At 39.5% G+C, this 144179-nt stretch overlaps 1 protein-coding gene across 1 annotated transcript; it reads left to right on the top strand.

Moving 5' to 3' along the window:
- The first annotated feature begins 51015 nt into the window (after window positions 1-51015).
- Window positions 51016-133295, top strand: LOC128947957 (inositol polyphosphate 4-phosphatase type II-like). The gene is made up of 16 exons (XM_054292481.1): window positions 51016-51080; window positions 66292-66422; window positions 69461-69565; window positions 72795-72903; window positions 78124-78301; window positions 83007-83219; window positions 87894-88038; window positions 96115-96286; window positions 97156-97280; window positions 98196-98313; window positions 100001-100087; window positions 100714-100770; window positions 103320-103417; window positions 107081-107193; window positions 109019-109173; window positions 133047-133295. The coding sequence occupies exons 1-16, from the start codon at window positions 51073-51075 to the stop codon at window positions 133177-133179; spliced, it is 1947 nt and encodes a 648-aa protein (XP_054148456.1). The 5' UTR covers window positions 51016-51072; the 3' UTR covers window positions 133180-133295.
- Window positions 133296-144179: the final 10884 nt, after the last annotated feature.

The following is a 144179-nucleotide window of genomic DNA, read 5'->3' as shown; positions in this document are numbered from 1 at the left end:
GAGCATGAAGATGACAGAACTCGGTTCTCACAACTGTAAATAAAGCTGGAGGAAGGTTGTGGATGTGCAGGAACCGATTGTCTGACGTTAGCAGCAGATCAATGCACAACAAATGTGAATAGCACTGGATGGGTGCTGAACACATATGATTGTAACCTTAGTCTGAGAGAGATCACCTCTGGTTTGCACCCTGGTGGTGATTCTAACCCTAGTCTGAGAGAGATCACCTCTGGTTTGCACCCTGGTGATTCTAACCTTGGACTGAGAGAGATCACCTCTGGTTTGCACCCTGGTGATTCTAACCTTGGTCTGAGAGAGATCACCTCTGGTTTGCACCCTGGTGGTGATTCTAACCTTGGTCTGAGAGAGATCACCTCTGGTTTGCACCCTGGTGATTCTAAACTTGGTCTGAGAGAGATCACCTCTGGTTTGCACCCTGGTGATTCTAACCTTGGTCTGAGAGAGATCACCTCTGGTTTGCAGCCTGGTGATTCTAACCTTGGTCTGAGAGAGATCACCTCTGGGTTGCACCCTGATGATTCTAACCACATTAATCGCTTCATCTGCAAATGAGATGATGAGTGCAGCTGGCATCTCCACTCACGGGCATGATCCCTTACCAGCGTACAGCATTTCTCCCCAGCAGCATTCATGTGTATCTTACTTCAGTGACTCATAAATAATCATGTTCTTTTAGCTGCAAATTAAGTGGCTAATGACTGAGGTTTTTCTGGGCAGCATACTGATAGATTATGTATGGTTAGTACTGTTCATATTGTTTTGTGCTTGTGGGGGTTTATTCCCTCAAAACCTGTACTTGTAGGTCTTAGAGATTATTTTTTTTTAATGATTAATTTGGTAAGACTTCCCTATCATCTTTCTCCTTGGATTACTGGTAGAAATTTTCTTCCTGCTGTTTGTTACATACCTCCCTGAAGGATACTAATCGTTTTATGTATGTACCTTTCCTTGAAAATATAACTAGGTTACTTTGGCAACCAGCCATATGTTCTGGAGAAGAGATTTATTATTTTTATAGAAGCCTCTCACCCCCAGAGACAGGAACAGTGATCTTGAATGTCTCCATGGGTAAAAATCAATGGATCTTTACTTATTTGTATATATGCTCCAATGTAGTTTTCTGTTGCCCTGAGTTTCTTTTCATGATAGAGTTCACCTGAGTCTGAGCATCTATTTTGGTTGCTACAATTAAAAGGTGTCCCTCCTAATGCATACCTGTTGCATGGCTGTGTAACTGTGCTCTCATTTTGTGATAGCATGGGCATTATAATTTAGTCTTGCATGGTGAATTATTCTGGGAGTCCACATTGCAAATTGCCAAGTCTGGCATTCCCTTCTCTATCAGGTCCTTTTGCCCACTAAGGAATAGCTACACCTTACTGATCAGTTTATCAAGACAGACTGTACATTATTGCTTATAAACTAAGTTGCTCTGGGATAATAATGCTTCTGCGCTGTCGATGAATGAGTAAAAATTTGAACATTACCTTCACATATATATGTGCATGTGAGGCACAGGCTTTTCCCATGCCCCTTGCCATCAGATGCTACTCATTTTCTGTTGTTTGGACAGCGTACAAAATAGCATACCCTGGAGACAACAGGGCTGTGTTGTGAATTCCTGTTCCTAGCCTGTTCCTAGCCAGCCCCTGGAAAATGTTTTGGTTTGGAATATGGGAAGAAATGAAGCTGTGGGGAAACGGTGTTTGTCCCTGGTTAAAGAAAGAGCTACCTTGCACGCTGTGAGATGGGCTGATACATACATTGTGTGAATCCAGAGTATGAGGAGACATTCACCAGGGTACTGTATTTTTCCTCACTAGCAAAAATAAACGATTCCGTTTCAATGCCATTTCCCAATTTTTGATATCCTTCTTGGCTCATTTCCCAAACAACTCTGAGCTGGGAATGTCTTTCATTCCCGCTGCCCGTGTTGTTTGTTCTGGCTACTGGATCTTTTCCATTTCTGGGAGATGCTGCATCTCTCTGTTTCTCTGCCAGACTAATTCTTTTTTGCTCCAGTGGGCTTTGTGCTTGGAGCAGAGAGTGCAAAATGCCTGGTCAGAAGTGTTACGGTTTCAGGGAAGGTAGATGGTGAATTTCCAGGCTATTTCTATTTTGGGTTTTGTTTGTTTCCTTTCTTCTTACTGTTATATACTAATAGGTTTTTTTTTAGTTTTTCTCTCTGTACTCTCTTCCAATATAGAAATAACATTTTTCAAAAATCCTCCAAGGTCCCATGAGGAAACAGTAACCAGTCTTTCATTTCTTTGTGTAGGCACACACTCAGAAGGGCAGAGGGCACAGTCATCCTGTCAGTGCAGCACAGAGAACAGTGAAATATCAGTAGAGGATTTGTTTCTTCCTGCTATCCTAACTTTTTTTCTTTGTTGATATTAAAGCATAAGTTATTCTTAATGCGGTTCTTCCTTAAACATTCCTTGTACGCTGATAGGCTCAGCAGAGGTTTGGTCACCGGGGAATGGATGACTCAGGCTTTTACACTCTGAGTCAACAGTCACAATGAGTAGATTCATATACTTTTGGCATGTAAGTACAAGCTGGTGCTTCATTTCACTGTGTTTTGTCGATGAATTTTTCCAGAGTTAATTCAGACATTCTGAAGCATTGAGAAGCAACATAACCTGTGCTCTGCTTGGGCGTAGGTTATGGTGGAAAGTGAGTTGATGTTGTTACCTGCTCTCACGGTGCTACATTTGCAGTTAAGGAAACAGCCTCAGAATGCCTTCCATGCTTGTGTTTTTATCAGTTTCTCTTTGAGGGGCATGCCTATACTACCTAACAAACTTGTTTAAATATATAGCATACTTTCCTAACTGCGTAATGTTTCACTTTGTCCACTTTGTTTCTTTGAAGACCTAAGGTGCTGATAGTAAAATTGTTGAAAGGGCGATAATGCAGCATGGGGCTGTGGAGCTTGCCAGGCTGTGAACAGGATATAACAAGCTTCTATTCTTTGGCATCAGCTTAAAAGTAGTCCTTTTGTTTTGTGAAACTTTTAATTTGGGCTGTTTTGAAGGGAAGTGATGTACTGTGGCTCAAACTGGCAACTTCTGTGTTCTTTACTGGGATAACTTTATTGAATATCCTCTCTGACTGAAAGGAGAGTGGTGAACAACACTAGTCCAGTGTCACAGTAGAGATAAATAACACTGTTATCGAAGTAGATGCAGGTTTCATTTAATTTCATTTATCCTCTGCACCAGTGTTTCCCGAAGAGTTCTGATGCTTTGTGCTGATCCTCCCTGCTGGAGATATGCAGATGAGTTATTTTTCTGTCAGCTCTGTCCAATGAAAGTCAAGATCGTGCTGCTAGGCCACCTTTTTACAGGAAAAATAATCTAATGACTGGATTGCAGTACTGTCATGGAAATAAATTGCCTCCTATGTTCAGATAGCAGCAAGGTGGTGACCACTTAGTGCAAATCTTCTTCCTATTGTTAATGGTTTCTCAGTAGCATAAAAGCCTGTGCTCTTGGCAGCTAAAAGATTTAGTCACATCTAGATAATGTATTTGAGACAAGACACAACTAGATCAAATGATTATTTGTGAGGGTTTTGCCTCGATTCATCATGCGGTAGTACATTTTCCAAGAGTTCGGCTGCAGAGCTCCTACCAGAGACACTGATAAGGTTTTTTGGGGGTCTGATTTTGTTTTTCCTAGGTGTCTCTGTGTGTCTTTGTTTTTCTCACTTTTGTTGCATTCTAGTGAGTTGTGAGCCAGCTAGCCTTCCTGTGTGGTAGGTGTGAAAAATTGGACTGTCTCGCTGTTCCAGCCTCTGGTGAACATGAGCTCTCTTGCCATTCCTCTGAAACTGTGCTACATTCTAAAAAGATGATTATGGAGTGCAGTATTTAAGGGTCGTATGGTGGCATGAGGTCAGGTTCTGTGGGGGGAACTGGCTGTATTTGGAAATCTCAGTGATCTGCTACTACTCGTGATCAGCTTTAGAGAGGACAAAGTCAAATAGCGTCAGAAGGTGTCTGCTGAGCCTTTTGTGCTTTGACAACTGCTTTGCACGACATCGACTGTAATTTTTAAGATGATGTCATGTAGTGCTAGTATTCAGTCATTTTAATAAGGCAGTGAGTCTTAGCAGCAAAGACTTGCTGGCAACTCGCTGTTTGAGCCTGGTGCTGTTACATCAGCTCTTTTGTGGAGGCTTCATCATGCACAAACTTTTATGCTTATCCCACTTTTTCCGCCAAATTAAAATAGGGGTCAATTTGAAACTATATACCAGGAGATTTCATTGGCAATTTGGGCTAAAGCAAAAACTTTAATCTCTGAAGGTTAGATTTAATTGTCTCCCTGCCTCTCTTAACTGTAATAAAAGAGTAGTGAAAAAGCTTCAGCTAGTTTTCCTTTTATTTACTCCAGCAGCAGGTTCGAGCCCAAAGGAAAAAAAAAAAAGGTGTAAAACAAGCTGACTTGGCCTTTTGTATGTATCAGAGCTTTTGTAGCATTGGTTTCTCATCAGACCAAGCTTGCTTGCTGTGAGGATAATCTGACTCACCTTTTGGAAAGGTAAAGGTCAGCTGCACTTGAGGAAGCCCCTGGTAGGCAATGCAGGCTCATAAAAATACTCTCAGCTCTTTCTTGACAGTTACCTTCTCTGGACCATGGTCTTGTCTTTGCTTGCCTCAGGCTTCTGGGAGCCCAGGATAGTTTATTGCCCTGCAGAAAGCACTGGGTAGATCCCACAGCAGTGTTCACTGCTGTATATTCCTCTGTATATATATATATATATAAAATACATATATATTTCAATGCATGGCTCATTAATCTGTGTCCCTTCTGTGGAGTAGCTGATGATGCGTTTATTTATTTCTTCCTTCCTTCTTTTTCTTCAGTGCTTTGACCCTTTCATTTTGAAGGCATAAGGTGTGGAAGTGTAAAGAATGATCTCATGGTAAGGGACTCTGAGTCCAGGATAAAAGTGAATTATTAGAACAGAATTTCTCTCTGAGGTAGAATGGGTTTTAAGAATGATGCCACATAGGCAGAATGCATTTCTCATTTGTATACCCTGACAAAAGAATTGATTGTTGCTGCCTGCTTTTAGGTATGTAGATTTATACCTGACAACTAGCTCTAAGTTCACAAGTAGTAACAAACGATAGAAACCAGCTTAACCACTGGTAGCAATTAGCTGGTTTAGAATGTGTTTGAAAAGGTTGTGTAACTGGGGAAATTGTCAGACAAGAGAAGATCCAATCAGGCTGCTAAAAGAGATTTTGTGGGCAAATGAAATGAGTACTTCGGTAAAATTCCTTACTATTGCAGCGTATGCGCGTGCACACTGGTGGGCTGGGGCTGATGAGCCTCTGGCAGGGAGCTTTGCAGAAGCTGCAAATGTTTTCAGTGGAAAGGAGACCTCAGCTCAGTTCTGTGGCATGTGACTTCCTATTTCGGTAGGTTACTTCCAAGGGACTTCCTCTGTTAAATGGACTCGTCTCTGGAGATTTAATCTGGAGCTGGAGCATGGTCTGCTTTGTCCTGTGCCTCTGACAGCACTTTCCTGGAGTTTGCTTTGGAGTATTTCATTTTTATTTTGCACTGTCTCCAGCGTGCAAGGATCTAGTGGCTGCTACTCGTGATCGGAAGCTGAGCACGTTTGTCCAGGTCTCAGTGGTGCATCCAGCAGAGCACATTGCCGCGCGGTATTCGAGCACTGAAATCGTGGAGGTGAGAGTCTTCCTTACTCAATTAACATGCTGATTGTTCCATTGCTCATTTCTTCCTTAGAAAGTGAGTTAGGAATAAAACAAGTTGGTGCATAGTGCCAGGTAAGACAAGCATACCCTGGCAGTTAGTAAAGCATACTGAAGTGTGCTGTAGTTCTTGGCATTTAAGCAGGATCAAGAGAAATTCACTTGGCTTCTCATGAAAGCTCTGTTGTTCCAAGTGGAGGCATGGAGAATATTCCAATTCTCCAGACACAGGTTTAGAATGAAACAGGGAATAGTTGCTCTCATGAAGGGACAAGGCAATGCAAAATAAAACTTAATTAAGAGTATAGTGAGTTTGGAAAGTATTTTTAAATGCAGAAAAGCATAGGTGTATTACATGGTCTGTTATCCTATTTGGTTTTTCTTCTATTTTTTCCATTAAAGAGCTGATGCTTTTGCAATTTGAAAAATATTACTCTAGATCTATAATTTGGGAAAGAAATGTGTGTATGTAATGTCTGTGACTTTACATGTAAGAATTAGTAATTGGTACCATACGTGACAACAAAAGTCGTCTGAGGCTGCTTTGCTAATCCTGACTTTGCCCTGTAAGCATTGGTGTCAGAAACAGCGAAAATGGTTCAGAGAAAATGAAGGGTGAGCAATGTAGATGTAACTTGCTTAACTTACAGGGGAGATTCATTAAGAGCAGGAAAGTCTCATTGTAAACACACACATGATTTCACCAGAGGCTTGTTTTAACTCTTAAATACAATGAGAATATTTCATGAGGTCTTTGTGTGATTACTTTCAACCAACTACTAATTAAATTATTATGGTTTCAGCCCTCAACCATCCTGAAACTGTCTAATTCAAATATCTTGTATCTGATCAGGATGTCTCATTGCAGACTGTCTGGAATGATGTTGTGCAAAAGATGGATAGATAACCATGTATTCTTTGAAATAGAAGTTGATGCATTTCCTAATACAATGTCCTAGACCTCAATAAATTCCTGAATTTGTTTTATCAAGGTTCTTGGCTTTGTAGTCAAGCTTTGGTGGAGGGCAAGGCAGGGTCACAGAAAGTTAATCCGTAAGATAAATTACCTTTGTCGTGCACAAGCCTTTTTTTTTTTTTTTTTAATTACTTAATGGAAAATTTAATGATACCCACCTGGTAATCTTTGGCAATTAGGTGTAATTAAACATGAAGAAATTATAAATAATGTTTTGCATTATTCATTTAATTGTACATCTTTAGCTATGATATAGTTAGTTCTGTGTACAGCTTTTAAGTGTAATCATAATGTTTCAAAGCACAGGAATTTTATTTTATAGCAGTACAGCCTAAAGAGGAATATTTCAATCCCCTCTCCACAAAATCAGTATCCTTAATGTAATACTGAGAGTCTCTGTAGCATTTCTATACACTCAGTATTGTGGCTTAATGAAGATTGCTCTTTTTTGTATGTGTGTGCATGTTAAATCCTTAGTTCATCTAAATGAAGATGAAATTTTGGTACTTTCAAAAAGTGTTGAGGGAGTAAGAAAGGTTTTTTGGTTATTATAGGTTGTATTCCAGAACCTGGTACTGGCTCAGCTGTTTAAAAATGTGATAGCAGGCTCTGCCTCTGAAGCACTTCATATCCTTCCCAGTTAAAAAAACTTTCCAGGAAGTTCTTGTCGTTTTGTTTGGGTTTTGCTTGTTTGCTTTTAGCTTTCCTGATAAAGTTTTAAGGCTGTTTGTTTTTTCTCTTTGATTGGGTAATAAAACTGAGCTGTTTCCATCTCTCTGCTGTAGACAGCTGGCACCCTCTGGGTTTCTGTACCTCCACAGTGACACCCTTCACATTGCTCAGCTGTCCTTACTGAGTGTTTGCCCATGTTGCACAGGGTACAAAAGATCCTCTGTTTCTGACTGGTGTGACCTTCCCACCGGAATACCCCATCTGTGAGGAAACTAAAATAAAACTCACGGTCTACGATGTCAAAGATAAATCCCAAGACACGGTAAGTGCTTTGCTTCAGTCCTTGCACAGATCTGACCGAGGAATGAGTTTCTTGCTGTGTTGTTCTTCGGCTCTCATTAGCAAATTGGGGAGATGGTTTGATGTCAAATTGGTTTTGTTGTTCTCTTGTGCCTAAAATCTACTTCATCTGTTGTTGATATGTTAGAGACTAGAGAAAGAGAACCATGCACTTAAGGTGGGCTTTTTGCTATTGGCTTTTTAACTGGTTACATGAGTCAGCACAGGTATTCCTGGCAAAGAAAAGACTGCTCTCTTGTGCTTTTTGAGAGCAGAGAACACATGGAATAGACTCTGATAGCACTGCTGTGAATAACTTTTCAGAAATATATTTCTGATAATATTTTACTTCTCTGCATAAACCAGAATGACAGTAGAGCCTGTAACTTGGGAGAGAGCTACTCCTATTTAATCTCTTGGGTGGTGATACCTGCAGCTTTCTGTTGCTGCTTTTGTTCTTGATTTGTAGCAGTCCAAACTCTACAGCTAAAGGTGAATCATTTGGGGTTCCAGTGTTGTACACTCTTGAGTACAGAGTCAGCTTTTTATTCTTGGGAGTTACTCACTTGGGCTGATACATGGAGGTCAGAGGAACAATCTGAGTGGTTAAACTGCCAAATAAAGAGCTTGAGTACTATTTGATGTGTTCCAGATAATCCAAGACAGCCTTAGACAAGGGCTAAGCCTTTGTCTTAGCCTAGGACAGAGCTAGATGTCATAACAGGACCCGTGGGAGATGTGTATTTTTCTTCTGCAGCAGGCTGGAGTCCAGCTGATTAGTTTGCTCTCAGCCATCAAGAATGGCCACGTTGACACCTGTGTTGAATTGACTGAATTGCTCTGTAGTTGGCACCCAGCATGATGAAAGCAAGTGCAAGCTTCTGTCCTGGCTGTATATATGTTCATTATCTAGAAGAAGGTAATCGAGGACATGATTTGAAGCTTGGGACTGTCTTTGAGCTGCTTACAAAAGTAAAGTTCTATGTTTTGAGAACTTGTAATTTTTTCAGGTAGAAAATTATTGGTCTATTTGTTTAAATTTTCAACCTTTGTGAGCCAGCAGGTTGCTTCTGTCCCCTCACTGTGCTCTTTCATGGGAATATGTGGAGTGTCTTAAGCATCAAATCTGAATTTCTTCTCTGTTTAAGAAGGGAAGGGACATGTATATGCATTTTATAATGTATATATTTTAAATTTGGTGTTGGATTAGACTACAGGGACTTAAAATGGGATCTGCTGTTTCTTCAATAGAGTTGTCACCTGTGGACAGGTAACAGGCATTGAGTTAATGGAGTTGGACTTTGTCCTTCCCTTCCAGTTTCATTTTGACTGACAGATGCTGGAAAATAATATCCTATCAGTAAGTGATAAAAGTGAACTGGGTTGGTAGTACTTTTTACCTGTGTTACTGCTTTTCTAGCTCCAGGCTCCTCTACTGCCACTTATGAAAGAGAAGATCTACCCTAGAGAACTAATAGAACTTGATAAGCTTTTTGCAAACATGTAAGGACTTTCTGTAACTGTTCCTTACAATTGTAGTTCAGGACTAGAGTCTCTCCTAGGGAATCCCACTGATGTAGCTTGTAAATCACGAGATAATACCTTTCTCTTTTGTCGTAGCATTTGTATTGTTCCTATGTGAAACATTCTAGATCTGTGCTGTAGGACCTTTTTGTGGGGGCAAGTATTGATCTCATCTCTGATTTACATACGTTTAGCATTTTTTACTACTCAACCATTTTAAGCTGGATGTAGGCAATAAAAAATTAAATAAGATGCAAGATTTAAATCAAGATGAGCTGCAGCATATGTGAATGACCCCAGGCTACCCTAGTTGCAACTTCGTCTGTGGCAATATTTCAACTTCTGTTTACATCCCAGAATCTCAGTCATGCTATCACTTGACTTTCTTACCTGTAATTAATTAGAAACCATCATGCTTTCTATTAGTTTGGGTGATTTTTTTTCAAGTCTGGATGTTTATGTAGGCTCATAAGAGTCAGGTTAAAACGAGCTATAATTTGATATCATTACCAGCATAGCTGCAACAGCACGGATCTCCATGCTTGGAGATCAAACCAAACAAACTGGATATGTCCCTTTGGCAGTGAAACTGCTCCCAGGGCTGTGGTGTCACAGCTCTGATTCTCCAGTCTGCAGCAGAGCTGGCTTTCCTGTTCTTCAAAAAGTGCTGCCACGTATTACAGCTGCCAAATGTAGTCCCACCATTCCTCCAAACGGACAGGCAATCCAGTTTTGGGTGGGGGGGAATCCAGGCCTGCTAGGCATGCCCTGCTCTTCCAGGCTGTGCTCCAGAGCAGATGTGAGCTCAAATCATTGGGCATTTGTAGCAGAAATAAACCTTGGATTGGACTGTGAGCTGTTCTGCAGAAATCGTGTTACAGCAATAATTCCCACAGCATCAGGGCTGTGCTACTGCTTGCCTCAGTTAATGAGCTCAAAGTAGTTAATATCTCTTGTCACAAATAAATACTTTAACTTTTCTTATTTATTTTGATGCAACTATAGGAAGTGAATTCTGTGCATGAATTAAACTCAGCAGGATTTTACTACCACAAATAGAAGACTGTAGAGAAGGCGGGAAAAGGGCAGTGAGTACATCACGGGTAAAGCATTTTCTTGGTGTCAAAGGTTTGACATTGGCACAAGGCCAAATGCCCCCATGAAAATACACCTTCTCTGGTGTCTGCTGTGAGATTTTGACCAGGAATAAACAAAGCAGGCTCTCACTTGAAAAAGAAGAAAAATTTATTAACTAAACTACAAAAACAATTACCAAACTACACACAAAAGAAAGGGAAAAAAAAACCCACAAGGAAAATGAAAACCTCACAAAAACACTCTCCTCCTCCTCCTCCCCCCCCCAAATTCCCAATACAATACAATCCAAAATCAATTCTGGGTCCAGCACCACCCTTTAGAATACTCGACTTCAGTTCCTCAAGAGGAGAGGGAGTCCTTCCATGTGTCATGGTGGTCTTTTCCGTCCTTGTTCCGGTGCTCTCACCACCGGACCAGAATCAGGGCTGCTTCCAGGGTTGTCCTTTTAAGGAGGCTGTGTCCAGTTCCAGAAAAGATCAATCTCTCACCTCTGGGACATCTGTCCCCCCCATATTTTATATACCCCCTGGGGCCGAGGGGTGCCCACACTGAATCTTCTTTGGCTCTGGGACATTTCTCCCCCTGGACTCAGTCTCTGTATTACACGGAAACACGGCTCTGTCCATGGCTACACAAAAGAGTCCAGCATAAAATGCCACTCCCTCTTCTCCATCTTTCCAACATCTCTCACTCTCTCTCTCTCTCTGGTCCAGACCTTCATCACTCGCTCATTTCCTTCGTCCTCCTCCACTCTTATCTCTCGTCTAGGAAGGGGTAATGTTCTGTGAAGTTTTCATTGTCCAAAAAAAAAGGGTGAAAAACTCCTCCAAGCGGCTGGACTCCTGGCTGCCCCCGCCCCCATCTCCTCAGCCGGGCTGCCTGCTGCCAGCACATGTTTACTGCTTTCAAGGTAACGGCACACAAACACAGGCTGCCCTCTCTCTCTCTGTCTGTCTCCAAGGGGGGGGAACAGGCTGCCCATTGCTTCCTGGCATTTCTTTACTTCTTCCTTCCACCCTTGGGGGGGGCCAGGCCTACCTCTCCCGGGCCGGGCCGCATGGCTTTTCCCCTCCCCCCGCCCAGCCAGCAACTGGGCCGGGGGAAGAGACCCAACTCCTTCGCCGCCGGAAATCCAAAGAGAAGCTGCCGGGGGAGAGCCCTGCTTTTACCCTGTGTTCTCAGAGGTGGATCCCAGTGCCCAGTGGTTAGGCCAGATGGCAATATTCAAATCTGAGCACTCATTGGCCCCATCCACACAACATCCCAGAAATCCTGTTTCCGGGTCAAACCATGACACTTGGGTTTTGTTAAACCTGGCTCTGACTATACAAGAGAATTTCCTCTCATTTTCAAATCTGCTGGAATTTTACTAGAATAGAAAACTAACTAAATACTTCTTGAGTTGTGCACACAAGTGATAACATTAAAGTGAAAGAAGATGCTCCTCATTGAGAAACAACCAGAATTTATTTTTGGCCTGCTCTTTAAAAAAAAAAAAAAATCTTGAAAATTACCTTTCAATGCTAGTATTCCTGTACCAGGAAGCTTTTAGTTGCTTCACTCTTGACTGTCACTTCACTTCCATTATGTAAGAAGTATGGTTTAATTATATTGAAATACTGTGCAGCTGGGATCACATTCACTCTGCTTGACACCCGGAATGTTCAGACTGCACTTCTCACTTTTTATGCTTCTCTGTCTGATGTTGATCATCATTATGTCTTGGCTGTGTCAGATTTTCTGTTATTGCGGCTTTTTAGGTTGATGAAAGGGGGGTTTTTGTTTGTTTTGACTAGTCTTTCTAAGTGATTCGTTAGTGTAAGTTTTCACGTAAATAGAAACTTTTAAGAAAGACTATGGTATTCCCAGTTCACTTAGATATACTCAGAACAACGTAGCTGAAACGCTTATGAAATATCCTTTAAATATTTCCAGCGAAGCCACGCATACAGATCGGTGGGTAATGCCATATTGTGAGAAATGCATAGTGACATCTGTTTCTACATCACAAAGATTTTTCTTCTCATATTGCCGTGGGCAAATTTATGTTTTGCTGGCTTGAGCTACACTGTCTTTAGGATTTTATAAAGTTGGGTTTTGTTGTAATGCTCGGGCTGTACCTGTTCTATGTCATTGTCAAATAAGATCAGAATTATAGGCTTATAAATTGTTGAAAAATTACCTCTGTCCCACTTTTGCACAGGCATGCTGTTCTTACCTTTCTTATAGGCATGTAGGTTAGCCCAGTTTGGTCTGGCAAGATTTAGAGCTGAAGCTGGGCTCATTCTCTGGGACAATACTGCATAGCACGAGTCAGGTACCACTGCTGCATGGCAGAGCCACAGAGAATACAAAGCTGATGGTTTTGTGTTCCACTGAGAGAAGTCTACTCAGTGTGGACTCCTCCTCCTCCTCTGCTCCTCATCTGGGAGGCAGTGGGTGTTGTTCTTTGTTTGGAATATGTCTATCCTGCAGCAAGAATTAACCTCATACCCAGTGAGTTGGCCACTTCTTTTTCATCCACACATGGACAAGTGCTGGGAACAGAGGCAGGAGCAACTTTCTGAACCTGCTGGGAACTTTCTATATCTGATCTTTGCGTCATCCCTTCAAAGATAATCTCCTTTGGATGGATATTACTATTGGAATTCATGTGCGGTACTGAAAGTTACACACAGCCACTCCAGTGTTATCTCCTGAGGGCAAGGAGAAACTGGATGTATAAAATGCTGTTAAAATATTGCATTTGACAGTCCGGTCTCCCTTTTTTTACTCCCCAAATTTCATCTTAATCACTCAGAATAAAATTCGACTCATTTGATAATCTTAGAAGTAGTGGGGCTAGAAGTTCTGTTTTTGATATGGGAATAGATCTTGTAAAGTGGCAATTTAAGATTACTCAGGCTTTAAATAACTTGTCTTCTAACTCTTGGGGTTTAAATTTTCTATTAAACCTGTTCACTGGGAATGATATTTTGCAAAAGGCTTTGCTTTGTGTGTTTCTTGATTTTGCAAGCGCCCCTGTTAAAATTGAATCCTGCTGGGGTGACCTGGAAAATGAGGCCTGTCCATCACGACAGAGGTGTTTTGAGTTAAGCCAAATCTGAAGTGACAGCGTTCTGTGTTCCCTTGTGGGCACTGATCCCTGTTACACCACCACCACCATGCAGTTTGGTCCTTGTGCCTTTGCCATCTCTGCTGAGGGGACACTGGAGCACCAGGAGTGCTGCAGGGCAGCGTGTAAAATGCATTGGCAGAGATCAATGTGAAATCTCTACCTCGCCTTCCCGTTCTCTGCCTGCACCACAGTGCACACAGTCCCTCATTCCTGCGAATGCTAAAAATACCGAAACAGTTTATCTTCAAAAGCTGAAGCAAAGTGGTATACTTTGTTTAAAGACAAAAACACCTAAGTCTTCCCTTTATCAGTTGTGTTCTCTGCTGTCTCTGCAGGATTTGCAGAGAAATATTGCCTTAAACTAGAAACTCCTATTATCTCATTCTCCGTAATAGAGCAGTACTGTAGTCTGCTACAGTCCTAGCCACAGAAGTACTTGCATTAAAGCTTTAGATGTTCATCTTTCTCTGCAAAATCATCTATTTTTTTCATAAATATGTATTTGATGATAGATTTAGTTTTCCTTTTGCATCAGGCTGGATGTTCTTACTAAACATCATTATTAGGAGGAGGAGAGGAATGTCTTTTGATTCTTCGAGGCACCTGCATGTTGAATCCCTCTAAAGTATTGTCAGTTGTTTCCGTATTTTTTAAAAGTCTTGGATGCAAAAAGGGAAAGTCAAACTACTGACTTTTCTTTGGGTTTATATTGATATAAATTCTTTCTTTGAAGTGGCTGAGCTACAAATAGGTTTCATATATCTTAGGTTTCATATATCTTCTCTTAGTAAGAGAATTGAGGAGAAGTGTCAAGACTGGTCAAGTTACAGTTATAGGCTTAAAGTCCATTTGTAGCCTTACTGCTCTTTGCACCTCACCTTTGAAAATTTAGTGGGAGGATTTGGTTTTGCAAAAATCTTTCTCCCTTTGAAACTATCTACTACTTTTTCTCCTACCCTTTTATTACTTTTTTTTCTTTTCTTATTGAGGAAAACTCCTCCCTCTTCCTGTATCTTCAGGGAAAATTGTAACCTACTGTTTGTTAATTTTCTATTTTCTTTTCCTTTTCCACCTGCTCTGCCAATCAAATGTTATTTGCTGCCTCACATCAGGTAAAGGTTTGTTCTAAGAGCTGACATTTGGGCAAAGGTTTGTACAAGTACCTAGCAATGAGACTAATGGTATTCTCTGAGAGTTTAAAGGGTTGCCTTGAAAATTGCTTAGGAAGAAAAGAACGAATTAGTAAATGATTGCATTTTCCTGTAAATTTTACTGGACAAGGCACTGGAGGAGCTGCTCATCCCTCAGGAGGGATGGCTGGTGCTGGATACTGAAGCCCTCCTAGGGAGCCCAGGCACCACAGGGGTGAAGGATTTCCTTGAGCTAAATGCAGCAACATGGAAATGTTAGAGTCACTTCAAGGATGAGATTTGTTTGTTCTCATTGGTCATTTTTTATTTGTTGTCAGTTTTTCATTTCTTGATCAGTTCTTCCAGCTCAGATGCACGGGTAGCCAGACAACAGCTGGCCTTGCTCTTAAAGTCTGGAGCAAAGAAGGCATTTGAAGTACCTCAGCCTTTCCCTCGTCTTTTGTCTCTGTGTGTCTCTGCATCCATTAAAGATGAGGTTCTCCTTAGCCCTCCTTTTGTAGCTAACGTATTTATAGAAACATTTGTTACTGTCTTTGATGGCAGACGCCAAATGAAATGTCAGCTAGCCTTTGGTCTTTCTAATTTTCTCCCTGTATAAGCTAATGGAATCCTTGTAGTCCTCCTGCATTGCTTTCCCTTTCTTCCAAGGGCCACAAACTCTCTTTTTCTCCTTGAGTCCCAGCTCTAGACAATCAGAGCCCTTCCTAACATGTGGGGCTACCCCACCTCCTATCTCCTTCCTTGCTTACCCCTTCTGACGGGTTTGTAGACATTGCAGCCTTTGTAGAGATTGATGTCAAACAGAGCAAAGTATCCCATCAGGATTGAAAAGATGAAAAGAAAGGTGTATGGAGCAGTGGTAAGTCTGCCCTTGCTTCTGTGCTATGAGAGCAGGTACTCAGAGGTTGGAAACAGATTTTTCTTTGGAGGTTTTGGAGTGTGTGCTCTGTGAAATTGAAAGCAGCAAATTCAATCTGTTAGAACAGATTTTTCTTCCTCTGCCGTGTGCCTCATAAAAGTGTCTTTTACAGTTACAGCCATGCTTGTACCAGTAAATGTTTACATTTGAAAATTTGTACCTAAAAACTAAAGCTGAGGAAATAATTCTATTAAAAAATAACGTTAGAAACATATGCACTGGACGTAATGTGAGACTTTATCTTCTTGAGCAAATTTTTGCTGGAAGAGCACAGTAAATTGCTCTCAAAGCAAACTAGTTCAACGTTTTGTACTATGCTGTATTTTAAATATTTGATGAATAAACATGAAAGGCTTGTGTAATCATTTAGGATTTCCAATGCTGTTAGAAGTGCACGTATCATTGTATTTTACAGTAATCAAAGCCTCTTGATGTAATCATTATGCAGTATTTTACAGAGCTAAATTCCCATGTGGCTGAAATTCTCCATGCTTGTCTTTCTTCATGCCAAAAATGAGGATTTTGTTTTGATCTGTTCTTTGTTTTGTCCTGTTCGTCACAGATTGTGTGATCTCAAAGAGAGGGCAAGAATCCCTGCCTTCTAACATGCATCGTTTTTAAACAATGCAGCTTGCGTAGTGATGACCAGAAAGCCAGGAGAACAAACGAAAAAAATGCAGTCTTGTAGCATGGTCAGAATTTAGTGCATGTGGTCCTGTCAAAATCTCAGCAGCATAAATGTGAATGAGCACTATCAACAGCAACAATTGTGGGCCCAAGGTTTCAGTGTGCAAAGCAGTTACTGCATTCAGCAGAGCATCAGCTGCTTTGTAGTGTTCTGGCAATTTGTGGTGTCTGAGATGTCCTTTCACCTTGAATTTATTACTTTTAGGTGAGATCTTGGGTTATAACCAAGGATTCACTGACACAGGGACATTGGTTATGTTTCTATTTCTTCTTTTTTTGGTGGTTTTTTTCACCATTCTTCAGTGATGAGAATTCAGTGCATTTTGTTCCCCCTCCCTTCTGTCCTCCCTTCCCACCTCACCCTCCACCACCCTCCTGAGTTCTTCTCATTGCAATCATGGTATTTTTAAAGCAAGAATAGTTGAATACTTTTAGAGTACCATGCAGCTGTTGATCTTTATTCTTGCAGGCTTATCATCCTTAAATCCCTTGCTGTATACACAGTCTCACTAACGTCAACGAAATTCAGAGGTCTCTCACTGGAGAGGAAGTAGAGGAATGTATTTCGTCTGCAAGTTGCTAAGCAGACATGTTGTCACACACATCAGGAATAGTAAGTAAGCAGAACATTTCTAGCATATGTATTCTTGTGAGATAAAATGAAGGTTTTGAGTGTGTCTATGTTATATGTTAGTCTGACTTGATATCTGCCTTGACAACCCTTTCTGGTGGAATCTGAAATCATTTTACTTCATGTATCTCACTGTTGCCTATGGTTGTCTACATTGCTCAGCTTTTTGGTTCTAAGGCAAGACTGTGGGCATTTGTTACTGTATTTTTAGTGAAAGAAAGAAAATTTCTAGATCTCTCCGTGGAGTAGAAGTCTGGGTCTTTTAGCAACAACAAATTGTGCAGGTGTAAGTGTCTTAGAAATTGGTCTCTACTATTTCCATCAAAATCTGGCAGCAGCAGTTGGAGCAGCATTGTATCACAGCGCTTCAGGGTTTTTTTCCCTACTTTACAGAAGTTTTACTGGGTGTATTAGAAGTGCATCCAGAGTTACAAGCTATTTCCTTTCATTGCAACAGCATCTACACTGTGAGTAGTTGTGTGTAGGTATGTTTTGTCTTAAAATGCAGATCCATGAGTTTGTGTTGGAAAAATAATTTCTCTGTTGAGAACCCTTCAGAGGGGTTTGTTTGCTTCTGAACAGAAGGTCTGTGTCATGAGGGACAAATGTGATTTTTTGCCTGTAGAAGGCAGCGGTTAGTATGTTTTTGAGATCCTTGGAAGGCTTGGATTTTGGCACACAGCTGCCTCAGCGAAATCGAACACTGAGGTCTTTGATTGTTATAGCTGTAGATTCTCATTGCCTCTGTTCCTGCTGAATAACTTGGCAGCTTTTCAAAAAGAAGTAATTGCTAGACTCTTGCTAAAGAAATTATCTCTGAACGTGGAAGCTCTGGATGGTTACTGCCCAATTATTGCTACCCTGTTTTGAAATAACGTCATCCCTGTGAGACAAGGAAGGTTCTGAATAATTAGCTGGGTCCAAATGGCTTTCAGGCTTGGGTATGACAGAAGACTGTCTTTGCAGTATAAATTAAAGTATAGGCACATAGACCCAATTTCATTGAGAGGCTTCCTGAGAGACTTTTCTCTCTGACCCAAAATAGTCATGTCCAAAGTTTCATTGCCCATTAAGACGACCTTGGCATTATCAGCCTGCAGTCCTCTCGTGGTGAATAACTCTGTCTGGACTTAGAATTAGCCCTGTACAGAGTATTTGATAGTAGGGCAGGGATGTATTCCTTTTCTCTACTGCTTTCTGAAGTTCCTTAGGCAGCATCTCAGTGGCCCCTGGAAAAGGCTCCTCTCGGAGGGACCACAGGGCCTGAAGTGTTCATGTCTGTTCTCAGGCAGGCGAAACTCATAATGAGCAGGGTATTCAGTATGAAGACAAAAAGCCTGTTGACTCCAGTGGCATAAACTCCACAGGAATAGGACACTGGCATTCTTAACATCTGAACTATTGTTCCTCATAATCCATGAGCTATCTTTTGAAGGAGTTGAAGAGACGGTAACAAGAAGTGAAGGGGTGTTATGCAGTTTGAAAAAGCAAAGCATTATTTGCCCTGGGTTTGGTTTGTTTCCCCCCTTTTCCTGCCAGTTCATTTTTTTTTCCAGATTTGCAGTTTGGTTTCCCTGCTAGGTGTGCAGCCTGTTCTGTATGCTCAGCATGGACCACGCTGTTTATTTGATGTTTCTGAAACTCCTAGATGAAGCTGCTTTTAGAGTTACCTGATTTTTTTTCACTTTTATTTTAAGACAAATTGGATGTAACCATTGACTACAGGTGTCTATATGTGATGAATTTTGCAAGTATTTTTCTTAATATCATAAACACATGTTCAGAGAATATCAAATTGTCTAGTGTGCTTGCCTATACCAAAATAGTGATTCAAGTACTTTATTTCATTTTATTGTGGTTGCTCATTTATGTGATGTATTCATGTCTTGTTCAGGATTAGCCCTGCAACATATGAGAAAAAGCATTCAATACTTTATTAAAATAATTTAATTTTTCAATGAAATATGTAAGTTGGCTTTTCCAAAGAAGGAAACGTTGTCATTAACATTAAACTATTGTAATAATATTGCATTATTATTAGCAGTTATTTTAAGCAGATCATCACTTTATCTTAAATTAGCCTCTCCTGTTACTGTGAGGCCATTCACTTCTAATAACACCTCACCTTCCTGAAGAACACAGTGGTTAATGGGGACGTTTGGTTTGGCTCATATTTCTAAAATGCTTTCATTTTCTTGTCCTCCATGAAATTTAAACTGTTCTAAAAGCTGATATTAGACAAAGTACCCTTTAAATGTTTGAAATAAAATTCCAAGAATGTTCACCTGGTGTGTTTGATTTCCCTTGAATTAGGTTTTGTTTGGTTTGATTGGGAGATACTTTTAGGGGGGAAAGGGACTGTTTCTGTCAAGATCCTTGGCCTGATAGTGCTTTAAACCTCGTAGGCCTAGCTGGCTGGATGAGTCAGAATTTCCACGTGGTGTAACTGCTGGAGCTTGAGCTGGCTCGGAGTTTGCGGGCAGGGTGCTGCTTGCAGCCTGGAATGTAGGTTAGTGTCTCAGCCACAGTGGCATTTGCAGGAGACAGGGCTAGGATTCTAAAAGGTGCATGTCCTTACATGAAGGTTTCTACATTCATTTCTGGAAGGCAGCTTAAGTTGTTTCCTTTAATCTCTTACTCCTCCTCCTGGTTTTCAGAGCAGTAAGGAGGTCACATATGGGTGGATTATTTTCTAAGCTAGGTGTAAAGACTGGAGTTTGTACCCAAGAGCAGAGTGTGCTGCTTAGTGCTCTTTTTCCTGTGTGCTGCTTCTAGAGTCCATATTAACAAAGTCCTATGAAAAATGAAAACAGTCTATGATAAAACAATGAATAGCATTGAAGGTCTGCTGCATGTTAATAGAGCAGTTCCTATTCATGCAGGAGGAATTTGTATACCTGTATTTAGAGACATGCAGTCTTAGAAAAGATGCTACTTTTTGAGGTATAGTTTCTTCAAGATGTTTAAAGGAAAAGGCTGGAATGTAGGCTACGGTATCAGGTATCTTTATTTACATTTTTTGTTTGTTTGTTTGTGTTTTCCTCTTTCTAAATCTAGATAGTCCTTGTTACTGCTGATCAAGTTCACTGTCTCTCCTTAACCTTTCAGTTTTTAGGGAAGGGAGCTGAAGTAGTGCTTGTGTTGCTACATTTGGTTAGCTTCAGATCCAGAGCTGGAAATGTACGAGTTCTGTTAATAAATCCTTTTCTCTAGTGTCTCTCTGGAAGTTGAAGTGATGTGTGACTGCAGGATTTCCCTGGTGATATCACTTCAAACACAGAGTTGTTTGCAACATGTACTGAGTGCTCCCACGTCTTTCTTCTGAGGATTCTGTTAAAAGTGTTACTGTTCACATAACTCTGAAAATTTCTTGCTAATGAAAATTTTCTTTGCAGTAAATGTACATGAAAATTTACCTACTTTCAGCTCCAGAACTTGTATTTGAATCCAGTCTTTTCAGATATAATGGGATTCTTAATCAGTCTGTCCTTATTTGGAACTGAAAGGAAATTTGTTGAAAAAAGCAAAGAGAAAAAGGGAAGAGTAGATTCCTCACTGATCTTCATGGAAATTGTTAAATTTGCCATGAACTTTTTATGTTGCTCATGGTGCTTGCTGCTGTAGTTCCCTTCTGTTAATTTCAGAAAGTTGAAGAGTCAGGTCAGTAGTAAATGAAACCAGTTCTGCTGACAAACTTACAGATTTCTGAAAAGTGCCCTAAAAAATAACAGTTTCTTTTCAATGGCTTTATGATTTGTGGCATCCTCTGTTTCACGGTCCTACCTTGTTTGTCTTTTAAAGCACAACACATCATACCCTTGAACAAAAGGGAGATTTCTGACATAAATTTCACTGAATATTTTTCATTCAGTTGGCTGCTGCAAAGGCAGTTGATTCTTATATAATTTTCATTCACCTGTAGAATTAGATTTATGTAATTTGTGATAGGCTCTGCTGCATGTCACTATTTGTTACTTTTTTACCTTTTAGCATGGATTTACCACAGCAGTGCAAAGAAAAAAGGCAGTTTATCCTGCATGACAAAGTTACTCCCCTAACACACAGAGTTTGCACGTAACCTACTAAGACTGTAGATGTTACTATTTATGTGCTGTATAGCCTTTGGGGAAATCATAGCTTATACACTGGGCTGGAAAAAGACTGAAAGGTCTGGAATGGGACTGGATTGTCTAAGGTGCTTTTTAAGAAGGAAACATGAGTTTTTAATGTTTTTTCATTTTTTTCCTTCATGTTAGAACTTCTGCTGTAGCTGAAGAGTATGTTAACTCTTATGGGTAGATTTTATAAAGGTATTCTGATGGGAGATACTTATACACCTGGAGATGTCAATGGGCTGCTCAATGGATTTGAATCAAATTAGACATCCAATTTCCCATTTTTTTTAGGTATTTGAGATACTTTTTTTTTTTTTTTTAGCCCCATGTATCTCCTCAGGCACTTTTAAAACTGCTTGAAGAAATGTGTCAGCACCATTTTCAGACTCCGTGTGCATTTGAAAAATGTGACCCTGACTTCTCCAGAGTGGTGCCCAACAGGGAATCTCTGTTAGAATGCAGAGTTCAGCCTACCTACACAAAGCAGTATGCTCCATTAACTTCAGAGAGGAAGACCAAGCACCTTTCCAAGAATTCATTAATCAGGGGTCTGGATGAAACACATTCCTGGGAGTCAAAAAACAAACACATTTTGCTTCCCTCTCCATCCTTTTTTAGTGAAAAAACTTAGCAATAAAACTCTTAAACTGAAATATGAACGTGTGTTCATTACTCCTGTTCTTACAGTCACAGGAAGGTCCATGAAGGCTGTGATGCCTTTTGCTTCTAAATCTTTGTTATAAAGGACCACTGGAAAGGAAAGTAAGTGTTTAGAACAGCAACAAGAATGCATTTAGGAAATTTCAGCTCTGTCAGCAAGTCCTTTCTGAAATTCCTATTCTCTTGCAGGGTTTTTTGTCAAAGAAGATTTTGATACAGGCACCTCTTATTCTGACAGTGTGAATATATGTAATGCTTATTATTTTTAAAATTAATTTTAAAAGTAATTGGTTTGAGGTGCTTGAGTGTGATGGTTTGGTTTGGAAGAGGTTCTTCGGCTGGGTTAGTTTTGTGGGGGGTTTTGTTATTTGGGTTTTTTTATTGTTCATTTTAAGTAATTAGCGAGAATAGGGTAAGGAGGAATGAGGAAGGTTGTGTTGGGGGCTACAGTACCGATCCTGTGCTTATGTGGATGTATGTAATTAGCACAACAATACTGTCACTATTTTAAGCAAGGCAATGCTCTTACTCTTTTACACACCTCAGGACAAAACAGGAATTTTGGGTGCTTTGAGCCTGTGCCACTGAATCCAGGCCAGGTGGTTAAAACTGTGCCAGATTCATAGCTGAGTGTGTCTGCTGTGGCCCAGAATAGCAGTCATGGTCCCCAGGGCAGTGCAAGCATAGCAGCAGTCATGGAGTGCCCAAAAGAATTCAAGAGGAGTACAGCCCAAAGGGAATTTGCAATTTTTCAATTACATTTGAAGATATGGTCATTTGGAAGATAGGATTCAGTTAGGTTGAAAACTAATCTTTTCTGAAAGAAAAATAATTATGCTGAGTCACAAGGGGATCTCTTGTTTAAATTATTTTGGTATTATTCAGTCTTTAAACAGTGACTTGTATCTATTTTTATCTATTTGCATTTGGATGCAAGGAAGTTCACTTTTTCTAGTAAGGTTCTGCCACTTTTCTTGTCACTAGTTCTAAATAGAGGGATGCTGAGAAACTTAGACCTGCTTGGAGTCTTTAATACACTGCTATCTGTCTGGTTTGGGTGTCCCCACGTGCTGTGGCATAGTGTTTGGGATGTTCCAAAAGCTTCAGTTCTTTGCTTTTGGTTAAAGACTACCCCAGCTTTTAGACTCTACTGATATTAGCCATCTGCATTCTAACTAAGTAGAAAAGTTGAGTTTCTTCCTTGGGATGCCAGGGGGCTACCAGCGGCTTTAGAATTTATTTTCCATCCTGGTGCAACAACTTGTTTGCGCATAATTTTTTCACCTCTTCCCCAAACCAGCGTGCATTCCACTGCCAAAGGCAGTTCCTGACTCCAGTGAGGAGTTCTGAAGCAGTATTATTCATGCCCCTTGTGAAAGTATCACTCGTGGAGAGGAATGGTTTTAGTTTTCTGCAGGTAAATTCCTCATAAGTAATTCATTTTATCTCTGGGGGTCTTGGGCTGTGGGAGAAGGCAAAGTTACTCATTTCAGCCCAAACTCTTTTGTGTGGTGAATTCTGACCAGAATGGAGGAAGAGTGCCATAATTTAAAACAGTTTCTGAACAGCTAAACCAAGTAAAAAACCTATAGTGTGTTTCTTTTTTCCTTCTTTTTCTTTCACAAAGGTATATAAATACACAGCAATCAAGGTAATAGAAACAGATTTTTTTCTTTTAATGCTTTTGTAGCTAGAGTTCATCTGTCTACCTGAAATGAATAGGGATCCAAAGCTTTTCCATAGCTTCTTGGTTTATTAACCCTTTTTTGCAGCTGCAGATACACTGGAGTGAGTTCCATGGAATATTACTGTGTGTGATGGTCAGGAATGTGATTTGAGCTGGCATTTCGTTTAGTTACCCGACTGAGCTGCCTTTAACTTAAATGTTACTGTGTGTAACCTTTGCTGAAATATTTTGTGTTGTCCTGCTTGGCTGCCAGTCAGCCTCTGGGGGCTTCACCCTGACTATTCACTGCAGCTTGTTTTCACTTATTTTGAGTATGGTGGTGTTGCTTGTTTTAATATGCAAACAAGTGGAGAGGTTTTTTGTTTGTTTCTTTAAAATTTGAAATGTGGGTGTCAGGTTTTTCTGATCTACTGATCTACTGTTGTACAGAAATTACTGAAGTTTGCAGGAGCATGAGACCGTTTATGAATAATTTTCTTTCATATATGGAGAGAGCAAATCTTATTCTCAGAAAATAAAGAGCAGGAAAGTCAGGAGTAGATAACCGAACAGTTGTTTAGTGCAGTCTAATGTGTGTGTGTCTCCTCATGGAAAGTGGTGTATATTAAAATATTTGTACAAGAAAAAATTTCTGTGAAATCCTATTATAAATGCTAGTAGATCACACCCAGGAATATATTTGCCAATGTTACGGTAAGGATTAAAAGAAAGTTAAAAGACATGTAAGTGAAAGTTAAAAGACATGTATGCGAACTTTGATAATTTTGAATTTGAAACTTTGCAGATGGAGTTTGTTAAGGCCTTAATATAAAAAGGCTGTGAATGTGGGAGTTTAGAAAAGCAGAGATGACTTTCCTTTGTGATGCAAACTTGGTGGCCAGTGAGCTGGTTGCTCCGAGTCAAGCACAGAACCTAGTTTGATTTGTGGTTACTAACAAAAGAATAAGATATACAGAGAAAAGAGTAAAACCCTTTTCTGGGTTCAGCGTGACCATGCCGACTCCTGGTGTCTGGAACCAGTGAATGTGCTGCACTGGCCCCGTGCCACGGGGCAGCCTTTATCTGTGCCCTGCAGGCACGAGGAATTATACTGCCACATGATTCATGGGTTGCCAACAGAGCAGGATTTATACAGAATGCATTGGAGCTGTTTATTATCAGCACAGGATGTGGGAAATTTAGGGGAGAAAAAAAGGGAGAGGAAAAAATACTGCTGTTAATACAATTGAGCTGCATAACTGGAAGTGGCTTTTGTCGTTGCTTTGCTATATGGAGGCAGTGCTGGAAGCAAACTGAGCATCTGCTCAGGAAGTTTGGTGTTCTTAAACGATGTTCACCAGGCACTGGTGCTTATCTTTACAGAGAAATATGCAAGACAAAATGGAAGCCAGCCTACAGACGTTCTTTCCTGGAAAGTGTAGTTTGCTGGGATGACACTGTGCTTATGTCTTTGGTGAAATGGAACAAGAACAGTAGCTCTGCCCTTGAGAGATCTTTAGCATCCACAACACAGTAGATGAACAAAAAGGTTAAACCTTGAATAATTCTTTGTCATTTGAAGATCACTTTTTAGCAGGGAAAAAAAAATATCTTCCAGACTTCACTTGGATTTGTGGGGTTATGGTAGCTATAGTACTGGCAGGAGCTCTCTTGTGTGTAGGCAGGTGAAGTGCATGATTGTAAAATGATCATCAATACATGGCAAACCAGAAGAACCAACAGGAATTTTTTGGCCGTGAGACTAATAATACTTCTCATGATGCTGACATTTCCAGCTGCTGCTTCTTAATGTTGTCTTTGGAAGAACCAAGTTTCTGTGATTATATGTTATGGATAACTGGTATGGTATTTTTAAGTAGAAACTGAAGTTAGGAGTAAAATGGGTTCTGTCATTTGGAAGAACTTGGAAGAGACATGTGCCAAAAAGTAGTCCTTCAGCAGCTGTGTGCCTTTTCCCAAGGCTTCTACCAGCTGTGTTCACAAATAAAACTTAAAAAGAGGGAATGGTAATTTTTTTAAATGAAGGCATTTATTTGCATGAGTTTCCTTTTTATGTCCATAAAATAAAAAAGAGTAACCAACTTAACTTTTGTTTCATATGCCAGTGGTAAAACGTCATAATGACTTACATGAAAAGGAAACTTCTGCAGCAAACTTTATTATCAAATTCTTGGTAGTGAAGAATGGAAAAGAGTAGAAGTTTGGCCTACCAGCAAAGAGAAGTTTCTGATCATGGGAGTCCAGGAATCCTGGAAGGATGCTTATGACATGTGATCCATCCTGGTGCTGTCCAGGTTGAGGTGTTAAATACCAGCTTTCCTCAGCAGGGCTTTGTAGATCACTGTGTTCAGCTCACTGTTAGGCAGGAAAAGCAATTCTCTCTTCCAGGAGAGAAATATCTCAGGAGAAAATACGCCTGGGTTGGCACATGGCTTTTGAAGAAAAGAAGGGTCTGGGTGCTGAGTGCTGTGCAGTCTGACTTCCCTCTGACAGAGGCTGAAAATGTCATTCTTTGTCCTGTTGTGAGTCATGGTGAGGAATTAAGGGAAGTGCTGCCTCAGGAAGGACGTGTTTCACTGTGGCAGCATGGAAGGAATTGCTGTGTGCTAAGGACAAAGATGCTAGGTAGAAAATAAATTAACAGTTGAATTAAATTGGGGTAGGGGAAACAAAAACTACCATGACAGAAACGAGAGGACAGGTGGAGCAGAGAATTGATGTCCTGGCTCCAGCATCTTAGGTCCTCCATTCTGCAGGACAAAGGCATTTAGTTTTACATAGACATGGATGGCTTTTATGAGATGAATATTGACCAGAAAACAGCTTCCATAAATGTCTAGCTTTTGAGCTTGCTATTTCACACAATCAACCTTCCTGCAGAGGTCTGCAAGTCTGTCACTCTTGTGTTTGCAAAACGTTCTTCATGGGCTTCATTCAAGGGCTCTTGGTTTATTCTTACATGCACAAGGGAAAAGGGAAGTATTGTTAACTCAGACCAACCTTGAGAATTCTTGGCGTTTTTGAGGACCTTCACATGCCCTGAAACTGTCCCTCTCAAGGTATTTGCAATTGTGGATTGCTCAAAGGTTTGTGGTAGAGAGTGGTACATAAATCACTGCCTTTCTGTGCCATGAGATTTGTGTGGAAGGAGGAGAATTTTAAGCTGCAGTCTTTAAATCACACCTGTCATGCACACTTTGTTAATCCTAACATAATCTTGAGCTGAAGCCTCACATGAAATTTAGATCAGTGCTGGGCCTTCCTTTTAAAAGAATGCTCAGCTATTATTTTTAAATGTGTGCTTTCAAGTCCAAGCATGTTTTAGTTTTTGCAGGGAATGATTACTGAAGATCATTAATGTGGGTTTTATTCCACTCTGATCTTTTCAAAACCAAAAGATAGACTTCAATAAAGAGCATTTTATTAATGGCTCTCTGATGAGGTCTGTGCTGATAGCTTTGGAGTTAAGGTTCTTGCAGCAGTATTAAATTAGGTATTATTTCAAGATCTTTAGTGCTTAAAGCTGAGCAGAGTGACTTAATGAAATCACAGACTGCAACAAAAAGAAATTATTCTCGTTTAGGCCATGTCTATTGAAGGTGCATAAATAAACAATTGGTATACTTTGGTTTAACTGCCCATTTTCGTTCTTGTACATCTGAATAAAGATGGTTTTTAATGGTGCTAATATTTATGTGCAAATAGAGGAAATTGTAGCGAATTCTAGGAGATGTGTATGGAAATACTTATTGTGATTTTGCTGGTGTTTGGTTCTTTTTAAAGTTAAATTATTAGCTTCTTAGATTTTAAAAATATTTTTTTGATTTGCTAGCCAAAATATTGAAAAGCATTTTGAGCCTTTTTATTCTTTCCTTTGTGAAATAAGCTAGAAGTGACAAAATTAATTTTGGCCAACTTTATGGAAGTTTTAAAGATGGAGAGAAGACTCAGGATTAATTTCAAAATAATTCTGATGATACTGGTACTGTACAAAATAATGACTAAGTTGGGGCATATATGTGAGAATGGGATTTTTCTGTCTTCAGAAAGATGTGATAAACTTTTATATGGGGTGTTTCAAATGATGTGTGTGAAACAGACACTGTCTGTCTCCCTTTAAGGTTAGACTCTCTACTCATCTCCAGTGTTCATTGACCTCATTACATCCTCATGTTTTGTTTGTCATTTTTCAGTGTGGCTGTTGCTGTTGTGGATGAGGACTTGGACTCTTTATTTGTGGTATGACAAATAAAAGTCATAAATCTGTGTGTAGGAGGTGTTTTGGCTTGTGTTTTTGGGGTTGTATTTTTGGGGTTTGATTCTGAATTAACTTGGACAATTCAGCTGCTGGATATGGCTTTTTTAACATTGGAAATTGAATGGGTTTTATTAGAAAACTGGGCACGTGACCCTTGGCATTCATGCTAGCTTAGTTAATATCTTGAAATGTTTCCTGGAATTAATTAGATAAAAATGAATGCATTTTTATCTAATGGAGTTTTGTCTTGCTTTTGATTTTTGTCAGAAGGACCCATCTGTAAGATGGTTGAGTTGGAGGACTCCTTTTGGAGGGCTTTTCCAACACTGATGATTCTATGATTCCACCATAATAGTAATATTGGATGCAATGTGGGTCTGCAATAATTTATGGAGAATTTATGGCATGAGTTGTGCGATGTTCTGTGAATACAACATTATTTCACATATAAGCTTTTCCTTGTTGCATATATCGTTTTCCCTTTTAGTTGAGTTGTGGAAGGGGAAGCCTTTAAACATTAATTTTCCAGAACTACCATTATCCTGCCAGCACATGGGATGCTGTGCTATTGGGGATGCTATATCACCAGCTGTCCTCAGGCTGAGGAGGTTACCATATTTTCACATGTAAAGTTACTGTTCATATCATCCATCATGTGTTAAAATGGTTTTCTTTTACAAATAATGACTCCCTTTGTCAGGGAAGGAGGTTCTGCTCCATGTGGAAGGAGTGAAGCTGCTCTGTACTTGGCTGAATTATGATACCTACAACTTGTGGCCTGTGGCCTTATGATACATGAGGCCACCAACACATTTTTGGAAGCACAGACTATGTGGTTTATTAAACGGATAGAATCTCTCACTGTTTTTCAGAAGTCCCTCCTCAAGATGTTGCATTATCTGTAGTGACCCATTTCAAGTTATGTAAATTTAGATTTGTCTACGGCAAAATGTATCTGTTCCTTTCACTTTATTTAGAGAGAAATCAACTCTGTCATCTAATTTAGATTACATAAAATCCTTGCTGTGGAAATGTGCACGTGCTTTTTTCAACCCCTATTCTTGCGGTATGATGGAGAAAACACAGAAATTTTCAGAAGCACGAGCTTTCTTTAGTTCCTGAAGGAACCTTGGGCCAAGAAAAAAGTGCCTGTTTCCATCTTACATCAGCTTGTCTGATAACAGATCCTATCTTTCCCAGAAAACAATGTCATGCTGAATTTCCAAATAAGAAAATGCAATATAAAAAGGAAGAAAGAATCTGTAAGTAATTTCTAGAAATAGAAGTGTGGTGGTCAAATTTCAGACCTAAGCAGCTTTGCCAACAATATTGTTCCTAATAGATCCTTTTATTTGCAGAAAAAGCATCACTGAAACAGTTCCCCAAAAAAAGGCCACTTTTCAGGTTCTGAAAAAACTCTTATTTTGTTTTTTCTAAGCAGTGAAAATATTGAAATATATTTGGCTCTCTGAGCCTTAGCATCTTTCTGCATTAATTCTGAAAGAGGCAAAATGATTGCTTAAAAACATACACCTAATGTCTTTATTCACACCTTGTGCTTCGTAAGAATCAGAGTTTAATTACTTATCTCAGGCAGCTGTGACTATGAACTTTCCTGAGCCTGCTTATCAGTCTGAAAGTAGGGAGCTCATTTCTTACCTGGTTTTAAGTAACATCTCTGCAAGAGCTTGATCATGCTTGCAGAAGAGGATTACCATGTCTTGCAGATTGCAGTTGTGCTTTAAAAAAAGTAGAATTGACGCTGTAGAGGAGGGAAAGGGTTTATCTTTGTGTGGCAGTCAGGCACAATGACGCACACTCTGGTGAGGAAAGCTGCTCTTCCTGTGAAATGGTTTGGAGAGCAAAATCACGTGTGTTTAATGGGGATGTAGCCATGAATACAGTATCACTGATGGGAAAATGAACTTCTCTTCACACAAACCTGTGTCTGGTACAGGAGAGAGAAGGTGCTGTGTGAAAACTGCTTTTTACCTTCGCTTGTAGGCACAAAGTTTCTTTTGGGTTGCTGCATAGTGAAATAGTCCCACAGAGATACTTGTTCCCAGTGATACCTCCTCCTTCCTTTAAAGCAGAAACTAATTTAGATTGTGGGACAGATGACACATTTGTCTGGAAACTTCTTCCAAAGCCAGCAGTGAATTTATTTGATAAATAAATAAATAAAACTCCTTTCAGTTTCTCATCTCAGAAGACAGGGAGCAAAGGGCAGAGCACTAGCAAAAACTATTTAAAGATAGCTGATCAGGAGGTTATGGGTTTTAGTGTTTGTGTACTTAAGAATTTAATTCTTGCTATGCAGGTTTAACTGTTTTAACCCAAGAAAAAATGCTTTCTCAAATGAAAAAAAAAATTGTACATTTTTTCTTTTTAGATAGCTTTAGAAATGTTTATATTTGGGTAGTTGGGAGTGTTTATATTTGGATAGCTGGCAACATTTATTTTCCCAGGATCTTCTGGAGGCTCTTTAGAGAAAATTCCTTGCTCCCCTCGAGCGCGGATTGTTAGAAATGTGGACGGAGCATGTGGGAGCCCTGGACAGAGCAGTAATTCTCATGAATTCTCATGCTGCAGTTCCACAGGCTGGAAGGGACATTCACTATGGAAGTGCAGCTATAATCTTGCTAGAACAGACTTTTGTGAATAAATAGATCCTGTCTATGAAGGCAAAAAAACCCAGAGCTTGTAGGAAGCCCCGAATATTTTCCTACTCCCTCTCATCTGTCTAAAATACACCTTCTGCCACAGTAAATCTGATGAGCAATTTTACCCCTAATTCTGTAAAGGAGAAGTGAAATCCTATCCATTAGGTAATGCTAGCACCAGACCTCAGCCTCAGCTGTTTTTTAAACATTATCACAAACTGTCAGGAGAAGAAAAGAAAAATCCTTCTTGGCAAATATAATTTTCTTTGCTTTTGTGGATGTTTGTGCGAGAGTCCTTCAGCTTCTATGTGTTAGAGAAAAGTTTGGTGTGTGCAGAAATTTCCCTTAGTTCTCCTAAAAAAAAAGCGTTTGCCAGCTGGAACAATGCAAACAGGATGAAATAAAGTAGACTCTCAGTACATGCCTCTGTGCTTTTCTAATAACATGAAGTTTTTTGGGTGAACAAAGACTTAATACATCAGAAACAAATGGTGTGAAGGGAAAAAAAAGGTAAATTAGTTGTTCAAAGTGTGACATAGGACTGGAGCAGATGATGTGATTTGGGGAATGCAGAGCTTATGGTATGACAGTGTACTGGAAAAGATTGGCTTATTATCCTAACAAAATGAAGTACAAGAGGGCATATGATTCCTTTCTCATTGATTCATCAGGAGACCAGTATGAGGAACAGAAAAGAATTACTTATCTAAGACACCATGTTGGCAGAAGAGCAAAGGAGTATAAACTTGCCATGAATAATGATGGGCTGTAGATTAGGAAAGGACTCTGAGCTATCATTGCAATCCTGTGTTTTGAATGACCTTCCAGTCAGAAGAGAGGCAGAGGAAATAGGAAATTAAAATAATTTCAATGTGTAGTTAGAAAGTGTTCACTTTAGAATCTAAAAATTTATGTTAAAAAGTTACCATAAAACATGGAGTGGGGGATAAAATCTTCACTGTTTTTTGGGGGTGATCTTAAAACCACTGTTTGCTTCTATATTTGGTTAGTTTGGTACCTCACATGAAAATAACTCTTTCAAAATATTGAACTCAAGACCCCCAGCTGGAAATGCACTTAGGTCTTCTTGGCAGAGGGATAATACAAGCTCCTCAAGGGAACTTTGGAGGTTCATGGACTGCTCCAGCAAGTTAAATTCTGAGTTCTTCATTTCAGCTTCTGCCATGAGTCAGAAGACAGGGGTATTTTGTGTGGAGTCTTGAAGGGTCTGGACTTGTTTAAGGCAGCAAGACTTTTTTTCTGTGTTTAATATGTGAATAATCTTTTGTCACTTGAGTAGATGTTGCAATCTGGTAAGGAACTGGAACACTTGGATATACCTCTAAAAAATGAATAAAATCAATCTTGTTTCTTGTAACTGGTTCGTCAGTGGAAATGGCATCATGCTTAATTTATACTAAGATTTCTTACTGCAGCTTCTATGGTAATAGATGCAAATTATGAAACGTGGACTTTAGCATATTGAAAAAAGGCTGTTTATTCAGTAAATCAAAATATAGGATTTCAGTTTATTTTGTCAGATATTCACAGTCAAATTTTAAATTTTGCTGAAGTTTTGAGGCAGAAGATCATGTTCTGGAAATTTTGTTATGCCATTGAGCTCATCTGATCACTCCAGTAATACTTGCTTTAATTCATGTTGTCTGCCATACACTGAAGCGAGGTGGAGCTGACCTGAGTGTTCATCAGACAACTGTAGGAGCTTTTTACCAGCTTGGGCTTGCATCCTCTCAAGTTTCCTATTTCCTTCATCGCACTAGAGTGAGTATTTTTTGGGATATAATTTGTCAGAACATCTGGATTTCTTTGGCTGCCATTAGCTGCTGCCTTGTTTGGACTGTGGAGTCTGTCTCGGGGATTTTTGAATAGTGCCATTGCAGTGACTAGGCTGAGGTGTTTGGATCTGGGAACACAGGTCCCCATTGCCTGCTCCATGTAAATGAAGAGCCAGAAGAGCTTAGGAATGCTCCAGCTGTAGCTTGCTGACAGAAGCCAGAATTTGCTTTTTGTGAATTTTATTTCACAGTGGAAGAAAGCTGGAAAGAGGAGGCACCGCAAGCACTTTGAAGGGTATTTTTACTCTTCAAATTTTGCAGATTGTTCCCAGCATAAAACAGACTTCAACAGGTTCATTCCTGGGAATTATTATGGGGAGGAGGCAAGGCTAACTGGCTGATTGTAACAGCTACAGACTTTAATGTGATTTTCTGCTCTATTTCATTAAAATTATAACTGACCAAATGCTTAGAATATTCAGTACCTATTAAGACTTTAGAAGGCTACTTTGCATCATTGGGCTTTGTTCAAAAAAGCCTGAAAAATGGCAGAAAAAGCCTGTGGCTCATTAGCTTGCTACCAGTGGTCATGGATTGCAAAAATTCAACTGCTTAAAAAAACCCCAGTGGGTCTGTGCCAGTCAGCACTCATCACTGTGGGGCACTGGGATGCCTGAGTGTCCCTGTCACAGTTATACACGTTTTTCTTTGTCACTTTTTATCTGTGGCATAACCTTACGTGACAAAGCTTTCTCTGTAGAAAAAATGCTGTTTCAAATTGGTTAAAAAAATTGAATCCAGTCTCACGCTGTGTGCTGTGTTAAGAAGGTAAATAAACTCTTCCTTCCTTCCATTTTTTTCGTTGCATATACTAAAAACATATTAAAATTATTTAGATTTATGTTAAACTCAGTCTTTGCTTGGGGGATCTCGTGATTCTTCTCTCGTGCCATATCAGTTGCTATACAGCAAGTGATAGGGGCATACATATTTTCCCTACTATCTGTAGTAGGAAATATATATATATATATATATATATACACACACAGGCACATATATATATATATATATATAATGCAATGTTGCAGTAATTTGATAAATCTTATATTCCCTTTATTAGTTTTCATCTTTAATGAAGTTTTAACATTTATTAGTTTCGCTGCCTATCAGGTTTTCCATTGGAACTGTAGAATCCCGCAATACCACGTGCATGTCCATTTTGAAAAGATTTTCTCTTTTGTTTTATATGGACTGTAGGAAAAACTGATTGGTTTTGTGGCAGAACCCCATAACAGTTTTGGCATTTTAGGCTCACCCAGCACAAACACACGAAGCTGCAATTTGTTTGACTGGGAAATTCCAGGGAGTCGTAACTCCTGGACTCTGATGTGTTTGGCATTGAAAACTAACTCTACTCTTGTGCATCTTTCACTTGCACGAACCTTCATCACACTGCCCTTTTCCCAGTGGGTTCACAGGCCTCCACTGTGGTGTAAAAAGGTAACTGTGTTGTTCTACACACAAAATTACAGGAATGGATAGATGCCAAAACCTTTGCTGCATTTAGTCCAGGTCACAAGCTGTGTTTCTTGTGTGCCTTTGTGATCTCTTTGTGTCACAAAGGTAAAGCAGTAGTGGTGCTATTCCCTGCAGGCATGGGCTTACCCCAGTTGTGAATGACCTCCCCACTCAGAGGTTTGCATTTTGCACAGGAAAACCTAGAGAGAGTAATGGGAAAACTGAAATTCTAACAGAGTAGTGGAGGTTTGGGAATAAAATCTGACTTTCTGTTTGCTTTTAGATTTTATAGTTGTTCTGGATGGGGCCAGAGGGGAAAAGTTGATTTATGACGTGGTTTTAAAAAGTGTGGCAGTTTGTTTAATCAAGAAATGCTCTGGGAGGATATTTGACCTGTCAAATCCTCTGTATTTATCTCCCATTTTTTCTCTTCCATTTTGTGGACTGGGACTAAAACTGACTCGTTTCTTATGTTTTATAAGTTTTTATGAGCTGACCTGATGTTTATAATGAGGCCTGTGTGAACACCCCATAATGATACCCCAGTAATTGCAGCATTCAGAGAGTTTGTTCGGGAACTCAACCAACAGACAGCCTGATAGTGTTCAGCCTGTACCACCCATGTATGTATTTACATACACATATGTGGCTTCTCTTTTGATAAATGTCAAATAGTAAAACTGCTTCTGAAATTGCAGATATTTGCACACACTTGGATCAAGGCACTAGATTTAATTTCAAACAAAATATACTTTGGGAAGAAGAGAGGTACGGTCTAATGTACAGTCTAATTTAAAGGGGTTAAAACCCAATGAAAACAAATAAACATAGCTGAACCAAAAAGTATTGCAAAATGCAGCAGAAGTTTTTTCTGTATTTTAAGTCCATTTGAAATTCAGGAATATGCTTTTATTATATGGAAGACTCTAGGTTAGTCAGGTGTTGACATCCCTTTCTGCTCCTGTGTTGGGTCAGAAAAGCTGAAATGTGTTCTCCTGAATTGATATTTTATCCAGCAAAAGAAGGAATTAATATTCTTTGATTCTAAATTAATGTTGAATTTCCTTGATTTCAGTATGTGTAAAAGAAACATTAGCTTTCTCTTGCTGTGAAATACAACGTAGTATCATATAAAAACACATACACTGTTAAAAATATGAACTGCTGTTGGGTTACAAATACGTAAGTAAATTATGAAAAGGAGTGTTAATTCTTACATTATTAGTTTATTTCTCTTGAATAAATAGCCATAATAATAATTAGAAAATATAAATACCTCAGTTGTTGGGCCAGATGTCACTTCTTTGAGGCTGGCACATAGAGCAGCTTTTTAGCATCTTAAAATGACACAGCATTTTTGGTTTGGTGTTGATACTCCATCTTTCTTTTAAGAAACAGATTGCTCTAAGTTATTTCCTCAGCTTCAAAAGGGAAAGATGGGTATCACCAACAAGAAAATGCCAGTAATTTCATTTTCATTCAGGGCGTGAAGCATTTAAAGGTTAATTTTAGATAAAAATATCATGATTGAACATTTTATACTAGCTTTCTGTAGATTTCCAAATGCTTTGGAGTTGCTAATGTATTAGTGTGGAAAATCGAAATGTAAAATTGCATCCATATGAGGACTCCCACAGATTTCTAAAGTATGCTGTCCCTTAATAAATTAATTATAGCATTTTTTTTACTATCTCCAGGCTTTTGTGGAAAAATCAAAGTTCTCACTGTAGGAAATCAAGGGATAAGAGCTGGCTGAGAAAAGCTGTGGTTCTGCTTTGTCAAGTCTTTGTGGTAGCCTTTATATTGGTGCTTTATAACAACATGTATTTAGAATAACAAACAGACAATTAAATTATCTTTACATTAAAGGAGTGTTTCTTTTTGTGCACTAAGTTGCAGCTAGAATAGAAGAATTGAGGGTCACTTTTGAGGGCATGGGAAAAAAAATGAGTCTTTTGCAGAGAGATTTACAGAAGGAGTTTGATTATTTCTTGCCTTTTTTTCCCCTCCCTTCTCTCAGGTCCACACCAGTGTCCTACCTGACCACAAGGAACCAAGAGCAGATGTTGGGGTAAGAAATCATTTTCAGTAATTGATTTTTTTTTTTTCCATCTCATTGGAAGGCACTAACACTCAGTGCTCAACAGGAGCTGAAAAGCTTTTTTAATAGTGAAAGTTTTTGGTGGAATGAATAAAATAATCAAGGCAGGAGTGGCAGTCTCATGGATTGATGTAATCCCATTCACATCTTTTTGAAAACCTCTTTCAACTGAAGCTATCCTGAGACCAGCATAACCCTGTAAAGTCCTTGCTAATATCAAGCAAGCAGTCTGGATGGGAAGTCATTTTCTGAGAGGGCTAAAACCTCATGGATAATATGGGCCCCTGGTGGGAGTGGGAAAGGTTGGTCCTGCTCGAGCTGAGTAGAAGAACAAAGCTCACCTGGTGCAGGTGTCAGATCTGTCTGCAAATATGGAAAATGCCTGGAGGCTTCAATTTTTTAGCCTAAGGGTTTGACTTTTCTGCCTTACAAGGGCTTCCTTGGCATGGTTTTCAAGACTTCAGCTAGTGTTTGAAAAACCTGTAGCTTGGCAGCAAGTTCAATCTTAGTGAAATAATCAGTATGTTTTAGCTTTCCATATAGCTATTATAGAGACTTTTCTCTTTGGCTAGTTGAGATTATTCATCAAACTACTCAAGGCGAGTGTCTTTAGATTTGTGTCTGGAACACTAGCAAAATTCCGAAGGAGCATTACTCTGCGATTAGGATTACAGCACAAATTTTGTTCTAAAGCCTACTTTTCAAGCCTTTCCAAGTCATGTGGGCAAAGTTAAATTGGTTTGTAGACTGCCAGTTCAGGCCCCAGGGTGGACTATTGGTATCTGAATCAGTATAGAAAAAGTATTCTCCAGTTTGATATTAGACCCCTTGAACATTAGCATAACTCTCTTAATTTGGGTCATGGGATCATTTGAAATTTTATTTGATTTTGCACATAGCTCTGTGCTGTCAAGCAAAGAATTTCTTTTTTTCTAAATAAGCATATGAATATGAAACAGAGAACTAAGTAGAACATTTTAAGCCGATAAAATCATTCACCTTTAATTTCATGACACAGAAGAAGTAGATCTGATGCTCAGACATGTTTAGTGGGTACAATGACCAAAGCTCTTTGGCTTTATGAGAGAGCAGTGTAGTTGTCTCTTGGCCCTGGTCACTTGAGGATTCTGACTTAGGATTCTTAAATATATTTATGGTTCTATTTTGCTGCAGAAAGAAGCCCCAGGTGACCAAACCTTATATCAGTTTCATTCCAAATAGCCCTCTTCCCCTTTCCAAGCGGTCATGTTTCAAATACAAACACTCAAATGTCATGAAATGCCAGAATAAAGGCTGCTGTGGAGAGACAGTGCTGTGGAATGCGTTCTTGCAGCATGGAGAAGGATATGCTCTTGGAAGAAGATGAATAATCTGGGCTAAGTGTGTGTGACCACAGAGTTTTAGTGCGGAAACACTCTCACACTGACTCATCCAAAGGAAGACAGAACCACCTGTGTGTTCACTCCAGCAAGGCTGTGCATCACCATGTGTTGCACCTGGATGTCTTTTTTTGTAGAAGTGCCTTCAATTTTGGCATTGAAAACTAACTGTGCTCTTTGCTTGTGTGGCTGTGTTATTTTTCTTCCTTTCTTCCTGTTCATCGCTTCCCAAATTCAATGTTTTTCCAGCCTGCCCTAGACACTCGTGTCCTTGTTCCATTGCTGCTTACATGCTGCTTAGGAAATCTAAGGCTGTGCCATTTATGGGAACAAGCCTTACCTCATGACTCAGTTTATTGAACTGCAGACATGCAGTTTGCAGTTTACTAACTGCACTGTGGGTGCTTGCCCAATTTCAGAGTTGGTGTTTGAACTGTACGTTGTGTATGGAAGAAAACTTATCTTAGTGTAAAGCTTTATTGTTTGCATTCAAGCACACAACATCCTGCTGGCTTTCCTGAAAGAAAGCAGGCTGAAGGTTTGTTTTTTTTTTTACCAGAGAAGTAACTCTTCTCAGCAGTGACAAATTCTTTTCTGTTTTCCTTGAAGAGAACATTGCTCTCTGTAGGCAGCCTCTGTTGACTCAGAGCAACTTGATTCTTCTTTCATTTGTATAGCCAAGAATGTATATAATTTAGCCTGGAATTCTAATTTGCCATTCCAACAGTAAACTTAGTGTTATGTAAGAAAAACCAAACTTTGTGCCCTTCTTATTGTTTTTTTGCTAAAAATTAAACACAATGTCATGATCTTCTTACAATTTATTTAGAGCAAGTGATGTTGTGTTGTACATTTGAAAGATAAATTGGTAGAAGATGGCTGTTAGTTTCTTGCCCATTGTTCCCAAGGCAAGAATACTACTGCTGGCCAAATTGACAAAATGGGATCTCAGCAGGATATGAGCAGAGGTTAAAAAATAGCCCAAGTGCAAGAGAAGATTTAACCCTTTTTCCTCTTTGTACTTTGTTATGCGTGAAGAGTGATTTTTATAGAAGAAAAAGATACAGTGGTGTAGCCTAATTTAACTTTAGGCATTCTAGTTACATTACCACATTTCTCTGCAATTTTAATGCAGTAAATAAGTTCACCTTACAATGGAAATAGAGGAAAACACTACTTAAAACATTGCCAAGAACTAGAGAAATAAAACATTTCTATTAATAAACTTGTGCTGAACTCAATTTAAGAATGCCTTCCTAGCACATACATTCATATTTTGAATACGTGGATGGTAGTGCCAATGGCTTGAGGAAAAACCATAACAAGAACAACTTTGGTAAAACACTGAAAACTTAGCACTTCTTGTAATCCAGAAATTAGAAAAATAGGAAGGAACAGATGCAAAATGCAAATACTGGTACTGAATGAAAATCTTCCTGTGGCTGTACATCTTACAACCTGTTATTTTGTCAGGTTGTTAGACTGTTCTTCATGGAAATGAGAAAGGTTCCTGCCCATAAAACCAAAGTTTTTAACAGTTTACTGATAATCATGCTGCACAAAAAAAATTCTAGAGGATTAAGTATCAAACTGTTATATTGAAATGCAATATTTTTCTTTGTAGCAAAGAAAGATTTTCAAGTGTGTGAGCAAAAGAAATAACAAAAATGAATGAATATGTTATCTTTTCTTTCTGCTTTGATTTGTAGCGAAGCTTCCTGGGCTGTGCAACTTTTAGAGTGGGTGATCTGGTAAAGTCAAAGGAGCAGCAGTTGACCCTCACCCTCAGGTAAGTGTTGTAAATCAGGGTTTTTCTAAGTACTAACCTTTGGCATTTCTCATCCAAAGAATGGCAGCAGAGATAGGGAAGGGTCTGCAGCACGAGTCGAACAAGGAATGGCTGAGGGAGCTGGCATGTTCATCCTGCAGAAAAGGAGGCTCAGCCAGACCCTGTCACCCTCCACAGTTAACTGAAAGGCCATGTTGAGAAATGCAGGTTGGTCTCTTCTCCCAAGAGGTAGCAAGTGAGCTTCCCATGTGCCAGATTAGAAAAGGTCATTTTATACCATGATAACCTATGGAAGAATTGTAAAGAACTTGGCATAGGGAATATTCATTCAAAGTTTCCTTTAGAAAGGAGCATAAAATTGTCAGTTTTGTTTGGTGTGTGTGGTTTAAAGAATTAGCAGTGTACAGGTTTTTTTAGGCACGTTTAAAGAAGGTGGTCCTAATTATTGAAGGTGTCTCCCACATGAAAATGCTTGTGGTCTCCTGAACTCGTTGTATGCAGCTACACTGAGACTGCAGGGGGTGTGATACAGAACTCTAATCAGTGACAGGGTACAGACCTAGGTTGATGAACTCCAGCTTAGTGATCGTAAGAATCTGTTCTTACAGGAATTCAAGTTGTCTTCAGCTCTTTGGGATAAATTTGGTTTCCCTAACTGACATATTGAAAATTTGATCTGGAAGATTGTCTCCAACAGGTGGCACAGTAATTGACAGAACGGAAAGCTTCGGTTTCAGAGTAAATATTTTGTATCTCAGCCATCCAATTTGTAAGCAAAAAGTTAAGATGGAAAACTCATAAGAAATAGATGAAAAAATTGTTTTTCATTAATATTTTTAGTCTTGGTTGCCCTCTTTGTTCAGCTAACACTAAAATACAAATGTACCAATGAAATTTAATTTGCAGACACATTAAATGGTAGGGTTTAGTCAGTTGGATATTTTTTAAGAAAAACATCCTAACCTTTCAAAAGTGGGTTTGTTTTCTGGTTATGACTATTGGGCAGCAGAATGTCAGTAGAAATGATCCACATTTCTTTGATGGCAATTTAACCAGAGCAGTCTACTTATTTAAGCTTGCTTTCCTCTAATTACCCTGCAATATTAGTACCTCTCAGGAGGATAGAGGATATATCAAGGGACTTGTCAGAGCAATAAATTCTATTTAATTCTTGTTGATATTCTTTGGATAGGAGTTTATCAGGGCATGCCTGTGATTGAGATACTCCTTTGTTAGATTTAAAGTAGAGATTTAAGGACCCAGAAATAGCTCTGTGGTGTGCCCTGTAAAGATTGGTGTAATTATAGAATCTGCTTAATTTTTAACTGAGTTTTGTTTTTCTTTTCCTTTTTTTTAGTTATGTTTTTCCTTTATCTTTCTGAGGTACAATGGAACAATATAAAAGTGTTTTCAAAGGAGCATTCTTGTGTTTTTCTGTTATTTTGTGGAGAGCTGGCTTGTGTCTACAAATTCTTACTGCTGACACACAGTGCTCTACTTCTCTGTTTTCCTACCATTGTGCCCTAATAGTGATTAGGGACACAAGTTACAAAACCTCTGCAAAAGAAGTTTTTATTTTGATTGTCCTTTCTTCTCCATAAAGGTGTCCTAAACTGGTGGCTGAGTGTTTCTGGTAGATCTATGCAGTAATCATCAAAACACAAAAAGATTGATTTGCAGAATTACTTCAGTGTACACAACAGGTGTTGGGAGAGGAATTTAGTTATTAGAGATTTGGGATTGCAGTTTTCAATATGGAATTTATAAGAAGAGAGAGGTTTTCTATAGACTTGCATGTTTCATTTTGCAGTGATAACGCAATGTCACTTGCTTCCAGCTTTCTCATACAGTTGTGATGATGAATGGCAAAAAATGGGCTGTTGAATGCAACAGAAGTATTTTTCAGTAGGAGAATGTTTCTTAATATTGAGTGTATGATACAGTGTGTCTGATGAAAAAAATAAAATCACACTTTTTTTTTTCCTTTCTAAATAAGAGCTAGGTATACTGGTTGCTAATTTAGCAATAAAAGCTGATTTTTTTTATTTTTTTTTTTTTTAGAAGATTGGAGGCAAATGCCTGCTGTTCTCAGTCCATCTTGTTCACTTACTTTTCCATCACTAGCTTGTTACCTTTTTTCTCCCTGGATGCCTTGGTCAGCATTTTATGGCCAGAAGGAGTAAGGTGGGCACAGATTCCTGCTGCTCGTGGTGTTACTGGCTATCTCCTTCCCTCACATTTGGGGGAACTAATACTGACCTGGGGATCCTTAAGGACCTGGGATAGTAGAGAAATCTGTTTCAAATGCAGGTGCTCTGCTGACAGGTATCAGATGAGTGCTGATCCTTGTCCCAGGGTGCCAAAAAATATCAGCAATTTTCCATCTCCATAAGCCAGGTGGGTTTTGTCCCGTGTATGGGCTTCTTATGTTGATGCTGAGTTTATTCTCTTGGCCAGATTCCCCATCCCAACTCGCCCTAAGCAGGTTGTCAAGGTGCAGTCCTTTGTTTTGTGGGGATGTGTCTCCTCACTCATGACTGAAAGCAATTTGGTGCAGGGACCGTCTTCACTGCACCGTGTGAGTGCAGAGTGCCCTTCTCAGCTTTATTAAACTACAGCAAATAAGCTGATCTCATTCTAATGCATTGTGAAGTATCCTAAAACCAATTGATTCCTTATCTGGTGCTGTGTTGAACAGTGTGTCTGTGTGAGACTTTTTACATCTCTACAAGCAAAGGACATGAGGTGTATACATAATGTGTGTGTGTGCTCAATACTGTTAGTGCAAAGTAAAATTATGCAGGGTTTTATCCTACTAAGGTATGATCACTAAGCTTTTTTTTTTTTTCCCACTCCGTCACTTCTGTTTCTCTTTTTAAATTTTCTTTCAAATGAAATTTTAATCTCATGGTATTGCTGGAAAGTTTGAAATGCGTGTTTTCAAGTAGCTGAAGACTCTCAAGCACTGCTGGTGTTTTAAAATCAGTCTGACAGTTTTACCCTGGGCATTTACAGAGCTCTTTGTTGATTTGTATGCCTGTAGCATTCAAAAGAAACTTTGGGTTTGGGATTTGTTGATTTTGTTGTTGTTGCCTTTTTCGTTAAAATGTGTCTTCGTATTTCTGTGTGGGAAGATAAGAACTGGAGAAAGGAGTGCAACTACAGTGCAACAAGTCCCACTGTTTAGTTTTATTGTGTTGCATTACCTTCTCTTACAGGTAACACCTGTAACAGATTGTAGTATTAAATATGTATTAGACCAGAACAGGAGTGATTTTGAGAAGAAAATAATAATAAAAAAATATATAAAAGTGGAATTATATCAATCACTGTTTTTAAACCCATACAAAATACATATTGCTCCTTGTGCAGGCAAACAGTGCAATGCTCGCTATCATACTGAGGCCAAGCTTTTAATAATAGCACCAAGGGAAATATTTAGGATTCTAAAGAACAGGAGACAAGGATGAGAAAGTGTAGTTAGCATTTCCATTTTACTGGAGCAACAGGCCCTGTTGGTTTGGATCAGTTCATTTGCTTGGCACTTTGATCGGAACACCTTAAGCTCCTGAAAAATTGTCAGTCTCATAACCACACACTTTGGCTTCTAAAGATATGTGATTTGCTGACATCTGCTGTATTCCCTTTCTGCTGGGGATGCTGCAGTGCATTTGTTGACAGAGCCTAGTTTGGGTGCTGGTTTGACACAAGAAGGAGCAGTCAAGCCACACGGCTGTAGCAACTCCAGGGAAAGTTCTTCATTCAGAAGGCCCTTTCAATATTATTATGTATTTCTGCTCATAATTTGGACACTGAACCCTTACTGCTTTTCTTCTGGATACTTCTTAAATTAATACAGGCTTCTTCAATTGCAAAAATATCTGGAACTGGTTCATTTTTAATAGTCTCTTTATTGTCAGTAATTAATTTGGCTTAGAGCAGATGAAGTTTTACACATGTAAAATATGAAGAATTATGTTTATTTTGCAAGGTTTTATAGAAGACCAGATTTGTGTAGTTGCAAGATGAGTGTATTCTACTGAGTGCATAGTAAAGCCTAATGGTTTTCAAGGAAGATAATTATTTAATTTGAAAGCTTGGGGGTAACTATTTTTTGAGACTTTACTGTACGAGCTGAACTTGTTTAATGGGTCCCTTCCAACTCAGCATATTCAATAATTCTGTGGTTTAATGATTTTATGACATTGAAGTTTTCTATGTATTCTTTTTTCTTGATTCATCACTCTTCATTTCCACTGCTCAGAAAAGACACAGTATTGCCCCACACATATTTGTTTTGATTCTCCTTCCTCGCTGTGTTTTTGTAATTGTGCTGAACTTATTCTCGTCATTTCCTTTTTGCCTATTTTTGCTTGGTGCCTTTTGTTACCCTTTCCTCATTATTATGAAACTATCAGTTACTCTTCTTTCCTTCCTTTAAAAAAAAAAATCTAGCTGTTCAGAAGAAGCCAGGGAGATAAACTTGGTGCTGTGCTGCCAGTGAAAGCTGAAAAAGCATTTGGTATCTTTCAGGAGTTTAAATCCTTGTTTCTTCCTAAAGGAAGTCAGCAATGCTCTTCTCTCGGTGATGTACATCTAAATTATTTGTTTTTGATTAATTGAAAGTAAACTATTTATGGGGATGATAATGAAGGAATTCACCTGTAACTATACTACCATTCCCATATAGTTCAAGAAATGGGATGGATTCTGAATAATTTCTCTGTGGAGGGATTACAAAGGGAAACGTGATATTCAGATTAGCTTCACTGTTTTGGTTTTGCAGGGATTCTGTTAATACACTCTGTCCTTTCTTTGCAGATTGTTAGGAAACAAAGCCATGTACTCTGCATTGGGATTGCAGATCCTAAGTGGAATATTGGTGCAGTGTTACAGCCCTTTATCCAATGGTCCACAAAGAGGATAAGGTCTAGAATGAGAACCTGGCAGTGTTCATGGATTCATGCACCATTCATAGCACTTACCTGTCCTCAGTGTTGTGATGAGAGCTTTCATTGTCCTGAAGAAGTTGCCTCATTGTTGTTAACATTTGGTTTGTGATGGCAAATAGCCAGCTCAGTAGCGGTGGCTGCACTTTACAGAATGGAGAGGGCACTAAATATTTACTGATGTTATTCTAATTGAAAGGATTTGATGCTGCAAGTGACCCGGTGTCATGGGTTGGTTTTTTTCCCAGGACATCTGATGGTGGAAAGACAGTTGGTACCATTGAAGTCAATCTTATGAAGATGGGAGAGCTGGATGAGGGGGAAACAGACCACATCACAGCAGATGCTCAGGATCAAAAGGTAGAAACTCAGTTTATTGCACAAAGTTAATTAGAATGATCTGTTGTACCAGATGTCTAAAATACTAATTACCAAATTGGGTTAAGAACTTAAAACAAAATTTGTGGCGCAAGTGCTGTGTAAACTTATCTCCCTCATCCAAAAAAACCAAATTCATGAAGATGTACAGAGTAATATCCTAACCTGAGTTTCCTAGGCCCTCTCCTTCTTGAAGAAAAAAATAGCTTATTTTTATCTCAACTGAATATATTTGATCACTTCTGATAAAAACTGTCCAGAGAGATGCCATAAATACAGCTTCTTTTTTCCTTGGACAGCTGGTCTGGTTTCTGCCCTTGAAGTCCTGTTTATGTTGATTTTTATGTGCAATCTGTGCCCACAATACTGAAAAGCTGGAAGAATGACAGACAGGCAAAGCAAAGAAGAGGTAAATTCCCTTGCAAAGGGGCAGGTTCATCTGCATTAAATGGGAGCACACAATTTTTGCAGCCAGAATACAACAGTTCACTGCTTAACACTGTGGTGTATCCTGTTCTTCCTGAATAAAAGGAAATATTGCTACAGGGAATGCAGGATTTTTTTGTTTGGAAGTTACATATAAAACTATTTTTTGAGCAGAGGACATTATTTTCAGTATCTTTTCTGCATAGCAAAATCAGTCTGAGGGTAAATTTCACACTTTTTTTTCACTGCTTATCTCAGAGAACTTCAATGCCTTAGATGAGTGTGACCAGTTCCAAAAAAGCAACAAATGCTGTGAAATCTTCCTGACTTTGACCCGTAAAACTTGCACAATATAGGCAACATGAGCTGTTTTTTTCAGCCTTCTCTTTTATTTGGCTTTTCTTCCACTGCAGAATGTGGAATGAGACTCCTTGCAGTTATTGGAGATGTAGTTACTGAGCTCTGTTGGGCCTGGGGGACACAGAAGGCTTTAATAGCAGCTTTCTAGGGGTTTCTAATACTTGTAAAGAGAGACCAGACTCATGACCAATGTATGGTCTTTAAAGGAGTCCTTGGTTTGTACAAATCAGTGGCAACACAGTCTTGGATTATATGTTGATAGTGAGGATGCAATTGTGAGAATGGTGAGTCATTGAATTAATAAAAAATAAATAAGTTTTGAACTGGTGAATCACAAAATCTGAGCACATTTTAAGGACTTTTTTGTGCTTCCTGCTTTTCCCTTGTTTAAAAATTAATGAAGGGTTTTCTTGCACTGTGCATGTGAAAACTGCTTTGTCTAAAGAAACCTCTTCGAAAGTATGGAACTTGTCAAAAATGGTTTTAAACTAAAGTGCCTTATTTTTATAGTAAAACGTATTAAGCTAAACTATTACTATCTCTCAACATTTCTGCCATAATACTGGTAGGAAGCATTTCTGTTTTGTTATGGAACAGCTGATCATATTTTTTTCATTTTCTTGGCTATAATTCTGATTGTGTTTCAGTATCTTGGAACAGAAATATAAAGAAAAATGTAAATTCTAAGTAAGACTTTGGAAGTTTGTATTATTATCACTCATGGTTTTCAGCCTACCTTTTATAAACTGCCATGGATTTATCTCAGACCCCCTGAATGTGTCACATCTGTATTGTATTTTTTTTCAGTGTGCATTGGTTCGTGAGTGTACAGCCACTGAGGGCATAAGTGGGAAGGACAACCTGCCTTCCTTAAATGCAGGTAAGAATTCCAATATCTGTAAGAGACAGCTCTTGCAACTCCACCTCTGGTCCTGTAGAAATCACACAGATTCGTGGCAGAGCTCATCAATGTCTCTTCAAATGCTGCACAGATGTTCAAGTTCAATATTTTAGTGTTTTATACATGTTTGGCATTATCATTTCACGGAGAAGTTTGAATAAGTGTGTGTCAATTGCGCTTTCTGAAGCAGTGCTGAAATCTCCATCTCCTGCATCTTTACTGTTCAGTGATTTTCAGTGACTAAAAATCACTGTCAGTGACTTCCATGGGCATGGAATTACCATCATTAGTTTCTGTTGTGTCATTGCACGGCATTCTGTAAAATAATTCTGCATTATTTGTAAGTGAATACCCAGGACAATCAATCTCTCTCATTCATAACTGGTGAAGTGGCAGTTTCAGATTGATCTGGAAACTGTCTGTCCTAGAATGAAGGGAGCTGTTGGCAAGGCATTCTCAATTCTAGGCCAGCTTGGGCTTGAGTGCATGGTGTTAAACTAGATCTGTTTTTCTTTCATTATCTGAGGAGTATTACATGCTGATGTGCTGTGCCATAAAACCTTTATTAGCCCGAGTTTATGAATCTCCATTACTCGGCAATAGCAATGTCACAAATACGTTATATGGGTCATCTAAAACCACAGCACTGTCAAGAATTCTGTGTTTGCTACATACCGTTGAGGAGGAATGTTACCAAACTTTTACAACTTTTTAAAATCTTTCTTGAAACTTTTTAATCTGATTTCTCTGATAGGGCAGACTTTCTGAATCTGCTTTGCAGTCTGAAGGAAGCCCTAAAAACTGCCAAAAATTAAGTTCTTCCATATGTGTGTGAATATTGCATTTTTTTTCTGTGAGTTGTTGAGATTAGATCAGAATCAGAAAAAATATGTTCTAGAGAAATACCATTTATTTTCATCAATTCAAAGTGAGAAAGATGTTAATTGAGAATTTCTGAATGTGCCGGAGCTACATCCGGCTCCAGAAATTCCTGAACTGGAAATAGCTGGAGGCATGGAGGGTATCCTGTGTCTCCAGGTGTGTATTTATGGCTTTTCTTGGGCACAAGATACAGAGGCCAGGTGAAGGATTTCATCTAGCCCAGTGCAGTTCTTTGGTTGTGATTCTGTATGTCATCCAGATTAGTGAGACTTGAAGAAATGACATTTCTGCCAGAGAACGATGCTGATTCACAACAGATTGTTTTCTGTTTGTTGCCTCCCTTGTATAGGTCTGATTGGGGTTTTTTGTTGACTTCTTTTGTATAGGAAAATGCTGTAGGTTGTGAATATGTTTTGTTGGAACTTCCAAGGTAGATGTCAGTTTTAGGAATATTGAAGTCTCGATCAATTTGTCAAGAATATTTCCATGTGATTCTACAGTGTATCTAGGCAGTGTTTTCACATTTGTTATTGTCATATACAAACACAATATAAAACCAAAGCCCACCCAACACTACTCGGGTTTATAAAGTTATAAAGTCAAACACACCTTGAAGAGCTTTTTTTTTTTTTTTTTTTTTGTCATTTTTTGGGTTGTCAGGCTTTTTTTAAAGAATTGAGGGGAAAGAGGTGCATATGCAAGAAATGACAGCATGCAGGCTATTGGGAAGAGTTTGCACTCACAGGAAGTTTTTCTCAGATAAATAATTAGTCTTCAGTCTGTTTCCTGTATTTGTGACTTTCTCTTCTCGTGCAGCATCACCTCCACTTTCCTGCTGACATGCTGTGCTCATACAGAACTGCCCCCAGAACAGTATGTTTTCCATATACATTCATATTTAGTTCACGTGTATGCTGCTGTAAAGCTTTCTGGTATTTTCTTGTTGTTTATCAGGCCTTCAAAATGATGAAACTGAAAAAAAAAGCTGCCTCTGTGAATCCTTAAGCTTGTAGGCATAGAAGCATGCTGGCATTCTTGTGAAATTTAAATCCTAGGATAGGGAACTCTCAGCCCTCCAGTGAGTTATGAGATGCTTGTTGAGCGAGTGGGAATAAGCAGTGTGTTTCAGAGCCTTATCACTATTGCTTCTATACCTCCAGAGACTGAATTTACGTCTCAAAATTCAGTTACTTATTTATAATGCTGGAGAGTTTGCCAGTTGTTTACATGTAAACAAATTGCATTCTAAATTAAAAAAGAAGGATAAGAAAAGTAATTGAAATTAAGCAAAATTAGGAAAGCTTTAATTATTATTCCTGAGGTAATACACATCATATTCCTATGCTACAAAGAAAGATATAAATAGGAACACTGTTAGCAAATTAATATATGGCAAAGATATGCTTTGATCTGTGTTCAATAGGGAATGAAAATAAAACCAGAGTATTCAATCTTTTATTATTTTTATTGTACTTTCAGGGGAAGCAATGTGAAGGATATTGCATGGAATAAAAAGCACAGAGGCTCTTCATATTAAAAATGACAATGTCCAAAAATATTCATGGGTAAATATATGGCATTGGCTTTCAGGCTTGATGCTGTGGAGAAAAGCTTTTAAAACAGAGTTTTCTCTTTTTTAACCACTGCAGTTCATGTGGATTTTGGGTTTTCTTCAATGCCTCTCATGATCACTGTCTGAGTACAGCAAGGATTATCTTTATGAAACTTCCACTCATTTTAATCACTACTTTTTATGAAAACCAATTCTAGTCTCACCCTTCTTATTGTACATGCCCTCTAGAATTTGGTTCTAGACAACTTGTTACAGGTAGAAATTAATTATTGTTGCAGTTGGAGGGGAAGATACTTCTGAGATTTTTATGGAGTTGCGTGCCTTCAGTAGTTCTGTTTATAAGGAAAAAACATCAAGTACTTATGCAGCTTTTATTGGCCTTAAATCTTAAGCTTTAGCAATACTGCATATTGGGATTATTTGGGAAAAATGCCCAGGCTTTTTTTGACTTTGTAAATGAAATTTTCTTCTTAAACCCATGGATTTGACCATTTAAAAAACTTACAACACACTTGACATTATCCCCATCTGAAAATTCAGACCTGAATCAAAGACCTGAAGATGAAGCCAGTACCTGGAGAGGAGTTTAATAATTCTAGCCACAATAAAAGTCAGAACTTTGAATCCATATTTTTAGTGTTCTTTGTCCCTTGGTGCAGTTGTGATGGGTTTTCTGGGGTTTGTTTTACTTTGTGATGGTGGCAACATTGGGGAGATGGGAGGAAAGAGATTTTTCAGACACATATTTGCATTAGGTTCTCACAGATTAATGTGCATTTTTCAGTGTAGTCAATTCTGAGTGTGAATTTAAGGGCTGCTCTTGGAAAAAATCCCTTGATAAACTCCTTAGGAAGTAGATATAAAAAGGTAAAATAAAGAATCTTTTGTGTCAGGGGCATCATCATTTAAAATGTCCAGGTAATATGCTGATCGGGGGGCACAACAGAAAAAACAGTACCAACTCAAAATTATCATCTGGTTTGGCAGTTTTCTGTTTAAGGCCAGACTTGAATTAGCCCTTGAATTAGCCCTTAGTTTCCTGAGGTTTGAACATTGAGATATTTTGGGTATTGATAGTAAAGAAAAATTGCTCTTTTTAATATGTCAGAGAAATTAAGCATCTCTTTCGCTTATTTCAAAATACTGAGTGAAAATTTAGTTTTTGAAAGTAAAATCACTAAGAACTAAAGGCAAAATTACTCTAAAAAGGCTCATAAAATGACAATAAAATGGCAAGAAGTGCTTATAATGTACTGTAATTAAGAAATAGTTGGCTTCTGATTGTAAAGGCGTAAATTATAACATCTGTATTGTCTCACCCTTCCCAAGAGATTGAAAATAGAATAAAAGTTTTTTAAGACTCGGTTGCTCCATCTCTGGATCAGAAAAGGGCATAATCCAACAACAGTTTTTCATCCAAGATTGCTGATGAAAGACATCTCAGTGGAGTGATGGGAATATAGAGCAGTGCGACCACTTAAACATTGCTCCTTTCTTCGGGTTGCAAGCAGTGGGTTTATTATCAGTGTATTTAAATCTCTGGTCTTCTTTTAGGCCTTTCCTAAAGGATATTTGTTAAAAATCCTGATTGCTTAGATAGACAAGGCAGTTTGGGTACCTTTTATTTTTAATTCTCTATAAATCAGACTACATAAACATTAATGGTGTCTGTGAAATGTCTGTTAGTAGCTGTCACTGTTAGTAGCTGTCACTCATTCCAAGTCAAGATATTGTGGATGTGTGTGTTAAATGGCAATCATTTGTCTCCAAGTAAACTTACCAAACTAGTGAAACAGAACTTTTTCGTCCTCAGCTTTTCCCCTTTTTGATCTTTCTGGAAAATAAGAGCGGGGTAAAAAAAGAAAATAAAAAGATGGAAAGGAGAGAGTAGATTGTATGGCATCGTTTTAAGATCTGAATGGAAATGTAGCCAACACGTGAAAACTGTAAAATAAAAAATGTGATGGGTTTTAAGCATAATCTTCCAAAATACAAAGAAATGTGATTTTCTTATGTCACATTGCAATAGTGATCTGAAAACTGTGTGTGTAACATATCGACAGGGCTGTTATATTTATTTCTATGTAGTGGCAGTGTCTTGACCCCATCAAAGTTCCAGGTAACTCTAATATGTTCAAGTTTCCTTTAATGCAGAAGCACACCTCCAATTTGCATTAATGATTTGTGTGTGCATGTCCAGGGGAAGATGCAGCTGAACCCTGAGTCCTGTGCAATTTATTGGAATTGTGAGTGGTGCTGGCAAGCTGTGGTGGTGGCTGTACTGAGTTCATTGTTCATTTGTGCTCTCTGGTTTTCCTAACTTCAGCTGAAATGCAAGAAAAGAGAGTCTGATTGACATTCTCACTACTTTGAAGACCTAAATTCAAAAGTTAGCTACTCTGCTGGTAAAATGCGATTTATTGATGTACTAGTAATACTTTGCCCTCCACATGCTGGTATAAAAATGAAATAGAAATTAAATGTTTTTAGTGGAATTTTAATGATACTAAAATTAATTTTGTAAGCTAGGGGGAAATAATATAATAATTATGCAGGTTATTGTCATAAATGTTTGGACTCATATAAGCACATGAAAGCAATGATATTATTTTTGCTCTTTGCAGTGTTGAGAAACCCTGTTTGTAAGTTGTATAGATTCCCTACTTCTGACAACAAGTGGATGCGGATCCGGGAGCAGATGGCTGAGACCACCCTCTCCTTCCACGTTCCTAAAGAACTAATAAATCTGCACATAAAGGAGGACATGAGAAGGTAAGGAAGAGGCAGCAATATAAATTATATTTTTCTGACTTTGAATCATGCAGACGAGGAGCTAAAATATATTTATTTGTGGTATGAAATGGGCACTTTTACAGCTGCTAAGAATTTACAGCTGTAACTGAACAGAATTGATTGCTCAATAGGACTCCAGTGACGTCATAAGTTCTGAGCAATGAACTGTGCTAAAGTGCAGTCATGGCTTTAAACCTGTTAGCACCACCGTTTGATTAACAATTTAAATATTCTGGAACATTAGCATTTTATAAAGGATCAGAAAATGACAGGGGGCTGAGCAACATTGTGCTGTGTTTGGCTATGTGTCTGGGTAGAGTTAATAACATAGACAAACATTATGCCATGAAAAATGACAAGTTTATAGTGAATAAAGGAGCAATGAGGATAAAATGGACATTCCTTTAGCTAATCTAAATTAGTTGGCATAAGAAAAGGATTCCAAAGTAATGTTTGTTTGAAACCCTAACGTTTGGCCTCATAACCCAGAGAGATATCTGAGAATCATAGCAATGTGTATGGCCTGGAGAAAAAGGAGAATAGAGAACACAGGTGTCCCAAAAGCCTTTGAATGTCCAATTTGCCATTGCAGTGATTAAAATGGAGCCTGTCCTTGAACCCTTGTAAGCTGTGCTGATAAAATTTGGGGAAACATCTTTTTAAGTAACCCAGGGCTACCCTGAAGACAGTGCCTCCTTCTTCTTCCAGCGATAATGGATGATGTAGAAGATATTGCCTCCTTCCTCATGCAAGTTACTTAACACATAGATGGGCAGCTGGTCTCATGTGTAAGAGTGATGCTGGGACCCAGTGCTGCATTCCAAAGCCATCCTGTGCGCTTTGAGGCAATTCCTTCCTGTTGTGTCACATCCCAAAACAACCTGTTGTGGCTGTTTGTTCTGCAGTATCAAGCTTCTTTTCCTTTTTTTATTTACCCCATCTGTTGCTTCCCTGTGATGTTTATATGCCAATAGAACAGCATGTGGGAGGCTGGAATCTTGATTTTAATAAAGTCACTGGACTGATACATCCTTATGCATGGTGATGATGGGTTATAAAATTCCTATGAATTGTTATAATAGTTTATTTTATTCATTTAGTACTGTGTTTAGGCATTTATGGCCTCATCTTGTTTGAGAATACTTATGTGCAAGGTTTTTGCAGTAAGCAATAAAAATAGATTATACTGAGTCTCACAGTTCATGCACTTCCCATATTTTCATTTGCCTCATGGGTAAGTGCCTTTTAAATGTTAGAGGATTATTTGAACCACTTTTACTACTTCTGCATTATTCTCTCCAAAGGCATAATACAAGTAATAGCCCTTGTTGTTGTATCATATTATAGAATTCACCTCCCTGGACAAACTCCTAGTAAGAATTCACCATGGTGGGGTTTTCTCTTCACCAAAATAAAGATTTGAAAAAGAAACAGAAGTAACAGTGGCACAAAGATTGAGATAAGTGCCTCTGATTTTCCTGACTGCCGGTGTGGTTGAGCTGTTCAAGCCTAGTTGAAAGTGTGGGTGTGAAAGAAAGAGACCAAGTGATTGATGCAGTCTGGAGGAGGAGATAAGACTAACCAAAATGAGCAACACTATGTAGAATACCAGCAGATGGTGGGAACAGGAGCATCTGTGTCATCTACCATCATATAAGAGTGTGGGTTGGAGCTTCTGCTTTGTCCGGCCTTTCTTTTTCAAGAAAAGCAATTGTGGAGATGTGTGTTCTTGTGGAGTCCTTACACTTGTAGTCTAGTAGAACGTGTGAGGAGGATGCTGCTATATTCGGTGTGGGCTCAAGTATTCTTCTCTGTGTCTTTTCCCCTCTGTTAGTATAAAAGGATAAATATTTCTGTCTCAGAAGCCACTTATCATACTCAGCCTGTTTCATTTTTTTTATTGTGGCTTCAATATAGTCAGGCCTGAAGCAATTACCTATAAAAACGTGCCAGTAAGTGTTAATGCTATTCAGTATTCATTAAAAATTGTAGTTTAAATTCCCTTTTCTCGCCATCGTGAGATTGATTGTCTCTTGATAAAACTTCAGTGTTCATTGTTAACCAAACCCTTTCATTTATTGACATGATGCTTTGAAATTTGTAACTTCTAACAGTATTTGACTTTATTTTAACTTTAAGGGAAAGAATTTAAAGCAGGAATGGAAGCAAAATGATCTTAAAGTAGGAAGGGAGAAACGAGTTAAATTTAGCTTATAATTGTCTACACTTTTGTATAATAAAAAGTGTAGTGGATAGAAATTTAAAAGGAACTTAAAGTTTTCATCTCTTAGGAACCATATAAAATCTTATCATGGCTTTGCAAACCCCAGTCTATTTTCCTCACATGCATAGGAAAAGAGGCTTTAAAATAATTTTAAATGTATTTGTTGCCATTTTTGGGGTGGGTAGTTTGCTCATGGGGTTCTGGTGGGGTTTCTTTTGTCTCTTTTTTCTGCTTTGTTTTCTCTTTTTCTGTTTCTAAACAACTGTTCAGGGCATGCAAAGGTAAGCACAACTCACATTGAAGTTTTTAGTTGCCTGTCGGGTCAGGCTCACCAAAACTTGAAATAATTTTGGGAAATTCTGTAAGGAGACAAAAATTGCAACTGTTTTCAAGAGAGTCTAAAATGAGATTATTAGTAGAGAAAGAAAAACATGCCTTTTTTTTTTCTTTTTTTTCTTTTTTTTTTTCTTATTGACTCCTCCGTAATAATTATTTGCCTGGTTTGGAAACAACAGAGTGAAAAAGCTATGAGTATTTTATTTCTGGAGGGAATGTTATATTGTTTGTCTGGAGTTTATTGCCTATATATCACAGAAGCATATCTTGTAGCAAAGAAAAATGAGAGTAATTTTATCTGATTCTGTTCTTTAAAAAAAAAAAAAATAGAAGTGGTTATCCATACATTTTAAAGTGAACTTTGTTAGGAAGAATAATTCCTGTGCTCCTTTCCTTAGAAGCTTCTAAACTTTCATTATGTATGAATGATTGAGTCATATCCCAAAGCTATAGTTTATATTTACTCCAAAGCTCCTGTTTGATAAATATTCAGAATTTTTAAGCTGTTACAATATTACAGAAGTTTTGCAAATATAATCTGCAGAAATGTCCCCTCTTGTTTTGAATCCTGCTAAGCTCTTTGCTTCTGATGTGTTGTAGTGTGTTTTTAAGTTTCTTGTTTTGTTCCCCCATTTTAGGTATTATTCTCTCCCTGTTCTTTGTAAGATGGTTCTTCCCCCTCCAGTTTTCCCGCCACAGAGTCTTTGGCAGTTATGTTACCACGGTTACCCCTGCCCCCCTTATTTGTCAATCTCCCAAGTTACATAACTGCTCCTCCCTTATCCCACCATATAAGTAAAGTTTTCCTCCTCCCTGGGCCCAGTCAATCACCCCCCACTCCTCCCTGCTTTCGAGAACATTCTTCTCTCTGGGGGTCATAGTTGGCTGGCGTCCCAGGGCCCCTCCTTTGTTCTATGTTTATTGGATAAGTTCTTGTGTCAGTTTTCTTATGTACCTCCCCACATGTTCCCCTATTGGTTAGCTGGGCTTCCCCTCCCGTCTCCACCCCTTCCCTGTAAAACTCTGTCTCCCCCCGTGTTCGGGGCCATTTTGCTGTGGGTTTTTCCACCTGTTGGTTTGCCCTGTGCTGCCTGTGGGCTCTTCAATAAACCGACGTTTTATCCCCAGCAAGTGGTCGCCTCCTCTCTCGTCTCGTCCAGCGCGAACCCAAGTCCGCAATCCAGCCCAGCCCGAGGCCAGGACGCCAAGGGGGGCTGGCCTCAGATGCGCAGGGGCGTCGGCCGCTTTACCCCTTCAGCTAGCCGGACTTAGGGCCGTGTACGCCCTCGCGCAGTTTGCCGTCCAACGTGGGGGCCGACGAAGTGGACTTTTGACCACGGACTGGACCCTGCGGAGTTGGGATTTACTTACCCTCTGGACGCCAGACTACCCCGGGTAGTAGCAGGCTTCGTTTTAGAAGCAGCGCTCCCCGGCGGAAGGGAGTCGGGACTCCTCGCACCCTCAGAGGACGACTCCCCGAGACAAGTGACCTTCTCCTGGTTTTTTCTTTGTCGCCGCAGCAGGATTGGTGAGTTCGGGCCCCGTCCTGGGGACTCTCCGGCTTCCCCTCTGCCTTTTTAACTTTCCCTAGGGGTATATGCCCTGCGTTGGGGACCTACCCCCTCGCCTTCTCTCCTTGAGGTTTTTCCTCGCCCCCGCGCCGTTTTTGTTTTCTCTTCCCTTTGGGTGCCGGATTTCCCCAGACGTGGGGCCGCACCCATCATCCAATCTCTTTTTCCCTCCGGCTGTTTACCCAGACTTTGGGGCAGTGGGGGGGGCAGGGGTCGGCGGCAGGCGGCTCATTGTTTAAGTTCTCGTTGTTTCCCGGGCGTGCGGTTGCGTCATCAGAGGATTTTCCCCCTTTCTAGCGGTAGCAGTTTCTGCTCTAGAAAGGCGCAATGGGTGCCGGCTTGGGAAAATCCCAGAAGGAGGTTTATTATGTTGTGAAGGGTTTGTTGCTTGGGGGTGGTCAAAAAGCCCGCGAGCAGGAGTTAAAATGTTTAGTTAAGTGGGTATTTTCTAGGTTTCCCGAGGTCTCCCCGGAACGCGTAAAAGAGCCGCGGTTTTGGGCAGCCGTTGTGGCAAAATTAGAAGAGGCCATAAATTCCGGGGAGACAAAACTAGCCACCGTGGCGTATTGCGCGCTCAGAGTTCATGCGACACTCGGCGCGCCTGTGGAGCCTAAGAAATGTCCCGCGGTTTCTGGTTTGTCCCCTCGTTCTCCTCGTTCAGTTGCCCTTGTCCCCCAAACCTTTCCCTCGTCCCGTAGGCATGAGCCCTCGAGGGGGATTTTGAGGGCCGACCAGAGGCAGGGGGTCCATCCTGCCCCTGCTCCCCCTCGACCGGCTCGGCCTCCCCCTTCGAGGAGCCCTGGCCAGGCTCCTTCTCTTCCCTTACCCTCTACCCCGGTCCCCAAGTCCCCGGTTCCAAACCCCAAAGTTGTTCGGTTTTGCGACGACCCTCAAAAGGGGTCCCTTGGTGCCCGAGATGGCGGCGGCCACGCGGCCGCTCCCGCCAGGGCTCTTTCTTCTCCTCCTAACCCTTTCCTCCCTAATGTTAACCCTTTCCTTCCCCTGGACCGAACCTCTTTTTCGGTTGTCCCTCCCCCATCTCTTTCCTCTGCTCCTTCCATTTCTCCGCCCTCCGATCCTCCGTCGGCTCCTCCCCAGGTTCCTCCCCCAGTTCAGCCCCCTGTTTACTCCTCCTCTGCTCCACCTTCATACTCTGCTCCGCCTCCGAACTCCACCCAGGGGGCGGAGAGGGGCGGTGTGCCGCGCCCACTCCCTCGCCCTGCCCCATTGCCAGACTCCGCCTCAACCTCCTCCAACTCCGGTTCCCACGCTCCCCCTTCCGGTTCTCACGCCTTGTGTTCGGGGTGGGGGGGGATGGATGACTGGAAGCCGGGGCAGGCGCCTTTATTGGAAGCCGCTCCGGCTACGTACCACCTCAGCGGGGAGGGGAGCTCTCAGGCCCAGTGGGTGCCTTTAGCACAGGCCCGGATTAAGAAACTGTGCAAGGCGCAGAAGGACTACTCCCGCGGGTCTGAATACTTCCGGGGTATGCTCCGGAATGCCCTTGCACAGGGAGATCTGGTGCCGGCGGACCTGAGGGCCCTTTTCTCTAGTTTAACAAGACCCATGGAGTTTAGGGTCTGGGTGGGGGAATGGAGGAGGGAGATAGTGGAGGTTCTCCCGATTCTTTGGGGGAATCCTTCAGTGTCTCATGACGCGGACGGTTTGGCAATTTCCCAAGAATATCTTTTAGGCGAGGGACAGTGGGCAGAGGGGATAGCTCAAATAAAGGCCTTGTTCTCGTCTCAGCTTGTAGAGACCGCTAAGGCAGCAGAGCGGGCCTTTTATAAGCTAGAGGTGATGACCTCCCAATGGGAGGACGATGAAGTCCGGCAGGGGCCGCAAGAGCCTTACATGGTTTTTATCGAGCGCCTCTACAGATACGTGGAGGCGCAGGCGACCGGGGATGACGACAGGGAGAAGATGCTCTGGAGGATGGCGTATAGCAACGCCAACCTAGAGTGTCGGAAGGCCATCAGGAGGCTCCCTCGAAGTCTCCGGCCCACGGTGGAGGCCATGATAGAGGCCGTGGTAGGCCAGGTATCCTTACCATCGCGGCCTAAAAGAGCCTCAGTGGCTTTTGCGGAGGACCCCGAACCGGACTTCTTTGATATAGAAGCTGCCCCCGTTGCCGGGCCCCCAACACCCGGGTCCGGCAGAAGATCAACAGCCACCCACCCCTGCCACCTCTGTGGCAAGACAGGGCATTGGATGCCTCAATGCCAGATGCGATTAGGTTATTTGGAGTATAGAAGGAAGCGGGAAAAGGAGGAGAGTAAGGGCACAAAAAACTAGGCCTGGAGCGCAGCCCCTCCCTGCGCGAAGACAAAAATGCGGCAGGCCACTTAACAACAAGCGGGGAGGGAGGAGACGACAGAGAGCTGCCGTACACACTGCCGGATTTGTCTTACTTAGTACCAGATTTGACACATACCTGTGGTATTCAGCCTACACCTGCGCTTGACACCATGTCCTCTGTCCCTACAGGCTGCAGCTAACTAGGGACTTCTATCTCCCTAGTAGTGACATCCAGCTGGTGTCTGTCGACCTGCAACACCCGGGTCGCTGGAGGAAACTTGGACGTTGCAGGTGGACAGTCGTCGGGGACACAAAGCACACACCGCGAGACATTCACATCGTCCCTGGTCTAGTAACTACCGACCGGGACCGTTTCGCGGTAGGGCTGTACTGTGTCCGACCCCCACTCTTCCTCCCTAAGGGACAGATCATTGCCCAGGCTATTCCGGTTCCAGATAAAGATAATTGGAAGAACTCCGTGGAGAGGACATCGCCTCCGACAGTAGCCTGGGCACAGCTGGTGGGGAGGGAGAAGCCCCGCCTGACTTGTCAGCTCTCGTTGGGAGGGGACAGAAAGATCTTGAGGGGTCTTTTGGACACAGGTGCGGATGTGACGATCATTCCCTCTCGGGAGTGGCCGTCACATTGGGAGTTGCAAAGCGCTGCGGGCACAATCTCAGGTGTTGGGGGCCTTCAATTGGCCAATCAATCTAAGAGCATTGTGCAAATTAAGGGGCCCGACGGGCAATTGGCCTCTATACGCCCGTTCGTTTTAGATTACACCGAGCCTCTCTGGGGAAGGGACCTACTAGCCCAGTGGGGAGCCAGAATTGACCTCCCAAAGGCTCCCCAGGTTTTTCGGGCAGTGGCCACTGAGGAGCGCCAGACCTGGAAGCTGAATTGGCTGTCAGATAAACCAGTACAGGTCTTGCAGTGGCCACTCAACAAGCAAAAATTAAAAGCGCTCAATGAGCTCGTTCAGGAGCAGTTACTGAAAGGCCACCTGGTGGAGACAATGTCACCTTGGAACTCCCCAGTGTTTGTCATTAAGAAGCCTAATAAGGACAAGTGGGGGCTCCTGACCGACCTCCGCCAAATTAACGAACAAATAATGGACATGGGTCCTCTTCAGCCAGGGATGCCTTCCCCAGCAATGCTCCCCCAAAACTGGAATTTGGCAGTTATAGATATAAAAGATGGTTTTTTCCAGATTCCCCTGCACCCAGACGATGCCCCGCGCTTTGCGTTCACGGTTCCATCCATCAACCGTGAGTCCCCAGCCAAGCGCTATCATTGGCGAATGCTTCCGCAAGGCCTAAAGAACAGCCCTGTGATCTGCCAATGGTATGTCGCTTTGCTGCTGTCACCCATACGTACAGCCCTCGGGGATGCCGTCATCATTCACCATTACATGGACGACATCCTCGTGTGTGCACCCGACCACAGTCTGCTTGCCCATGCGCTTGACCTGACAAGCAATGCATTGGTTGCTGCAGGGTTCGAGCTCCAGCAGGACAAAATTCAGCGGATGCCACCTTGAAAATACCTGGGCCTCGAAATCACAAAGCGGACCATTGTTCCGCAGAAATTGGCTATTAGGACAAAAGTCCAGACCCTAGCGGATGTCCATCAGCTGTGTGGGTCTTTAAATTGGGTGAGACCCTGGCTAGGCATTTCAACTGAAGACCTAGCCCCCCTTTTCAATTTGTTGAAAGGGGGAGAGGGGCTGAGTTCCCCTAGGGCTCTCACCCCAGAGGCAGGGGTGGCTTTGGAGAAGATACAGAAAGTTATTTTGGCCAGGCAGGCCCACCGTTACCATCCGGGCCTGCCCTTCAAATTTATTATACTGAGAAAATTGCCACATCTCCATGGCATGATACACCAGTGGGACACCAGTGTAAAGGACCAGGGGCTGGGTGACCCCCTCTTAATTATAGAGTGGGTGTTTCTCAGCCACCATCGGTCCAAAAGAATGACACGGCCACAGGAGTTGGTAGCCGAACTGATCCTCAAAGCAAGATCGAGGATCAGGGAGCTGGCGGGGTGTGATTTCGCATGCATACATATCCCAATTAAATTAGAATCAGGACAACTCAAATTAAAGACCTTTGAAGAACTGCTGCAAACTAATGAATATCTTCAGTTTGCACTCGACAGCTACACCGGGCGCATCGCAGTAGATCGGCCGGCCCACAAATTATTCAATTCGGAGTTTAAATTATCGCTGAAAAAGGTTCAGAGCGGGAAGCTGCTGGATGCCTTGACAGTTTTCACAGACGCGTCTGGAGCATCCCACAAGTCAGTAATGACTTGGAAAGATCCTCAGGCTCAGCAGTGGGAGACTGATGTTGTTGTTGTGGAGGGCTCTCCACAAGTTGCTGAGTTGGACGCAGTCGTCAGGGCATTCCAGAGGTTCCCTGGGCCTTCTAATTTGGTTACAGATTCTGCATATGTCGCAGGTGTAGTGTCTCAAGCTGAGTCTGCGGTTCTTCAAGAGGTCACCAGCAAAAGATTATTTGAGTTGCTTAACAGGCTCGTCGAGCTAGTCTCCCACCGCGAGCACCCTTTTTATGTTATGCATGTGAGATCACATACTGATCTGCCCGGGTTTATTGCGGAAGGCAACCGTTGTGCCGACTCTCTGGCCGCGGCTGCTGTTACGCAGGCCCCTCTCCCAGACGTGTTCGGCCAGGCTAAGATCAGTCACCAACTTTTCCATCAGAATGCGCCTGGCCTGGTCCGGCAGTTCAATCTGACACAGGATCAGGCCAAGGCGATAGTGGCCACATGTCCCCAATGCCAACAAGATCAGATGCCTACTGTGGCCTCAGGGGCCAATCCCCGAGGTTTGGCGAGCTGCGAAGTGTGGCAGATGGACGTGACGCATGTCCCATCTTTTGGTCGATTGTGTTACGTCCATGTCTCAGTTGATACCTTCTCTGGGGCTATCTATGCTTCTGCCCACACAGGTGAAAAGGCAGCGGATGTGCAGAAGCATCTGCTTCAGGCATTCGCTGTCTTGGGCATTCCTAGGGCCCTAAAAACAGATAATGGCCCTACGTATACCTCCAAGGAGCTGCGGAGCTTCCTGCAGCAATGGGGAATAGTCCATACGACTGGCATCCCCTATTCCCCAACAGGCCAAGCCATGGTGGAGAGGGCCCACCAGAGCTTTAAGAAGATCTTATCCCGGCAACAACCGGCGATGAAGGTGGAGACCCCCCACGTCCGGCTGTCAAGGGCATTGTACACGCTTAACTTTCTAAATTGCTCTTTTGACAGCCAAAATCCTCCAGTGGTCCGGCACTTTGGCAGTCACCAGCAGCTGCAGCCTAAAGCCAGGCCACCGGTTCTTGTAAAAGATCCGGAGACCTGGCGGACGGAGGGCCCCTTTGACCTGGTGACCTGGGGGAGGGGATATGCCTGCGTGTCCACTCCCTCAGGCCCCAGGTGGATTCCATCTAAGTGGGTCAGGCCCTTCGTCCCGAAACAGAGGACTAAGAAGGAGGCAGTACCACAAGTCCGGCAAGCTTGTTGGCGTTGGCGGAGGAAACCACACCATCAATCTTTGTCTTTATTTCCGGATCTTCCCCCAGTTACAGAAGAGCCCTGTCCTCCAGCTTCTCCTCCACCCCTTGACCTCCTATGTCATGTTTCCTCCCATTCACCCCCTGCTCCAGCTCTTACCCCCTGTATGTTTTACTTAAACTGGTTGTTTGGAGAAGAACCATTTTTGTGAATTCGTCATACTTTTACTATCTTATCTCATTTCAGTTACATCTCCCCCAAGGCCCCCGTTTCAACATCGCTGACTCCCAACCCTAGCCTGCTAATGGCGATCACGACGACCTGCGGACTCCTTTTGCCACCTTCGGAGCCGTGGGTCATCCCCCAGCCGAAAGTCAACGTCTGGCATGCCTTGGCTCAATCGTTAGGACAGGACAGTATATGCCTAGACACCGGCGCAGCAGAGGACCCGATGTCGCCTTGTGGGGATCCCTTTCTCTCCAGGCGAGTTTTCCCCTGCCTTCTAAAGTGCCTTTAATGCTATCCTAGCCCAGAGCCTCACTATCCTCCCCAGTTTTGATTCCTCCAACGCCTGGAGAGACGGAGTGAGCAGGCTAGATCCTGCACCCTCCGAGCCCACAGAGTTACATCTCCTCGGCTCGACCAATGCATCAATTTGCTTTCAGTTTGATTATACAATCACCCCCGTCGAGAGGGGTAGTGAGGTAGTGCTACAGTCCAAGTTAGAATACCAAGCTAAGCAGTGGTGTAAGGCTGTCCTAAAGATCCTCGGCCCCACCACTACCAGACGGACCCCTTACTCCCTTCCCCGAGGCGTGTTTTTAATTGTGGCGACCGGGCGTGGGCAGGCATCCCCTCTGGCCTGGTCGGAAGGGCCATGCACTTTTGGCCGGCTGACACTGTTTACCGCCAACGTCACTCAAATTATCAATTGGAAGAAGACAAACATCACATCTAAATTGGCTAGACCTAAAAGAGATCTCAAGGATCTCACTGAGGATTGTGATGATGAAATTACTCATTGGTCACACTCAAAATCCGCCGCCTTTACCATCTTGTTGCCTTGGGTATCGGTGGCGAAGGCTCTAGGTGAATTGGGCTGTCTAGAGTGTTGGGTGGCTAAACAAGCAAATTTTACTTCGGCCGCGCTCTACGACCTCCTCACAGACGAGGAAATAACAAGGAAGGCGACACTCCAAAACAGAGCAGCAATAGATTTTCTATTGCTGCTCCATCATCATCACTGTGAGGAGTTTGAGGGCCTCTGCTGCCTGAACCTATCCTCTCGAGCCGAGGACGCCAGACATTCCATCAAGAGGCTGCAAGACCTTGTCCATCAGGTCAAGCAAGAAACCTCTGACTGGCTGGGGGACATTTTCAAGGGTTGGGGCCTCAGCGGGTGGGCCGGTTCCATAATAGAATCTGTTTGCAAGGTTGTTCTGAGTTAATTAGTACTTTTAGTTTTCATTATTTTGATCCGCGGTTTGGTCCAGAGACTAATGGTCAGAGATACCTGAGCATCTGTCAACCATGCCGCAGTCCCGTCGGACAAGCCCATCGAGCTGGAAGACCTCTCCTCGGAGGCCGAAGAAGCTACAGATGAGGGAGGGGCGACCGCACCGTCCTTCGACCACCCAGGGGCGGGCGGATTCCAGCTCGAAGAAAGCGAGGCCTGGCCGGACCAGCCGCGAGATCCTGAATTTTAAGTTTCTGTGGACTTCCCGTTCTTTTTATTTTATTTGTTAAGAAACGGGGAGATGTTGTAGTGTGTTTTTAAGTTTCTTGTTTTGTTCCCCCATTTTAGGTATTATTCTCTCCCTGTTCTTTGTAAGATGGTTCTTCCCCCTCCAGTTTTCCCGCCACAGAGTCTTTGGCAGTTATGTTACCACGGTTACCCCTGCCCCCCTTATTTGTCAATCTCTCAAGTTACATAACTGCTCCTCCCTTATCCCACCATATAAGTAAAGTTTTCCTCCTCCCTGGGCCCAGTCAATCACCCCCCACTCCTCCCTGCTTTCGAGAACATTCTTCTCTCTGGGGGTCATAGTTGGCTGGCGTCCCAGGGCCCCTCATTTGTTCTATGTTTATTGGATAAGTTCTTGTGTCAGTTTTCTTATGTACCTCCCCACATGTTCCCCTATTGGTTAGCTGGGCTTCCCCTCCCGTCTCCACCCCTTCCCTGTAAAACTCTGTCTCCCCCCGTGTTCGGGGCCATTTTTGCTGTGGGTTTTTCCACCTGTTGGTTTGCCCTGTGCTGCCTGTGGGCTCTTCAATAAACCGACGTTTTATCCCCAGCAAGTGGTCGCCTCCTCTCTCGTCTCGTCCAGCGCGAACCCAAGTCCGCAATCCAGCCCAGCCCGAGGCCAGGACGCCAAGGGGGGCTGGCCTCAGATGCGCAGGGGCGTCGGCCGCTTTACCCCTTCAGCTAGCCGGACTTAGGGCCGTGTACGCCCTCGCGCACTGATGTTTTGCAAAAGTAGATTTCAGAAGCTCATTTTGCTTAGCGGAGGCCAAAATCACTTAGTCTTCTAGGTTTTGAATTTGTCATGTTTGCTTTACTAGGAAACACATCATTAGATTTTTGAAGCTGTATGTATAAAAAATTGCTACTTGGCCTTCATACAGCATTTTCAGCTTATGTGCTTTTTAATAGCACAATTGTTGTTTGACACAGTTACTGGTTGAAGTGGATTTTTAAAGTTATTCAATGAAATAAGTTAACATTAAAGTATTAAAATATTATTAAAAATTTCAACAATTGTATTAGTGTGAACTGTAAACTTTTTCAAAAATGGAAAATATTATGGTTTTTCCACTCTGTGTACTTTTAGAAAAGGCCTTTCATGTAATAATAATAAAGCTTGGTACTGTGGAGTATTGTTGATGGAGTTTAGATATAGAAAAGACAACTCTTTTTTCATTCATAACTCAGAATTTTATGGAGTCAACAACAGCAGTGATAAACTGTAAAAAGACCACGAGACATAAATCCAATTTAAATGCTCTGTCTTTTATAATTTCATTAGAAAAAGAAATAGATATAAAGTGAGGCTATGAGACTGTTTTCTATGGAAGTGTCTGCCATATAGTCCTGTTTTCTAATGGTTTTGATTTTGCTGGAGTTTAAAATGCAAATAAATTCAGAAATCGTAGTCTTTAAAATTTCCACGCTGTGTATGCTCTAGATTGCTATAGCGCTGTACTCTCACTTTAAGCATTGTTGATGTGTCTTTTTTTGCCACATATTGAAGACTGAATTTTTACTTCATTGATTTGTACATGTTTCTGAGGAGAAACAAATACCAACCTTGTCACCAGTAATGGGGACAGGATTTGATATTTCTTGAAGACCTATTAAAATTAATATTCCCATTGCTATTGATGTCAGTGGAGTTAACTCTCAAACTTCAGTTTGAGACCAGCAGCTCCAGGCATGAGCTTAGATGGAGGCAGGGATGTAGTTCTTGGATAGAATACTCTATTCCTATACAGAAGGAGTAGTAAAGTTTTGGAAGCCAGCCAGGTCCAAACATTGTTGCTAAAACTATTAAATCAGACACCATAAATATTAAGGGCCAAAACATTATCGCTGCACATAAACAAAATTGCATACCCTGACAAATTTTACACACTTTGCTGAGAAGGAAGCCCTAAGATTTTAATTGAAAGGGAACCTCATGTTATACTGCTAAAAACTGGCAAAGAAAATGGTCCCCGAGAATGTTTGGTTTATCCTCTCAAATCCCTTCGTGACAGATTGTTCTTATGCTACAGCATTACCAGTTTGTATTGCTGGAGGAAAGTTTAATTGGTTCAGCTTCAGGAGCAATTAAATGGCAGAAAGTAATAATATCGTTAACATAGACTGTCAGCAAGTCCACGTGTTGTGTCTTTGTTTCCATGTTGATATTTTCAAGAACATGTACAAATGCAATGCTTTAATTCCGCTTCCAGTGCAGTCTCTCTGGTTTTGATTGTCACCTACACCAGGAGCAGAGGTCTGCCTATGGAGCTTGTTCTGACTGCACTGCTCACACTAATGCAAAGCTAATAATGATGGGGAAAGCACCACCAGTGTGTTGCTGTTCCATTTAAGAAGTCATTTTAAGGCTTTTTTGACTAATGGTCAGATCTGCTGCTCACATAAGTGAGCTCTGTGTTCCTGCGCTGCAAGCTCACTGGTCCTTTCCTCCCTCTTTCCACCTCTTCTACCCCATTTTTGCTTTTTCTTACATAATTTTTCTGTATGCAAGAACTGTCTTCTGGAAGACTTTTTGGAGACTTCCAAGAATTACAGTGGAACACTCTTCTTGATGCTCCAAGGAAAATAATGAAAACTGGTTGTGTTGCAAACATTTTCTCCTGTTAAATTCCAGATGTTTGAAGACTGACTGAAGATCTTTTATTTTCCTTAAAAGCAGGTCCCACAAAATGGCTTTGGGAGAGATACAGGAGAAACTTCCTCTGCAAGAGGAAAAACCAAACAGAAAGCCCAAAATACTAAGCTTGTTTGTGCAGGAAATTCAGATGATCTCTATTTCACTCAGGTCAGCTCTCAGGAGTGTACAGGAAAACTGATAATTTACTAAAGGATTTCCTTTTGGATTTTCAGTGACCTGTTTGGTTACCACAGCAGTACTTTTTTGACCTGATGAACACTGGACATGACATTTTAGGGAGCAGGTGTTGGGATTTTTTGTGTATATTTTGTTTTGAATCCTGAAGAAATGTGGTGAGAGCTGATGTGTTGATTAAACTGAATTTGTAGAAACACTGCTAGAAATATGTGTTTATGAAATGTTTATGAAAGTATACAAAGAGTAGTGCATCAAAACAACCATACTGAAAGTTTTGCAGGAAAAAGAAACTTTATATTCTTTCCAATGTTGTTTAATATCTCTTGAGATAAAGTTACTTGCTCTGAGCACAACTCTCTGGAGCCTGGAAGCCTTCTTTCCTTCATGAAAGAAGTGGTATTTCATTTTGAAGGTTACTGCATTTATACCAGATGAGTTTTGAGCACAAAAGTTACTGCATTATCTACTGACATAATTTATTGTTTACTTGTAAAAGAGAGATGAAAAGCAGATCTCACAAGCAGTCCGAAAACGGATTTTATTTCAATTAGAAATCTTTCTGATGTTTTGTAGCAAACTTGTTTTAGATTAATTTGGATGAACCTTAATAGATTAATGAGTTAATTAGCGCCTTCCCTTTTTGCTTTTTGGTACAGGAATCAGGAGCTTAAAGACCTGGGAGAGCTTGCTCCTCACTGGGACAACATGCGCAAAAGTGTAATTGCTCACTGTGATCAGATGCTGAGCATGTACCAGGACACTCTGGCAGAGCTTGGGAAGCATACAGGTGGGAATCTGTGATTTTATCTGGAACCTTTCAGAGCTTACTAGATTGTTAGCCATAAAATACTGGCATATTCAGTGGGAATAAAATACATAAAAATCTTAGAATCAAAGGATGGTTTGGATTGGAAGGGACCTTAAAGATTATCAAGTTCTAGCCCACCTGGACCAGGTTACTCAAACTCCCATCCAGCCTGGCCTTGAATACTTCCAGCAATGGGGCATCCCCAGCTCCTCTGGGCAGCCTGTTCCAGTGTCTCACCTCCCTCCACATTAAAGAATTTCTTCCTAATGTCTAATCCAGATCTCCTCATTTAAGTTTGAATCCCCTTGTCCTGTCATCACATGATCTTGTAGAAAGTCCCGCTCCAGCTTTTATTGTAAGCTCCCTCCAGGTACTGAGGCAGTAAGGTTGCAATTGCATCAGCCTAAAATCTCTTTCCCAAGCTGAACTGTTCCAATCAGCATCTCTGTGGCCTCCTCTGGACTCACTCCAGCAGGTGTGTGTCCCTCCTGCGCTGGGAGCCCAGAGCTGGATGCAGAGATCTTGGTCACAGAAAAGGAGAAATCCGATTTGAGTGTATTAAAAAAAACCAGTCTCTAACTGAAAGTCACCTTTTTGAAAGCAGTCGGTCAGCTGCTTAAATATTTGGTGGGGGAAAAAGCTCTTGTGTTGCACTAAATGTTGTATAATTATTTCCATTTTGTTGGCAGAAGTGATGTTTCCTGTATTTATGATTGTTTGCCATCATCAGAATATCCCAGTTCCAATTTTGGCATCTACTGTCTAGCCCAGTATGGCACTTCCTGATTCTGTTTTAAATAGTATCTATATGTATTTTCAATCTTTGCCTAATTAATCTTGAAAGCGCTCCATAAAGTGTCGTAAACAAGCCAATAAATACAGATAATGACAGATCCAATGTAATAATTATAACATTCAGGAAGATATTGAGGGGACATTTTGAGATTTTAAAAAACAGACAATATAATCTCTTAAACATAAACCCTGCAAGACCTGTGTTGTGCAAAGTGGCTTTCTAAAGGGTTTATAATGTTAAAGGACCCATCTTAATTGGGTCTTGAGAGAAATAATGTGGTCCTGGGAAACTGAGGTCATCCGGGAGGAGCAAATCAGCACATGTAAAAGAGAAAGGGACATTAATCAGAAAACAAAGCAGTCTAATACAAGATTGTATACAAGATCAGAAAAGCGAGCCAGACATAGATTTGATTTAATACTGTAGTTGAACAAATAGTTACGTTGGGAGCACGTTGAAATTCAAGTATTTATGAAGTAGAAATTGCTAAGATTAGGGATGTGAGTACAATTTTAATTCAGACTTTTCAGGTCAACATATTTCAAGGCATGCCAAAAACCATTTTGCTGTTCAGTGTAGCCAGTGCAGGTGTCTTTCTTCATCCTAAAACATCGCCTGAGTTTGTGTTGAATTGTTCAGAAGGGCAGATGGCACCTGCAAATAAAATTTCTCCAAAATATGCTCATGCTTCCCCAGCACAATAATCTCACGTTGGGCTTTTTGAGTGATACCCACTTGAACTCAACCAAACTATTTGGGAATTTAGTGGAGAAGGCTGTTAGGAGACCACCTAATTTCTTTTTGAAGTTGAGAGATTGCTGTGGAAGTATGAGGAAGCCACATTAGTGTTAGACAGCAATTTTGGTTTACCAGCATATTTATTGAAAATGGATGTTTAAGAAAGTAAAACTATTTCAGATTTGAGTTGTTTTGGCAAACACTTTTATCCTCAGTTATGGGAGAATTTGAGAGAATGTAAAGCATTTTATTGTAAGGAAATATACCAGGAAGATATAAGTGTTAGGAAACAAAAAGCCCAGTAATTTCAGGTAACTCTAAAGCACAGATTTGGTGATATTGGGAGGGAGTGGAACTTTGAAAATTATTTGTTTGTTTCAATCTGCATCATGGGATTTCCTGTCTAATCTAAAATTTTGACTCCTGGCTGTGCTCTTCATCTGTATTAAATTATAATTTTAAGTTCCTAACTTAGGGAGCAGCCTGAGCATGCTTGGCTGGTCTGGAGCATCGTTGGTGCCCTCTGGCAGAGTGGTTTATATTGGGAGGCTCAGTGCTCAGTCCTGTGGCAGTTTCAACAGATAAACACTAGCAAGTCTTGATTGGGCAAGCAAAAAACAATTTAAAATATTTTCTTTATCTTTTTATGTGTTTGCTTCAAAAAAAGGCTGAACCTTGGCAAAACTTATTTAAAAATTCCATCTGAGTGAGAGGAATTTTAGTTCTAGTAATTAATAGTTGGCGAAATGATAGAATGTTGGAAAACTGGCCTAGGTGAACGTTGGGCTGCCTGAGTTAGAAGACAAGGCCACCTCTCTTTCCTAATCTACACCCTTTTATTTTATACAGATTCTGTATTAAATGTGTTCAGGTAAATTATATTTTCATGCTGTCGGACTTTAATTATTTTTCTTTACGCTACCAAAAAACTACTCAAATTCTAATATTTTGGAAATATACAGCCATATTAATTTGTTTTGTTTTGTTTTTCCAAGGCATCATGTCTCCTCTGAACAAATATATAACTTTTCTTAAGATAGTTTGTGTTTCTTTATTTGACCTTTCTAGGAAGAACGCATAGCCTATTCAATACAATACTTTTCTTCAAAGAAAATAATCTTACTTGGAAAAATGCAGTGCCGTCATAGCTCTGTAACCTCGCAGTTTTAGCACAGAATATACACAATGCACATTAACTGCTGCATTGTCTCCAGCAGACTACAGACTGATTTCAGACAGCAGGGAGGAGTATCTGTCTCCCAGAATAAAACAGTTAGATTGCTCTGTGAATTAAATGCTGCTTTGCTGCTTCCAGTATGGATACATGCTGAGACTCAGTGAACATTTCATCTCCTAATATATAATTATCCATTGAAGGTAAATTAAAGACAACTCCTCACATACAAGTATTGTCTCCCTTTAAAAGGAATACAAAAACATCTGGGTGGTTAAGACAATGATTCTTTAAACTTTTGTTTTTCAGGTTCTTCCTTTAAATCAGGCTGTAGCAAAGGAGAAAAAACACTAGAATTCATCCCAATAAATCTTCATCTGCAAAGAATGCATGTGCATAGTCCTCGATTGAAAGGTAAAGAAATTCCCCAAGTATGACTAAGTGTGCTTTGAAACACAGTTTCACTGAAATCTAGAAATCACATCCAAAGTCAAAGCTCTGCAAGGAATTTCCCTGCCTCGTCTTCTGATGGCACAAGTTGTGGACAATTACTGCACATCTTGGAAAACTAGGGGCTGGTTAACTAAATTTCTTCCAAGTTCTTTTCTAAAAACAGATTCCAAGAATGTGCTCATGTTGTTCCTATGACACTTCAAGCAAATAAGTAAATGGAGAATATGTGCTATTTTGGCTCAGTGTTGAGTGAAAATACTGCAAGCTTCCAACATCTCCTGGAAAGGGGGATAACTTTCTCTAACATGGTCTGTGGTTCTTTTTAACACAGAATTCTGTTGTTGCCACTTGCATATGATTTTAGCAGCTTCCTTTACAGATCAAAGATCATATTGATACATATATATGACCAAATGGCACAGTGAATAATTTGTTGATCAATTGAGATCTGATAAATTTGCTGTAACTACAAACACAGAAATGACATTCTGATATGGTTTTTGCCTTATTAATACACTCTGCATCTAAGATTGTAAAACAGGAAATAAAAACAGTGGTAAATTTCCTGTTTTGTACTGTGTGAGTATACATCCACTTCTAAATTGGGACACAGGGGCTTCCAATTATCTGTTAGATACTTGTTGGTTCAATATTTTGTTATTTCTTTTACTAAAAAACTGTGCCTCCAAATATTTCAACAAGATGGGGATTTATAGTGACATAATGTGATAACACAGATTTTAATTTAATGTTTTCAAGTTAATTAATTAACTGAAAAGGATTTTTAGGTTTGTAATGGGGGCCAGAAGCTTAACGTTGTCTTTTCAACAAAACCTCTTTGTGAACAGGACACTGTTCTATTTGCTAAATAAAAAGAGAATTTGAGTGAAATCTGTGACTTACTTAAGCACCCACAACTTTTACAGTACTGGAGTTTTGTTTTGCTTTTTAATGAATTTTCTCCCTTCTTCTCCAAAACCATTTTGCTTTGCACACATCATTAATTGATAATCAAAAAGAGTACAGGAAGAGATAAATGTTAGAATTGTTCTAGTTGTCTTCCAAATTTGGATCTTCAAATTATAAAACTCTGCCTCTGTTAGTTAACTGATGTTCTTCCCTGTGTCTTGTATTAGATATATGCAGGCTAAGCAGTTTGCAGCAATTGCTAATTGATCTGGAATAGGCAGCACTTCGATATGAAGTTGGTCTTTCTCAGCTCATGCTTTGCTTGGCATATATCAAAGGACACCTGGAATATAACCAGGAGAATGATACTGGAAGGGGAAGAATAAAAATTCATGGAGGTGGCATTTAAACAAGCTAATGATCCATGGAGGTGTCATTAGCCCTTACACTATCAGATATCTTAATTTTGGGAATGCAAGATAGGTTTTTATCCCATCTATTGTATATACACATTGGTATGTGGGTTTTTTTGTGTTTGACATGTATAATAATAGGTTTGCTTTTCCTGAACTTTTGTTTGGGTTGTCATTGAGTACTGAAATGGAAGAGAGTGTGCTTAAGCTTTCAGTAGGAGTAGCTTTGAGGAAAAATACTGTTTTCCTATGGGTCAATGGTATCCTTATCCATTTGATAAACCCCACATTGTGCTCTGTTCATCATACTAGAGAACTTAAATCTGTATATTGACATAGCTTTGCTTTTGTTTCTGTTTGCAATATGTGCTTGTTTTAAATAGATTTGGTGAACTGAAGTGGTTTTTGTTTTGCATCTGGCCAGTTTAAGACACTGACTGCCTCCTCCTCCTCCTTATTGTCAAGTATCAGTGGAGTCCTAATAGCTGAAGAATATGTATTAGTGATAATCTGTATAAAGACCTAAAAGAATGGGCTATTTAAGAACCTTGAGGCTCACCTTAGGCAAATGAAATTATGTCACTTCTCCTTTTAAGTGGATATTGAAGAGTCACCAACTCATTAGAGCTCAAATCAATTTGAGCAAATGTGTTCTGAGATTCAGCTCAGGAAGTAAGGCATAGTTCATTAACTGTGAATCATTTGTACAGTGCTCATGCTTCTGGGCATATTTATCATCACAATGCAAGTTCTATTTTAGGAGAGGTCTAGATTTTAATTTACATGGGAAACTTCTTTGAGGAATAAAACAGTTCTCAAAAAACATCCTGTAACGTTTCCTTTAGAAATGCATTTTAAAGATGAGGCATTCGGAACTGCACTTTTGTACCTCCAGTAAGTTCAGGTACAAAACAGGTACTTACTGTAAATGTAAATTTTTAAACTTAGAAAAAATAGTTATGTGGTGTGGGATGTAATTAAATCTTCATCTCCACCCTGAGAATCAATCACGAGCTCTTTGAAAAATGATGTTTCACCTCCAGTTCTGTAAGCATATATCCACAAAAAGAATTCATCCCCTATGTCATAAGGCACCAGGTATATACAGAAAGAGACAACAGATTGTTTTCTTAGCAAGCATTTCATTAGTATGATTTATTTCCTATTCTGGTAGCTTCTCAACTGACTTTGTGTTTATAAACATATATAAGAAGTGTATATCCTAGAGCAGGGCTCACCAATTCAGCATTAAACACCATTATATCTGAAAGTACAGTAGCATTACATCCGAACAAATTCAAGCTAGAAAAGGAATAGGGATTTTTACTAGCCTAATTGACTTCTCTGGGAATGCAGTGAGTTTGTTGTCATTTGAAATCTTTTAATCAAGATTAGATGCCTAAACAAAGAGATGCCTTCACTCAACCAAGAGACAAGCTTGATGCAGGAATTATTAGCTGTGATTCAGTAGTCTCTATTATTCAGTCAGACTATTCCATCAAAATGGTCTCTTTTGACTCTAAAATGCTTGAACATGACTACAAGTTAAATAATGAAAGGGGCAATAGAGTGGAATATGCAATGGGCCAATTTACTTGTCAGCTTTGTAAACTGCAGAGCTGGAATATTCTTCTACTCAGTGGCACATAATTTACATATAGCCATAAATCAAATGAACTTTTTAAAGTGTGCAGTGGCTGTATAGAAAGATTGATTAGCTCTTGCGCCTTCTTGGGACATGGATTATCAATTATTCCCTGGAAATTATATAGACTTGTCCTTACTTTTTGTGGAATAGATGTCATAGTGTTTCCATGATTTAGGGATAGAAGCATTCAGATGTCTGTGTTCCTCTGTTCCCATTCCAGATGCTCTGTATGATGTTATCACTGTGGGAGCCCCAGCAGCACATTTCCAAGGATTTAAGAATGGTGGTCTCCGGAAACTGCTGAGTAAATTTGAGGCTGAAAGACGAAAGTAAGTATTCTTTCCAGCAGCTGGGAAAATACCATTAAGGTTGCATTAAAATGCTATAAGCTCACTGAATAACAAAACAGTTTATCCTGCTGAATGAATGGAAGATTAAAATCTGGTAGGATTGAACACTGCATTCATAAAATATTCCCTTTTTTTCCTCTGCTTTGATGAAAATTGAAACACGCTCTACTTCTTGTGTTAAGACCAATTTTGAGTAAACACAGGAAATTACCTCAAGCTGTGCTGCAGGGTGTTCAGGTTGGGAGGATTTCTTCATGTAAAGGGTTTTTGTGCATTGGGACTTGTGGTGGAGTCATCATCCCTGGAAGTGCTCAAGAAAAGGCAGGACTCGGCACTCGGTGCTGCGGTTTAGTTGATATGGGGGTTGTTCTGTCAAAGGTTGGACTCGATGATCTTGGAGGTCCTCTGCAACCTTAATGGTTCAAAATTATGATTTTTTTTCCTTGTATTTTAGGAAGCTGGAGGTATATCAGTACTTGAAAACCTGCTGTTCAGAATGAGCGATCTCTTTGGCAATTCTTGTGCTAAGAGGAATGTATCTGTAGACAATTTTTAAATACAGAAATTGTAACTTAAGGTAGCAGCTTTATTTCTGACAGGCCTGGGTGTATGCTAAGGTAGAAGTATTTTTAGTACGCTGTGAAAAAACAAACTACTCTTATTCTTCAGAAAGCCAAAATAAGACTAATCAAAAATAAAGGTTTCAGTTTATTGTGGAGCTCAAATGCTTTGTTCACTGTTGAACATGCGCCAAAGTGTTAGTCACATCTTTTCCTAAGAATTGGATGTATTTGTGTTTGTTGCTGTGGCTGTTCAGATTTTTTCAGTAGTTGTGACTGCTCAGTGCTCCAGCTGATGGTGCCAACTGCAGTGTTACAGCATTCCAAAGGGAAAGCAGGGAGGGAGTGCTCTGATCTAAATTACCATGACAGTCCACAGAAAATTAATTCCATTATAGTCAATGGGAGTGCTCTGATCTAAATTACCATGACAGTCCACAGAAAATTAATTCCATTATAGTCAATGCTCAAAAAAGTTTCATGGATAAAATATCATAGAGAATAAAAGGGAAATTATTCAATTCTTCTGTTGACTTCTAGGTTGAATAGGAGCTGGCATTAATATTAACATCAAACAAAACCCAGCAGATCTAGTTGCTTTGAAAGCTGTATTATTGAGGGGGTCTTGCTTGCCCTACACAGTATAAAAACCCTGTTAAATCTTCAAAAAGCTTTCATTTCCCTGACCACCTCTGATGCTGAAACCTGCCAATGAAACACGTACATCATGTTGATCACATAAGACGCATCGAGAAACTCGGTGTTAATATTCTGCTGTCAGCAAACTGGTATGGGCAGCCTCATCCCCATCATATGAGGACCTACAAAGTACATGTTTTCTGTTGAAGAAAATGTCTGAAGACACTTCTTAAAGTATTTTCTCCTTTACTATCTGATTAATGCAGTTGCAATAGTGATTTGTGGGTTTTTATCATAAAAATTTATAACTGAAGCCGCTAGATATAAATAATATAATAGACATAATCCTTTAAAGTTATATGATATAAAGTAGCATTACAGTTCTCACAGTGCTCACCTTTCAGAAAATGAACCATTTCTTACTACATTCTCAATCTTATAATGGACAAATTTATTTCACTCTGGCGACAACAGTGCTACTTTGCATGCACCTGTTTATTTTGCTGGATAAAGGTGTTTTGAGGACACCTTGTGTCCCCCGGGGCACCTTCTGCAATTTGAATTTCCTGTTTTATGATGGGGCTAGATTTTCTGAAGATTTTGTTGAAGGAAGAAGTGACACCTTGCGATATCAGTCAGAATACAGAACGAACAGGAAAAATGCAGATTCAGCAGCTGTTTTCTCTAGGCTAACTGAGCTGAAGACCTAATGCAGGACGTGGGAAGAGACTAGTTCTCAGCCAATCCTAGCAGCTGTCAAGATGTGACAGAATTGCCTTGCGTGTTTTTGACCTTCAGTCTGATTATTAGAGCAGTTTATCAAAATATTCAACAGTGTCAGCCTATTGCAATATATTTCTTGCGCAGTCTTAGACTTGTGGAATTTGCAGACAAAGAGAAACAGTTATCTGGTAGCATTTGCAGTTGCAAAACAAAAACAACACTGAGACATATGTTTTGTGAAAGTTTATCAAGCAGAAGAATGTGGAAAATGTGTATGTGAAGATAGTTCTGGCGTCTTTTCTATTACACAGAATATCAATCTTTGTGCAGACACAAAGGGAAAGTCCTGTATAATAATATTTACAAAAATGCAGTGGCTTTGCAATTCTTCTCTCATTTATTACCATCAGGAATGTCATATCCAATTTTTATAAAAGGCACATTATAAAAAAAAAATAGGACCTGAAATGAGAGCAAGAAAGGCTTTTCTTTTAAGTGAAAAGTTTCTGGTATGTGATCTGAAGAATGTCCATAAAGCAAGTTTAGGACTGAAATGACCGCTGACAGTCATGTGGTTATGGTTAATGATGGCGCCAATATATGGAAATGATCAAGTGTGGTTTTATATGCTTAGTGAAAGCTTTCAAACTTTTCCCAGAAAGCATTATAATACAGTTTTCAAAAGGTACCTGAGTCATAATTTACATATGAGAGGTATGTTTTCATTATGCTGCTGCTATTCTGCACTGGACCTACCCATGCGGCCTTTACCCTAATGCAGAAGTTTCATGCAGTTTGTGCCTTAGGACACCTGTGAAAAGTTTCTCTTCTGCCTAACAGCGCTTACATACCAGAGCTGCATGCAGCACTAAGCTTTAAAAGTAGCTGCAGAGGAGGGAATGTCGCTTACTTGTGAGTGGGAATATCTGTTTGTGAAGGCTAAGGCCACAGAAAACCTCAGCTAGTCATACATGCAGCAGTGTGAACACAACAGTTAGAAACTTCAAACGTGTTGTTTCTGAAAAATAATTACACATTCTTCTAGGGGGATTGAGAAAGTTGCTCTCAAATTATGAGAGGAACTAAATATTTGAAGTTGTGTCGTGCTTTCTAGGGTTCTGAAAATGTTTAAATTGTCCAAATAATTACCAGTCTGGTAGTGCACTTCATTCTGAAGAGTCATTCTCTCTTCACTAATTCCTTTACTTAAAAGCTATGATTTACTTAATTGCAATGAGAACTGCCCACACCTTTGGTGTCACTGCCCTCTTTCTTACAAGTGGTGTCTGTAGCTTTTCTGCTGCAATATTCAGTGAAGCCTAGAGCTGTGGGAGATCAGTGAAAACTATCTAGGATTTAAAGACTGAGGGAAATCCCAGAAAGGAGTGAACTTGATAACAGCATTAGCCAGATTCAGCCTGCAAAAAGGACTTTTTGATAAAGGGAGGGAAAAGCCTGATGGGGAATTAGAGAAGTGTCAAGACTTTCAAGACTATGTCTTCACTGCAATTAACATAGACTGTTGCTCTTTGTCCCTGCCCTATCCACTGAGCCTGCTGCTTGAGGGTTCCAGTGGATGTAGTGCCAGATCTGACTCTGGAAGTCATCTCACTAACAGGCTCTCCACCTCAAAGGCAGAACTGTGGCAGTTTCTTGATTACTCAGAGGGACAGAGGTTTGCTTGTTTTTCCTAATTCATTAGGAGGGACAGTTTATATTATTCACTTTGCTGAAATACTCAGAATTATGACTTCTACTAGACATGGGTCTAGTAGACATGAGTAGCTCATGTAAGTTGGAGATGCGTCGTAATTTAGATGTGGCTGGTAGTAATGGCAGCTATATGCCATTAATCCTGATTGCTTCTACAAAGAATTGTATCTAGGAATGAAGACATTGGTGAAAGACAGAAAAATAGAATGGATATTGGGGAATAGAAAATTAGAACTGGGTATTGAGAGTATACCTCAGCAAAATATGTAAGCAAGAGCCTTCATTTTAAAACTGCTTGAAGGTATCCTTATTTGCCAGAATCATAGAAAATGCTGAATTGGAAGGGACTGATCAAGATTTAGTTTCTAATTTGTAGAAAACTAAAGAGAAGGAACTAGAATTCACTCAATAAAAGGCACAAAGGGGAACTGGGGGTAGGGAAGAGATCTGGACAAAGACTGAAATGAAAGCGAATGCATGAAGTTCAGAGGATTGAACAAGTGTCAGTATTTGGTCTTGGTATGCCAAATTAAGAAAGAAAGAAAGTGGTGAAATGGCTGAAGGGACTGAAATACTTCAGACAAAAAGGAGAGAAGGGAGATACAAACAGTACCAGCTGGGAGTAGCATGTACATTCCTCTGGCATTGGTGATGTGCCAGGAGGGGCTTGGGTTCTTTTTTTCCTGTTTTAATCTGAAGCTGCAGAAGATTTTGGTTAGTTTCTCTGAAAGACTAAACCAGGGCTTTATAAAAGGAAGGGTTACGTACCAGAGGTTCAGGTGAGGAGCTGTGGGCTGCAGGCAAGAGCCAGTGGGTGTGTGCATGCTGTCTGAAGTGGTGTTTGAGAACAGTGGTGTAAGAGGATATTGCATAATTTGTAGGGAGGAAAAGAAGAAAGAGGGATAGGAGAAGTCCTGCAAAATAATTGCAGTAGTTTGAACAGTGGACAGTAGGAAGTTTGCAGTGTGCATTTGTGTGGTTTTGAAGTAATTCACTTCCGCACCCATTGCTGGGTCTCTTCTTGCAAATCAGATGCCTGTTCTTTATTGGAGATAACTCTGTTTATCGTCTCTTCCTGGACATCACTGAGGCCAATCAAAACACAGTGTGGGCCACTGATCAATTCAACATTAATGGCCCACTTGGAAAGACTCGGTGAGGCAGTCAATTCTCTTTTGGGGAGCTCAGTTGGAAGAATAAGGAGCCTTATGCTCTTTGATATTATTACCTGACTTTGTCAAATATTTTCTGTCTCTAGAATTACAGTGTTTAAAAGAAACACATAAAAACATGGGGGTTTATGTTCAGATCACCCACTCAAAGGAATTTTGCACTGTATTACTTGGAGCATGTGGTGGTGGGCTGTTTCATGCCGTTTATGCTTTTACTGTTCAAGGAAAGGTTTGTTTTTACCCTTAAATGCAGGATCAGTGGTGTCTGTGAAGTTCAGGCATCTGGCTTTTTTTTTTTTTTTGCAAAAGTAGTGGTAAGATTTTTAGCACCATAAGCATTGCTGTTAATGGCAGAAATGAATTTGACATGATGTGACTCTCTGTTATCACAGCACTGGATACCAGTGTATTTACTATTCACCTGAAAACACAGCCAAGGCAAAAGAAGTTCTCAGCAACATCAGTCATCTGCAGCCTCTCATATCAAGCCATGCAGACCTGCTGCTCAGTTCTGCAAGCCAGCGTTCTCCAGACAGCTTGAAGAACTCTTTAAAGATGCTTTCAGAAAAAGTAAGATTCAAATCCTCACTGCAATGGAAAATGGAGTAACCAAGTCTCTCTAACTGCTGGGGAGGAAGGGGGGGGGGGGTTTCTGCATCATTTGACTTTCACAGCATCAGGAAATGTTAAATAAACTCAGCTAAAATAAGCATCAAAATGTTGTTATTAGAAAAATAATGTTATTTAGCATTTCTGTAGGCCTTCCGTATAGAAAATTAATGAAATCTATAAAGATTGCTTTATTAAAAAGTGTAATTAATTTAATTTCATGTAGCTTCTTCATCCTCTAGTGGCTACATACTGGAGTTTATGAAAATATCAACAATTATAAATAATTTTGTAGTATGAGAAGTCTTTTTTTTTCATTCTCTTTCTATTATATTTCAAGCTGCTGGTTATGGGAGGTAGTTCAAGCCAGGTTGGTGTATAAGGTTTAGAATAACAGCATGATCAGAAATGGTGATGCAGCCTGGAAGGAGAAGCTGGGAAATTTGCTCTAGGAGATCTCAAAGTTTATTTCTCTTTTTCCTATTATATCTGTCTGTAGCTGTAACCTCTTCCTCATTTTAGTTCCTTTAGTTCTAAATTAGAGAAGATAATGTTCGCCGCTGGTCTCACAGACTGATAATGGAGATTAGCTGAAGCCTGTAGTGCTTCCCAGCATATGTTACCCTATAAAAATATGAGCCCTTATATGAATAACAATATGAACCCTGTGACCCGAGAGCTTGTGAAGAGTTTCCCATTTCTCCACGGGCCATCCCTTCAGCAGTATGATCCCAGTATGGCTCAATAACACGATCAGTAACCATTTCCATGCATCTTCAGCTATTGGGAAGTGACAGCCCTGTTGGTCTGTTGAGCACCATTACCCCAGCAGCTCCTCGTGCCATAGGAGGGTTTCAAATATTGATATTGAGCTTGGCCACTTGCTGGGAAGGCATTCCAGAAGAGCACTAGGGAGAGGAACATCGCTCTCAGCGGCAGATGTGTGAATCCACACTCGCTCTGAGAATGTGGAGTCGCTCTGAGCGTCAGGGGTGATGGAAGAAGGCAGAATTCAGCCTGGAAATGAAACAGAGGAATTTAAGGAGGGGGACTGTAGTGATTATGGTGTACCTCTGGATGCAGGAGGGCATTTTTAGCTGTGCATAGAAGAGTGAAGCTGCTCTGTTAGAGGTTAGTTCAAAGAAATCTGTATGCACAGGCAAAGCCAATCAGGCAAAGAAGGGTTTGTTCTGAAGATCCAAGGGGTGGTTGCTGAGCAATGTGCATTTTCTCTGCCATTGGCCTCTGGACAGGAGGAGGGGATGATTTCAGAGGCAGGAGCCATGGTACTAAAGTACTGCTTGAACCATGGCTCGCTAGAGACTCTGGCTATAAAAAGGGGACAAAAAAGACAATTCATTCAGTTTGCTAAAGCCTTAGGTATTTTACATTTATAGCTGGTGGCTTAGTTGAGTGTGTTCATATCAGCTTTTCAGGACCAGGATTAAATTGCTGTTAGTGCATGAGCTCAGGTTCCCAGAAGAAGGAGTCTCACCCCATGTACTCCTTGGATGTCTGTCTAGCCTCCACCTTTTGCTTGGAAGAGACAAATCCAGTTGTCTGAACAACTGCAGCAGGAGTGGTTCAATACCTGCTTCCCTGTCTATTACCAAATGCACTCCTAGGAAAAGGTGGACAATAGAGAAATAGGGTGGATTGCTGAGGAAGCAAGTGTGCTGGGACAGCTGCTTGTAAAGAGGGGAGGAGAGATGGGGAAGAGAGACCAAGAAACAGCTTCAGGAAAGAGAAATACAATTTCAAAGCCCTAAACTCAGTGAACCCACACAATACTGAAATTAGATCCCTCATGGTTAATTCAAAGCCTTATATTGCTGTCTTGAAATATTCTGTCTGTATAGTCTGGTACAGTACTGGAGAACCAAGACTACCAGAGTGTTCCTGCTTGCATTTAACACAGAGTAGCACATGCTCTGCTGAGTATAATGACATGATATCTGCTTGTGCTCCTGAGGCATATGTAGTGCTTTGCTATTCCATCTTTCCTGCACTTTTTGTATGTAAAAAATAAATGCTCTGATGTTTTAACTGGATAGATATTTAGAAAGTAAACATCTGTTTGAAGCCATAAAAATTATTTGCCTGGTGATTAAATTCTGCAAGTTTATTAAAAAACATATCACTTGGTATATATAAGAATTCTTTCTATAATTATTAGGTAGCAGTGAGTAAATCTGAATTATCAATAATGTGAATTACATTAAAGTGTTCATGTTGGAAATGGAAGGACTGGCTGCATGGATTGAAAGTGGAAAATTAAATCAAATAATTCCACTGCTGCTTCTTAAAAGGAGCTTATTTTCTCCTGTTAAGCATCTCCATATATAATTTACAGTTTCCTGTAGTGTTTTCCTGAGACTAACCTTTTATCATCCCTTTTTGTTAGTTGATTAAGGAAGCCTTTAGCTATCGACAAGTGTATCAGCATTTGCAGCTTGCAGCAGGCTTGATAAATTAATTTTCCAGCTATGCCTATCTTTGTTTGCAGAAATACTCTTTAGTAGAGTATCTGAAAGAATTTGCAGAGTTTTTATTTCTTTGTATAGACTGGTTTTGTGATTTCAGTGCAGTTTCATAAATAGTGATGTTCTGCAAATTTAGCTGTACTGAGCTGTTAGAAAGTGAAGTTAAAACATAGACTGCTGTAAAACCAATGGGATCTCTGAATGGAATTTAATTACAGAATTATTTTAGTTGCTGCATGAAAAATGGAGTCGCACTTCTGTACTGATTTTCTTTTAAAAACTAAATTTCCCTATAAAATATTTCTATTCAATTATATTACTTAAACTTTGCAGTCCTAGTGGGCATTATTTACATCAAGCTATCCAATTCTCCTAATTTTTTGAAATGTAAAGTTTTTTTGAGCGTTATTCTGAACCAGAAACGTGAAATTTTCTCAAACAGACATTGTGGGGAAGGTAGATATTAAACCTCAGCAAAACCATGATATTGCTGTTTTTAAGGGTAGACAAGTAATGGAGTTTCAACTCTCTTGCTATGGAACTGTAGAAGTGTTGAAGAGGAGCTTTGCTGTTACCACACAACCCCTCAAATCTCATTGTGCCATGGTAAGGCAAAGAATGGTGGGGTGTGATAGCACTATTGCCCAGAGACTAAGTCATTCTCCAGGCATGCACCATCTGGGTTGGAAATGTAGAAAACTGCAATTGTCCTGCAGAGCAATTCAGGACAACGAGGAGACAGTCCTGAGAGAACTGTTAAAAAATGGCCTTTCCCTCAGGCACCAAGTTGGTAATGAGGAGAAGGAATGGGTCTGGTAATATCGCCAGGGAGATGAGTAGCGTTGCCAAGTCTAAAGAATCCCAAGTCAGGTCTGATTTTGGTTTTAAAAAATCAATAATTTTTCTTAGATGTGCCTGCAGTTCTTATTTTTAGAACTGTAGAGATTTATTTGGAGTAAAATTTTCAGCCCGTCCATGTGAAACAATTCAGAAAGCATTTTTTTGGTAAACATAATGAAAATGGGAAAGGCAGAAACTTCTCATTTAAGTACCTCACCTAGCAGCTGGAGCCTTAAGAAAACCATTAATTTTTTAGAGCCTTTCTGTCTTAAATATCTGTAAACTTTTGAGAGGGTCTTGAGACAGGAAGGCAAGAAAAAGAAGTTGAGTAGGAGTGGGTGCAAAAGAGGAACAGGTAGTATGAAGAAAGGGATAGGATAAGAAATGCAGAAACTGGGAGAAAAGACTTCCAGGAATTTTCTCAGGAGTTCCAGGGAGGTGCTGGCACTTGGCACTTGTTTGTTTTGGGGTTTTTTTGGCTACTTTTCCCTCCAGTTTTTGCATAAGCAGCACATAAGGGCTGAAGAGAGCTTGGCTGGGCAGCCCTCATTTTTGGCATTTCCTGCTGGTTGAGGCTGGATCCTCTGACTCTTATCTACATACCTTCCCACATCCCTGTTTAATTAAGATTGTCTGCACAAAGGCATACTTTCCTTGTTGAGGTGGAAGGGAGATGAATAATGCAAGGAGGTTGAAGGATTTAAAAAATACGGTAAAATGCCAGCTGTAACAGTCAACATAGAAAAATGATGCAGAGATTGAATAGCATCTTCAGAAGACCCGAGAAGACAACTTCAGAGTTTCCTTTCTTTAAAATATACAAAAAAATCAAGCTTGAAATCAGGTGTCACCTACCATGATATCTGGGTTGACACCTACCAGTAGTAAAATTTATCTGTGGAAATACTGCTTTTGCAGATACTGTTATTTCAGCATTGTAGAGTGGTGGGTTTTATTTAGAGAGATTATTGAACTGGTTAATTGTGTTTTATCTTACACTTATTCAGAAATCATCGTGCTGTGGTTGGTTACTCTTGGAAGTGGTTCTTGTTGAGGCTTGCCTCTGAGGTGAAATTTGGAATTCAAATAAAATGTGAAAAGATTGTGATCTCTGACAGATAATGTGCTCCTGTGTTAATGCTTAGAACACTGGGATTGTAGAATGTGATCTCTAAAACTCTTGAAATTTTCCTCATTATTTGTTGGCCTACTTTGTTTTCTGCCTCCCAGGCAGGCCTGAAACAAAAAGCCGCTCTGCCTAAGGATAATTCAGTGTTACACAGCTTTGCTGCCATACCACATTCTTTGCTCTAACCTTTCCATTGGTTTGGTTTTTTCCCTAGACGGAGTTATTTGTGCACACGTTCAAGGACCAGCTGGTGAGAAGTGCCCTTCTAGCGCTGTACACGGCCCGGCCTGGCTGTGTGCTCAAGAAACCAGCTGTGCCCAGGAGCAGTGCAGAGGAAGGGGCTGATGCACAGCACCAGGACCATCCTGCTCACGTCAAAAGGCAGGACTCCATACCCCATCATTCTGAGTATGATGAGGAGGAGTGGGTAAGTGGACAGAAACCCTTGGCCAGTGAAACTCTACAAATTAGCATAAGCCACCTCAAGCCCTCAGTGTCCTTGTCACATGCCGTTGCAGGGGGCAAAGGGGTGCAAAACTGTAAAATTGTGCTTCTCAGATGCATCGCAGATATGCAGATTTTGAAGCTAAATTGCAAGGCTTTGCCTAAGTACAGTGTGCTGCTCTGAGACTGCCTAGTTGTGCATAGAACAGTGAAGGTGTTGAGTGTATTCTTGCCCAGACACAAGAATAGTCTTTGTTCTTACTTGGGTTGGTTTTGCTAGTTGGGCAGATTTAAGGACTGGAACAGTATATGCTGTTCACAGGGAAATGGTTTTTTTGTTCCCCACCCCCTGCAACACCCCTCTCCAGCCCTCAGGCTGTAATCATTTTAAATACACTGAATTAACCCTCAGCCCATTGCCCCTAGACTCTGTTCTTAGAAACTGTCTGAGGTTCTGTAAAAGAATTAAATACAGTGTTTGGATTTTAACATTCTTAGCATATCTTTCAAAGATATGTATTATTTATATGGCTGAAATGTTATAAATCAATTATTTTGGTGGATGTCTTCTTTAATAGGTCTGTTACTTTATTTCATACGTACTCAAGCTATTTTTATTCAGTCCAGGCTCATGCTTTGAGTTCATCACTGTATTCTCATAGACGTAAAGGATGTCAGCATATTCATCTCTGTTGTAAATAATTAATAACTTGTGTGAGCTATGGTATTCCACCTAACCTGTAATTTTTTCCACACCAAAAATAAAGGAAGAAGAATATATTTCTTCTAGAAGAAAGGCAATTATTTCCAGCCCCATGCATTAAGTATTCGTGAGATTTAAACAATAAATAACTCATTATTTCATTTGTCCTCCAGTTTTAGAGCCTTTAATTCACTTTTTCTTGTTTTCTCAACAACCTGAGGGGCTGGAATGGTGCTCTTTGCTTGAACTAAAGCCAAAATGTTTGTTTTTAGCTGTTGAAACATTTAGAGATATAAATAACACAATAGTTTTTGTAAAAGAGATAAATTTTGCACTGGAAAAAGTGGCATTTGTGAAAGCTGCATTTTAATTTAGTACTGCAGTTCAGCATCTCTGAAGAGAAGATAGCTTTGCTGTAATTCATAACTAAAAGCCGCCAGGTGCTTGGTCCTCACCTATTAAACTGCATAAGTGGGTCATTTTAAACAGCATTCATTTTTTTCTGCTGAATTAGTAATCTTGATTCAAATTAAATGTATCTTTCACTGTTTTCTGAATTGAGCTGAGTCAGAGTCATTGTCAAACTTGAGACAGTATAAATTTTGGAGAAATTTTGTGATTTTTTCTGGATTTGAATGGTTAAACTTTTCAGTTATTTCTGTCAGTAGAGGTGATATGAGTTTTAATAATCAAATTGTGATTAGCATGATGGAAAGAGAAAGAATAAAGGCATGTAAAATTTGAAAAAACACTTAATCCACTGTGAAACACAACTATAAAGGGAAAAACTTTAATATATGTTGCTTTGTATGCACAATGCTCTATCCTCCTTTGCTGTTGTAGGTTTTTTCCTCACTATTATCAGTACTAAGTGTTATAAGTACTATTATAAGTACTAGTGTTACATTTTGCAGTTGGAACTTTAGTTTTGCCTGAAATCTACATCCTTAAACAACTCTTTAAGCTGACCCTTGAAGCAGCCCACGAGGGTGTTAATCTCTGAGCAGAGCTCAAAAAGGCCTTAAGGAATTATCTGAATATCCACTGAAATGAAGGCGACACAGCATCTTCAGAGTGCTTGGAGGTGCAGATGCTGTGCCATACATGGCACAAGCAAAGCACACAGCTGAAGTGGTGTGTATGGAGGGACAAGAAGTGACTGAGGAGCTCTGTGGTGAATTCGGAAAGGCTGAGAATCCTTTAAAAACAGAAACAGCCTCTGGGACTCCACTGGCTGGCAGTGTTTAGAAGGAAGACATCCAGTCAGGTGCAGTGACAGAAAGGAGTGTCCATTCCTGCTCTCTGAAATGAGGAAGGTGTCTTAGTTTTTAATGATACTTTCTGATCAGATGGAACTTAATTACAATTTTTTCAGTTGGATGAATGAAAGAGAATTATTTTACAGGCTCATTTTAAATTGTCCTAGGAGAGGTGCCCAGCTTTCACTGATGCCAAGGCCTGCCTTTCCATCTTTTCATCTGCTTAAGAAGATGAAAGGTCAGTGCTAGGCTACAGGAAAATATTCTGGAAGTAGTAAAAGATGACAATAAGAAGTGACGAAGTGAAGGGAGACGGCCCATCTTAATTGATCAGCATCGAACTCCAATTTATTGATCTAACATGCACATTTTTATAACCGTGTTAATTAAGTTCATACATATTGCAAAACCCGAGCTCATCATTGTCTACAGATTACACAGCAACCCCTCCTCTTGTTTTCAATACCTGTGGTTTGTTATTGAGACCAAAACTTGTGTTTCTCATCCTGTTATTAACTGTTCTCAAGGCCTCCATGTTTGTCACTGCTTTCCCATCACTACCCAAGGACAAGGTATTTACTTGTTATTAAAAACAAGCCTGAGAACTTTGCTGTTTACAGCTGCCTTTTACTTTTCAATCAGCTGTATATTTTCATGGCCTTTTTTCCTTCAAGCCATGTCTGAGCAAAATTCTCCAACAAAGAAATGGATTAATTTCTTCTCATGGAGAATCATAGAAGCCACTTGATTTTCAGTGATGGGAAACTGCAGTTTTACTTGAAAATTGTTCCTGCCAAACTGCGGAATTTCAACAGCCTTCTTAGATAAATGTGACTGCCTTTGGTGCAGACAGAATAACATCTCAATGAATGATAAATAGATGCCTCTACATTTTCTATCTGCCCACAATCCCAGGAGCCTCCTGTGTGGAGAAAAGGGGCTGTGAAACAGGCCCTTGCTCCCTCTCAGTTGCTTGTATATAAAAAAGCCAGATACATGATAATAAGAGTGAGCTTTCTGTCAACAGATATTTATGAATTTCGCTTCTAAACCCTCAGGGAACGTTTGTGGGAATATTGTATAGAAATCATCTCAATGCTGGGTTAATAGTTGGTTTGAAAAAAGTGCTCTTTCCAATGTGAAACAAGGGCTCATATTTGTGTTGCTTGTGCAATAACTCCAGATGCTCTTTAAGAGCTTAATGCTTTTTTTGTGCAGGAATTAAGTTCCCCCATCACACAAAAGAAAAGGGAAATTAGATTGCTCCAACTTCTCTGAGCAACCTCACTTGCATATTCCTCAGCAACTTCAGTGACTGAAAGCTCTGAAGCTCCCTTATACTCTAGGGGATTCTTCATAGAATCCTTCTCCCCAGAATTATGCTTGTGGGCGGTAAAAATCAGTAGTTTCACACATATTGTAAATGTTTTTTCAGGATTGCTTGAAGTGCATAGAGGAGGAAACTTTTGAAGGAATCTATACCTGCCCTCAGTCTTTTGTGTCCTCAGGAGGAGGGAGCAGGGCATAAGATAAGATCCCTCTAGTCAGGCTGAAGCAAGGCATATAGTTGAAAAGCGACATTAGATTTAAATGTTTGCCTTAGCAGTGGCTCTAGATTTGCCTCCACTCAAAATCCAAGGGTTGCCATTTAAATGGAACTATGCTATTTCTCTGAGTTCTCAGTTTTCTTTAACCTTCTCTCTTGGTATTTTTGCAACTTCATTTTTCTGCCTGAAGACCTGACAAATACATAATGCTTCTGGCTCTGTAAAATACAAAACAAAGCAGTGATGTTAAATTCCCATTTTTAACCCTCAAGCAAACTCTGGTTGCTCTGCAATACTTTCAGAATGACTCAGCATTGAAACATATACTTGGAGAGGGAAGGGTGGTTTCTGTGGGTTTGTTATGGTTTGGTTTTAGTCTGATTGCTTGTCTTGTGAACAGCCTCATTACTTGTATGGCTTGGTTTCTTCCTTCTTATTCAGTGCTGCAAAAGTAGGTGCAAAAGCTTTGATTTCTGCAGCATCCAGCACCTGAAGGACCCTCCCTATATCTCTGATCCATAACAGCTCTTTCTTATGCTCCACATGATTTCTTTTCCTCTCTGCTTGTACAGAACTTTTTGTACCTCTCTATTACTTCCCTAATTCTCCTATTGTAAACTCAGTTAAGTGTGATGGTTGCAGTTTGTGTGAGAGGTGAGGAACAAAACTGAAATTGTGTTAGCTAATAAATATGCCATGACAGCAAGTTTCTCATTCTAGTCCTTGAATTAACATTTTCTTCAGCAGAGTAACTGATGTGATAAAATACAGGATATGTTAAATTATCAAAAAGAGGTTTTTAAACACTGTGACAAAACTGGCCCACACAAGGTTTCATTTGTCAAGCTTTGAGTGTGTCTGTACTCTTAAGGTATCATTTAAATAGACAAGCTGATCAGTTCCTTGCTATTAGACCTGAAACTTTGTCTGCATTATGTCGAGTTTGAAGCGCTTGTGCACAGTGTCTAAAACCATAAAAGTTTGGGTTCATTTACGCTGCAAGAGAATCTCCATGAAAAAGGCTCAGGTTGGTAATAGGCTGAAGGATGAGAGGAGCAGTCGTATGCTAACATCATGAATAACTTACTATTGTCCCTTTTTGGTTTTTTTTCTGCAGTAACATGCAGTGATAATTCTGGTCTTTTCAGGACAGGGTCTGGGCCAACGTGGCAAAGAGTTTGAACTGCCTTATTGCCATGGTGGACAGGCTGCTTGAAAAGGACAACATCAGCAACATCAAAGAGGGTGAAAATGAGCCTTCAGCAGAAGATTGCAAGGTGTTGCATACAGGCGGTAAGCAACCTCCCCTAATTTTTTTTTTTTTTAGTCATTGACAAGAGTAAAGAAAAATTTGCACAGCTACAGAAAAGTCATCTAGAGAAGACTCCATAGTATCTTTGATGAGAGTGCTAATGGCAAGGTTTACACATTTGTGGGAGGTTATTTATCAAAGTACAGCTTTAATGTGTGCTCAGACTGCTTGCCATGTGCAGTTGTTTGTGCTAGAGTGTAAACCTTTTGAAACTACAGTCTTTTCTTTTTGTAGGCTGATGTAATTTAATTTACCCTAGATTTTACTTGCGTGTAGTATTTTGAGGAAAAAAAAAATTGGACTGTGTCTTACCCCATAGAAAATTTGTAAGGAAAGGTGAACATTCTGAATCAGTGTCATTCTCCTGCAAATGCTTCTGCTTTTCTGAGGTGATATACTGATTTTTATTTTCTGATTTGAAAAATTCATGTTTACCTGGATATACCTGTCAGCCTGTGTCAAAAGGTCAAATGGAATAATTCAGTGGGATGATGTAAAGAAAATTTTGTGACAAGGGTCCTTGTCACCTTCTGATCTTCTCCTTCTCATCTTCTGATCTTCTTCTGATCTTCTCCTATGATTCATGTTTGCATTCTTGATGCATAGATTATATCTGCTTAATAAGTCTAATGGGATTTTCTAGTCTGAAAGTGTGTTGCAATAAATGAAACAGATCCTTAGTGATGGTGGTAGTAGTCCTAATGGAAGGACATCAGAGCCAACCTTTGTGCCACTCTTTGGCTAAATAAATCAACTCCCCATACAAAACAACAAACCAACACAACTGCTTTATTTTGTACAGTTTTGTATAGTTTCAATTTTCTTTTTTTTCATTGTGCATTTAATCCTGTGTCTTCCCTTACATGTTCTCCACGGAATTTCATTACATCATTTTATATAAAGACTTTTAAAGTTATCAGTACTCACTTGTAATTTATTTCTTACACAACAAGAATTAAAATCACTTTTAAAGTTTTATGTCATTTGTGTAGTACTGGTGAGATCTGTGAATTCTGGTTGTAGTATTGATTTTTAATGCAGCTGTAACATCTGCATTTTACCAGTGTGAGAGGTTTATGCTGGAGTCCTGGCATCCTTGTTTTCAGTGCAAGATGTGTTGGACTTGATTTTGTGTGATTTGTTCAGAGAGCAGCTTATTCCTTATCTGTTTGGTTCTCTAAGTTTCTGTCTACCAGGCATGTAATGTTAGACAGGAGGGTGATATAATCTCTGCTCTCTAGTGAAGGCTTGCAGGTGAAAAATATCAACACAGCTTTCTACACCTTTCCCGCCTTCCTCAGAGAAAGTACAAATATTCAACAGCTAGGTAGGTGTAGTTTTGAACTTGGGAGAATCCTTAGATGGTGGGCCTTTTACAGACTTTTACAGACTTTTCCCTAATTTCCTTCACTCTCTTCAACCCCCTGAGTATCTCCTCTGCTATATGCCGTGTTATGGATTTAACCAGCACAGGCAAATGAAATATTGGTTACAACTTTTAGGTCACAAGCCAAAAACAAAAAAGGAAAAAGCAAAGTTGCATCATTTAAAGTACTGTAATAAGGCAGCCATCAAGTCATCAAGTAGAATGAAAGGTAGCTCTTGCTTAGCAATAATGATAATAGTGATGGTTAGAAAATTTTAGATGAGCTTCATCCAGCTGAGAGGTTGTCTTCTGGAGCTGGTGGGCCAAAGACACAAAAAATATCCAACTGCTATGATGCTGGAATAAATCCTTGCTTTTTTCTTCATTTCAGAGCCATCCCTATTTCTCTTGAATAAGTACAGGTGTCCTTCAGTGAGAGCAGTGCTTTTGTTGAGCTGTCCTGAAAGTTCTCTAACACTCCCTCGCATGAGAGCTGCAGAGATCTGTGGGGCAAACTGCTGTGTTTTCATGTCCTTTTTGAGTAAGACATCGTTTTAGGAATGCCTTGGACAGTTTATAGGACTTTCAAGGTCACATAGAGATGGAGATGTTTTAAAATTGCTTTCTTTTATAGGACTAACTTGAAAGATGGAGCTTTCCGAAGAGCTTTCCAGGTGTGTGCCAAAGTTGGTTCCCTAATGATTTTCAAAACTTTGGGGCCAGAATTTTTCATGCTTGACTTCTCTATGAGAGTGTGGGTGTAGATGTTTGTTTTTCTCTGCATCTCCCTCTCTGAAATTTAACGTGAAACCCTAAGGCTGCACTGTGAAGCAACTACACAGAGGTTGAGATTCCAAGTTTACAGTTACAAATTTGGCTTTAATTCTGCTTCATTTTAAACTTGAAGCCTGATTATGAGTTCACAGCATTTTCCTAGATACAAAATCACACTGTGTACGCCCATAGATACATTTCTAAAATAACAGACTTTTGCACTACTTAAAATTCACAAACGTGACATAAATGAAAAGCTTGCCACATCTTGCTTATATATTATACATAATTTGAGCATATTTGAGCATAATGTATTTCATTAATACTGCAAATATATGGCACAGGTTGATCTTTAAGTCTGAAACTGCATTAGTTGATACTCAGAGAAATTGGGCTGCTTTTGTAAGAAAAAGAATGCAGAGTTTTGAACAAAATAATAACAAATAAGCCTTGAAGTATGAGATTAGATTTTTGCTTATTTAGTGAACCTGACTGGTTTTTTGTAGCATATAGCAATGAAAGACCTTTCAAAAAATGCACATCTGTTCATTTTAGATGATAGAAAATATTATGACAATATTTTGATGCAATAGCATTTTCATATAAATTTAGATATTGTTGTAACATATATTCAGAGTTTCCTAAAGTAGGTTGATATTTGCAGTCTCAGTGACTATGGCATTGTGTGATCTTACTCTCTTTTTTCAAACATGTTTATATTTGTTGTTTGGAATCTTTGTAATTGGAGATACTGGAGCACTTTTTTTTGCTGTACTCTGCCTTTCAATGTGAATTATACCTTCCTTAGCCTTAACTTTTCATGCAGTCTGACCTTTGAGTGTATTCTAAAGACTGAATTTGAGTTACAGTTACCAAGGTAACATGCTATGGTTTCATCAGTCGCAGGATTATGAATCCTCTGCAGGATAAATCAGGAAGAGTAGAAGGATTTTTAAGGAGAGGGCTTTTTTGTTGTTCTTCTGACTCTAGTCTGGTTTGCCTTGGAGAAATATGTGACTACATTAAATTCTTTTCACTTTTGCCTTTTCGTTTTCCGTGAGAGTTGTGATGTGAAAGCCTGTCCTGCAGCATTAGAGGTGCCAGTGGAACACAGCGTTGGCTCTGGTGCTGGCACAGCCCCGACAGATGTCTGTGCTTGGCTGCTGCATGTGGCTGCTGTTTCTGTCTGCTGCTCGTGCCTCCTGTCAGAGCTCCCACCCAGCCGTTCCCTCGCTGCCTCTGCGTGAGGACTCCCCCATTTGATACACACAGGATCCACCTAGCATCACAAACAATTTGAGTTGCCAGTGTGATTGCACCTGGATTTTGCCTTTAAGTGAATTATGGAATCATGAGCTCCGTGAACTGGCCCTTGATAACCTTCAGCATAGGTTTGCAAAGAGCACCTGGGGAACATTGCCACATTTCCTAGCTGGAATTACAGGAGACCTCTGTTCATACTCACATTGCTACAGACATATGTGGGTTTATTTTTCTTGTATTATCTCATACCTGTTGGGGACTATATAAGTTTAGATTCAAAATTTCGGACTTTCATTGCCCTGGGGATGGGGACTACATCTTTCGTTGCATCCCTTCCAATGCAGGCTGGTAGAAGTGGGAAATAAAGCTATGTTCTGTGGGAAATAAAGCCGTGCTCTAGTTTTATTGGAATCTTCAGAAAAGCTTTTATTATAAAATATTGTTTAGTCATGAAGATGAAAAATTTTTCTGTGGTCTGTGTCCTTGAGCAGCAGACATAATTTATTTAGAGCAGTCACATGTGAAAAGCTTTCTCTTTCCTTCCTCTTCCTCACATTTTTCCTTCCTTTTCTTTGAAGCTTGTATTTACATAAGTTTTACTTATGCTTTTTTTTCCCCTTTTCCCCTCTCTTCTGTGTCATCCTTTTCTTTTTGATAGGATCCTTATCTGGGCTGAATGTAGCCCAGGAATACAAGACAATCCCCTTCAGCAGTACTTTCTCTAAGTACTTTGGCTAAAAACAGAAGCTGAAAAATATGTAAGGGAAAGACTGTTTAACTGAATCAACAAACTAAAACAAGATATAAGAATATTTAGTTGCACAGCATTCACAGAACCTTCCTATGCTTAAAGTGTATTAGATTTTCTTAGCTTTGTCTTTTATTACCTTTGTCCTCTCTTTCTGTTTTCACTCTGACTAAGCATGCTGAGATGCTCATGTAGGTATTATTGGATGGTTTTGGGTTTAGCTATTAATCCATGTGACAGTGGAGAAAATCTTGGATGGTTGCAGTGGAATAATAAATCCCAAGAATTCCAAATTTCTGGACACCCAAACTGTGCAAAGCAAACTGCTACCTTCAAGTGCAGGAACACCAGGAAATCTTATTCAGGTTTTTATTGTTCCTGCAAGAACTGCTGCAGCATTATGAGTACAAAGCCTCCTCCTTTTTCAAAGAGCTTAGCCCTCAGCTGCAGTTCAGCTGAGCTCTAAGAGCTGCGTGGCAAAATAAAGAAATAAGGCACTGACCTTTTTATGGTGCAAAGTTGAATATGTGCAATCTTCTGTCTTTTTAAACCTCCCTTTAAAAAAAAAAAAACATTAATTCAAAGACTGTTCCTTTCCTAAGTCAGTAAAATCAAATTCTGGGTTAATTATTTCATGCTGATTTTAGGGATTTACTGCTGCTGTGTTGGTTGGTTGGTTTGATTTGCCTGCCTTTTTCATTAAAACAGAGTTTGTCTAATGATCACTTTGTGATATAAAGACAACTCATTTATGTTTTTTTACCTCTAATTATTTCAATTCTGTCATGGAATATTTTTATGATCAGGTAGCGAGTGATTAATTTAAGTGAAACGTTACCTCATGGGTATCTGCTGTTACATTTATACGTCACATTTATATTTGTATTTCTTACATTTGTGTGGCTGTAGTGCCCCCCTTTGCTTTAAGGGCACAACATTATGCATTCTTCTGCTTTTTCTTTAAGGTTTGGTTTTTTAACTTCATACCATTCAAGTTTTGAAGTGACTTAAAGCAATTTATGGATTTTAGGTGGCACAAATAGCAGTGACAAAATTGGCTTTTTTAATCTGTTGCTAGGGCTAAAGGAGATAGGAGTACTATGCTGAAGCATCCTTTTTGGTTACCAGCATATTTTAATGAGCATTTCAGTGGGCCTGACTTTGAAAAGACCAGAAGCTTGCTTTTCTGCCAAAGTTTATAAAATTTAACATGTGGTTTGACATATTGCAACTTGGATATGAGCACGCAGAACGGACTAGCTGGGTGCTAAGCAGGTCATTTGCCTGCACAGCCTGTTGATTACAGGAACATGGGGCTGAAGGGCGTTTTCCAGTAACCAAAGGGCAAATCCTGTCACAGACTGAGCTGCCATCACTCTCTTGGCAATGAACATGGAATATTTACTCAGTGCTTTGTGGAACATGCACTTTTGTTTTAATCTCATTCTAACTGCATAGCGGTGGTACTGTCCTTTTAGTTTCATCCTTTAATTTTTTAATTTAATATGTTTGGTTTTCATGCCTTGTTTTAGTTTCCCGTGGCTGACTAGCTCTATTTTTGTGCTGAGTTTCTTTGCTTTATCCGGAGACTCTGACAGTTCTTCTGGATGCTAAGTGTTCCAAACTGACAGGCTGCCCATGTCATTTTAGCAACCTGACAGTCATCCCGGAGTCTCCTTGTCGCTTCTGTTCTTGCTTCTAATCTCCTTTTTTTAGATAGTCACTCATTCAGTTAATTCTTCACCCCTTCTTCAAACAATTTTCCGCTGTGATTTTAATTTAAAAGAAAGTTGAGATCCGAAGGCTCAATGTGTGTGAGTCCATGAATGTGTTAAAAGCAATAATTTGTATTATTCCTTTCCTGAAGTGATTCTACAAAGGTATTCTGAAAAATATCTTATTCTAAAATGTATACAATATGATTTACTGAGTCACTCTAAGAGAACTCTTAGACTTTAGACTTTGAGCTTACTTTGCTGCTGATGCTTTTATTGGCATATGTATATTGCTTAAATTAATAAAGGATTGTAATTTGACTGAGACTTTAGATTGCCTGATCTGTCTACACTGGCTTCCAGTACATTACACTTTTTTGTCTACTTATTTCTAAACTCGTCTGTGTTTTGCAGCAGCCTCTGGTTGTTCTTTTGCTTTTATTCCCTGGAATAAACACCACAGTTAGTTCTTGTTATTTTCTCCTCAGGAAGAGGGGAAATCAAGTTGCTGCTCAGTCTTTTTCATCAGCTTAAGGAGATTAAATCTTGGTAGCTCTGCGCTGCAAGCTCTCCATTTTTCCAGCAGCCTCTCTAAAACGTGTACACCAGCGTTTGGCACACAGCGTGTCATCACTCTGTTAGCCAATGACATGTATAAAATCACCTGGAGCTTGTGCCTGGGGGTGGCTCATGGTCTGTTTTGTCAGGATGACACTCGCTTCAGAACTGCTTTTTTCCAGGGAATGCTTCCTCAGTCTGTGTTACTCATGGTTAAATATGTATGACTGTGGTAAAACTCATGTTGTCTGACCACAAAGTTAACAAAGAGCTCATCTGATTCTCTGTGCATGCTCTGTCCTTGTTCCCCTTTCCTGCTCCTTGCTTTCTCTAATTTCTCCCAGCTTTCAAAGCTCTCTGCAGTCTTCTTGGCTGCAGTTTTATTAATTTGTGTGTTTTTCTGGAGCTCAGCCAAATTGACTGGCAACAGGCAGCTGTCTTCTGCCTCAAGAACTTCCTCAGTTCTAATGAGGTTTTACTGGCCTGACTCAGAATGTTACCTGAAACAACACGCTGCTGTCTTGCACCTAATTACAACAGATTTTAATTATCATTGATTCTTAATTACACTGACCTGCAGAAAATATGAGCCAATTATAGACTGTTGCATTGTCAGTTGCATTCCCAACTTTTATATAGATTCTTCTAGAGTGTTGATTTCCCTCATTTCAAACTGTACAATCAAACTGAGATGTAGATTCTGAAGGAGGGGGATTTATTTATTTGTTTTTATTATTTGCTCAACTTAGGGGTAGGCAAAGCCATATGCAACTACAAGGCAGGTCTGATTTTATTAAATCATATAAAATTCAGGAGTAGCTGGGATTATTGGGCAAGTTTGTGTAAGGTGTTCCAATTCTCCTCCATTCCTAGTTATCACTGTTTCATTTGTAATGTATTAAGGAATCACATTTTTCAATCATTTCATGAGTGTTTTTTTTAATATGCCTAGCGTGTATTTTCATAGAGAAAAACATGTTTCAAAATACTCTGCATCTCTCTGATAGAAATAGCTAAAATGAGTTCAAAATCTCTAAATGTTTAAAGAGAACAACATAGAATCTAAAAAAAAAGGAATATGGTCTGAAGCTTTTTATATTTCCAGCCTGTAGATTAAGTAGGTGATACCCTTCCAGATACCTATTTGTTATTGTGTTTTACCCTCCAGCACCCACCTTTTCTTAAATATTTGGTTATTCTCTCTGGTTTTGCATTTTTGATGCTATTTCATTTCTTACATAGCCAGTTCTGAGTCCTGAAAGGAGACTCCATCGCCACTGTATTAATCTCTGTGTGCTAAATGAGGTTTTATGTGTTTCCCTGTGTACTCTGTTTGTGACACTTGAATACCAGTTTTACAGGGATGCTGGGACTGTTGGAAAAGGCCATTGTTTCAGAGTGCAGTTGGATTCAGGCCAGGGATTTAACCCCATTCCCAGTGGTAAGATGGAATCCTGCTTATAAGTACGTTCTCCAGTGGCATTTGTGGTCCCACAGTGGTCTGGGGAGAGCTGCAGGGGTTGTTTTAAAGGGAAGGGTGATGTGCACAGCTGCTCCTGCCATCCTTCCTAGTGAAGAAGGGTTTTTCACTGCGAGTTTTCCAGTCTGGAGCAGATGACCTGTCGTGTTGTAGATGACTGGTACGAGCAGCTGTACCCGCTGGTGGTCACGCTGAAGGACTGCATGGCAGAGGTGGTGACCAGGGCCAAGCAGTCCATGGCCTTTGTCCTGCTCCAGGAACTTGCCTGTGGCTTGCCCCAGTGCCTGATGCTGACCCTGAGGAGAGACATCGTCTTCAGCCAAGCAGTAGGTTGTCTTGTGTCGCTCACTTCCTTCTCTTGCTCTAATTATAAGCATACTCTTCATGCCAGTGTTTGTGGGTTTCTTTCTCATTGGTTTTTTTTTTTTCCCTTAGAATTTGATACAGCTTTTTCATTTATTTTCCATGATATTCACCTAAATAATTTATAATGTGGTAAGAAATTAAATAGTAAGTAGAAATCCATGGTACTGGCTAGGCAGCATCCAAACCAGGGAGATTTTTTTCTCCTGGTCACCTTGGAAATAGGGAGAAGATAATTTGTTTTCAGTTTGTGGCAGTGTTTTAAGTGTTTAAATACTATTAGCATGTCTTTCCTTAGAACTGTCTTTTCTTGGCAAATAACTGAAGCTCTTTATGTCTTCTCCTGTATATCATGTTTTTTTCAGATAGATTTTTTTCTAAACATTTCACTTAATTTCTCTCTTAAGTTGGCAGCTGCCTAGGAGATTCAGTTACATTAGATGTTGAACCACTTTCAAATCCATCAGAATTCACATGTTTAATTCACAGTCTTGCATGTTTGAAGCCTGACAAGTGAGGTTCTGGTCTTATTTATGTCAGTGTAAATAACACACAATGATACAAAACAAATTAAGCTTATCTAATATACCTTAACAGAATATTTCACTACTTTATACACCCCCAAAAAACCCATCAAAATACATTATTATGAAATCATGTACTTAGTCACTAAACAGAAATACCTATGCTGATTTCTCAAATATGTAGGTGCTATCTCTGTTGTGTATAATGATAGCAAGCCTCATTTTAACTGTTTGTCTTGTAACAGTTGAAATGTCTTGTATCTGTTTGTCTTGTAACACTCTTGCACATGTTTTAATTATCTTTACAACTCTCTGGATTGGTCTGTGGTTTTGCAATCAAATTGCACACAGGTTTACATGATCAAGGATTTTTACAACAGCTTCACACTGTTGGATTGCTGGTGCAGTATGAAGGACTCCTTAGCACATACAGTAAGTATTGCTCTTGGACAAAGTTCCTTATGTTCCCTGCCCAGAAGTTACCCAGGAAGTTCTTATTTTAACCTCAGCAAGCCTCTTATTTGGCTTGCTGAATCAAATCTTGTCCTTACAAGACAGTAGACTTGCACATAATAGCACAGCTGAAGTCATTGACACTGTGTTGTTAATTCTGCAGCAAAAGTTATTAATCTGTTTCATTCTGAGTTCCTCAGAGAACACGGCCTGCTTATTGTTTCATGCAGACCTGACCCAAAATAGCAGGTTTATAAAACTAATGCAAACGGAAGATTTAAACACTTACTGCTTTTATCAGCCTCGGCCCTGATCCCCAGTGCTGATAATGTGAAGATAGCCTGAAAACAGTTTCATAGTTTGTTACACATGCCATTATTTGATATGTATTAAAAAGGAAATTTGGAGGGAGAAATTGCCTTATCTTTCAAACTTTGAACTAGATCTATTGGAATCATTCCCTGAATCAGAGATTTTGACTAAAGTAGAGGAATTTAGCATTTGTGCAGCTTTATTATGCAGTTGCTCATTTGGAGATAGCTGTCTTCTCCATTTTACATGATGCTTGTTTTTATTCTCAAAACCTTTGTCCTCCATCAGCAGGAAAGCCTTTTGAAAACTTTCAGAATAGACAAAAATGGCTTTTCTGAGGTTATTTTATGTCTATATAGAGCAGGCTGATTTTCAGAATTGCTTAATACTCATGGTTACCATTTAGGGCACAGAATTGTCAGCAGTTCAAGAAATGAGTCTGGTTTTATGTAGGTTACTGTAATGTGGATTTAGAACTGTGATTTTTAGATGCACAGACTGGAAAATATATTGCTTTGCCCTGACCTATACAGTGACTGATCTGCCAACTCTGTTAATAGTCTCTTTAATCTTTTCATGTAGGTGAAGAAGCAGGGATGCTCGAAGACATGGCTGTGGGCATTTCAGATTTGCAGAAAGTAATGTTTAGAGTAATTGAAGCCAAGTCAGAAGATTTTTTGCCTATTATAAGTGGAAGGCGGTAAGAACTTTGTTTCTTGGAGCCCAGGAAACTGAGCTGCAGTTTTAATCTGTAGCCCATGAAACCCGTCTAATGGTTTTCTTGTTGCTGAGATCTGTTTTATTGAAAGTGCATTGTTTTACTTTTTAGAAGGTGAGTTAGTAGGGATTCTAAAAGCCAGTAGGCTCTGGGTTACTCTCCTGATAAAAAGCTGAAGTTCCAGTTACTAATACAGATTAATCTGAGCAGCGTCTGTGTTGTGCAGAGCTGCTGGTGCATTATTCACACATGGATACTGAACCCTGGGCAAGTGACAAGGCCATTGTTTACAAATGTGGTCTCTAACTGAGAAACTTTGCTTTTGAATGTCCTGAATTTGTATTTCAGCATGAGAAATGAAACTGCAGTTCCAAGAGTTAGGCCTTGATTGTTTTTAAGATGGAAACCAAAAAACTCCGATGCCACTTAGTATTAAAAACTTAGTAGTCACTTTTAAAAATGGAAGCCTTTTTTAGCTGCTGAAAATCACACAGGACATAGGCAGTCTCAGAAATCCTTGCACAAAATCACTTATCCTTTATGAATCTCACGTGAGTACTGCTGAATGTCAGGACATATACTGCAATACTCCGTTTATTTTGGCTATTTGAGGGTTAACAAGATTGGAATGGATTTTTCATCTTTATTATTATTCTAGTCTGAAGCTCCAAATAGTTTTATTTTGCAAAAATCACTTCCTTAATAGTATCATTGCTCTTAAGATGACTGTAAATTAAATTCAGCTAAAAGCAGGAACTTTTAGAAAATATATGTTTCCTCTGAAGGGGGCTTTCACCACTGATTTACTTAATTAATCTGGATGATTCACTCTCATCATATGGGCTTTCTGAGAAGGGATTGAATAAATAACAGGAAGGCTGGAATATGATAGGCAATACATTGGGAATAATTAAAATTAAAAAAATTTTAAAAATAAAATCTACAAGGTTTATGTGGAGGAGTGCCATTCCTCTTAGAGCTGTGATAAGACTGCTCCTATCAAACAGCATTGGAAGTGAACCGTAAAAAGAAAAGATGAAAAGGTGAAAATCTAGTTATTTTCTAATAATTTTTTTAGAAACCCTCCATTTTTATTTTGGTTGTTATATGGTATGGCTCAATAAATGAGAGTGAAAGACTGTAGAAATGCAAGACAGAAAAATCAAACTACAAATTCTTATCTTGAAGAGTCAGCATATTTACTTGTAATTGTTTTTTCTAGGAAAGTGCTTAAACCTGACATTCTGTGTGCACAAACAAATCAATCCAAAGTGTGTGGCACTGTCTAGCAGTGCACTGATCATCTGGTGTGGGTGGTAGACACCAGCCACCCAGGGGAGGTGAAATTCTGTTCAGGAGCTCACATGCTTTTATTAGAGGCCATTCTTTTATTAGAGGCGCTTTTGGAACATTCTTTACAGAATCACAGAATATTTTGAGTTAGAAGGGACCCATATGCATCATCAAGTGCAACTCCTGGCCTTGCACAGGGCTTCCCAAGAATCACACCCCGTGCCTGAGAGTTCAGATGCTTCTTGAACTCTGTGAGGCTTGGTGCTGTGACACTTCCCAGGGGAGCCAGTTCAACCTGCTCAACCATTCTCTGGCTGAAGAAACTTTTCCTGACATTCAAGAACCCCATCCTCACTCTTGTTTTCATTTTTCCTAGTGAACATTACATTATAGAGGTCCAGCTCCCAGCAAAGATGTTTGAGCTGCTGCCACAAGAGATTAAAGAGGGAAAGCTGCTTCGCATGTGTCCTGGTTTAGGACAAATTAGGGGAAATCTCCAAAAGGGAGTCCCCCCCAAAAAAAACAAACCTCCAACCACCCCTCCCCCCCCAATACCGGGTTCGGGAAGGAATTCCTTGGAGGAGCAAAGTGGAAAACAAAACCTATTTATTGGCAAATAACAAAAGAACACTCCCCAACACAAGAAAAGAAAAGAAAACCAGTCAGTGTTGTGGAGGGTGCCGAGCGTCTCTCGCAGGCTCCGGAGATCCCGCCGGACGTCCCAGGTCAGGTCCGGAGCCGGTCCAGTATCTTCAGGGGAGGGTAAGAAAGAGAGGACGAAAGAAAAGGGAAAAAAAAAACAGCGCAGAAAGCAGCAAAGGGAAAAAAGGCAGCTATCAGCTAGGGCTAAGGCAGTAGCAAGCAAGCGAAGTAGCAAGCAGAAGCAAGCAGGCCAGCCAGCCAAGCAGCCAAAAGCCAAAAGCAAAAAGCCAAAGTACACCCAGTCCCCCTCCCTCCTCCCTCCCCGCCCCGCCGCGGCAAGACGGCCGGGGGCGGGGGGGGGTGAAAAGAGAGAGAGAGAGAGAGAAAAAAACACAGCTGCCAGACATAATACACGATATTGGGATAAAAGCGGTCATCCCATGACAGCATGTATCCAGTGCTCTTTAATGTTGGAATCGATGAGCAGCAAACACTGGCAGAGAGGTAAGGAAAAGTCACGTTGCATTTTCTGTCCAAGTACTCCATGCTGGTACAGGCTATCTCTCAGGATTAGAAACAAATCTTCTTTGTTATTTGCTCTTAGACAATCTCACATTGACTCAGTGTGTATTTTCAAAGGTATTAAAGGAAATAAACACAAGCTATGAAGCAATGTAGAACAGTGAAAAAGTCCAGATGAAGATAAGATCATAAGCAGGGCTCCGTTTCACAGAGTTGGTGCCATGTTTCTCTTGGATACAGGTGCAAAATGGATTTCTATTTCAGATGCAGAATTTTGGTTGTATGCAGTACTCTGAAATTCTCACACAAGTTTGAAAATTCAAAATTCTTACATCTTGAAGATGGGTTTGAAGAGACCAAACAAGTGATAAGCTAGAGAAATTAGTACTCCTCTGCAACAGATTGCTGGAAACTAATTAATTAGTATAATAATAGTCATGGATTCACCAACGTATTAATTTTCTCTTCCAAGAGAAGGGTATCTGTCAGTCATGTTAAATTACCACATTTGTGCAGGGCTAAAACTGCAAAGTAGAAGTCAAGATGTCAATACAGACAGCTACTTTGTTAAAACTTCTTTTCTTTTAGCTGCTTTTATTAACAGAGCGTCCAAAATACCTAATGCTTATCTTGAAGTTGCATTTGCTCTAAGCCAAAAGCTTATAGCAAAGCTGTAGCTGGAGTAATGGAGGGAGACAGTGAAAATCCTTAACCTGGGTAATAGGCAAGAAGTTAAACACCACAGGATTTTATCTCCTGTTCACTGTAGACAGCCAAGTAAACCCAGTCTTTTAAAGAAGTCTACTAAAGAATGTCATCAGGTAGCTTTGTGAATGTTTATGGGACACTTCTCCAAGTTGAGTGGTGGTATGTGAGAAAATTTAGGCAGAAAGTTGAAATGGGAGACATAGACTGAATCTAAAGACAGTAAAATCTGGCATTTTACTGTGAAAGAGCTGGATAGCTGGTTAGAGAACTTGGAAACTTCTTGAAAATGAAAATAGGTTATTCTGATGACATAAAGAGAAAAGTGCTGAGAGGAGTGACGTGGCCAAACTCATAATGTGCAAAACCAACAAAATCAGTCATGACAGTTCTGAGTGGGACACTCAAAAAATAAGAGGTAAGACATGATGTGGTAAGCAAGAAGCAGGCTGGTGGGAGCTTACACGAGTGAGATAGGCAGGAAGGACTGAGTTACGAATAGTCTGAGGAAAAATTTGACAACATTTAGAAATAGCCTGATTACCTGGGGGCTTGTAGAGGAGTTGGTATGAAAAGATGCCTGGCTTGCAAGTGAAGTGGCAGGAAGTGTTGTTCCCAGTGGTCATTTTACATTGTGTGCAAAGAAAGCCATAGGAGAAAACAAAATAACTGCATATTTATAAATATGGATATGTACTAATATCTGCCAAGAAAATAAGTTCAATGCAGAAGCAGCTTTAATGCATGCAGTTACAGTCTGCTTTTGTCTTAATTCAAAATGCTGCTTAACTCCTAAAGTTGTACATTTGTTTTTGAGACTGAAAACACCACACACGATTTATGGCTAAAAACATGGAGGGGTTTGTGGGATAAAGAACCTGAGAATATAAAAACACTTTTGTGGCAAATTTCTAGGAAATGTTACTCTATTAGAAAAAAAATCTTTTAATTTGTTTTTTGATAGAATACACTTGAGAATGTTTCCGATTTAAAAGAAATGTTCTCATGTGACAGTGCAGCAATGGCTACTAAGGAAGTAGTTACATCTTCTCCCTGTGGCCTGTTGAAATATTTGCTTCCCTTGTTCCCAATTTAGCAGCATATTTGGTATCTTCTGATCTGTGTCCCCTTCTCTCTGAGTTTCTCACTTATCTGCCCATGCCTCTCTTCCTGTACTCCTCCATTCCCGTTTCAAATCTATTCTGAAGATGAATTTCAAAACTTTGGCCCTAACTGTCATGGGGACATTCGTGTCTTTACAATCATATCTCCTGTAGTACCGTGAGATTTAGTTTCTTGGCATGTGAAGTGTGGCTGTTGTAGAAATCTTGGTCTCAGAGAGAAAGATATTTGTTTTTATAGCTACAGTTATTTTGTAGATAAGCTTCTCTTCCATCTTGTGTCACTTCCATATTATCCAGCTCTTACAGAAATTGGTATGCTTAAGCAGTAGCAGCACTCTCACTATGGAGAGTTGGTGTTCTCTGCCTGTGGTACCCAATTTTTGGAATTGGACTTCCCCCAAAGTGCCTTTCCATTTATTCACGATTTGTGAGGGGAAAAGAATAAGTGCCTTATTGCATGTTTGTAAATAGATTGCTTTGTTAATAAACTTTTGGAAGAAGTATGCATCAGCGATGATCTCGTTTCCAAAAATTAATTCCAAAGCATACAAGAACTTAACTACTGCATGTTTGACAAAATCTAATGCATTTAGCACCAAAGTTATTTCTTTATGCAAAGAAATAACTATGAAGGATAATTTATCTTTTGTTGTTGTTTGTGGGTTTTGGGTTTTTTTCATAATTTATTGTGTATTTTCATAGGTTTGGAGATACCACTTTGCAGGAAAACATTAACCAGGAAAACTTAGAGCTTCTCAAAGAATATTACAAGTTATTTACAGAAAAAATGCCTCCTGATTGTGAGTACAAAATAATGCAATGTCCAAATCGGTTTGAAAAGCTTTGAGTAGGTAGAAGGTTATAAGACAGTAATATTAGCAGAATCCCGTAACTTGTTCCATAAATTTAAACATTTTGTACCTGTACATGACCCTGCTGGTCTCAGGAGTGATTTCAGGCCTTGTGCCACAGCAGAAACTACAGAGAAAATGAAACAGAGGAATGATGAACTGAACAGCTATTTTAAGTTATTAAAATAATAAGTTTGTTAATATTTCATGTAGAGGACAGTCTGTACCTACTGTATTTTTACATAAATACTTGGTGGGAAATTTCATCAGCTTCAGTCGTACCCTCTGTTCTTATTCTGAAAATATGTTGAGGTTTGGTGAACCATGGAGAAATCTGCAGATCAAATACAAGCAATGAGCCACATCATCATTATATGAACGACAAGGTTTCATTGGAATAGGCCCTGTATTCCACTTCTATAGAACTTCTGTATTATAAACATAAGCATTACTATGCTGTTACTCTGATTGCCAGAAGCAAGGACTGAAGAAAACATCTGCATCAATCGAATCCTGTTAGTTTTAATGCCCAAACTATAGTCCCAAATGTGGGAGATTTAACTGCCTGATGTTTAAATGCTATGTAAAACTTTAACACATCACATGCGTATGTATACATGTTTATCTCTTATATCAGGATGATTTTAATTTGTTAATCATTTTGACAGAAACAAAAGCCCTTCCTAAATGATGGGCAGGATGCCCATCCATCCCCCCCCAGACCTAGTATTTATTTCCAGGATGTCTACAGAGAAACTCATACAATAAGTTGGGTGATTAATTGAGGGGAATCTTGCTAAGAAAACATCCTCGAAAAACTAACCTCATGCAGGTTAGGACTAAGGTAGATCTGCTACCTCATAAATGGATTTTATTTTATAAAAGCAAAAATTTGCATGCAGACAGTATTGGCTACTTTTCATTAACACAATTTAAACTTGTACTGCCTTCCTGAAGGATTATTAGTGAGCCACACAGTTCCTGGACTTCTTTCAGACTGTGAAGGCTTTTGAGAACTAATTGTGTCTAGTTCATCGTGTATTTTCTGGTTATTATAACTTTCTTGCTTTTTTTCTTTACCTTTAAGAACTCAGTCTCTTCTTTATACAATTTTTTGTGGAACATAAAGCATCTTTTGGTTCCACTGCCCTTCCCAGTAGCTCCCTGCCAGTATACAGAGTCAGTCTTTTGCCTTGGAGAAATGTGCCTTTTAAACCAGCCCCCTGGGAAAAAAGGGAAGCTCTCAAACTTGTTCATTTGTGGCAGGACTTAATCCCACTCCTGTTCCCCCTCGTCTGGAAGACAAACCTCCATACAAGGCTGGCAGCAACCCTGGTGCTGGGGCCACGTGAGAGGCATTCAATATTGATGGCTTTTTGATGGTTTTGTCCCACCTATCCAGATAATTTCCTATAATGCCAAATCTGTGCTACAAAATCAATGCAGGACTGTGTTCCCAAAGCTGTCAGTTCCAAACAGTGCTCAAAAAGCCTAACAGAATTTGAGCATTTGCAGCCCTATTTGCCAGGCTGTTGGATCCACCCTTGGCAGCCTCCCTGGCCTGCTGCCTCATTCATATATTCCCTTTCAAAGAATTCAATTTCCCACTCCCTGAAAGGTATTGCCACCTTCGCTGTTAGTTTTCCTCTTGTGTCTGTATTTCTCCTTGGCAATAATAGTCTTGCTTGTAACTAAGCATCCACTGACTTTCTGTCTTTAGGATGAACATACACTTCGTCATTTACCCATTTGTTAACTTCTTAAATTCTTTTAGCAGAAACTGAAAATAAGAGCATGTTTCCAGCAAGGTTCCTACCAAAAATGCTGACCAAATATAGCTCAAAATGGTACTGCTTTTATAGAAATACTAAGACAGTAAGGGTCCAAAAACGTAAGATAGTTGTTTAGTAGTACGTAAGTACCTGAAAACAAAAAGGCTGTTTGGTATTTCCAGGCTTCTCCCCCTTATCAGCCTGATTTGGTGGTTTGGTACTGTGGGGGACCCAAGGAGTTTAGGCCATTGATCATTTCCAGTCAAGGTGCAACCCCTTTGGCAGTACTGTGAATTAGGAGACTCTTGCTGTACCTGTGCTGAAGTCATCCCTCTGAGATGTCACGTTTTCTGCTGTGACCCAAAGGAAAGCTACTGGGAGCAATAGAATGTTTAGTGATACATTTGCATCATCTCAAAGCATCTTTGCCATTTTGTGCTCTCTGTTTTAAAGAAACAGATGCACCCATAAGTGTAATAGTCTAGCAGAGTGTGATGTGGTTTTATGTGCTCTACATTATCTAATGTACAATCAGAGCTTGTGATACAGAGGTAAAACAATCCACATTAAAATTATTGCAAAACAGATTCTGGATGTACGTTTTCCTCCCTTTTTCTTTTTTTCTTGTTTGTTTGTGAGTTTTTTTAGACAGCACAGTATGACTGGAGCAACTTAGTTCTTTTTGAATAGATTTAAAGTACTTCTTCCTATGAATCATGGATAAGGGAAACTACAGAATTTATTAGATGTAAAAGGTAAAAGCCTGTTGATGAGAGGGATCATTCCAACTTGGATCACGTTAGGAGAATGGATATTGACCTTCATTAATACTTCCCTCATTTTTATTCTTCCAATTGAGTATAAGTTTTTGGGCTTGGGTTTGGGGCTTGGGTTGTGGGGTTTTTTCCCCTCACTGGATGGATAATTTACTTTCTCTGCTTGAAGAAATCCATTGATCAATTTAGTTTCACTTTGTTCCACTTGATTCTGGCCCCTTTATTTGGTGATAACTATGATTTAAATTCTTTTTACTTTGCCACCATGAGAAGAAATAATTTCAAAAAACAGATTCTGCATGTTTTTATTGATTTTCAGAACTAGCAAGGATAAATGCAACATTAGAAAAATCCCTCCTCTATATACATATGAAACAGAGGGGGAAATTAAATTGCCTACTCTTGAATTTTTGCTGGAGATGTAGGATAAATTAAACTTCAACTTAAATTCCATACCCAGAACAAGCAGGTAAATTTTTGGATTTTAAGCAAACTTGAAATTATTTTCTACTTCAAAATAAAGCCCCACTTAATTTCAGGAGAAAGATACTTTGTTACTTTTTAGAGGGGATACTAAGTGCTGTTTAACCCTTATCTTACATTATAGAAAAATCTAAGGCATATTTTAAAACAAAAACTAGATGTTTCAATTTGAAAACAAAACCCTAATTTTTTACTTTAATTTTAAAAAATAATCATCCCATCAAAGCAGGTTGTAATACACTCAGTTTTTTTTTTATTTTTCTGATTTCTTTTGAATGTCTGTAATAGCTGATGAACAGAACTACAGCAGAGATTTGGTTTTGTTTTTCACCATCCATTTATAAGATAAAGGTTGAAGATCCTTCAAATTTCCACGTGAAGATCTTAGGGAGGACAAGGCAATACTCAAAAGACATAAGGTTTGCTTATTCCTTAAATATTTAGCTGGTAATTTCTATCCTGTGTTCCAAAACAAGGCTGTAAATAATAGACTTGTTCTTTACCATGAGCATTCTTTAGTCGGGACAATCATATGACCAACCTTATCAAAATGAGCAACTTTTTTCGTCCCTTTTTCCCAGGTTTACCACATTTTCAAGAACAAAATGATTTAAAGGGATTGCTAGAAAGTCTTCATCAAAATATCCAGGCCAAAAAGAGAAAGAATGTAGAAATCATGTGGCTGGCTGCAACGGTGAGCTCTCTTGTTTCAAAGAAATTGATGAACTAACCATAAACTCATTTTCATAAGCTTGCTGACTTTGTAACTGCAATGGATTTTAAGGAAATGACTGGAAAACTCACTGGTTAAAGGAGGCAGATGTGCTGTAATAGTTTTTTGCAGACAATTTCTTTTTCTCACTTTTTAAACTGGTAGAACCTGCTAGAATTTGAGTGATTTGTTTGATATCCATTCTTTGATAATATAAAATTACTCAAAATAATTTTTTAGTGTCCTTGAGGTATGATGTGGGACATGATTGCTTGGTTCCCTTACTTTAACTTTCTGAAATGTGTATTTCTGGTCCTAGTGATCTACACACTGTTATTCTATATTCCATTTATTTATTGAAAAAGATGTAAGAAGAAAACTTTGTCAGTGCAGTAGCTGTGCAATATCACTTTTTTATTGCAGTGGAAGTACAAGATTCCACATATGAGCCCATCACTCATCCAGAATAATTACCTGGGATTTTTTTACTTTTTTTTATAAATGATTTTTTAATATTTTAAAATTTTTTTAGGACTCATTCACATCGAATAGCCCCAATGAATCGGGGGCTTCCAAAGATACTAGTGCAAAGAGAATTAATCTCTTCAATGAAACAGTTCTTTCACATAATTATTTAAGCAGATTATCATATAGTACTTGTTTTAAATCCCAGTGCAACTGTTCAAATTTTTAAACAGATTTAACTTTTAAAATTTTCAATTATATGATGGAAGAAACACTCATAGGTTCTCCTTCACTATCCTGTACCTCTTTGGATTCTAAGTAAGATTCCCTTAATTGGTTCCCTAAATTAAACTTTTGAGATTGTCCTCACCATGGTATCACAAAGAACTTAAAGGCTCTAAGTATTTTTTGATTTTTATAGAATTTATTAGTATTTATTGTTTAATAGAATTTCTAAGAATGCAATTAGCATTAGATGAAGAAACACTTATTTGCTGGACTGACACTGGTCATGTTTCAGTTCATGTTCCAGTTCATCCTGCGAGCTCTCCCATGATAGCCAATGCGGGAAGTTTCTTTTTGTGATTCCTGCTGTAGTTTATTGCCTTGCTGCATTCTCACAAACATTTTGAGGTTTTGTACCATTACACCTGTGATTCCCCAGGGATAGGTGTAAGCAAAGTATTACCTTTTCTCAGGACAGGTTATATCTGGGAAATGGTAGATTTGGGCACAGAAGCTCTCCTTCAATTTTTCTTTTTCTAGTAAAATATCATTTGAAATCATAGTATAAACTAATGGAATGATACAACCACAGATTGATTCCTAAGAGGAGGAATCATCCTCCAAAATGTCATGTTTCCTTTATGTGTTATAACTTTTTCAAAGTATAAGTGAAAGTAGACAATCCATGGCAGCAATTTGTTAAACTTTATTAATTGTGAGCCATACATTGAACAGTTCACCTGTTGAAAATAAAAACTATGTAAGTTAGATGTGTCTGACTCCATACCTTCACAAGAAGTTAGTCTGCTACATTCATGTTTGTGAGTTAAGAGTCACCATATCTTCATTCATCAGATATTCAGACAATTTAGCTTTCATTGAACAGGGCAGCTGCTGCATTCAGTGAGGAAACGGTGAAGGAACTGTTTCTTTTATAGTTATGAAAGTCCCATGTCAAATTCAGGAATTCAGTGTACTGGTACTAACTTCCAGAAGGTGTTTTCTTCTTGAGAAGTGCTGTAGCTGTCTGGAAGCCCTCGCTGGGCTTGCAGAGCTGTAGGGCTGCGCAGCCCGGTAGGAAGGAAGGGCTGACCTGTGGGGCCTGCCCGTGTTTCAGATTTGCCGCAAGCTGAACGGAGTGCGCTTCACCTGCTGCAAGAGTGCCAAAGACAGGACATCCATGTCAGTGACGCTGGAGCAGTGCTCCATCCTGAGGGACGAGCACCAGCTGCACAAAGACTTCTTCATCCGGGCGCTGGATTGCATGAGGAGGTACGTGGGGCTCCATGGAACTCTGAGCCAGGCCAGGGCTGCCAGCGAACAGGGCCTGAGGCTGGTTCTGAGGGCCCAGCAGAGCCTGAGGCAGGTTCTGAGTGCCCAGCAGAGCCCAGGGCCACGGGCACACAGGGTCTGAGGCTGGTTCTGAGTGCCCAGCAGAGCCTGAGGCTGGTTCTGAGTGCCCAGCAGAGCCTGAGGCAGGTTCTGAGTGCCCAGCAGAGCCCATGGCCACGGGCACACAGGGTCTGAGGCTGGTTCTGAGTGCCCAGCAGAGCCTGAGGCTGGTTCTGAGTGCCCAGCAGAGCCCAGGGCCACGGGCACACAGGGTCTGAGGGTGGTTCTGAGTGCCCAGCAGAGCCCAGGCTGGTTTTGAGTGCCCAGCAGAGCCCAGGCTGGTGCTGAGTGCCCAGCAGAGCCCAGGGCCACGGGCACACAGGGTCTGAGGCTGGTTCTGAGTGCCCAGCTGAGCCCAGGCTGGTTCTGAGTGCCCAGCAGAGCCCAGGCTGGTGCTGAGTGCCCAGGGCCACGGGCACACAGGGTCTGAGGCTGGTTCTGAGGGCCCAGCAGAGCCCAGGCCTGCCTGCACAGGGTCTGAGGCTGGTTCTGAGTGCACAGCAGAGCCCAGGCTGGTGCTGAGTGCCCAGCAGAGCCCAGGCTGGTGCTGAGTGCCCAGGGCCACGGGCACACAGGGTCTGAGGCTGGTTCTGAGTGCCCAGCAGAGCCCAGACTGGTGCTGAGTGCCCAGCAGAGCCCAGGGCCACGGGCACACAGGGTCTGAGGGTGGTTCTGAGTGCCCAGCAGAGCCCAGGCCTGCCTGCACAGGGTCTGAGGCTGGTTCTGAGTGCCCAGCAGAGCCCAGGCTGGTTCTGAGTGCCCAGCAGAGCCCAGGCCTGCCTGCACAGGGTCTGAGGCTGGTTCTGAGTGCCCAGCAGAGCCCAGGCTGGTGCTGAGTGCCCAGCAGAGCCCAGGCCTGCCTGCACAGGGTCTGAGGCTGGTTCTGAGTGCCCAGCAGAGCCCAGGCCTGCCTGCACAGGGTCTGAGGCTGGTTCTGAGTGCCCAGCAGAGCCCAGGCCTGCCTGAGCAGCAGCCTGACTGCTGCTGGGTCACCTCAGGGCAGGCTCTTTGCAGCGGTGTGTTTTATCTGTCATTAACAGTTTGTGAGACAGATATGTGAAATCTTGCAAGGGTCAGCTCACCGACTGTAGAATATGAGCAGTAGTCTGAGCAGCAGTTGCTTTTAAAAAAAGTTATCTTTCAATTTTGAGGGTATTTTAAAAACCATTTGCGCAGTCATTAAATTTTTTGTTCGGCATCTACACAAACACTGAGAAAGCAAAAGAAAAATTTGTTACACATGGCAATTCTTACTAGTCACGTTATTGAAAAGAAACATCCAAGTAGGTTTGGACTGGTGGTGTTTGCCACTAATACCTGATGAAATCTTTACTGCGCTTTAGAAGAAGTGAATTAAAACATGTTTTATTCTAAATTGCAACTATGCAGAAATTGAGGCTGATATTATCAGGAATGTGTAATTAAAAGATGTAAAGATTTTTCATTACCTGAGTCTTTGATGAATAAAAAAACCTTCTTGAGCAAACAAATGTCAATCATAAAATTAATCCACATGCTAGATTATCTAAAGAAACTTTCATCATTGGTTTTAATGAGCTTAATCATATAGTTTTAATCATATAGTAACAGTTCTAATCACATTGTCAAGAGGAGTTTTAAAATGTGTATCCCCGACACTAGAATAACATATAACAAAGGTCACTGCAAAACTAATAGAAAATATTTTGGTCAGCCTGCAAAGAAGTAACTGAATCATATCTTGGACTTTTCTTAAACACAAATTGTTTGTATGGTGGCTTTATAAAGATCCTAATAAGTAAACAAGCATGTTTACGGTCTGTAATGGGTAATTCTGGACCTTCATCTTTATTATTGCCAGAATAGGTGCTTAATGTGTAGATTAATACTGTAGGTTTGCCCACATAAACCCTTTGTCCTTTGGCAAAGATAGCTGCTCTGAAGAGAAAAGGTAATTTTATAAAGAGTAAATGAGCTGAGATGGCTTAGCTGTAGGTTTAGTTTACAAGTGCTACTAATGCAGTGAGATGTGGTGTGTTGAACTGAGCTGTATTGTTTTGGATGTATTGCACCTTGCATAAATCCCTCAGTCTCTGTAGTGATTCAGTGAGTGAATGAGTTTTGTGCAGTCTTTCATAACTACATATTTTATCATTAATGAATTCTGAGTTTTCTGTGTTAAATTTTGTTTGTTGGCATTTCAAATGCTTTTTTTTTTTTTTCTGGTATGTCTCCAATAAATACAAAAGTATGTAAACTACAGTAAGTTACCAGACAGGAAAATAATTTAATTACATAAAATCGCCATAATGTTAGAATAGCTTTGAGTAGAGTAGGAGATTGGAAAATTTTCACAGACATAAATATAATTTAAAAAAACCTGAACTTGTTAGTAAAAAAATGTAGTAGGTTTTTGTAGATCAAAATATAAATGGTTTTGAGTGGGTTTATGTCATGTGAGTGATTTGAAAGTTGAGAAGATTAACACATTAGTTATATTTGCAGGCAACAGTAATTTGAAGTCACAGAAGAATGTTGTAAAGGCAAAAAAATCAGAATAATACTTAAAAATTAAACAAGCAAATGGGTATATGAGGTTGAAGCACCATTACAAAAATGTAAAATCTATCAGTTATGCTGTACTTTCAAACAGACAAAAGCTTTATCCTGCTCTTGCCCTGTATATGAATTTCAGAACTGAATTAAAGTAGGTGAAAAATGAGTTACTTTGACTTGGGTAATAGGATTGTCTGAGGACTAAAGCAAAGGCTTTGCAGTAGTGGCAGTAGCATACAAAATAATTTGCACCATCAGGATAGTAAAGAAATAAATCTTCTAACTATGCTGGTTGCTATCAGTCTAACACAATACTAGAGGTTTAAAAATAAAATACAAAAAAAACCCAGCCAAATTCCTCTTTTTCCCTCCCGAATTCAAAATTTTCACGTCTAAGAAGAGAACCTATTTTCCTTCAAGGGCAGACAGAGAAAAACTATTTGCCATTTAATTTGCAATTTTAGCAGTTTTTTTCCCAATGAATCTTCTCTAGATCACTTTGTTAAAGTTTGTCAATCAAATCCCTTTGTGCTGATTGCCACAAATTGCTTTTAAGCCTTTCAGAAGAACAAGTAGACATGAAAAATTCAGTTTTACCATCTAGAATCCTAACAGTTTGGGTTGACCTTTGAAAGGCTTCTTTTAAGAGTTAACAGTGGGAGGTAGAGACTGCTGTGAAACTAAGTGAACTGTAGAAGTAAATGGTGATTCAAAAGCAGACTTTATTGGAAATGCCATAATTTTGAGATATGAAAATTATAAAGGTGCCTGTGTAGCCATTAGACTTTTTCTTTGTCTGCCAGTGGTGACAGAGCTTTTGCAGTGGAAAAGGGAAGCATGCGTTTACAGGTTCATGCTTCCTTGCCACCAGCAGCTTGGAGATGCTGCCCTCCTGTGTGCTGCTGCTTTTCAGCTTCTTCAGGGTGCCCAGAATTTTGAGCAATCCAGAAGTGATTCCCAAAGTTTCAGCGTATTTGCCTTGGTGTACATTGCATAACTCTGTTTTGGAAAATACTGCCTGTAGCTGTTCTTTTAATGACTTAGTTTGTAAGTGGAATTGTTGTTGTCTATTAGTTCTTCCTTTCACTTATGAAAAATGTGGAAAATGAAGCAATGATGGCAATGCACACTTTCTCATTTACAATATGTAATAGATGGCTTTGTCCTCAGTCATAAGTCGGGCCATTATGATGCTGCAATTGATGTGTACCTGGAGCAGCCATTCTATAAATAATTCCACATATTATAATTTCCTTGATATAGGTTTGTGACTTCCATTGATCTTAGTGACAGGCATAGTTCAGAATGAGGAAAATCAATATATCATCCCCTCTGTATCAAGTGCTTGTAATTCACATTGTATTAAAACCCTGTTTATAATGTCTCTGCCACTTCCAAGTCTCTTTTTGCAGGCATCAATATTCTTATTTTTCCCTTCACCCATACCTGAATGTTTCCTATCATTCAGTGTTAAGTCTATTCCAAGAGACAGAGAGGCACAAAACTGGTTTACCTGAGTTCATTGCAGTATCTGTCACACGGTTCTATTTTTTTGGTCTTTAGAGCTGACTGCTGTTAAGGGAGGATGGACTGGTGGGCAATGCATAATGAAGTAGCTCTGTAAAAAAAAATAGATTTTTTTCCCTTTTTAAAATTTATTTCTTTTCTGCCTCTATTTAGCTTTATTGTTTCAGTGACAGGATCCCTTTTGGAGGCTGTGGGTCATGAATAACCTCAGGATCTCCTGTCATTGGGCATGTTTCCAATAAAGCCTCAAAGCAGTAACAAAGGCCATGACAAATCCACTGTCTATGGTGAATCCTCCATGCTGTCAGCCTTATCATCGTTCTGAGCTGGGCACAACACCTGTCACGTGTTTCTGACATTGAATACAAAATTTGACTCAGTGTGGCACACACTGTTTCCACTTGAAACGGTTAAGGATATTTCAGGGTGTCTTAGATAAAGTGACTATCAAAAATCTCCCTGAAGCACGAGTTCAAAGAATGAATGATCTGGACAACAAGTATTGGGCTTTTGATGAGCCAATTATAAAGAAAATATCTCCTTTTTTAAAGAGCTGTTTGAGGACATTAAAAATGAGTGAGTTGAGGAGGAGGAATATCTGACCTCCACCACCTTTTCTTTTTTCTTTTAAAAGTATAAGCACAGTGCAAACAAAACTTTCGAAAGGCAAGCCTGACTTCCAGTATAGATTTTTACATCATTCTATGGCTCTTTAGAAACTTAACATCTCTATTTGGAGGTGGAAGCTGTAGATGATTTGCATCACCTGATGTGCTGATAGGAGCCTGGGCATTAAGTAACAGTAAGGTCCAGTTTTGGTGCTTTGAACTGCCATCCATCTTGTTTTCTAAAAGTTAATTCACCTGTTGTGATTAGACAAAGCTAGCATGCAAGTAGTTAGATTATTGTAAAATATTGTTTGGTGTTCACTTTTGAGGTTTTTCTAGTTGCTTATGGAAAACTTCATTAATTTTCTCATTCATCTAGTGCTTTATTGCTTATTAAGAGCTTCCATGAAAAACCTGGTCTTAGCAGAAATCAACAACCAGATGTTTATAATCACCAGACTGAGTAATACCAGGTTTCTTCCTGTTATATTTCACTTTGATTAAGATTTCCTGGAAGAGTGCGTGGGAAAAGTCCTGTATGCATGTTCATTATCTATTGAAAATCCAGTTCCTACAGCTGAATTACCATGGCTTTGGCCATGTTCAGCTAAATCTCAGGAAGAACAACACTGCCAAGTCTAAAATTTAGATAAGAAAGAAGCAGGAAATGAGAGTAAGAGGGCAGTAGTAGCATACAATAGCGAGTTAAAGCTATCAAACATGAAATTTCTTCTAGAAGTTACTGGCCTCTAAACCAGTGTTCTTCTCAGAGTGATATAACTTGGACAGGGAGGGCTCATAACTTCCTGTCTGCAGTCCCAGCAACCTACAGACTGTCCAAAGGTGGGAGGGGGCACACAAGGATGAAGCAACCAGCTGCTCTTCCAGACAAGGTGGTTTTGTGATAGCAGATCCTGCATTCCTTCAGGAGAAAGGTGACGGAGTGTCAGGCTATAGCTCTGGCTGCCTTGTAAAGGAAGCAGCTAAATACATTTCTAGGTTTATCTTTCCTCTCATTTTAGACTCCCTTGATCCCTTCATAAACTTAGTTTCCTATTGTAGGAATGCTCTCTGGCTCAGATAATCATCTTTTCTTGTCCAGCAGCCTGGTTTCAGGTTTTTTTTCCCTGAGTCCCATCCTTTGGGATGGAACACTGGCTCAGGGCCAGCCACCATCTCTGGGGGCTAGCCTAGTGCTTAAGATGTACATGACATGAGAGAATTCAGCATTCAATCTCCACATTATCTTTTTCCATTTTTTATTATGATGCATTCATAAGGTGACCAGGCACATTCTGTTATACAATTGTGCTTTCAAATAATTAGGGTCCTATTCAGCTTCAGACACTGGATCTGAATTTTTCTATCTCAGGTTCTTTAGGGAAGGAATCTAAAATCATATTGGATACCAAAATAAAAGGAGAGATGTAATTGTGTGTCATCATCAGCCCCCGTATTTTATAACCATAATTTGAGGAACTGTCTTTGATGTATGGGGGTTTTCTCCCTTCAGCCTGCTGCTTTTTCTTTTTCCAATGAGCATTTCCCTGTTTCTTACTCTCTTGCAGTAACATCTTAGTGTGTGGTATTTTTATAGAAACTCTTCTGACAGTGGCTTTTCTCAGCTTAGTTTTAGCAGTAGTTTCTACTTGTTGCTTTCTGTGGCAGCTCTGGTTTGGTGAGTGACATTTTGTAAGCGTGTCCTTACCATTACAGCAGCCACTGGTGACCTTTCACTGGAATCCCTGGCAGCAACAAGTTGTTTCTCAGTATTAACCTGCAATACAAGTCCTGGTAGCTGTTTGCAGTGCAGTGACCAGAGGAGTTTCCATTTGGATCATTATGTACCTATTATGTATTTCCTACTTTCATGATGTTGTCTGCAGTCAGCTGGAACTAAACCCAGGAATGGAGACAGCAGTATTATATTGCTATCCTATTCTCTAGATCATCCAGAGATAAAGCTGGGAGATAGTTTGGGGAATTTGCATTCTTAGTAGTGGAGGTCTCTGCTATAATTTGTATGAATAGAAAGCACATGTTTGTAAGGAAGTTAATGCAAAGGAAATGTTGGAGTCCTGCCAAAGTGCACAGCCCGCTCCACAGCTGACTCCTAATGATAGAACAGTTAAAGTAGTTTCTGCAGCCCTGGGACTTAGTGGTGCTGCAGTTGTCCTGTGGGTCTAACCAAACCCCTAATGCCACAATCCCTGGGCACTGGTTTGGCTGTGCATCTGCAGTGCTGTTCCCGTGCCCTGGTCTGGGTTTACTTCCCTGCCAGCCTGTCTCCTCTCCCCAGCCTGCAAGTTGTCATGTGTGTGTTGTCTTCCAGCAGTGGGAAAAGCCCTTGGCTTTTCTGCTCTGTTGGAGATGCTCCTAATGCCCCAGGAAGGTGCCAGAGCGCGTTTCTGCCTCTGCAGAGTCTTGTGATTCCAGACAAGGCTTAGCCAAGATCTACAGTCCCTTAGACCACGGAGATCAGCGCGTGGAATCACTGCTCCCTCTCTCTTCTGTTAAGGGATGACATCCTTTGGTATGTGAACCAGCCTCTTTTGTTAGGTTGCCTCTTGCTGAGGGAGACAATGCCCTGTGTGTGCTGCTCAGGAACTTCACTTACTGCTCCGTGAAATTGTTGTGTAGTACATAGATAAGAAACCTTCCTTTCTGTCCCTCTCATTCATCCTATGGGTTTTCTGATGTATCATCAGCTTTAATTTCATGCTACAGCCTCCCCTTGGCTGCACATCTCCTTACCCTTGTGGGAACACTGTAATGTGTGAGCCTTCTTATCCCACATTTCAGTTTAGCTGAACTCAGTCCTTGTGCCCAAAGAGGATATGTACACATTGCTGTTCCTTCCCCTCACACCGAGAGCTAGCATGTGCCCTTTGCTTTCTAGAGAAAGACAGGCTAAAAAGGCATCATATTATCTGCAATAGATCACTGAGATACACCTGACTTTAAAAAATATATATATTTACTCTTCAGCCCCTCTCCACTCAGCATTTTTCAGATTTGAGGAACTTGTTTAGATTACTGAAACATTGAAAAGACTGAGGTGCAATCTGATCACACAGTCATGTATTTTATAAAACCCCGTTGTAGGATCATCTGGTTAATAGTTTGTGTCCTGGGTGAACTGAAAATCTGATGAAAATATATAATTCCTGTCAAAATAGTGTTGGCTTTTATATTTGATTTGCAACCATCGTTCCAAAGTTGGTGGTTTTTTAATTTAAATTCCTTTATAATTCTTTCATAACTGTTGATAGCAGAGCATCTACAGAATACAAAGTAATCAGCTCAGAAAGGTTTGCAGCTTCCAACAAACTGCCTTGTGGTGTGTAGTAAGTAAAATATGTGAGGGTCCAGAGTAGGTTGTTGTGGAGTGTTTTTCATATGGTTTTGGTTTGGTTTCTTTAGGGTTTTAGCTCATGGTGTTTAACCAAGACTGGCATGGTCTCTGTTCTAAGTTTATTTCTCCTAAATGGTTGTTACATTGAAAGCCTCAGGAAAGCAAATGAAAATGGGTAAACTGGCACTGTGGCAGAGGCATTATTGGCTGGTTTTGAAGTGATCAAAGTAGCATCAGGCAGAGGCAAGCAGCTACAACAATATCTCATTCTCAAAGATCCATTAAATTATTCTTAAAATCCACAAGAGACTGCTTTGATAATATTGGCTATAACTGGTTTGAGTATTTATTCCACTTGCACTTTTTAAAGTCAAATGTTTTTTGATTTAAAAAGCTTATAATTGACAACTAAAGGGCAAGAGAAAGAAATGCTCTTGGATCTCTTTCAATTTTAAAGTGGGAGAAAACTAGTACAGAGGTGCCAAGTCCTTTATGACATCATAGTCCTTCCTTTGTTTGAAATTTCATTTGAATCTACTTTTTCTTTAAAAGGGCCTCTTCTCATAGACTGTTTTGCTTTAAATAAGAGTCCTGTTGCTGTACTTGAGTGTGCAATAGCAAAGCTTGTAAATAATGTTCATTACCTTACTGACATTCACTTTTCTGCATAGTACTAATTCTGTTTTCACACTCCTCCTTGCTACTTGGGTTCATGCTGACATAGCAAATGCAGCAATGCTGGCTGCACAATTCAAGGCTCTCTGCCTTCTGGACACTGCTGAACTGGTGTTTAAGCTTTTGAGTGCTGATGGATAGTCTTCCCTCAACATCATCCTGAATAAAATCCTCTCTGGCTTTCCTGCTGTGTGGTAGCCTCAGGGAGAAGGCTGCTCCCTATGTCACCTTTCTCTGTAAAAATTTGCTATCACAGTGATATTATCAGCAAATTTGTAGATAACCACATTAAAGTTAGTTTGACGTTCATTTGCCGTGTGAAGACGCTTTTTGAATTTATTTTTCAAGTAATTTGGCACATAGCAGACGACTATGATGCTGTTTATTTTCTCTCCTGTGCCGTGCAAGGAGCCCAAGATGTGCTGCCAGATTTATTATCTTCATGTGATGATCTTTGTAAATGAAAATTTTGGTGGGATAGAAGCTCTAGGAAAATGTAGGCATTTCATACAATGTGATCAAGCTCTTGTTCTTGGTTTTCAGAGAAACTTGAGTGCAGTAACATTTTTCAAATCAGACACATTTTCTTACTTTTACACCAAGGGTATTCACTGGCAAGACAATGCTGGGTACAGTAGTGTAGAAAAGTATTTGTAGGCTTAGCAGACTATTTAAAAATCTTTTTGTGACAGATGTATCTCAAATTTTATATTTTCTATCCTAAAGGCAATCGTTCTTCCTGCTATCACAAAGCATCTTCTTTGGTGCAGCACAATAGGGATTAAAAAAACCTCATTTCAGTCTTAACTTAATTCCAATCTAAAAAACTTGCAATGAGGTGGTAATGAACTTGAACTTAGTACAGATTACCTCCTGCATGCTTACACAGATGTTCAAACACAAGACAGATATTTTTGAGACATAGTTCTCTTCTGAGAGTGTTTCTCTCTTGAGCAGATTAAACCCTGACATTTTCTGCTTTGCTTGTTGTTGCAGCGAATACGGTAACACCGTTTGGAGTTCACCTCCTAGGTTTGAATTAGGTCTACATAAATTCATACCCAGAAGAAGTATGGCTCATGATTATCAGGATGAGATCCTTGTAGCAAATAATAGGTTGTTGAGATGAAGAGGCTGATCCTCTGATCAGACCAATCAAAGCCATTTGGAAAGCAAAACTCTATGCTAATGTGTAACCCGATGGAATAATGTGTCCACACTGGGCTAGGAAAAGTCTAAAAGCCTTTCTTCAGACAGGACCTACACCTGGTACTACTGTGGGCTGCTTTATGCAAATACTACAGCTTCGTTATTATTGCACCACAAAATGCATTAGGCATCCAATTTCCTTTGTAAATGAAGCAATACATTACTTCAATAGCTACTTTTGAAGCTTTCTGCAACTTAAACCACAGATGTTAAAACTATTGGAATTAAATGAACCCCCTCTGAATTGTAATCCTTGAATAAACTAGAAGGGGTTTTTTAATTATAAGTTTTATTAAATTAAAAATATACTACAATGGAGTGGAAAAAGTCAAATGATCTTATATGGCAAAAATAAAAACTTGAAGCTTGCTATCCATACTCCATTGGGTATGGAATGCCAAAAGAGAAATAATACATTTCATCTTGTTGCAAAGCCTAATGTTCTGTACCACATCATAATGTAGCCCAAACCTGACAATTCCTGGCTCATAAATCTCTTGGTTTTTCTTTTATTTACACTACAGACAAAAATCAAGTCTGTCCTTCAAAAGTACTCTGTCGTCAAGTGAGCTTGAAAGTTTATGTTGTTATCCATCATGTTTGACTATGTTTATGGTGCTGGAGATAAAATCTAGGCTTGTGAGCTTCATATTTTAGGGGATACAGTGGCAGTGCAAGTATGGACTGGAGATTATGAAGCTCTTTGAAGATGAGAGGGAAAAAACATTTGGGCGATTGGCATTGGAGAAGTTATTTCCAAAGACCACTGAATTCAGTGCAACACTTATAATCAAGCTGTTTCTATCATAAAACTTTAGATAGCTATAGTATCCCAGCTAAGGACTCAGGTTCCCAATACTGTCCTGGGGAGGATGGTTAGTAGCCTGATTTAGGGGCCCTGAATCATCCTGGGGATGCTCTGTAGAACTAGAGGAAGCCTGGGCTGTTAAATTTGGCACCCAAAGACTTGCCACTCATGGTTAGGGAATGTTGCCTTTTAAAGGAGTTGGATCAGGTCTCAGAAGTGTATTCTGTAGTTGTCATGGTAAATACCTGAAGGTGAAATAAAGGTATGAGGGCAAAACTTAGCTTGAGGAAAATTTTGCTGACATCAGAACCTGATGGGCTTTTAAACATATGCTTGTCACTAGACACTAATTTATTTATTATCATGAGGTCAAGGAAGCCAGGAGTTATTAGAAAGAAGAAATGGGTAAGAAATGAAATGTGTACTGTTAAGTTACTCTTTAAACTTTAGCTGCTACAAGATATAGGCTGCTTGTTTGCTCAATTCATATGATAACTACTGCATGCTTTGCAATAAGGGTAGAAGTCCACTTTGGTTACTTTCCTTGTTTACATAGAGAGCAGTAGCCATCAAGTGATGTAGTTATAGTGCCCTTATGCTAAATTCTTGTTTATTTTCATAGAAAAACTTTATTTGATAACTCTTCCAGACAAAGTTACTTTAGCTTGCATAACTTCAGCAACATTACAAATTCTGCAGATATTTAGCCATTTTGAGTAGATACATGTGCAGAAGTTATACTTCTATACTGAAGAACACTTTTTCAGTATTTCGTTAGATGTTGCTCTAGTTTTTCTACCATTGTGATTTGATGTGTTTATTTTTGAAAAAGAACTTATAATCAGTGTTCCTTAATAAAAATATGCAGCTAATAATTTGAATGAATGGGAGGGTGAGGAAGCTTTCTAAATAAAGTATGTCCTGTTTATGGAAGCAAGTGTTTGGTAGAGAGCTCTTTCCTTGCCCTTAGGTTGTCTGTTGCTTCTTCGGTTGTTGAATTCCTCTGCACTCGAGAGAACATTATTGGTCAAATCTAAACCCATTACTTTTCCATTGAAATTTCCATTATCTGTGAGCAATTCCATCTTGGGGAGGATTATAATATTTTTCATATTCTGTAGTGTTCTGCATGTGCTTCATTACTGTGCACCATACATGGGAAAATGTAATTTATTATTTCATACATCAAAATACTCTGTCTGCATTGATGAGCCTTCTTGTCTGACAAGTGCAGCTGCTGGCCTGCACTCACATATCTTTAGCTTTATTTGAATCTCATATCTGCCATCATTAACTATTCATGCAAGCAGGAAAAGCAAAGGAAATAGTTCAAGGAATTCAGAGTGCTTGCTTTAACCAACTCCAGTGTTCTAAGAGAGTAGCAAGGATATTATGAACAACAAAGAGAGCACAAGCCCTGTCCCATGTGTACATTAATGAGATAACAAGAGATGCCTGTAGCTCTGCAAAGATAATTTTTTTAAAATTGCTTTTGCTGTTTAATTGCAGCTTTTGTGTTTTATAGATTTTATTTAAGCTATCAGTAGCTGTACATTAATAGTGCATTTAACACAGAATTGAATACTAATAAAAAGGGACAAGTGGACTAATTTCCATGTGTAAACCAGGCTCTGACAAGATGATGTTAACTGATAATAAGTTTTTAATAAAGGGTAATTGAGAATAAAGCTATAAGAATTCTTGAGATCTTTAAAAAATAACCAAACCAAAATTGTTTAGTTACCAGAAGCCTGTAAGTGCTGTCCAACAGACATAGAAGCTCAGGATTATCCAAAAACCAGGGACAGAATCAGCCTGCTCAGATGTTTTTGGAGGGTGGCTGCCCTTTTTCGTAGTCCCCTGGCCACGAGCAAGTGCTAGAGAGGACTGTGAGTGCTGACATCCCTCACTCACCTGGAAAGGCAGCATTATTCCTAATGAGGTTAATGTGGAGTGAGTTGCAATATAATTGAAGGACATTAGCATTTATTAGAAATTGAAAAGAAAGCGGAATTCCTTAAGGCCTGACATTACAGGCATTTGGAGAGGATGAAATGTTTCTCATTAACAACCTGTGTGCTTTTTGGCTGCACTGTAGGTTTTTCTGTATGAACACCTGGCCTCTGGCTCATATTTATTTGATCCAAACACCTGAAGCATATGAATAAGTGTTATTGGTTTTCCTAGTGACTGAAGAAGGCATGGCCAGAAACATAAGCATACCAGAATATATGAATGTAATACAAATGTAATAAGAATGTAATCTTATATACGTATAAGAATATAGTTGAGAACTGTATTCTTATAAAGAGAGTGTAAAATCAGAGGCACTGGCATTGCCCCCAGCACAACCTCAATCTGTGTAGTCTAATATTTTGTAGTTATTTCAAAATACAGGGTTTTTCTGGAAAATTGGAGCAGTGTTTAGCTAAAGTCGGAGCACCGTGAGATGATGAAACTCTGAAATGTACCTTGAGCTGTTTTCCTTCCAGTGCACATAATAAGCAGTGCATATAATAGAGTAGGAAAATGCACTGCAGACAAAGGTCACTCTCCACCATCCCAGTGAGACATTTGTACCCACTTGCTACCTTCTGTGTCCCATCCTGGGGAAGGAAGGAAGGAAGGAATACTCCAACATTGCTATTGGCATGCTGCTTCTTCAGAAGAAAATAATAATGGATGAATGTTTCCCACAAAATCTTGGATGGTTCCTTTTTTTTTTTTTAATGTTTTGGATTTCTCACAGGAAAACACCCTCTTTTCCCCGTGATTGCAATTGCCACCAAATGTGGAAAGCCCCATTGCTGTTCTGCTTGGCAGTTGCATATGTGGCTTGCTAAACATGTGCTTGGGAACATTCATACTTAAAATATCTCAAACCCAGAGACTCCAAAGTTTCAGGAATTGGCAGGTTCTGTAGAAGGTCCCAAGGCATTGTAGTTTAAACTCTGGTGATAATGTTTCAGCCCCACTGGTCATGCGCTTGAGGGAACACAGTCTGCAACACAGGAAAGACTGACTTTATAAAAAACTTCATATGTATCTGATAGTTCAGTCCAGGTCAGGAAATAAATTGCCATTTTTTTCATCTGTCAGAGACTTAGCTCATGGTTAAGTGCTGCTGACAGTGCAGTGAACTCCTCTTGTGCTCAGGGAGTCTTGAGCATAGTTCATAGAGCTTATCCTGAGAACTGCGTCTTTGATCTTTGGCAAACTGACAATTACTGTTACTGCACTGAGCAAAACCACGTCCTTCAGCTCTTTGTAACAGTGAGAAAAATGTAGTGTTATTGCAGAGAGGAAGGTATTTGCACCTGTGTTATAAATTATTTACTCCTTTCTGCCAGCAAAGATTTAGGAATGCAGAAGGTAAATAAATGGCTTATTGAATTTTTAGTCTTTAGTGATCTCAAATCTTCTGAAAGTCTTTTTTTTTTTCTTGATACTGGGGGAAAAATAGTATGGGCTTTCATCTCTTTATTCTCCCTTTCAGTGCAGTGGTATTTTTGCTTAAAAAGTGAATCTGTGCTAATATTGTCTTTGTGAGATACAATGAACTTCTTAACAAATCTGCAGTAGCATTCAAATAAAGATTTCCTTACAAATGCAGCTTAACAACCAAAGAGAAAATGCTTGTATTCAATATTGTTTAAAAGATTTCAGTTTCAGTTCTCCTCCTTGGTACTTGAGTGAAGAACAGACTCCAAAATTTCAGCCATCTTCTAAAAGGATACTGAAACAAAACAAGTAAGATGAAAGAATTACATTCACTCCTAATTTCTCATAGAAAGGTTTATTTCTCTAAGTCTCCACATTGTACCTATTAACAGAAAAGATGACAAATGCATTCAAGGCATTTAAATTAGAATTTTATCCAGCCTTGTCATTTGCCCTGAAGGAAGTACATGGAAAAATTGTGTGTTTCTGATTCAAATGGAGTTTTCCTTGCATTTTCCAAAGTTCTCTAACAATCTACCTGCTGAAGAGAGGAGAAGATGGTTTATTGGTAGTAATGTTGGGACACAATTTTCAGGTTGCTGCAGTGTGCATCCCAGCCTATGCATTTTTTGGATAGGTTGTTTTGGTTAGCTCCCTACCTAACCAAAACAGGGCTGCATTTTTTTTCCTGGTGGCAGCTAAAATCAGATTTAGATGCATTTTTCTTTGTGGCTGGGGAATCTATATGTGCACAAATTCACCTTGTATAAATATACCCCCAGACTGTGTGCTGCTGAAAGAACAGCTGGGATCAGAACAGATAAAATCTCAAACTGGTTTTGTGGTTTTTAAAAAATGTATCAGTGTGTTAGGTGAAAGTTTTTAATGAACTGACATTATTTAGCTGAATTATTTAGAGACTAGCAGTTGTCTGCAGTTTATGACTCACACTTTGGTTAATCCCATGAAGAGACTATGTCTCTTGGTGTCATTAATGAAAAGCAGTTGCATTCCTCCTTTCATATATCTCAAAGTGAAAACCCAGCAAGTCACAACATTCAAATTTAGAATTCCTTCTGTTCAGCACCCTCCTCCCTTAAAATACCTAAATTAGGGATGCAACATAGATTAAATGATGTTCTGTTTACACCAGCAGTTCTCTGACCTTAATTCTGTCATCCTACCCATAGATTTGGACATCTCGAAATGAATAACAGATTTTAAGCTTCATCTTTCACACGTGTCTGTTAACTAGTGTAGGAAGCCCTTTCTGCCTCTTAAATCAGCTTTGCTACTTTGTCCTCAGCATGGGGAAAAAGACCAAAAAAATTTTTGCCAAAAGAAAAGGGATGACTCACAAAGATTTATTTTCATGGCCAACAGAAAGTATTTAAACCTGATTAGACATATGAAAGAATTTATCATGGATTTATGTTTCACTGTGCTATGTGAGCTAAATGTATAACTACATCTTCAGTAAAACTCTCTTGCTGTGACAGAAACAGTCTGGAAACAAGTGTGACTCGCTAACCAATTATGCCAGTGCCCTACCCTTACGGAAGGGAAATGTTGGATCTGTTCAGAGCTCAAGTGAATGTCAAACCCGTGGGGTTTTGCTTGGTTGTTTTCCTGCACAGAGATGCAGACCACATTGGCTTTAGTGTTGGTCGTACATTAGACTGAATTTGACACCTTGTAAGAGAAATTTGTCAGGAAAGATTTCGCAACTTTGACCTGAGAAATTCCCATACACATGTAATCCTAATACTTTATAGAAGAGTGTCTAGGAAGATTATTAGAACCATACTTTTTGATAGACAGAGAAACCTTTGTAAAATTGATGTGTAATACTACAGAGGACTATCAGTAAAAAGCAGAATGAAATAGCAAATCCTTTCCTTGGAGTACAGTAGAGGTGAAAATCATGTTTCAGAAACTGCTCTGCTGTCTCGACAGGTAAAGAAGAATCTCCTCTGCAAACCCATCACTTTCCAGTTCTGAAGCTAATCTCTCACACAGTCACCACAATGACTTTGCAGGACTTGAAGCTTCTGGCCACAGCTGTAAATTGAAAACCTCTGGGGACAGATGCTAGAACATGATCTCAGTCATTTTATACAGTGAAATTATTAAATGTTTCCGGATGCAGTTTTGGCAGATTAAGTGTGCTCTCAAGTGATTCCAGGGCACTTTGGGAGTTGGCATGACCAGGATACTGTGCCCATGGGGCAGCATCTGCTGTCCATTTTGGCAGATTAAGGGACACAGGCACAGAAAGTCAACTTGGCTTTGCTGTTCAGATGCTGAGGGTGAATTTAGCCTGCTAATGGAGGTGTCCTAAATGCACCAGTGACAAAAATTGTGATTCTAACTGGAATTTTTTCTTAATGTTTCTTGTATTTTCACTATAATAAGTTTGTCAATGTTACTTTTTTACCACATAGATACTCTTTAACATTGAGGGAAAACCATTCTTGAAGGCATTCTGTATCAGTCAAAAAGGAAAATATTAATTCTTCTGCAATCAGCAGAGATTTCTAAAGTGCTAAGATGAACACTGGTAGAGATGTATATTACCCAGTAGCATGTTTTATGCATATTAGATATCAAGCTTGAAACTGCCCTTTTCCCGTCTATTCTTTGGAGTTAATTGTATGTTAAAAAGTAAACATAGACAAATATAGGGGTGTTGCTCTGTGTGAACCAGCAATGCGGGAGATGTTTCCATGGCCCAAAGCTGGAGTGAGTTGTGCTGTTTTGTTGCCTGCAGTGCAGGGTGTGTGCCTCTTTCACTTGCTCTGGGAAATCCAAACACAGCTAAGCTGATAAAATAGGTCATAAATTTGCACATTTATAATTATTTTGACTTCAAGGAGAACACATACACAGCAGAGCAAAAGAGCAACTGTGTAAATTGAGTTTTGACTTCAGCATTCCTTCCAAAGGATCCCTGTCCATGTCAGCACATAAGACAACAGGGTTTTCCCGGATGTGGTTGTGTGGCTGTGGGACCAAGTGTCTCCTTGCCTGTTATTAAATATTGCTGCAAGAGGGTTTCTTTATTAATCTCTTGCTCTGTACTGAACTGTTAAGGCCTGTTCATAATAGTGCTGAAAACCTGTACCCTGTCCAGCACTGAGCCTCCAGTAGCTTGCTGTCTCTGACCACCTCCTCAAAATTGAATTTTTAGCTCTGTACAGACTGAAACTCCGTAATGGTTTTGAGCCCAAACCCCACAGTTACTTCACAATAGCTGATTTTCAAGATCTAGGTGTCCTATCATCATGACTGCACCATGAATCTGCTGCATGGTCCAACTCAGTGGTCAAGCCTCATATTGTATGATCTACTTTCCTTTCTATTTCCTAAATATTGCATTAGAAAAGTCGTGTGTTATAACCAAGCAAGGAGAGAAGAAAGGAGTGGGGAAATAGAGGATTTCTATTCTAGCAACAAGAGTAGGGAAAAACTTGCATTACAAAAGGTTAAAACAGGAGGAGGGAGTTTAGTGTGACAATTTGATAAAACAGATTTGATAAACAGTCTGGGGTTTTTGTGTATGTTTAAATAGCAGCTTCCTAAATCACTGACTGAATTTCTCAGTATTCTTGGATCTAAGACTGCTTATCAGTTTCAGCAATTCTCGTTGTTTTGAGCTGAGATTATAGGATCATGTAAGCAGCAAAAATTGATTTCTAGCATCTTCTACTTTATTTAGTGCCATGTGGATTTGAGGGAAAAAAATTAAGTTATTAAATGCGTATCAGAAAAAGAATAATTTTAAAGATCATTGATACAAAAGATGTCTCTGCTGATTCCCCTCCCTTAGCTTCCATTTTGAAACAATGCAGAACCATTTTTTGTTCTTAAAAATTGTTGGAGGTTTATTGCATCAACTTCATATTTCAAAATAAAATTTTGTTTCCCCATATTCCTTTATATGTTTTATCTGAGTTCTGCTCTGATACTGAAATCCTTCAGGACTAGGCTGATACCTGTTTATTTCCTTCTGCATGATGTTTTATTCTTCTAGATGTGCTAGTGCAGCAGCTTGGTAATGGCTAGGAGATGTTCACAAGGATCCCACATTTTCTCTTTGAAAAAGTTAAGGCTGCCTTCTTGAACTGTAGTGCTGTACATTGATACAGGTGATTATTCTCTGAAGTGTTTCAGTCAATCCCAGTAACATGTATCATGTAGAAATTAGGATGCTTTTGTTCCAAAAACTTCTTAAGAGAAGCTGCTTCTTGAAAGCTGCTTATGAACTTGACTGTCTTGAAATAAAAGGTATAGGTATCAAAATTGTGTAAGACTGAGAACTGTTAGCCATCCTTTCTATTTGAAGAAATGTCTCTACTATTACCAGATGGCACTCTAGAGAAGCAACTTACTTTTGCTATTTTCTGTGTCAGCACCGAAGTTTAAGAAGAAAAACACATCAGGACCAGAAAAACCTTGCTTGAATCTGTCTACAAAAAAAAAAGGGAAATTCCCATAAAGTACAAGTGCAGTAGGACATGAATTCAAACGGTAGTCACCACTAGCACGTGGGACACCTGTTAATAGAAAGCTGCCTGTTTATTCCACCTGAAGAAATCGTGTAGAAGAGTTCAACGTTTCCAGTGTTGCTAATAACTGTAGCTGGAAAAGTTCTAAAAAAGAAGCATACATCCCAAAATGTGAAAATCATCTCCTCCAAAAACGTTGCTCAGGGACGTCAGTGTGACTGATAATCGAAAGCCAGAATGTGCCCTCATGTGTGTGCTTGACTCTCTTAAGGACTTGAGAGGCTTTTTCCTCACACCATTTTCATCATCTCTGCTTCACTACTTTGAGGTCCAAATAATTTATCAGCTGAATTTGAAAAGAACAAAAAATACCTGCTGTTTTGCCTTTGCCTCATTTGATAAGCATGTAGCAACTCCTAACAGGAGTTTAGGATGATAAAACATCAAATGAGATAGAAGGCAGGCTGAAATGGTTATATTGTCATTAACTTACAGAACCCTTGGCTGCTACAATGTGTTTGTGCTGTGCCGGAGGTCTCAAATGAACAATTTGAGAGTAAATGAATAAAAATTGTATGATAGGTTAGTGGGGTGTTCATGACTCCAGATGTTGCGAACTTAGGTGGTTTCACTACTTCTGTTTAAATTATTTGTAAAATAGAAACTTGCTGGTTATTTTTCAAGTTTTCTTCCTTCCTTTTGCTGTTAAAGTTCAATTTGTGATGGAGATAACGTCTGAAACTATGGCTGTACCTTCACACCTGAGCATGTAGCACCCTTAGCGCTCTGTTCTGGTTGTGCTGTCAGTCAGAAGCCACATGAATCCAGCTGACAGGGCACTAGTGGGATTTCTGCTGTTTGCAGTGAAACTCCTCCAGGGTGGGGTGAGCCAGGGGAAGCAATGTTATGGTGCTGACAGCTGGGTGTAGGTCTTTGCTTTGTTCAATAGTCACTGCAGAGGACACTTTGGGGTGTGTTGGAAGGCACTGTCACTGCACTGCACTGAGAAATGTTGGCACACGCTATAGCAAGGCATCTGACCCTGATCAAATATTCCTCCTCAATTAAAAGCATGCGTAGCTATTCTGCTCAGCTTGTTCTTAGGAAGCTAATAATGGACTTGGATCCTCTTGCTCTATTTTGGGGACATCTTATTGAATCATGCATTGAATGATGTGACTAATTTGTGGAACAGAGTGCCTGTGCATCAGCTGTTCACGGTTGCTTTCCTGGGGGGAAGATAAACTTTTTATGTTAAAAGACACCGATCACTCTTTTCAGCATATCAAAGAACAAATGTACTGTAGGCTTTTCTGTTGAAAAAAAAAAAAAAGAGAACAAATGGCTTTTATCTGTATTTCCATCATTACTCCCGCATAAATCTCACTGAAGCTAATGTGACTTGTAGCAATGCAGATGAAAGCCAGACACTGTTGAGATGTGGAGTCCAACAGAGCAAGGCACACCACAGAAGCAGGAGGGTTCATCCCTGTAGGAACAACCTGCAAGTGTGTGACTCAGCCTGCTTGGAATGAACCATTGGTGTGCAAAGCCAGGGCTCTCCAGATTGGTGTAAACAATCAATCTGATTAATGCAGTGGCTGTGCACCCTACTGAATGCTCAACTTCACTGCTGCCCAGATGGATTTCTCCAGAAGAAAAAAGTTTGGTGTGTGCATAGGAGCACACGTGATGTCTGTGATGGAAGGGATGCAGGGCAAACAAAAATCACCCGGACTCTGTGACTGGGAAGGAAGAGATGGGACTGGGAGGGTTGAGCTGGACTTCTCATGAGTTGTGGGCATAAGGGGAGTAAGCTGAAACCTGCAGGCTCACCTTGAGGAGTTGGAAGGGAGTAAGGGGACAGGGTCAAAGGGACAAACCTGTGGGATGCTGTGGAGATTAAAAAAAGAAAAGGAAAACCAGCAAGCAGCAGGTTCTTAAAAAAGTATATAGAAATACATAATGGAGGACAACATTAACTGGGAACAATAAAGTTAGTCGTCCCAGCTGATCACAAATAGTAATGTCACTGTGAGCAGAAGAGGAAGGAAGTTCTGTAGGTGGGCCCTAGGACAGAGGCATAGCTGGAGCAGTCTGATAGAGAAACACAGAATTACTTATTTCAGTGCTGACAAGGCCAATAAACCATGCAATCAGCTTAATTTCTTGATAGTTTCTGAGATAATGTCTACAGCAAAGTCTCAGTTCTGCCCAAGTTCCATCCATGGACATGAGATCTGTAGAACAAAAGCAGCAAACACCCTGCCACCAGCAATTACTTTGACCTAGATGAAAATAGCAGGGGTTTTATTTTTTTATCTCTTATTTTGCTATTTAAAATAGTATGTATTGATCCCTTTATTAGTGTAACATACAGACTGAAGTTCAAAGCAAAGACTAAGACTAAGAACTTATTATGGAAGGCTTGTTCAAAAGAGAAATTGGGCAAGGAAAGGTTTTGATCAACCCCCCCTTGCCTAGGGTTCCACCTGCAAACGCAGCTCTTGCACCTCTCTTGCTATCCAAGCTTAGGAAATGTAGCACTGCCCTTTAACACACGAGTCAGAAGGCAGGCTTTCTGTAAGGTGATGTGGCTGCTGCTGTTTTCAGAGTATCCTCTTCATCTTACCTGCAGCTGTGGGACAGTAAAGATAATGTCTGCCAGCTTTTTCTCTCTTGAAAGCAAGAGCATACTTGTGACCTGTCCTTCTGAAAGGGCACTGCATTGTCATCTGATATATTTGGATATTCTCAAGTCCACATTAAAAAATGGCAAGTTATCTTTTCATCATAGGATATTCATAGTAAATAGAAAAAAAAAAAATCTTGCCAGTCCTTGCTGCCCAAAGGAAGTCTATAAACAGGACTCCTGAGTGTATGCAAGTAAGCTTCAGAGGAATTGAAGAAGTGTGGTTGCAGTGTGAGTAATTGTACTTACAGAGAATCTGTCAAGAATACAAAAGGCAAGCCTGGCAGTGGAAGTGTCCCTGTTGCTCTGGTAGGACAAGGACCACACAATCCAGTGTGATTCAGTAGAACTTCCTTCTAAGTAGATTAGCTCCTCCCTGTGTTGACTGATAAAAATACAAGGTGATTTACTTACAGGAATGCAGGTGCGAGCCTTTGAATAAAAAGAACTGCTATGGACTTTGAGTCACCAGCAGTGATGAATTTTTGAAGTCAGTTTACCATCATTTAATACTATTTTAGAATAGCTGTTAGTGTGTGGCCTTTTCATTTCTGCCAATAAACTTCCTAATAGATACTGAAGCAGGACTGAAAAGCCTGTGAGCACCATGGAGACATCATTTGTTTAGTGTTGCATTATGACGTACTCATGATCTTTTTTTCTTTGCTTCCTTAACTTTTTTTTTCAACCTCCTTATTTCATTTCTGTTCAGTGTGTGTGTTGATTTTAGTGATGGTGTAGTTCATTGTGGAAGTGATTTAATGTTCACTTGTGAATACTACTCCAAGGCACCTAGTAGCATTAGTATGTTAGTAGCCGCCCAGTGATGGTGCTTCCTGTGTCAGCTGTAGAACACAAAAGTTATACTGGAAGTACTTAGATAAATCTATTTCCTCAAAATGGCTCTGTACTTTCATTTTGTCAAAATGCCTGCGTGTTGGCTTTCTTTGCTGCTGAAATGCTGTTCTATCTGTTCCTAACTTCCCTGTTTAACAGCAGACAGACCCAGGGAGCACTGACTGACTCGGATGATCCCGAAACAGGCTGTCTAACTGATAACAAGCCAACTGCTCGACGCTTCTATCCTGTCGCCTTGCTGCTTGTCAGCTCACACCTGCTGGTTGTGTGGCTTATTTTAAGTCTTGCTTTGCTATTAGCCAAATATCAATAAACTTTACTTGTGTTCCTTTCTTTTCTACAAACAGCAACGAACTAACTCTAGAAAAAAGAATCATGTTGTAATATTTCTACAGTCTCAGACCCCAAGGATTCATCTTTAAGATTCCCATGTCTGAAATGTACTGTGTTTTCATTCTTTTTTTCTGAACTCCGAGAAGTATACTATGCATTGAGTGAATTGATTTGCTCTTTCTGTTCATGGTAAAGCTTTCCCACTGTAATTAGCGCAAAGAAAGCCCACTTACAATGCTGTCACTGTATAGAAGTTGTGGAATCCTGAATGCTTGAATCCCTCTTTCCAGAGTAATTAGTCTGACAAAAAAAAAAAAAAAAAAAAAATTTGCACAACACAAACTAACTCCTAGACAAATATGGCAGGGCAATGGTTTGTGAGACTTATCTTCCGTCGTGTTTTTTCATTGTAACTAGCTGACGGGATTGTTTTCGTTTAATAAATTATTATTACTTTGCTACAACTAACCCTTTTCTGTAGAGTAAATAGAATGTACTAAGTTCTGTTTTGTAATGAAATTAGCCTGTTTGTAATTGTTGCTTTAGTTGCTTTTGCTTTCAGTACACTTTTATATTCTTTTTAACAAAGTCCTGTTTATGTCTTGATGCACCACTTTGGCACTTGTGACTTTTGTACTGTATGTGAACGAACATCCTTCCTTTATAAAGCAGAGAGGTGGATTGGGCTGTTTGAAAAGCCATTCTCTCTTTTTTTCATTGCAAAGCTGAACATACAGCAAATGAAGCAGAGATGAAACTTTCCTTCACGAATCTCTAGGACCAGACTTAATAAAATTCCTTATTCCTAGAATGCGCATTTTAGGGCAATGTATACTCACACATATATAGCAAATCAATTGAAAAAGAAAGGTATGAAAAGGTTTAAAAGGCAAATATATTTCTGGAATTAGAACAAAATGTATCATTAAAGTTATTAAATTTTTTTACTGAACTTTAAACCTCAAGGGCAGATATATTAGGGGGATGGAAAATCTTATCACCTATTTCTGAGGGCAATAAGTGTACTGGGCCTGGCCTTGGATTTAATTCTGTAAGATGTATCATCACTCATGGAAAACAAAAATGTAGAGTTGAATCCTTGTTATTTTTACTTCAACTGTTGCTGAAACTCTGCAATGAACAAATAAAGCATATTTATTTATTCTATGTTTCATGAAGTTGTACTTTTTCCCCCTTTCACTAGAGAAGGATGCCGCATAGAGAATGTTCTGAAGAATGTCAAATGCAGAAAGTATGCATTCAACATGATACAGCTGATGGCTTTCCCAAAGTACTACAGACCTCCAGAGGGGACATATGGAAAAGCTGACACCTAAGTTTAACAAAAGTGTAATCAGGAGCATGTATCATGCTAATTAGTGAATATAACAACTGCTGTTTATGACATATGAATTGGGAATGTATGACCAGTGGAGGTGTTATTTTTAGCAGGTTTTATCACTTTACACTGAAATTAATCTGATTAGTCATTATGAAATAAAACCATGAAAAAGCAATGGACTGGATATTCTGAAAATCAAATATACTCAACTTATCTTTGTGAAATTGAAGCTTAGTATGACTCATAAGCCAGCTGGAATTAGTTTCTGGGGTCATTTGATTGAAGATTAAAAAGGGAAATGGCATTTGCTGTAGGAACAGAGATTAGTAATCTGGAAGGTGGCATTCTGACTCCAAACCAAACCCTGAGATTTGATTTAAGGGGTATCTTACTGCTGGAAAAGGTGTTTTCTGTAACCAGCAGAGCACTGAGGTCTTGATCACTAAGGATTAAACCCTTCACAGAAATGTTTATGAAAGATGCTAATGATAATACCTGGGCTAAATATAATTTTGGTAATTACAATTAGCTTCTTTACATAAGCGTGGTAACTTCATAATGTGTTTTAGTAATTGCAGACTGTAATTTCAGTAATTCCATTTTGATTCCCTGCGGTTCATTTGGATGTATCACTCTTGGTTTTCTGTACCCCAGCCAAATACCACTTATTTCACTTTCACATAGATCACACTGAAATCAGGGCGATTAATTCCACAAGTAATGTGACTTGAATTTCACCTCCTCTTTAGTGTAAACCCTTAAAAGCAAATTTTCTTTAGTGCTAGGGAAAATAAGTTGTATATACAGGAGTTAATGTATCTTTAGACTCTGAAAACTTGTATGTTATTAGAAAGCCTAAAATAAATGTTATGAGTAAACTGCTGTACTAGGACTAGTTAGCCACAGCAGCTGATTTATATCAAATTTGTAATGCTGCAGGTAGACACTCTAGGATGAAGAGCTATCAGCTTTAAAAATGAATGTTAATGTTCTGCCAGCTGGTGTTAATCCTGAAATTTGTCTTGCAAAGAACATTTGTGTTTTCTAATTGTGTCTATTTACTTCTATTTACCTTCTTCTGCCTCCCAGAGAGGAATACAATTTAAAATTCCCAAGTATTCACTGGTTACTGACCTTTATGCAATGCCTTCTTTTTATATCTAGAGCAGAAGTATGAGAAATGTAGCCTAATGAAACTACCCTGGGAATTTGAGCATCTGTAGGAAATTGTAATTGCCATGGATAAAGAAGTAAACGTTTGCTTACTCCTATGGAAGTCAAAGAAATCTCTATACACCGTGACTTTTAATTAGTTCTTTTTAATCCATTAATATTCATTACTGGGTATAAATCTGTAACTATAATAGAATTTAAGAGCCTGATTCTGCAAATTCTATTTGGGTGATCCATGGAACTGATCTATCATTTGCCTGAAATTAAATCCATCTTGTGTATTTGCAAGATCAGGCTTTGGAGTTTGTAGGAAAACATCAGAAAGAGATTCTTGTTCTAATACTCATTGACTTCAGTGGAGCCAGAAATTCACCTATACAATACATTAGCTAATTGGAACTATTTTTTCCAAGAAAAGTAGATAATGTAAGTAGTGTTTTGGTGCATTAGTTTTTTATTTCTATTATATAATATGCTGTCATTAATTGCTTCCTTTTTCTTGGAATGTATTCAGTATATGTCAGAAGAGTTGACAATGCATCACAGATAAGCTCAGACTCATGAGAACATAATGCCTTGATTTCTTCTTGTCATGTACCAGTAGAAGGGGACAATACTCATTGGGTGGCTGGATATGTGCATAAATCAGTGTTTGTCTATTAATATAATGTAGCTGATCTGTGTGAAACTTTCTTCTGAATTTATGGAACATAATCTTTCCTAGAAAAGTAATTTTTCTTGTGTCAGGCTGCTGCACTAACCCTCACTATATACATGTTTATTATTAGCTTAAAGAACCCCTACATATGCAGTTTAGAGATAGTGATAAATTCCTTATGGGTCTCTGAAATAACCTCCAGGCATGCAGTAGAGAATGCCAACCATTGCACAGTAATTCTGAAACTGTCTGTAAAAATCTCAGTGGAGATGGTGCTCTTTGCTGGGTGCTATAGGTACCTAGACTTCTTTATCTGAGTCCCATTGGCATTCTGTCACATTAAAATATGAAATTATTCTAGATTTTCTTGCCAGGAAAATAGTATTTCAAGATTGTGCCTCAGCATTTTAGCCCTGCCCAGGCTCTAAATTGCTGTTATCACTACCATGTTATTTTTGCGTTGAAATTGTTTTTCACGCTGAAGCCATGGATTTGATGAGGAGAAAGAAAAAATGGCACTGGATTGCTATCCTTTTTGTTTTAGCAACCATTCACAGTATGTTCTTGTGAAATTAAATAAATCCCTTATTTGCTAAAGATAATTAGACAAAACCACAAATACATCAGTCAGCTGCCGTGAAGCCTCGTGCTTGGGCCATTACAGAAGAGTTGCCTGAGCTCTGTGCTAAATAGTGCTGAAATTTTTCTCACTGATATTTGGATTGGAACATCTTGTTGTAGGTCTGGAGAGCTTTGTAAAACCTGCACAAGTGCTCCAAGTCTCCTGGAAAAACCTCGTTGCTTCAGTAGCAAAACAGGCCCAAAGATTTTGTTGTTTGGTCAGTGCCTGCTGGGGCTACTGTGGTCCCTGTGGGCAAAGGCTGTGCCGTCAGCTGGCCATGGATTCAAAATTTTGGGGTTTTCTGGTTTGCCTTTTATGGAGAAACAAAGAGGGGCTTGCTGCAGGTTGATGGTTGTGTTACATGGAGTACGTTTACTCTTTGTAGCAGCTGCTCCCAGCCCTGTGGGTTGTTTGAGTGTCTGACAGAGGAGTTAAATCATCCCTGGGGTCTTGCACATTATCTTCTAGCTCACTGTGCATTTCAGTGCACTACTTAATTTTTATGAGCAAACTACATTTTTTGTCTTGCAGAGGGATAACATAAGCAGAGTGATTTTGATGGTGGCTCTACAAAAACTGTTCCATAACTGCTGTCTTAAAACTTTTGTAAGGTATAAAATAATCTGCTTTTAGAGGAGGGCAGTTCTTAAGGGCTAGAAGATGAAAATTCAAAAATACATCTGGCATCTAAAGCCAAATCTTGTCTTAGAGATGATATTATTTGTAGAAATCTAATCAGGATCTGTCTCGAGGAATCCTGAAATAAGGGCTTCTAGCTTTCAATATTTGTACAATGCATCACACACTTCCATGGGGGTTTTGTACCACAGAGTAGTGACTAAATAGAGAGCTAGCCTAAAATAACTAAAAACATAAGGAAAGGAATGTTAAAGTATTTTTCCCCAGAAATGATTGTAATATTGTTATAATACATGTCTATGAGTGACATTATATTATCTATTGTTTATAATACATGTTTATGACTGACATTAAGCAGGCAGGGTTTTTTTTTTTAAGTCTTCTGAGGAATTTAAAATGCATTCTGATTAATGTTCATACTTTGGCTTTTATGGAGCAATTAGAAAGCAAAAATTTTTAATCATGTTGTGTGATTTTTGTCTATGTGAAGCTATGTATTTTGATGGAATCCTAGCAATGTCTGTGTTATAAAAAAAAATAATTTAGGAGGACAGCTGAAACAAAATATTTACTGGGAAGTAGCCTTAAGGAAGCCCTTTGCAATGCAATTTTAATTTTTTTCTGTCTGAATTTTGCCATTACGTAAGTGAAATGAGGAAATTAACAAACAATTTTGTGTCTAAATCAATCTCTCCTGATGAAAATTCACTTAGTTGCAGTGGAATAACTTGTAATGATATTCTAAATCTTCATTAGTAATTTTGGTATAAAGAAGTGCAACACTCCGTTCTGAAGCCTACTCTATAATGTGCCTATTAAAAGTTTCAGGAAAAAATTATTTTTATTTCTAGATTAAACACAAGTTCCAAGAAATCCTTTGGTCCATTTAAAAAAAAGCATGAAATGCACTGAACATCCACCAGTGTAATAAAGAAAGGAATTGCATTGAAAACTATGCAGCAAAATTACTTGTGTGAGTTAATGTATGTAATCACTTAACAGTCTTATACGTACATTGTGCCAGTTGGTTATGTTGTAAACTTGAAACTATTGATATTTATATTTATGCTCTTTTTTATTAGAAAGAACTGCGCTGTATAGGTAGTGCCATGAGGCATGTTTGCATCTTGCTTTTCACTTCCTTGCAGCTTAAAAGCAGATGTTTACAGTGGAAATGCTTTAAAGTAATTTGCTGTTCTCGAAAACACAAACTTACCTTGTATATTGTGTGTTTACAAAAAAAAAATAATACAAATGCTTTTTTAGAGAGAAAAAATTCACAGATTTCAGTCCTTAAAACACTGGGGTTTTCCCTTAGCCGTACAACACCTCAACTGTTTTGCTGCCAAGCATTTGGCTTGCACTCTGCAGGACTCAAACATTTATTTTCTCTTTCTTTCATAGCATCTGCTGAATAAGTAATATAACAGCCGTGACTATCAGCATGATACTCACGATCCAAGTTAAAAACTTACATTTGCTCAGATATGAGCAAATACTTCAGGATAAATGAACCGTAAGACACTTGTGAACCAGCGTCTCCCTATTCCAAAGAGCTGAAACATAAGGCACAGGATTTGTGTGCTGGCTGGGAAAAAAGGTTACAGTTGGAGTCTGTGCTAACAGAGTGCCCTGGCCATGCCAGGTTCAGAGCAGTGAGAATTCAACCACGCTGCAGTGGTGTTTGGTTACTCCTTCCTTGCATGCAAAGTGCCTTGAAAGTTTTCAGCACTTCTGTTTATGAATGGCCTGACTTTAAAACTTCTAAAATCCCAAATTACTTTGGTACTTGTTTTCCTTTTGTGTAGCTGTTCCTTGTGATGTTCCTGTCTTACATTCTGGAGCACACAGGGCTGTGTATCAGTAACATTAACAGGACCTCAGTCCGCAGCATGTGTGTGTCCAGAGAAACAAAGCACAACTATAGGAATTCAATGCTTTTTATATTTCAGGGTTTATCAGTTTTGTTTCATTGCTGTCTGTAAGCCATGTCCATTGTACACTATGTGTATATTTTTATTTAAATAAATTTAATGTTTATTTTTTATGTTTCTGACTTTTCTGTTCGTTATTCATTTTTCATTGTCATTGCGGTGGCGTTGCCCAGAGGGAGGATTGTCCATGCTGATGAGAGTGTGTTCCCTCCTGAAGCAGTTGGGGGAAGCCCACTCACAGGTCTCATCACCTCTAGGAGCAAGGATTTAAGAAAAGTTCTGAAATAACATTTAAAAGCCGGCAATGGGCAAAAATTAATAGTTCATATTCTTCTTAGTCTTACCATAACTTTCATCTCAGAACCAGGTGGGTCATGCGTTTTCTAGTTCAAAGCAAACAAAACTTTCCAATGCCCATAAGGAGATCCCTTTCACATAACTGTTGATCTTTAATTCAGGTGGGATCAAGGCTTTTCGTAATGAAGACTTTTAAAAAGGTGATGTGTCATGCTTTGTCTGGTATCACATCTTCACCATCTCAGCAAATTATTTCCTTGGGAAATAATTATGGATTGCTTCTGTGCTGTTTTCTTGAGTTTCTGTTGGAATCCGGATTTATTATATGATCTCTCACCACAATGAAAGGTAAGTTCCCCATGGCTGGCTGAAATCTAGCAAACAGATCTTCTGTTCGGGTATATGATAAAATGTGGCTCATCTGTACTGTCAGTACTACGAGTAGAAGGTGGTTGCATAATTTAGTATCTCTGTTTATATGTTAGCATTTTTAGTTTTACTAAAATATATTTAGTGAGATTTTAACTACTTGCAGAGTTCTTGATAACCTTTAGAAAACACTGGGAATTGGTGCTTCTTTGGAAATAAATTAAAAAGCTGTTAGCATTCAGCTAACAGGAGCCTAGGAGTTTTGTCTCTTAGTAATAAAAGTGAAAGTATTTTTAAATTACTTTGTCTCACTTTGCATGTTTATGGATTTTATTTTCCTCGTAAACTGGGAGCCGCTTTCTTCTCACAACGATGTAAGACAGAAAAGGAGAAAGAACCTACAGCTGAAGTGAGATGATAGAATAATATGATAGCAAAAATATGTTTTCACTGATTCCCTTTCCAGTGTTACTTCAGAGCATGCTTGAGTATGTGACATAATATTTCTGAACCACAGTCTGCAGGGTTCCACACTGGGCTGACCATTGCTGCCTGTAACAGAATGTGTTCACAAATGCTGCTTCTGCTAGGCAAGAGCTTGATTTTGAGGGAAAAATGGTTGTTCCACTTTGCACATTCTGCCAACAGCAAGGGAAGAGGACAGTGCTCCGCTGAGGAGGTAAGGAGTGTAACAATGCATCAAGGTTTAATGCTTTTTTTATGATAGATAAAAATTGTAGTCACATCCAAAGGTTACAAAGCATTTTAGATAAAGAAAAGATAAAGAGAATTTTAGAGGTTGATTGCAAGTCCTAATGTAAATATAAATTACTTGCTTCTAAGTACTTTTAATTAAGTTTAAATAGGTTAATTATTTACACTGTTCAACAGGAATATTTGATACATATCAAGGTAATTTTCAGCAGGAATTAAAAACAACTCCCAAACTCACAAAATAACATCATCTAGTATAAATGAATACTTTTAATGACTACCTTTACCTCCTCATGATACACCACCTCCATGCTTTGTTGAAAGAAAGAATTAATTAAAAAAAACTAAATCAGGGTTTTTGCTTTTTTAATATCAGTATGGGAAATAGAAGTGATCATTTTATGGGTGGGAAGTAGTAGGTGTTAGCAGGTTTTTTGTGTGTGAATCCAGTTAGTGTACTTAGGTATAAAATACTGAGTAAGAGTTCAAAAAACAAAAAAGTGGAGCACCCAGTTTATATTCACATATTCAATGGCATGGTTAATGGACATCAGCAGGGGAGATGTGATCCCACACTTTTTAAAAATCAACAGGAAAGCAGTGCACACTATGCAATTCCCTTTTGCATTAAACTTATTAAGTCAAATCAATTTTTACAAGCACATAGGCTAGAGTTCTGGAACTTAATTCCTTTTGATCTTCCGCCTGCTAAATTCTGCTTCCCATTGTGCTACCATGCAGTTTATTTTTAACAGATAATTTGTTTGGACACCATTAAAATGAAAATATGACAACTTCTAGTGCTACTAAGGCACTGAAATTCCTGTCAAGTTATTAATTGTCTGCACTCACACACACAAACAGACACGCAAACAGCCATTTGCACAAGGGAAAATTGTAGAGTTAAGAAAATATCGCTGCTATGTTCAAGAGCATGAAGCACACAAAACACAGGATCCTGACTTTTGCAAAGCCAGCATTACAGAATACTCCCACTAATTTCTGTGCTTGAGGTGCAGCCCCCATACCTGTTAGGTGTCTGGAGAAGAAGACTGCTATGATGTGACAGGTTTTAAATGGAACATTTTGGGGCTGAGTCAATTGATTTTCTTTTCATTACAATATGACATTAATTCAAAACTCTTTTCTATGATTAGTGTTCTGAAAGGCACATTTCCGAATTACGGATTCTTTTTTCAGCTGAGCACTGCTTAGTGTTAGGGAGAAGGGTGGATGCACCTTAGCTAAGAAGGGAACTGTGTGGATCAAATGGCCTTCAGATATTTTCATGGTTTGTGATTACACTCTCATGGATCATAAATACTGTCATAATCCTGTGACCTACTAAATATGCTGGCCTTTTGTTTTGCTCTAGCACCTCCTATCTCCTTTTTAAGTTATGATCTAATTAGCAATTCATGATTTAATGAATAACCTACATAAGTAGATATGAGTTCATGTCCTCAAAGAAGATACTACAAAAGATAACCAGACACATGAGAAGTTCCTTCTATGGATTAAATACTCTGGTGAGTCTCGATCTGAATCATCTCTGTGTCAATAAATCCCTGCCACTATCAGCAATATAGATCTATGACACCACAGGAAGCTTCTAGTACTTAGTTTTCCTCTGCCAGAATTTTGTTTTACAATCTAGCTTCCTGCTTTCATTGCTCATCTGGTAACTTGAGAAGTTGCAGCCCTCTTGCATGGTACTAAAAGCTTTATTCCACTTCAACAGTTTCCTCAATCATTTTCTCCCAGTGTACTGCTCAGTTCATGACTAGGTTTGACAGAAAATGTGTCATAATATCTCCCATTTCTCTAGTGTGTTATTGAAACAGCAAAATGAAGACTAATAGCAATTAAGGCAACTTAAATTCCAGATCAGCACACAAAGCAGATAGGAGAGTTTTATATCTATTCTTATTTGAGGCAGCTGGATGTTCATACTTATTTTCTTACTCTGTGCTTCCCTGCAGCAATCCATGTCCCAGGAGCTTGACCTTGGGATGCTGGCTGTATGTCAAACTCCTCTATCTCTTTGCCTGGTGTTTGCTACAGTTTTTATTGGCTGATAATCTTCATCCTCTTCCACTGTCTAGAAAAGGACATAAAACAAAAGGGAAAAAGGTGTAGTGCACAGTAATATGTATTTCTCTTCATAACAATGAGTGTATATATATATATATATAAATATATATATATATATATATATATATATATATATTGTGCACCAGCGGGAATACAGACATAACACTTTTTGTCTCTCTACTTTATTCTACAGCAAATTACCATCACTGTAGTGATACATTCTTCAGCAGTGAAAATGGAACGGATCACAGTTTTCTGAGTTGCTAACTGCATTGAGATTTTGCAAATGATGCAAGATGTAACACATTGCCATCACAGTTCTGAGACTGCAATCTGAATTTAATGCTGCCTTATTTCATTTGACCTGCTGGAGGAATTGTGATAAATTCCACATCAAAATGTTTTCCAAAAGAAAATTAAACCTTTGCATTTCTCTCATTGATAAATTAGCTATCATTAAGACTACCACATTTTAAAATGACATGTTCTTACTAAGATGGGTCTTTATTATAATTTCACATTTTTTAGTATGTTTATAGGTAGTTGATAACTTATTCACTTCCTTTTCCCTGTAAAGACTTTTATAACAAGTTATTTATATCTGAACTTACTATAACAAAGAGAACCAGAGAAACAATGGTCCAAATAGATAGATATGGGAAAAATTAGTTGTGCCGGTCTATGGCATGTCAGATCCTATTTCTTTATTCAATAGAGTTTCCTAGGACTTGAGACTAGAAGAAATAATGAACTCCTCCATGCTTCATAAAGTATGGCCAAATAACCCCATATACCTGAGAGCAATACAAATCCAAAGGCCATTGGATGTTCAGTTCTTCTCAGAGACTGTGACTGTGACTGATACCCACATGTGCATACAGACTCCTCAGGGGGATGCGGAGGAATCACTGCAAGCCTTCTCATGGGCTCTTCTTCACCAGAAGTGGGTATTTTATCCAGTACTGCCTAGTGAACCCAAAGCTATACAGCATGGGAAATGGGTGAAGCCTTTAGGTAAAGGAAGGAGCACTTGTGCAGCTTAGCTCATATCAGGGAAATTTCTCCCCATTGGCAGGAGGGATGATGAGGGGGACTCCATGATATCAGCAGGCTAATTAATTACTTTATTATACTATTATTCTATACTATATTACACTACATCTAAACTGAAACTGAACAAGAACTCCACGGAGCAAAATCTTGTGACTGTCTCCTGACCAACCATCCAGACTCAGCTTGCAAAGATTGGTAAAGAAAACAAAACACTCACACAAGAATCCTATTACCACATTCCTTCAGGTAAATAATCTTCCAACACATTCCACACGTTCACAAAACAACAGGAGCAGCACATGAGATAAGAACTGTTTTTCCTCTGTCCTTCTCCAGGAAAAAGCCTGAGAGAGATAATTGTCTCTCTCTGTTCAGAGAATGTGAATCCCACAAGTTCATGCTAGGTTCATGTCAGGTAGTCCTTAGTTTTAGGACAGGCAATTCAAAAACAGCAGGTTGAAATATATAATCAAGGATTTTCTGTTAAAGTGGAGACTTGGTTTATATGTCACTTCTGTTGTCTATATTTAGTCTAATTGTCATTTACATTCCCAGGAGAAAAATGGCCACAGCCAGAAACATCATCAATCCAATTCTTTAAGGAATGTGTGACCTGTCCTCTAAAGATATTAGTCTTTATCTAAGTTAGGAAGGGACTAAATAGGGAGCTCTGAAAAGCAGTTTAAATTAGACACCTATAGCCTAAGTTAGGATTTCTGAATCCTAGTCACAGCAGCTGCCAGCTGTCAGTGTTGTTCAGCTGAGGAAAGGAAAAGAAAGCTGTTGTTAAAAAAATACAGAGAAGCCTAAGATGTGTTAGAAAAGCTTTTTCAAGAATGCTCAAGGTATGGAAAAGCAAGATAAATGCTGTTTTAAGGAAGTGAACATGGGGTTGTCTCGATATGTCGGTACTATGTTGCCAGTCTGCCAAAATTCAGTACCAAAAACCCTTTTTAATAATCAAGCAGCGCATCTTGAATTTAGCCAGCAGCAACATTTACTCTGCAGTGACATTAAAAGTAAGTAATTTATGACTGTAGCCCTCAATCTATTTGCAGACAAGACTGTAATATTGAAAGCTGGCTATTGGTCAAATTGCTTATCTAGTTTTTTACTTGGTGAAAGGAAGTTTTGAAATGAAAGGTAAATAAAATACTTTTCAGCTACATGTAGGGGGCTTAGTGTGCTCTCTCTCTCTCTCTGGGCTAATTCAATAGCAAAGCCTGTGCTGAGCCATAAGGTCAAGCTTTTTAACTTGGAAAGGTTAGAAATCATTGTTATTGAAAGCAAGGCTGACAGCACAGCAGGTATGGCCATCAGTGGAATACCTGGCAGCCCTGTGGCTGGAGCAGCAGTGGAAGGGGGATGCAAGACTGCTATTTCAAGGGAAAGAACCAACAGCCACATTGCTTTAAGCATCTGGATTGTGAGATTAGGCTGAC

Source organism: Melozone crissalis, unplaced genomic scaffold, assembly GCF_028551555.1.
Source record: "Melozone crissalis strain CALT ecotype California unplaced genomic scaffold, PUWL_Pcris_2 ptg000111l_1, whole genome shotgun sequence".
Taxonomy (NCBI): domain Eukaryota; kingdom Metazoa; phylum Chordata; class Aves; order Passeriformes; family Passerellidae; genus Melozone; species Melozone crissalis.
This window is presented reverse-complemented; position numbering and strand designations above follow the sequence as displayed.

Bases quoted from the DNA above. Each gene is read 5' to 3' on its own strand.
- LOC128947957 (XM_054292481.1), top strand. The intron at 69,566-72,794 runs GTAAAGAAATTC...TTCCCATTCCAG, and splicing joins GCATAGTCCTCGATTGAAAG to ATGCTCTGTATGATGTTATC. The intron at 100,771-103,319 runs GTAAGGAAAAGT...GTATTTTCATAG, and splicing joins CAGCAAACACTGGCAGAGAG to GTTTGGAGATACCACTTTGC.